The following is a 144,179-nucleotide window of genomic DNA, read 5'->3' as shown; positions in this document are numbered from 1 at the left end:
CAAGAATATTACAGGTGTCTGGCGAATTTAATCTTTTCCTGTATGGAGGCTTCGTCCAATACGACGTTATTATTTTATAGAACAGGGCTAACGTTCACCCATAGACTTTTAATTATATTTAAAATTCATGAGGCAACTTTTTCAGTTTGTATCCATGTAATTAAATTTTTTTTTGGGTGATATTAATTTTTAACCACTTCGCTTTTGATTTTTCAACGGAATTCTTAATTCTTAGAGACAAATATTCTTTATGAACATACCTGTAATGGTAATTATCTATTTATGACCAATTTTTTTAATATAATGGGAGGCAAACGGGCGGGAGGCTCACCTGATGTTAAGTGATACCGCCACCGATGAACACTCACCAGAAGTCTTGCAAGTGCATTGCCGGCCTTTCAAGAATTGGTACGCTCCTTTCTTAAAAATCCCTAAGTCGAATTGGATCAGAAATACTTCAATGGGTTTCACATAGTGGTGGTGCGCGGCAAAAACTGCCTTAGAAAACGCTCAGTTGTGGAACGACGGACGTCGAGATGATACGGATGGTATTTTGCCTTGACGCAGCTGCAGGAAGACAACTCCGCTGAACACTCTCCATGGTAAATGTAGTAGAAGATGCAGAGAGACCCCACATTGCCACATAATTAATACCTATTACATTTAATTTGCTTACAATTTGTCAATTCCCTTACAACTTCGTGTTTGTTGGTTTTATTTTTCGAGGAAGTACATTGTACACGCCTAATCCATTTACACCAAAGGAACAGCCGTCAATTCCCACATTTTCTGTCCACACTCCCGAAATATTACCCATTTTCCTGTAAAAGAATAGCTTTCAATTTCAATCTAATCCGGACGGAAATGCGAGGGCCGTATGACGTAATGCTTGGAAGTGTTCCACAATTCTTGAATTTTCCGGCGCGATGAAATTAAAGGGCCAATTTAGGAAATGCGTTCGGTTTTCAGTTTCATTTTTCGACGGTTTCTAAGTAAAGTAGGTTTTTGAGTAATAGAAATTCGTTCTTTTGTAGTCGATGTAACAGCCTGAGGGTACTTGCGTAGGTTGTGTGCAATAGTCATATTCAGTTATTTTCAGTAAAATTTAATTTGTATATAAAATATATTAAAATTGACTATTATCAAAAGTTTTTAAATAAAGTAACAGCGAAACAGTAAATATAAAGTAGCAACGATTATCCCGTACTTTATTAACAGCTAAATTGACCTTGTAACTGTTTTATTACGATTACCTTCTTATCGTAATATATATTAATAGTAATTACCTATACATTTAATGTAGTTTTAAAATTGATTTCAAGAGACACGCCAGGGCTATAATATCAATGTCAACAATCGAAATTTGAATAAAGAGCGACTTAATTTAGGAATCCAAACTAATTTGAAACGAAACAAAAGCTTTATTTTAGTTTACAGTAAGCTCACTGTTTATTTTTTTTTTAATAAAGCAGGCAATACTATAAGTATATGTATTGTGTAACGTTAGAGTAATATATGTAGACATAAACAACACAATGTCTATCCTTAAAAATTTACGCGAGGCGTATTTCTTCTTCTATAACGTAACAAAAATCATTGAAGAGAGTAAATATCTTCAGATGAGACTCCAGACGATAAAAACAAAAGTATACTATCATGTATTACATTTACAACGTGATAAATAGTCCGGATAAGACGAAATGACACCGTCGCCACTGAAATATAGTATTTTCTTCATATCTTTCCCCTCCTGATATTATTCGCCAGGTGTTTACTTAGGCCCCCTTTATTACTTCAGAGTTATATTAAGCCGGAGATACTGATAATCTTTAGCTGTTACGTGAGGCTATTTTAAGTACTGTATTAAAACAAATTGCATTCTTAGCTGAATTTAATTAAAAAACTTGTTTGATTCATATAAAAAAAAAAAATCAATGGCTACAACCTTTTTGGTCTGGGCCTCAGATTTCTGTATCTGTTTCAGGATCGTTTGTGTATTGAATAGGCAAGTAGGTGATCAGCCTTCTGTGCCTGAAACACACCGTCGACTTTTTGGGTCTAAGGCAAACCGGTTTCCTCACGATGTTTTTCTTCACCGTTCGAGCTAATGTTAAATGCGCACATAGAAAGAAAATCCATTTGGTGCACAGCCGGGGATCGAACCTACGACCTCAGGGATGAGAGTCGCACGCCACTAGGCCAACACTGCTCTGTTTGTTTCATATAATTTGTTGTAAATTAAATGTAGTAACCAAATACAATAATTTTAAGGAACTAATAACTCTAGGGTACAGTAGGTATACAGAATAGCTCCTAACCTAAAAACTGATCTCTGATTTGACATTAAAATAAGCTTTCTTCCATAGATTATTAGAATCGGGACTTTGATAGAAAGTTTGTTTCGCTGTCGCTACGTTGTCTTCAGTATCGCTTCTTTAGCGTTATAAAAGAAATTGATTCGCATTTTAATTGAACCTTAAATAAATAATTCACCAAATATATTGATATCATTTAAAACCTTTGTACCAATTCACAAAGTTCGATAGAGACGTGATTGACCTATATAACACGCTAACGGGCAATAGTCAGCAAATTCGTAACTTTTTTCCCCAGGCGAGGCCCGCTCAACAAATAAACAGGATAACATCGACAAAGTTTTTCTATCGATTTGTATTCAAATTTGTTTTTGTAATTTTGATTGAAAGGGATGTTCAAATTGCGATAGTTGGAGTTGGAGACGGACCCCAGTGATTGTATGATTGTAATGCTTATATAAAGCTCTATCATTAATATGATCATTTTTATCTAATCAGAATTAAATATTTTATACAAGCTTATTATTCAGATACTAGGGACAGGTACTTAAATCGTCAATAAGTTAAATCATATTTTTTCACTGAATTTGAATTTTATACATACCTAAGTACTGTGTATATAAAAGGACTTGTCACTCATCATGACTGAAATAAATTTTTATCAAAATGTTAAGTAGGTGACAATGTACCTACCTACGCCTACCTACGTGAATAGGCTATTTCATATTGATCAAAATATTGATATATATTTTACAATAATCTTCCAACTTACCGTAACTTTGTTTATGCTCTTACTGAGGTTTAAATTTAAATTTAGATTTAGTTATTATAATTTTTTATTTTTTGTTTGTTTATTTCTTTTGTTTTTAAATTTGTGGAAAATGTGGTTCTTTTTGAAAAAAATAAACAAGCAAGTTTAACTTTTTTCCTATAGAGCCTGCTTATGTTCTGATATAATTGTGTGACGTCATATTTTCTTGTATAATTTTATACATACACGTTGTTTTAGAACATATAAAAAAATAAATGTAAGTTATTTGATTACTGAACACTATCATTATAAATTATAATTTGCAAAGCCTCACCACAAATCAATCAATACCTATAATATATCTTTGACACGATTACAAATGTAAGTTACATTAGTGTTATTCTTAGTTTTAATTAAAGTACTTTATTAATTACTTAGGAAATTAAATGTCGTAATATTTCCTTAACCATATAAATAATATCATTTAAGAGATAAATCGTATAATTTAATATAATTTTTGATGTTTGCTTGTGTGTATATATATGTATATAACATGACACACACAGGTCCAGGTTTCGATGCCCAGCGAAATATTTCGAGTCAAAGCAATACTTTGAGTCTTAAAAAAATATCAATAAAATAAACACAAAATTGTGTCCCCAGAACCCATTTGCGGCTACTTAGAACAACAATACTGTCATAATATTGTCTTCGCTATGGTACTCTTTGTTACAAAGAAACTCCCTAATAATCCTAAAAGTTGCCTGTTTCCGGGAGCTATGCACATTACCTGTTATTGCCCCGGGCGTAACAATAAGGGATCCGGGATGTAATGAATGTCGCAGCTATGTAGTTTTATTGGGCATTTAATTAACAACTAGGAGTAATGAAACGTCTTATAGCAGTATATTAAAGGAAAGAATTCACAAATTGGTTTACTATTATGCAATTATTTGTCTACGTTAAAGCGACATAGCTATTAAATACGTATTTCTATTGTTCTGAATCTTCGACATATTGAATCAACTGCTTCTAAGACCGCCCAGTTGTCTCATTAAACTCATTCTATATATCAGTGTTATAGGAATCCATCTCTTTTTCATCCCTTAAAAATGTATGTGAATTGAATCATCTTTTAACGATAAATACCACAATAATACTCCTAAATAGATAAGATAGATGGAACGCAATCACGGCTGATTTTAAAACATGAACTACGCAATAGTCAGAAAACGCTTAAATTTAAACTTAAAGCTTAAACGCTACTCTGTACATAAAGGTATATTTAACTTAAACAATACCTTGAAAATAGTCCTAAAATATAATTTTCCATGTTCGCGTGTTGAGAAGCAACCATGCGAATAATACTTTATAGTTTATTAAAACTACATTCAATATTCGTCCTTATTCCAAAGGGAAATATACGGTATGTTTTTCCTATATTCCTTGTAACTGTATCATAAAATCGCGTGTTTTCATTGTAATGCGATTAACAAAGGCTTAATCCTTTCACAATAGGTAGATTAATCTGGCTTTTGTGTAAACAGAAACGGTATTATATCAAACGCAACGAATTTCGTTTACACCAATTATTCAATACGAGAGGTTTAGTTCGTTATACAATTTTTAAACTTAATCCGCTCCCATTTTGAATTTTACACAAAAGCAAAGTAATGGAACTTGCTGACTCTCGGTGAATGCAATGCTTGCAAATCCATAATATTTATTATGATGAGATATTTAGATCATATCATATAACAATCGTTTGTATATCAAGCATTCATTTTTGTCATGCCCCATAGTGGCCTGGAGCTATGTCTAAAACATGATAACTCTATATATTATATATTTTTATTAAAATTTGAAGTTCTAAGTTGTATTAAAACATGTTTATACTCCTCGTTGTTATGAGTGGTATAAACATGTGTAATGATTGCTCCTTACAAACATTGTGTACAACTAAAAACTTGGCGATTAAAAAGAGTGGCGGAGATGTTATTGCCAGTTCTTCTCTTCCGTTCTACGCCCTTGATTTGAGAACTGGCAGTTAATGTAAAATTAGAAGCATTTATTATGTTTTTTTTTTGACGTTTATAAGTGTACATTGTGTTACCTATATGATTAAATGATTTTGACTTTGAATCCTCAAAGCAAAAGGAATAACCTGGAGTGAAGTTAAAAGAGCTGCAAAAGTGCGATCATGCTGATGTTCTATGCTCGACGACCCCACCTGGTTGACCTTACAGTAAGTAAGCCAAATCACTCGTTGAACATTTCGACAATAAAAAAAGAATATTGAACATAATATGAGTAGACATAACATAATAGAGTTATATTAAAATCAAAAAAATCGACTAATTATACTGGAAAATCTGTAGAAAAGTACATACTAACTACTACTTACTAACTTCAAAAACCCGAAAAATCGCGTATAAGCGACGCGTAATTCTTGTCACACTGAAACCCATATTGATTATCATAACATTTCGTCCGTGCCATTAAAATAAAACACGTTTTTACGTTATAATTAACGTAATAACTTACAGTTGTCACGTATCGCTAACATGCTGCTTTAATGAAAATAAAATTAGTTTTTTCACAATAGCCTGACCACGCGACGTAATAAAAAATAATCTTTATTGTTTTGTGTAGAAATTACCATAACTCAGCCTTATTAAATTAGAAGATGATTTAATGCTGTAGTGAAGCTATTGGGAAAACGCGGGGTTTTTATAGTTGTATTTAATTAACATTGAGTATTTGTTTTATACAATAATATTGTCATAACGCATAAATATTATATATAACTCCGAATTACAAATTATTCCAAGACTTCAATGTTCATCAAAGAAAATTTCTTTAAATTCAATCAAATCGTCACTATATGATACCGACTGTATCACAAGTAATATCATAAAACATTCGAAATTCAAAAATTTTTGCGTTACCCAGGTCATTCGAAATTTAAAATTGAAAAGCATTGCCACATTTTATATGAAACAGTGTTCGTGCAAACCACGACTGGATTAAATTTTAAATGCATTTTTTGGATAAAGGGTAAATTATTTAAATTTGGAATTCGAACGAAAAATAGATTCTGAAAGTTGGTCAAAGCGGTTGTATGTGAGAGTCGAAATAATAAGTAATTAACATTCGTTTTTTGCCATAATATATAATAAAAATAGTTTTTTTTTTGTTGAAATATATATTTTACTTTATATATATATATTTTAAAAATTCACGGCATCATGTCGAAGTTGATAGGAGAACTACGATGTCATGGAACAAATTTTGGAGATACCAAGAAGTCCTGAAGGCAGAAATACCAATATACTGAAACAAGAAAGTCTTAGACACGTGTATATTGCCATGTCCTTCTTACGGTAGCCAATCATGGCTATATGATTCGAACACAAATAGAAAAATAACAACTTGTCAACGAGGAATGGAACGCAGTGTACTCAATTTAAAACTGAAGGACAAGATCAGAAGTACACAAATTAGAAACAAAACAAAGGTTTTTGATGCACTATCCCATTGCTGACCACTCAAACTCCATATTGCCTTTTGTCTGATTGTAATTTAATAATTTAATGCTAATGTGTCACGTATTGCCTTCCAAACAATGAGGGTCCACCGGAAACGCAATTAACTTTGTACAACGGAAAAAGGAAATATCAATTCGGGCTCAGAGTGGGGATTGATTACTCGGAGCCAATCTACTCAATTTGTTGCATTGGATATGTTTTGGTATAGTTAATTAAGGTTAGAGGAAGTATTTAAGGACTAGATGTCAATGAACATCCTCCAAACATATGAAAGAGTCTTAATAAATAATATCGATCATAGCTAGCTGGCTGGAAATTCATCACAAAGGATTTTTTGTGTGCAACGCCTAAAAATGGCTTAACTCGAAAATTTTGAATATGATATATTGTATGTATAACATTTTGAGATTACTTCTAAAAACAAAGACATTCATTATCGTTCCATTCCTATCCAGACATAGTTATTACTAAATATTTTCTTTGTTTGCGGTTTTTTAAGTCAATGTAAATAACATTTTAATCTTCGGTATGGTATAAAGTGATCTCAAAACAATTTTGGTATTCTTATTACGTTTATGACTTACTTTACTACAAACCGCGCCGCTTAATCTAGAGAGAACAACTAAAAACCTATAACATTTATTTCACCAAGCTTTAAATAAATAGTTCTCGAACTCAATCAAGGCAAATGCGATGGAGCGCGACGTATGGTTTGCGTTACTTGATTTTGCATCCCACTGCACTTCGCTTGCCATCTTGGGATTGGATCGATGTCTAGACTAGACAGTCAATATAGGTCTCCATCGTGCCTTAATCTTGTATGAATGCTTTCAATCCTGATGTAAATAAAGAAAACAGGGGTACACAAGGGGTTTATAGAAAGGGTACAACAATCTTTCTTTGTTATGTTATATTTCAGTTTCTATTTTAAATTTATACGTTCAGGACTAAAAGTTTATGAGGATTTTACCCAAATGGATTGATTTAAATTCCTTATTGTTAACACTTATACTTTAAATCGTTCAAAGCTTTGAAATTAATATAAAATGTTTAATTCTTGAATTAGATTCCAAATTTTAAAACACTTTTTATTCATGGTCTTCATTTATGTATGTCGTAAAAGTGTTTTATATTTTCCCATACGTATAAACCAAAATTTGTTATTTAAGTTTGATTGTATGTATTTTATTTCCATTCATCGCTCTTAAAATACTTCTAGCATGGCTTGCCTGGATGAGATCGCTTATTTTATAAGCAGGCACCAGAGACTGGCATTTGCATTTAGCATTTAAATAGAACCGTGATTTATGTTTATTTTTGTCTTGTGTAAAAAAATACGGTTTATTTTGATTAAATCAAAATAAAATACGTTTTTCTTTTGTGACATTAAAGCCGAACAAAAAAGTAAGGAAAGATCAAAGAGGTTGAGGAGACGTCTGGAATAACATTTGGAGTAATGGATTTTTGAATTTGATTACGAAACACCGCGAGACACGAGGATATTATTACTACATGCGTATTTTGCAATACATTGAAAGTTTTATACGACAGTATTTCTGTAATCACGTAGAAGAAGGGATGTATAAAAAACAAATGAAGGCTTACGTTACCGTTTTTATAGTTGTAAAAGGTTGCACTCAGAGCTTCAAGTAATGACCGTGGAGTTAAGTACGAAGACAATACAGAACTTAAACATTGTTTTGCAGAACAAAACTGCAGTCGTTTTGCATTCTTGTTAAGTTCTATTGGTTTCTTTATATCTTAATGATGCTTAATCTTCAAAAAGATTACGCAGTGTCTAGTTTTTTTAATAAGTATAACAGATACTATTTGATTAAAAAAGAAAATTCGATGCTTGTATTTGTTTTAAGATTTTATTATTCTACGAACGTACTACTTCCCAAATGTACTTAACAATAAAGCCTTATATTTCCGAATTAATAGTTAAGCAAGCCTTTTGCAAATCCGTTTATAAATATGTCGCAATTTGGCGTGCCCCAGAAAAAGTATTCAAAAAGAAGTAGGTTCACATTTTGTAAATCTAAATTTTCACCTCATAGCAATTTGTGGGTACCACGGCGCAACAGAAGCTTCTGGGTGCTATTCCCAGCCAAATAGTGCAGACCTTTATACTAATGAAGTATCAAACAGATAAAAACAGTTTATCGGTAAAATATAATATATATTTAAATTTCGGTATTTTGTCTAACAGATAAAAATATTTTTATAAATAAATGCTTACACAAAGTGAATGCAAAAAAGCTTTGATGTTGCAAGTATCCTTGTTGAGTATTATACGGTTAAATTTTAATTAAAATATACAGACTAGTGATTTCATAAGAGAACTTCATATATGATAAAAAATGAACGAATACACTCTACGATGTCATTCCTATTTTTATATTACATTCAGCCCGTTTCCCGTCGCGATTTTTAAATAAGGTGATAAGTGTAACAAGTGACAATCGTGATCTTCGTTCCACAGAGACAAATAATGAAAAAGAGGCGTTATTATTTCACTAAATGAATCGCAATAAAAATAATTATGTAATCAATATTTCACAATTTGGTCCCAAACCGATAAGTATGTCTAGTAGCGTAATTATATATGATCTAAATCTGCTGCGATTTGCGAGCCTATAAGAGTGGACTTTGTATGTCAAAGCAGAAGTGCTTCCAGGCAGATTGTATTACCAGCTATTACTACTATATATGGTGACATGTCCCTTCGGGACAACAGCGAGACCAGATCAGATCGAAGAAGATCTTATCTATTATTAAAGGAATGAACAGTATATAACTACACTAGTATTATAAAAAAAATCGATTTTCTTTTGTTTCTTGGTGATAGATAAACTCTGAAACTATCAAACAAACATATACTATATTTTAATGTTCACTTACTGTAATAAAACTTCATTATAGTGTTTTTTACACAGCTATGTAAAAAAAATGTCAAAAACTATACATGTTATACATGTTCCTTAAAAGCGTGAATTGATATCAAAAAATCAATTTTTTTATTGTTGTTGATTTTAATTTATATCTTAGGAAATGAAATAATGCTAGAATTCCACGCGCGCATAGTATAATATGCTTCCGCGGTCAGTCACTATAATTATTAAATTAATAATGTTTACCTCTGATATGTTGAATTATATGCCTATATATTTTGTTGCATAAGTGATGTGCCATCAGCCGGTTCTGTAATGTCAGTTCGATACGTAATATTTGCTTACGCAGAAGGAAATCTAATGTGCAAGCTGTTTATCTTAAATATGACGCGAGTCACTTAACTAATGGATTCGCAAGCAATAACGAACATAGTTTACTGATCATATATTCATATAAAAGATGAACACGATCGTAAGACAAGTCATTGTCAGTTCATTCAGTGATTTAAATAATCTCATCGAAGATTTTGGTCTACCTGACCGCTAAAAACAAATACTACCCGCAAATTACGTATGTCAAGTGTAAATTTAAAGTTAGTAGTTTATTCTACAATTTGACCTTGTGTACGAAAAATTGTAAGAGAGATATTGTAAGACAAAGGACGATAGCGCATTTCGTTTCCTTGTGATTGGTCAAACGGAAAGGCGGATTGTTTAACAATGCGTCGATAACACGTGATTCTCGTGACTATTTAAACGAAACGTGTTGTTTCGTATGGCGGTGTATATCCTTAATGTTACTTTTTTTGTCAAAAAGGTGTAGGCGTAATTTTAAAAGTGTAAAACAAAAAATACATATGACACATCGTACATCTTGGCCGTGTCATTGCTAAACAAGACAAGGTTAAATCATATGCGTACATTTTCCTTAATCTTGACACATGAGTCAGTTCGTGTTTTGCAATCAATGTAGCATAACATGGACTGATTATTATATACAATGAAAGCAATAATATTCATTCTGTTATTAGTGTGTTTACAATTACAAGCCAAGGACTTGATATTAGGTACTAGAATTAATAACTTGTTGATATCAACACAGAAAGTTGAGTTCAGTGGAATACCACTTATAAGACGGGATAAAGATTATGTGTATACTGATTCGAAACAGAGGATTATTAAGGTAAGCTATTTTAAGCTACTTTTTTTATTTGGCTAAGTGACGTACGACTCTCATGCCTGAGGTTGAAGAACCCCGCTGTGCTGAACACCAATGGACTTTCTGTGCGCAGTTACCACAGCGAGTGTTGAAAAACTTCGTGAATCAAACGCTACTAGACAGACTGATCAGTTTGGTCGGGCGTCAGACCCAAAAAGTCGTCGGCGTGAACAGAAAGGCTGATCAACTATTTGGCAATTAGAAAAAACAAATGATCACGAAACAGATAAAGAAATATGAAACCTAAAAGGTTGTAGGATTCTATTGAAAATAGTTTTCATTAGAATCCTACAACCCTTGAGCTGGTTAGAATTGACTAGCACGGGCTCAGTTATTTTGATAAACTCTTGCTGCCTTCGTTGCTGTAATAAACTTAAAAATCGAATGCAATAATTTATTAAGATTATGTATCCATTCCAGGGTGTGATTGCCCGCGACCTTTCTCGGACAGACGCTGAAGTGACTGTGACAGCTGGAGGTGTCGGCGAAACCCACATAACTTTACACCTGCGGAGTGCGAGGGGGGAGGGACTGAACTATCTTATACTCATTTTTAGTCAGAATAAATAAATTTCTTAGACATTGTTTTTGAATCGATCAACATTTTTATTTGCTTCCATACCTTTGATAGGAGTTGGTTGACACCTAGATTGAACACATACATACACACATAATAATATAATACATGAATCATGGATTATAATAATAACCCATTGTAACAACTATTGTACTAATAATGATGACATATTATGAAAGTGTTTTATGACATTGTTTCTAAGACAAAATATGTAATTAAACGGAAATCCTTAAAACCACAAATAATTACCAACGAGTATACATAGATCAATATCGGAATCATCAAGGTCATAGTATATATTAATAAGGAAAATCATACTAAATCTCGAAGTTCTTATTTCAAATCGAAGGAGTTATATATGTTTTGTATGCGATGAGGGCAATAATATTTGTTGTGTTATTTGTGAGTGTTTACGCACAGGATTTTACATTTGGAACCAGAATTAATAACTTCTTAATATCAGCAAAGAAAGTTGTATCTGAGGGAATACCGCTTACAAAACTGAAAAAAAGATTATTTTTATATTGATCCGAAAGATATAATTATTGAGGTAATATAAAAAGTAGATATGGACGTTTCGATAGGTTCGTTTTCGGCTTTGGTATAATTAAACCAATGATATCAAGAGAGTTTCTTTAAAAATACAATTAAGCTTTAGTGTTCATAGCGATAATACTGGAATTTAAATATGACTTTAGAAATGTATTGACATCATTCTTATACATTATTTTGGCGATTTTTTATTTAACTTTTATTACTTGTTTAAATAGACCGCAATGCAAAACATAACGTTGCTTCAATCAAAATATTCTAATAGTTCTCTATGGAAATTAGACCTTTTTCACGTAGCTATTTGAAGTATAGACCTTGTACACGGGAAGTATTTAATTATGCTACATACCTATAAATTGTATTTACAATTTACTTAACCTACAAAGTAATAACAAAAAAATATATAAATTATATAACAAAATAATATATAATAAGACATTAGACTAATAAAAAAATTTCAACCTATTCTAGTCTGTACCTTAGTTTTCTGTATCTGTTTCATGGTCATTTGTCAATTTAATAGGCAAATAAGTAATCTATCGCCTATGTATTACCCTACACGCCGTCGAGTTTTTGGATTTAAGGCAAGCCGGATTCCTCAGGATGTTTTCCTTCACCGTTCGAACGTATGTTAAATACCCACATAAAAACAAAGTCCATTGGTGCACAGCCAGGGATCGAACCTACGAACACAGAGATGAGTGTCGCACGCTGAAGCCACTAGGCCAACGGTTGTATAATGCTAAAAATCTTTCAAACGAAAAAGGGAAGATAAATCGCATTCTTGAATTATAACTTAAAAGTCACTATATTAATGTTTATGTTTCCAAATTCCTTTATCCTCGCTGATCAACTCCCCCGAAAGTGCAAACACACAAATCAATTTTAGCGAATTGTCTGTGTACACAGGGTGTTTAAACTGAGGGTGAACTAATGGAGACACACATTAAACCATGCCGCGTGCAGACAACATTGACACAGAACAGGGGGGCCTAATTAGTTTAAGCCTGTGCCCAGGGCACCCTGGAGATGTCTTTAGAGATACAAATATACTAGATACGCGCCAATCTAACCTATGGAATTGACATTGGCTCACATTTTATCACTTTATCACAGAAATTCGTTTGGAGTGTCACGCCTTTCAAAGAGCGATTTAATATATTATATAAGTAATTAAATATAAAAGTTATGTAAGAACTTATTTTTATCAGTATCTTACGATAATTATACAATAACCAACTAATGCCTTAAACATACTTCCTTTGCAATATTGATTGTCGCTCTATGTCAAATTTAAATCAAGTTTTAAAAGCTGTAAAAACATTTTTCCTCTATAAATATTGTCATACATGACAGTGTCCTAGACGCGATTGTGGTTTGAAATTCGAGTTAGAGTTGGGATTTACATTAATATTCGTTACTTGTGTTGGGTATATAGGTACATCTCTTATATTTTCTTTCCACGAAGGAAAACTATAGTCCTATTATAGGCCAGTTCTTCGCTTCCATTCTACGCCCTTGATTTGAGAACTGGCAGTATATGTTACATTAGAAGCATTTAATATATATTTATTTATGACGTTCATTAGTGTATATTGTGTTACCTAAATGAATGAATGATATTGATTGATTGTGACGAGGCAAATAAACTTTATTCTTATTAACTGTTTTAGTTTTTAATGATATTTATCCATTACTTCCTGTGCCATCTTTATACAAGAATATTTTGCGCATCCAGCACAACTATAGCGATGCAATGTCCAGTGGGGCGCCAGCAACTGCTCACATTTTATCCATGGATCAAAAAGCATGCGCTTATTACATTTTCATCGAATTACCTTAATACACTAATTCAATTCCCATTTAGAAGTCGCATACAATTACCATTTATTTATGTTAATTGATAGTTAGGCGTAATTAACAGTACTTTTGAATATTTGATATGACGATAAACTTGAATGAGTGCAGTAAAATTATACGTACCTTTTATAGAAATAACATTTTATGATGATGAAAGTTCTCAGTTACAATAGGCATTAGAGAAAAAAATGCATTGAACACACAAAATATAAATATTTCGAGGGAAAATCAAAAAGCTTAAATCTTTAAAATTTGAAAATTTAGTACCAGTGGGAGACCAGAATTTTTCGAAAACGTATAAAATATGGTCGCTGTTTAAAATGACACAAGCTACTAAATTCTCAAGTACATACTTATGTTATATGACTTTTGAAATAATGTTTTAGGTTAATAAAAATTCGATTTAAAATTTACTGAGACAAGAAAAACTTTCATAGCGTGAATTGCTATAGGGTTATCCCATATGACGTCAGATATACTGTTAATTCCCCAGTGTAAGGCGACCGTTTTCATCTTGTTGATGCGGTCGAATTGGAAGTGCCCGAGGTGGCTTTAGAGAGTACAACTCAACTGGCTCTCTCAAAAGCGTAGATAGTGTAAATAGAGAGTGTGGAGTTGTCGGGTGCTATACATAACTGCACTTTAGCACTATACCTAAATGCATTTCAGATAATAAAATCACCGAACTCCATCCCATTCAATCTCTTTTATATAATGTCGTCCATTCGCCGAATCAATTTTAAATATGGAAATGTCGAAGTAAATATTTTAAATTTAGAACTCCTTTCGAGATTCAGATTTTCAAAGTAAAAGTTAAACTCCAAATGAAGCTTCTACCCGGATAAGTAATAAGATAAAACTTAAATATACTTTTGTAGAACTTCCTCGCTCTCGACTTGCTAAATTAAAATATCTTAATGGGAATCGGATCTTACTTTCTTGCTATGATTTCGCCTGAGGAAAATTGTGTAGAATTTCTGTAAATATCTCTTTAACCTTATTTAATGACTTTGGTTAGTAATAAATATATGTACATATTAATTATATATGGGTAAATTAATTTAATTTCCACTTATTGTTTGTTATTGTTAATTTAACTTATACATTGCGTTTTTTAAGTGAAAACTTCTTTAGCATCGTTGCGATTTATAGGTCGATGAAACGAAATAGCGACAGTAAAAAGAGACAGACACATTCATAAGATTTAACGTGGGAAGGATTGTAAAACTTTAAATTATTAATTATAAAAAAATAGAATTGTATATTTTAACAAAATGAAAAATTGATATTAAACTTAAAAATTAAAATTACATTCGACTCATTATCTTGAAATCAAAGTTTTTGAAGGTCTCACTTATATCAAGTGTGAATTACACAGACAGATTATTTTCATGTACAATTCTAATGGGATATAATTGTGAAAATAAATTACGTTCCTTTCTTGAAAGACCCTTAATCAAATTTGAGTCAAAGCTCAATTAAAAGCTTTCATGTCTCCAAAAGATTCCATACGTAAACAAATCATTACATAATATATGAGGTTAGAAACATCCTCAATATATATCCTTTCACAAGTCGACTCTCGTACAAGTACCGAGTAAGTATCGAGTATTGCAAACCAGTCATAAATTCTCAAGTCTCCCAGTTTACGTACATATCGTAAAAGCATTGGTAAGCATTTAAAGTATGAAGCTATATTTCAGCAGTTAAGCTGTCCAGTGTGATGTGTGAATTCGGTACTAATGCACTTCAGACGCAGACGAATAAAATATACATAGATATAATGCATACTAAGGGTGCATTCAAGGCATTTTAAATTCTTGAGGTAGGTCTTCCAAGTGTCGCTTGTCTTATTCATAAAACTTAACTGTTGTGAGTTAGTCTATTTCTTTTTACGCTGAAAAGGGACAATAAGCAATACAGTATAAAATTTTAGTATTTTAATTAAAGGTATAAGTCTGTTTTGGAGCTTAATAGTTTTTGAAAATAGAATTTTTATACACAGAAGTATATATGAAATCGTCAGTAAAATATAACGATAAACTGCGTTAAACCATGATTATGGGTTTCATAGTTGGCTGTTAGCTATTTTAACTTAACATTCGTAATTTTAAAAAATGTGTACGTGTATTACTTTATGACCTTATTTTTCTGAAAAATTATCTGTATACGCAAATAATACAATTATTTCATTTTACCTTATTTAACTACTAAGATTTTTAAAGAATAACATTAATTGTAATATAATTATTACTATCATTGTTGCAAAAAATTATATATAACTATGGATAAAATATTTGTGCTCTGAAATTTGAAGTGTCTGATGGAGCACAATGGAGTGGGTGTTCAAGGAGCTGGGGTTTTCTCGAAGCAATCATCACGATGATTAAGAGCTTAGAAGATTCGATACTTTGTAGGCGAGAAGCGAGGGATGTTAAGGGCTATATTATGATTTTAATTAACTTTAATTAAATTCCAGTCATTTATTTTTTAACTAAGTTTTTTTTAAAATAAGTCTAAATTAAACGGTATAAAGCGATATTTTTATTCCAAAAACCTAAATGTAAAGAGAATCTGTGCTTAATGGGTTATGTATATATAATAATATGAATGATATTATACATTTATTTAGTCAAAAAATGTCCAAGATAGTAGAATAAAAAGAGCAGTTTGAGTCAATTTTTAGATAGGAAATCTGTCATAGAAACCCAGAAAGGTAGACCTGAATAAAAGCAATGGCGCTACAACATGTTTAAGTCTGGCCCTCAGATTTTTGTATCTATTTCATGGTCATTTGTTAATCTAATAGGCAAGTAGGTGATCAGCCTTCTGTGCCTGACGCACGCCGTCGACTTTTTGGGTCTAAGGCAAGCCGGTTTCCTCACGATGTTTTCCTTCACCGTTCAAGCGAATGTTAAATATGCACATAGATATAAAATCCATTGGTGAACAGGTGGATGAGAGTCACACCTGATGTTTAAAGGTAGGTATTTAACTTTTGGGAAACTTTTGATATATTACTACAAATTTCAACAAGACCGTACAGGTGGAATTTAAATACAAACACACGCACAGAAGATACATCAAATGTATAAGGACCTTTTAGAGTAAGATATGAAATAATAGTAACTATGGATTTGCTATATAAATTTGATATTCGACAATAGTTCACACAGTTGAAGTAAGTGTTAGGGGATGAAAATGAAACAAAGTCCGAACCGGAACAAATATTTATCTTACATAATGTTTACTCCTGGGATCGATCGAAAAATATCCAGCCCCAAATAACTTCTTCGCTTAACAAAATAATCAAATATGGCTACATTATAAACAATACAGCTTACCGTGCTCCGATATTAATCGATGAATAAATTTGTTCGACTTATTACATACGGTAATAGATATATTGTCTTTGGGGCTGTCGAAGTCTCGATTTTTTAAGAAATCATGTATGTTAAATATACATTATCCTTATAACGATACCGATACAGTTTAGATTAAGATTTCTTCAATTAATTTGTGATTAAACTTATGTATGCAAGTAATTAGCTATTTATAAAACTTTACATTTTTTTTCTTTTTTTTCTTCTTTGAGTTAGTATATTATTAGTGTTACTTGTTATGTTTTTTGTTAATTATTTATGCATTTGTTATTTACCCTCAGTAGGTGCTTCTTGTTATTTTTTTTTCCATACTAGGATTGCCTGAAAGAAATCGCTAGATAGCGATAAGGCCACCCGTTGCCTAATAACTTTTGTAACCTGTTTTTTTATATGTAAATTTCAGATAACGAATTGTATATAGTAAGAGATATAGTAGACAATAATAAATTTATAACAATATATTATGTTTGTAATATGAATGCGCCTTTACGACACTGTGCTTCATTTTCCTGAATTCCACATCAAGCTTCACGTCTGACAGTGAAAAATATAAACGTGAAAGCGAGATAAGTTTAGCGGAATCTTTTAGATTTCTTAACTAAATAAAGTTTCTGAGATCTCTCGTAATATATTGTTTCAGGTTCTTTTAGTGAGAATTTGTTTATTTTTATCAACACAAATGATAACTACAAGCCAAATTCAATAATATGGAATAATAGTATAAAAATAAGCACAGTTACAGTTCAGCACGGTTTATATAAGTGTTAGTATCAAAGTTTATGTAACTACTGTTGAAAAAACACAAAATACAACCTTCAAAAGTACTACGACAATAAAGTTTCATTCGTTCGTGAAAGAATCTAGGCTTACGTGTTTTTTTTTTAACAAGAACCTCATTCCATTGAAATGTTACATTATCACGAATGTCGTCGAAGGCATTTAATTAAATTCGTTTCGTTTAATTAGCCCATTAACCTCAAAAGCTTTGTTAAAACCCTTTAAGATAAGCCCTTTGTAATATTTTGTCACAATTTCCTTAATTCTCTGCTTTTATTGTGGCAGTAGTAACATTACGAATTTTACCTTCACAAACAAATTGCCAGTCGTTAGTGGATAGTCTGCAAGTTTGAATTTCGAATTTAACTTCGTAGACAAGTACCGAAAATTCATTTTTGATACGTTCCATCAAAAAGTCATTTCCTTACAAGAACTACGAAGAAAATTTTCTAATTTGATCCAATCTAAATCCAATTACATGTAACGGAGGGTTAGCCACGCGAAAAAGCTGATACGGATCTAAAATAAACTAAGTTTAGAACTAATATCCTTACTGCATATATTAAATATTTTCTAACAGCTTTATAATGAGAACTTTGATTTGTGAATATACAATTTATTTTTACTCTTCTATAATAATAACATAGAAGTAATTTTAAATGGTTATATCCTAATGTATCTGTATCTAACTGTATCCATCCGCTTTCTCACTTATTAAGATCGTCTCTACTAAAACAATTAAGCACTGGTGGCTTCAGCATGCGACTCTCATCACTGAAGTCGTAGGTTCGATCCCCGGCTGTGCACCAATGGACTTTCTTTCTATGTGCACATTTAATATTCGCTCGAAAGGTGAAACAAATCATAGTGAGGAAACCGGCTTGACTTAAACACAGAAGGCTGATCACCTATTAGAGTAACAAATATTCATGAAACAGATACAGAAATGTGAGGCGCAGACCTAAAAGGCGCCAATATTTTTTTTTATATGAAGTGATAAACATTCTGTAAAGTATTTATAGTGTTTAATAGGCGTAAATCTCTTTCCATACAAAATTTATCTTTTGTTTAAAAAAATATTCTCTTACATATACATTTAAAGTTTATCTTTGTTCTTAAATTTCATAGAAAACGTTTACTACATTCTGTTCCTATAACACCACTACATATATTCTGTTGACAGAACATGAAGTAATAAAGTTTTCTTACATTATGCAGTAGACTAACGTCTATAAATTAATGTATCAAGGGTACAATTATTTTCGAATTAATATCAAACGTATTAACAACTTTAACAAGGATCCAACCCAGGCTTCGTACTTACCTGTTGTTTCTATTTGAAATATAAAGAAATTCCATCAGAACTTATACAAATAAACTTAAGTTAAGGTAAATGTATTACACTATTTATTTCTACTATGTAAATGCAATTTTCATATATTTAATAGAAAATAGTTGAATGGTAAGAAACATTGAATATTTCGCAACGGTTTAAAGCTCTGTGAAATACCATAGATATACCATATTTATGCGAATTTGCCATCGACTGTACTGTAGTGACATAATCTGTGACGCTTGTCATGCGGTTATTCGATATATTAGTAGAGTAGTGTTCTGTGATAATTTTGATCTGTGATTTTAAATTTATTTTGCGATAGTCACACCATCATAAAATATTTGTATCTGTTTATTTATCCCTCATATAACAATTATATTATATGTATTGATACTATTCAGACATTATTTTATTCGTATCCAGTGGTTACTTGCTTATTTATATATCTTTTGTCATTTGCAAGTATAATTAGGTCTTATCTGACAGCCTACGCTGTGGCTAGGGCGCCTAGATAATAATAGCTCTGAAGTAATTTTATTATCTTGAGACTTCTATCAGTGGCCAGTATTTCTAGAATTGCACTAGCTAAAATCTTGTTTTAAATTGATTTGTTCATTTAAATAAATAAAATTATCTATCTCTTTAAATAAAAATATTCGCGAAATTGGTTCCTAAGCGCTATACTCGAAGAGGGCTAGACCAATTCGAGTATTTTATTTAAAGTTTACTTCTTGAACTCCGAGTATATTTTTTGTGTGGAGAAAAATTAGAATAAGACGAAGCATAGCAAAATGTTCCATATGTTAGTATGTAGCTACTATAAAAGGTAGACTAAGCAAAAAATAATATTAAGACGAAAGGAAGTTCGCAGGGGCAGCTAGAATGGTTATAAATATGACCATATACAATAATTAAATACTTGTTTATTTCATTTAAATAATTCAGAAATTGCAAAACTGCGCCGAGCCGGTTGACACTAATTGTCTAGCAATTCCTTATTATATTTAGTATTTGTAGCGCTGCCACAAACAGGGAATCACATGGCGTGAACTATATAAGATTGGAATGGGGTTCGGAAACACTATCGATTTAACGCCGTAAGTCTGCCTATAAATAGGCATAAAATGTTTATAGCTATTACAAAATAACGTTTCCCATATGTTAGAAATAAAACACGATTATAACAATGATTTATGAGACCTATCGGTGACCGCTGCCCCCAGTTTTTAGTTCATTTTTGATAAGTGAAATAATTTAGGAAGTACTAAATGATTTATCGTTCCTTGTTTATTCAATGAACCACGTTTATTCAATATACGCTGATAACGTCAGAGAATTCATTAAAATATCAGTAAATTTATTTTTATTGCCATAAAACGTTGCCGTTAATTAGTATGATAAATTTTTATCTGTATTTTGTAATGGTTGTTTGTAGATTATTGTTATTAATGGTTTGAGTTATTCTAAATGTAAGGAACTTAATTATTATTAAGGAAACATATGAATTACGAATATATGAAAATTATTATTGTTTTATTACTATTTATATTTTGCACATATCGTGGCGTGCTTACGGATGTAATAATTTATCCATCTAAATCTACGATATAATACGCAACTTTCTTATAGTATTTAATATACTTATAATACTATAAGAAAATAGCGTATAGAAGCCAGCAAGTTCAAGCTTACATAACTGGTGAGCAAGAGTTACACGAACCATTTGGACCCACTTTTGACATAAGGCAAAATATATTTCACATAAACATGACAAATTTACTGTATATAAGAACGTCATATGATACGTCATATATTTTCCAAAGTTTTAGAAATTGTATTTTAGGTTGTTATAAAGTATTTTATGTTATTTATAAATTTCAGAACTGATCATTGAACTTGGTATCCATTTAGATTTCACATCTTTTGTCGTTAAAGTAAACAACGTTGAATTTCATAATATATATCATAATATTGAACCAAAAACCGATCGATACAAAAGAGCCTGTAACTAAACAAATGAGTCATATATATTATGAATTCAATTTCGTTGTTATTCTACACCTAAGTATGGAGAACTCAGTAGGGGCCAAAAATAACAACGATCAGCAGTTTTTGGTAATGAATGTAAAGTACCAACGCCCTGATCTTCAGTCGCACCATAAAACTTCCTCGACACGCCTACGATGACGGGCAGACAGTTTTACGGCATTGCTGCGCTGACAGGGGACTATTTTCACACTAAACGTATTTAAAATTAAGCCAAAAAACTTTAAAAATAAAGTCAAAAGACGCGGAAGCAAATTCGTATTTTGAAACATAGGTGACATGTTTACTGTATTTTTATGAAGCTATTTTAACATATTTTTATTAGGCAGTGAGCCTATATTCTTATCTAATATTACGATTTTAATATTGGTAAAGAGTGAAGACTTCCTAAAACTAAAGTATTGAATGCCTACTACAAGTAAAGTTTGAATAATACAGTACCTAGAAATCACATAAGTTTTTGTACAAAATAAATGTTTGTAACCCTTTTAAACCACACATATGACTTAGCACTTAAAGTATAACTTAATTCAATGTCTACACATTAGCTGATAAAAAAACATGCATAGTAATACTTCCTTGTTAGATAACGAAAAAATCTGTAGCTGGAAATTTCAAACGCAACAAAAAACTATCGAATAGTTCATGAATAGACGCCCTGGTGACAAACACTGTGAGAGCGTGGCAAGAATATCAACACATGGTGTCGTTAACTTGATCTAACTCCCTTGGGTTTTGTCACATAAAAATTGTTATGGGGATGTTTTAAGCGATCACATCTTACGATGATTAATAGAATACTATTATTAGAAACTAATACAGTGCAATGTTACGAGAAGGTTTTCCGTTTCGTCGTTCCGTTCCTTTTTGCTGTCCCTATGAAATTGCTTTAAAGGGATCTTAATAATAATTTGTATGTTAGAGACAATACACTACAGTCGCAGTTGCAATCATTTATCGATCTCTAACATTGTATCTTTAATAAATTATTATGTATTATAATTGCTTATTTGTGGCGTTATCTATTATTAAAGCTAAGTTTTGTTTGATACAGACACAAAATTACAAATATGATAACACGTGTTACAAATAACACAATAACATGATAAGTAACCATAGCAACGAATAGCAATTGTATGGGAAATACAATAGAATAGAATAGAACAAACCCTTTACCAAATTAAAAATATAGGAGATTTTTTAAATCTCTATTTTCAATAGGTATTGCGCATACGAAGTGTGTGAAACCTAAAAGGAAGATAAAGCTACACTTAAGTTAAAAGCAAACGATAAACATGTACTTAGTTAAGTTATCGCCTGTGAGGATTTACGTGCGTAGCGATAACTTGATTTACAATGTCTTACTGATATTGTTTCAAACACTCCTTAACCAGTTTAAGAGAACCTTGTTTACTGCATTAGCAAGCGCAATTAAAAAAATGGCGAGAGATTGTGATAGGTTGATAGGCTTTAGATCAAACTTTTTACTTATTTTTTTTCGTTATTTCTTCTGATAACGACCATAGATGTAAAGAACCGGCAACGTAAGTTCTGGCATTTTTGGTGTCCATTCGTAGCAAAATTATTTAATACATATTAGGAAAACATCCTTTCCGTTTGACATCTGTTTAAAAAAAATAGATGAATACGTTATTGATATAGATGGCTTTAGTATCAAGTTTAAAGTTTAGAGCAGTGTTGGCCTAGTGACTGCAGCGTGCGACTCTCATCCCAGAGGTCGTAGGTTCGATCTCCGGCTGTGCACCTTTTTATGTACGCATTCAACATTCGCTCGAACGGTCAAGGAAAACATTGTGAGGAAACCGGCTTGCCTTAGACCCAAAAAGTTGATAGCTTTCGGCAATCACAGAAGGCTGATCACCTACATGCCTATTAGATTACCAAATGATCATAAAACAGATACAGAAGTCTGAGGCCCAGACCCAAAAAGATAGCGCCATTGATTTATTTTTTATCAAGTATAAAGAAATCTTTTATTATAAATAGAATCATTGTTTCAAAATCGTATTGTTAATTTTCCCACTTATAGCAGTCGTAAAACAAATGATGGTTTAAGCATTGATAAATTGAGGTATAACGCTCTTTAAACCTGAATAATGACGTGCGGGCGAATTGGAACCACAGGCATTACAAGTTTACAAAATATCCTGTATGGGTAATGTGGATTATGAAAGAAATTAAAAAGATTAAAAACTTGTTCAATAAAAATATATACATACACTGCTTTTCTATGTCATTTTGCCATCTCCATTATTGACTGAAGATAGTTTATATGATTTATTAATTATAAAAAACGTTAATATTTAAAAGTCATAATAAAATTTCAACTGCGACAAATATAATTAGTAAAATAATTGACAAAATAGATAGTTAGATTCTATTGATTTTTTATATTCTAATTAATAACCGTTTATTAATTATAAATTTATATAATAGGAGGCAAACGGGCAGGAGTCTCACCTAATATTAAGTTAAACCGCCGCCCATGGACACTCACATTGCCAGAAAGTTCGCAAGTGCGTTGCCGGCCTTTTAAAAATAGGTACGTCCTTTTAATAAATGAAAAGAACGGCATCACTTCTATGAAGCTTGTGAGGCATTAAGAACAATATCCTCAGTACTATAGTAGTACAGTAGTACTATAGATAACTACTCAGTTGCAAATTACACGAGTAGGCTGTTTATTTATCTTTTTAAATATTTATTGTTTAAGTTAGGTTAGGATTTTAAATTATACTTACTAGCAAAGAGGACTAAAATTATTTGTTTATTATATATATTATATATATTGAATATAGGGGCAAAACATTTTGTTTATTAAAGCCGGTTCGATGCCTGGGCGTAAGTTTTGTAAGATGCTGTTAATAATGAGTGATGTAACAAAATTTATATTTTACAATAGCTAATCACTTACCCTCTCTCTTTAATTCGCAGATCCTGTCTGAGGGTCGTGGTCAGGAACGAAGCATCTAGAGCGGACTATATGCTTCCATCAGTTTCTGGCCAGCGCCTCTCTTATGACAGTGTACAGTTTTGAGGACGATAAGTCTTTCACTTGATCGGTCCATCTGGTTGGTGAATGGCCACGTGATCTTTTCCCTTGTTCACTAATCACTTACTACACACGTAAATGCGTTAAGGACTTGTGTCATATCTAAATAAATATTGCAAATAATAATAACAGTTTTTTTTTTAATTTAAAGTAATTTCTAATACAATCACCTTTGCCTTACAATACCATATAAATCCCAAGTTATACAGTGGTGATCTTTTTCTAAAATAAGTCATCACGCTGTATGAAACATAAACATTCATCAAGTACGCTTTAGCCGGGACTAGGTACAGACAAAACCCATTAGTTCAGTGATAATGCAAGTTCGTGGTGCAGGTATTGTTAGTCTCCAGCGAATGAACAAAGCGATGGGGTTCTCATCTATGGACCTATTATGGTCCCATTGTTAGAGATGCAAGTAGAAAATTAAAATGCAGCATTGTTTCGACTCACGCCTCGCACGCTATATCGATGTTTTGTTTACGTTAAATCACGAATACAAGACACAAATATTTCACTTCTAAAGGTGAAATAAAAATATTATGTTTATTAACTTATCTTACGAAGGTAATTTTACATAAATTACGACTGAAATACTTACTTGTATTGCAGTAATTGCGAAGGTACAGAAATACCGAGATACAACTAATAAGACAAGACAAGACAAGACTAATAATACAGAGATACCGACTTCACGTATCTCAATTTTGTGATAAATATACGACAAAATGCACTTATTAAAAAATCCATTGCCTATAATATATACGATTTTGCTTTTTTATAAGAATAGCTGTCCGACGTTCAATAATATATATATATATATATATATCTATATTTCAAATGGTCTATAAAATGTATATTCGGTTGTAATTAAAGATTTAGGTAAGCGCCCGGACGCCAGAGCTGATCCTTTATAAGTATCGCAATAAAGTGACGAAATGATTCCAGCATTAAAGGAACACTACCGCAGGGACCAAACTTTTTAAATTTATTTTAGTTTTATATTCGCACATTTTTTATTATTATTATTACTATGAATATTACCATATTGTAAATGCTTATTATATATGTAAATAAATCAACAAGCAATAAGTAGAGACCTAAGACGTTGAATAAATGCTGTATAGTTGATATATAATAAATAAAAATAATGTTATTCAAGTTAGTTGTTCCTCGCGATTTCATAAAAAAACTTATCTTTAAAATATACATTCTATTAATTTTCTGATTGTTTCTAAGATAATTTTCACAACATTGACCTTTACACACATCGGAAGTTCTAAATACGTTAATTTTTTTCCAGTTCTTGAAACATGTTTTATTGATGCTCTGGTATTTTCGTTGTTTCGTAATGTTATACGATAAATGATCTATCAAACACAATAAAGATTTTTCATTTCGAAGAAGCAGATAGATTAGCCCATGCCTCAAAACAGTTTTAAAATATTAGTAAAGATATAATTTATTCAATAAAACAGTGACTGTATATTTATTTAAATCACAATTATTATCAAAATTAAATCGGCGTACAGTTTAATCCAATAAAACTTATTAAGTTGTTCACAATCTTAAATAAAACCGCGAAAATCGCCAAAGTTGCCATGTCATGTAATTTCCTGTTTTAACTTATAAAATGCGGTGAGGCTCTTGTAAAAGTTTAAATTGCTCGCTTCTTTTTCACTATCTCCCCACTGCACTCACTTTTTCCTATTTAAACTTTCCCGTTCCATTTACGAAGTCACTACGGAAATGTAGATATATATTTCCTATGGTTTCATGATAAAGATTCTACTATAAGTTATTAATAAAAAAAAGTATGGACAATGACGCATTGAACTCTTTACACGTAAAAATAATTTCATTCGAAATCACAAATTAAATAGTACGAAACAATGTTTTTAGCTGCCATTCATTTTCTGTATTTATATTACATAAAATTTTGGCATATGACAACTCCAAACTCTCCATCTCCTGGTATCTACCATAGACAATACATTAATTTATTTATTTTTATAGACAATACTCACAATATTACCTAAATGTTATAACTGGTTTTTTTGTAATATAACATTAAACATCAATAAAGTCTATGTAATACATATTATCGAAACTATATTTAATGTTAAACTTTCCGTTATTCCCATCGATATTCTATACAAAATATTTCCAAATCTGAGTACGCTTGCTTGGAATAATAGTGCTATTAAAGAAGACGATTAAGGAGTTTTGCAATTATAATAGTCAGTTTCTGAACGTGCAAGTAGGACTACATCGGCATTAGCATACTACCGCATTGAAAACAAAGACATCCATATAAATAGATGAAAATCGTGACTTATAGATTCTACGGCTATTAGCATTTTGTTTTAACACCAAATATCGAATGCGTTTCTTAAAGGTTTTATTTAGTAATTTAACCATTTCTAAGTGGTGGCTGGATGAATTTAGGCATTATTACAAGTATCTACTTTATACTAGTCTCAACCCTAAATTACGTAAATTAATCAATAAAGCTTTTTATAAATTTGTCGAATACTTAAATGGTCCTAATCCTTGGGATTGATTTGCTCCAGTTCAAACAATTTGTATGACTCAATACTTGCGATTAAATAGAGTTTCTTGCCAGTTCATCTTACCCGCTTTACGCCCTTGACTTGCCAATATTTACAATTAATGTAACTTCTTTTTGACGTTCATAAGTGTACTTGTTTACCTATATGAATACAGATATTTTGAGTTTGAGTTTGAGTATGTTCTAAAGCTTCAATGGAAACAAGCATAAGGGACCTTAAGGGAACGAACGATCGATGATGGACAGGTGGGGAGGTCCTATTGGGATCGATACGTAGGGAGACCGCTCACGAGATGGGCGGATGACATCATCAAAACGGCTGGATCAGTTTGCCCATGAGAGGTAGCTGGAGGTCTGAAGGAGGTTTCACCTGCGGATTATTTATAGTACAGATAAAAATAAGTGTAATTTATTTTCTTTTTAATATGATAATAGGATTAAGTTTACTTTACTTTGATTTGTCAATAAATAAAAGGCTTTTTTATTTATTATAAATAAACTAAATAAACTAATTATAATAATTTTTTTGTTTATAATAAATAAACTAAAAAATAAATCAATGGCGCTACAACCTTTTAGGTCTGGGCCCCATATTTCTGTTTCTGTTTCATGATCGTTTGTGAATTGAATAGGCAAGTAGGTGATCAGCCTTCTGTGCCTGACACACACCGTCGACTTTTTGGGTCTAAGGCAAGCCGGTTTCCTCACGATGTTTTCCTTCACCATTCGAGCTAATGTTAAATGCGCACGTAGAAAGAAAATCCATTGGTGCACAGTCGGGGATCGAACCTACGACCTCAGGGATGAGAGTCACACGCTTAAGCCACTTAGTCCAGTTGCTTCGGCTGCTCAATATTTACTATATTACTCGTTGAAAGCCCATTGTCATCCAGAACAAACTTTTGTAAAGACACTTGAATCGCGCAGTGAGTATGATCTGTCTCTTGATGAAAAGCACAAATTTTGTTTGTTATTATTTCCGCCATACGTATTAATTCAGCAATCATATAAAATGTCTACGTCAGTAAAATACGTTTTTATATATTCTATATAATGGTCATATTTTCTTGTTATTTTACGTATTTCTTCTAGAATCAACGACCTTTGCTATTTTACCAGTGAAACGTTTCCTTTAAAATCCAGTCTTCAATAGAATTAGGAATCACAATTGGATTATGCTAATGAAATGACTGGCTTTAGTGGAATCTCGCCGTTCATTGGATGGTACTCAAGCTAAACGTTCACGGATCGAACACGTTATTGCACCGACTGCATTTCAGATCCTTAATCTCTGGGTTTCTACGACTTGATATTAAGAATTTGTTTTATATTACTATCGACGTAATAAATTATTATTATTAAAGGCAAGTAGCCAATGCCTAAAAAGCCAAAATTGTTTGCTATTTACTATTTTACTTCTTGGCTTAGTGTTTACAACTGACTGAGACTGAGATAGTCGTTTTAGAAAAAGAGGTTAGTTTAACCTTGGTCTCTATTCAAACGCATAGCAACATAGCCTGAAAAACAGGATTTTTATATAAAAAGCTAAAAATGAGCGAAAGAGCACCAATTAGTGGTATAATTTCAAAATAAATTACGCTAGGGATGAAGGTTCAAAAATAAATTTGAAATTCGCTTGTATTATAACAGCCCTTGCGATGCGTGGCTTTGAACAAACTTAAACAATGGCTTGGATTTTCCCGAACTTTAACCCCGACCTGTTTTCAACGTACTTGGAATTTAATTACAGGAGTACCTAGAATTACATGACTTAATTAAAGGGATAAAATATGTGTTATACAGAGAATATCCTGGCGTTTAGATGCTATAACATATAGCATAATTATACGCAGACTTATAAATTACTGTTTGAACGACTTTACTCGGCGGCATTACAATTCACTCTTAGTAGATATAATATATTTACACATAAACATCGTTTTCCTATGTCATTTATCCTTCGGCGGTTAAAAAGAGTGGCGGAGAGTTTATTGCCAGTTCTGCTCTTCCATTTTACGGCCTGGATTTGAGAACTGGCAGTAAATGTAAAAATAAAAGCATTTACATTGTGTTACCTATATGAATAAATGATTTTTGACTTTGACTTTGATTGCTTTAAATCAAATTCGCAAAGTGGCTTCAAAACACGCAGAAATTATTGCTAATCTGGCTATGTTGGCTCACTTCTGCGCTATGGTATCCATTTATGGGGAAATAGCCTTTATGGGGGATGTCAATAAAGTTTTTATTACTCAGAAAAATGTAGCAATGGGTATTTTGACAATATCGAGTTTATTACAAATTTAAATTGCTGAAGAAACTTCATCCAACACGGCTGTAGGAGCCAGCGTGTTGCACCACGATGTACTCAAAGCATTGTTACGCCATGGCTATCAAACTATTTAATCACCTTCCCAGAAGTTATAGATCACTGCCGTGTAATGGTTTCAAGGGGAAAGTGATATTTTTTATATAACGAGGGCGAGTCGGTCCATAAGTTTGACAACAATATTATAAATAGCTTAACTTATTATTATGACATCGTGTTGTTATTATTATATGAGTTAATGAAAGTTAATATGAAATTTGCATGCGTAATTTTGTATAATTGTGTAGATTTTTAAAATTGATTGATTCAAATGAACAACTTTCTTGCAAATAAATTATTTAGTTATTTAATAGTGAAAATTGTAGAACATTCTATATATTACGTATAGCTATTTTATTTGTATTACTCTTTACAAATACCAATAATAAAACAGAACAATGTAAAACAATACCCTCTGGGCTTTAGACTCGCCATTTATAGCATATACCTATACCTAGATAAGATCCCATGGTTGTCATGGTAACACCCTTCGAAATTAACATCGAGTACTTTTTGGAAATACTCAAGTTAAATTTTACCGCTAAGCCTAATAAGACATTTTATTTTTAATCCAACAAATGAAAAAAAATGTGTATCGTTTACGTTTACAAATAAATTATAAAAGGTTATAGTATTTTGTTTTATATATTTACAACTATCGAATTAATAATAGATTATTATAATATAAATGATATGAATGCCTAATAAGGGTATGATGTGAAGATATGAAGCTGGTACTATTGTGTATTATTAATGGATATATATACAACCTTTTCTTTTTCATAAATATGGGTTTTAATAGACTAACCGCTATTCAATATAACTTTCCTAGTCGTTCACAGACTTTGGCAAACGTTTATTTCACTTGAATTAATATTGTTATTTCAGAAGATATACGGTTACCTGTAGCGACAGACAGAGGTCGGAAGCCACTGTATTTGCGCGTTAAACCACATGGACCATAGAGGTAAGTTCGGGACACATTTACCAAGGTTTATGGTCAGTTAAAATTCACTAGATCCTAGTAAAGTTTACTGTGTATTTTTCACAAGTAAAAAAATAAGTTTGTTAAGATTTTGTTTTAGTTTTTACGTCTGGGCTTCAGATTTCTGTATCTGTTTCATGATCATTTGTTAATCTAATCTAATCAGCCTTCTGTGCCTGACAGACGCCGTCGACTTTTTGGGTCTAAGGCAAGCCGGTTTCCTCACGATATTTTTCTTCACTTGTCGAGCAAATGTTAAATGCGCATATAGAAAGAAAGTCCATTGGTGCACAGCCGGGGATCGAACCTACGACCTCAGGGAAGAGATTCCCACGTTGAAGCCAAGTTATGTTAGGCCAACACTGCTCAGTTTGTTAGTTTAGACGATCTTAATCAATACAATAATTTAAAATTACTTCGATGTAATTATTATAGAACTAGCTTCGGCACACAGCTTCCTAAGCGTGGATTTCGTATTGGAAAAGATTCTTGCAGTCTTGAAAAATTATTGGTCCACCAATAATTTTAGACAATTTCACTTGTTATTACTTTATAGTGTTCATACAGACAGATGCGGCTTGGGGACTTTTTTTTTATTAAAAACTGTAACGTTAGATTAGTTGTGTTTTTTAATTTTTATTCAAGGTTCAATTTCGTTTTGTTTGTTTTATTAACTTATATATATATATATATATATATATATATATATATATATATATCCTATATATTATATATATATTAGATAGCCTCAGTCACAATTAATTATTATTGATATAAGGCAGGTTTATGAGTAATATAATTTTTATGCGTTTATTACACTTAAATATATGGTTTGTTTTGGTGATTTTTTTTATTTTACTAACCATTTTATTCCATGCCTTATATTAAATAAAGTATAATTTATAATTATCTTTTTGATGGAACAACTGTCTTAAAAAACACTAGACAGATGACAATTCGTCGGCGTATATAAAGTTCTAGTACAAAAAATCTCAATGAAGCTTCAATGCTTTTTTTTTAGTGATGTCGTTACAAAGCGATACAATTTCGCAATGGACCTTAAATTCCTAAAAAGCTTTTACAAAGGGTACTCCAATTACTGTTACAGGTAAGGGGAATCTTTTGTATAAATCGCTTTCAGCAATCCCATTAAAACAAAATAACGTCGATTACATGAAATATATTCGATATAATCCTTTGAAAATAATAAAAGTTGAAGATTAATGTAGTAGTAGGTTAGTATTTCTAATCCACAAATTAGATAAATATAAACTTATATGAAGTATAAACACTTGTCACCAACATACTTGCTTAAACTTTCGAACGGTTAAATAATTCTGCCATATATTCAAGCAAGGCGTTAGGGCATCCTCTAAAATGTATTATTCATAATTTACAATAAGTAAATTCTGTAGTCCTAATGCTTAACCTATAATCTATCAACACATTTGTGGTGTACGTTCTCTGAGTACACAGGTACGTCTAAATAAAATGTATCCATCATGTCAATAAATATAAATCACAAAGCAGACATCATAAATGCATACGGACTAGCCGATCGACATGACAGCGGGGTTGAACGCCTCGTTAAACACCGCCAATCGACGCACTAGATTGCTGTCAATGTCACTATTATACCTATTTTGAATTTTGAATGCGTACAAATTTGTTTTGTTTTTAATTTTTTACCAAATAACAAATTGAATATTTTTGTAACCCTATCGTTCCTACCAAACAAAACAATAACTGTTTATATTCGATGTCCATTAAGAATTATGGAATTATAGGCTACAAATAAACTTTAAGTAAAGAATTTAGACAAAAATCTTAAAGTTTCAACGAATAGACAAAATCCCGTAGTCGGCCGTTTTTCTCCGTAATTTTTATCGCTAGCTTTGACTTTCTATGTAGCAATAGATATTCAATTTATCTTATGAATGACTGTTATTATCAAAATGCATACGTCATCCATTCAGTTATTCGCTGAAGAATTTACAATCTCTAACTCGAACTCTCAAATGATTACTGACCTTTCAAATTTAGAATGCAAATACAAAGAACAGAATTATATAAACTTCAAACAAATACGCAATTTATTGAACACCGTTAAACACCACTCTACAACAATTTGAATGAAAAGCGTTGAGAAACTTTAGTTTGTATGAGAACCACCACAGACTAAAGAAGCAGTTACCTTACCTTAAATAGTTAATGATACACTATAGAAAAGAAAAACATGTTTGGTTATAATGTAAGAATGAACCTTTATTATGACAACTCATTATATAAGAAAATATTTATGATCCTATTGACAAGCCGTAACACGTATCCTAAAATGTTAATACTAATTCTCCGAGTTAAATATATTTGCTACTTTATATGAATAGATAACATTTATATTATTTGTATAAATAGTATAGTAGCGGGCCAGACAGATGTTCTGTACACATGTCTTAAACAAAATCTTCTTGTAAATCTCAGCCATACTTGAATCCACTCGACACACAAAAACATTCAATCAAAATCCGCCCATGAAAGACGAGTTTAATTACAAATACACGCACAGAATTTGATATAAAGATTATGTTGTCAAACAAGTAATTATTGTTAGTTTAAATCGTTAATAATAAAATAATGAGTTAGCTATTTTGCATCGCTATGACTGTGCCTCAATAATATCGTGCTCTGTAAAGAGTGTCGAGACTGAAGAGCTCTTCGCCCAACAGCTGTTTCTCAGATCCAGCTGCCTCGCGTCACAGATTTGTAAGAACACGATCATTGTGCAAACAAAGTGTCCCTGTTTAGCCGATCCGAATATTATTGTTTTCAAAACTTGTATAAATATTTCGGTTTTCGATTTGTTTATTTATCCGTTAAGGATCGTAAATGTTTTCGAAACCGCATGATGATTTGTTTTATTAGGTTTGATTTTTGTGTACAGCATTTGTTAGTATATATGAAGTTGAGATAGAGAGAGAGAGAGAGAACAAGAGAAGGGGCTTCTCTCTCTCTATTGGTAGTCGATTCCACAGTCCGCTGGTTCGCAAAAGATAGAAGTGATCACTGTTTTTTTTTCTTTTATACCATAGTATTTTAAAAAGTTACAAAATTCATATTACAAAATGCTTGATAATAATTATTGTATGTATTTATTAATTTGTATAGTCAGAGCCTGGGTAAGAATCAGACAATAGATTGGCACATTGGCAGAAGGCTCGCAAGTGCCGGCCTTTCAAGAATTGGTACGCTCTTTTCTTGACCCTAAGTAGAATTGGTCCGGAAATACTTCAGTTTAGTATATCTATTTTCCTTCTCTTCGATAAGGCCGCCCGGTACCTCCTTAATTTATGTTAACTGAAAGTACACCAAATACGTAATGCAATTAAATGTTAATTAATAAATAATACTTAAACAATCCATTCAGTTAACACACCTTTGTTTTAAATGTCAAATTTTATTAACCAACAAGAAACTCCATCGTTACTAAAACTAAAATCTAATCTAAAGCTAAGTGAGCAAACGACACGGTAATCACGTAAACGAAACGTCTAATGTGAACCATTCAACAACGAAAACAACGCCACATTAAGAATGAATAATAAATGATCGCATAGACCTTTTAATGTTGTTACTGTCCACAGAGTTACTGACAGTAACAACATCTGCAGGTTGATTGTACAGTGGATTGACTTGAATACTGTGTTTATTAGTTTTAAAAAAAATCTATGGCCTTCTTTTTAGGTCTTGGCCTCAGATTTCTGTATCTGTTTCATGATCATTTGTTAAACTAATAGGCAAGTAGGTGATCAGCCTTCTGACTTTTTGGGTCTAAGGCAAGCCGGTTTCCTCACGATGGTTCCCTTCACCATTCGAGCTAATGTTAAATGCGCACATAGAAAGAAAATCCATCCTACGACCTCAGGGATGAGAGTCGCACGCTGTAGCCACTAGGCCAACACTGCTCATGTTCATTAGTTTAGCCTAACTAATTTAAGTATAAATAATTAATTGGTATAAGTTAAAATTCTCTCATTAATACTAATTATGATTAAAATCGTAACATCGATCGGTTACTATATTATTTACTAAATTAATTAAAACTAAATCAATCGTCTCGTCTAGTTCATGTTATATTGTCACTGTGCTCCAAATTGTGTACGTTTATTGTTTCACATTCTAGATAGATCAGCATCTTAAGTTAAAACGGCGAATCAGACTGAGTATTTTTTTCATGACTATTAGATTTACATATACGCGAAAATAGCGAACCAAAGTCCCTTCCAACTGTATTTTCAATAATCCCTAATAAATCAATACAGCTGAAATCACGCAAAAAATCTTCAACATTAACGATCATCTTGAACAAGTTAATTCTCTGCAGGGTTCTATATATAGCGTTCTCTGAATGCACGCACGTAAACGCGTCAATGAATTACATGGGATTAGCTGAAAGTTATAACATAGTTCTGCGGTAGGTCGGACAAATGGAAACGTTCCGTGAACCGCTAATCCGAAACATATGCGACAAAAAACGAGGGTCAACTTCGAGAACGTTCTATAAAAAGAGAAGATCAACACGGATTGACAATGACATGAGTTTCTCTGGAGTTTATTTATGTCTACAAGCATTTCCTTTTAGTGGGGACAAAACAAGGATCTCTTAGATAAGTGTTATACGTCAGGATGAAGCAGTACATTATGGTAATAAGCTTGAAGCGGAAGATTGGACAGCTAAGACAAGACAAGCAGAATTAGAATGTCCTGTCTCATTTGCAGGAAACATTTTCATTTGTGATTTATTCGAAACTTTATAGAATAACTATATATTGTTGATAATATTTACGTGAATTGTCTTTAAATACACTTTAAACAGGAGTTTTAATAAATATTTATTTGGATATTCATTCCAGGCAATAATTTACAATTCTAATCAAAACCTGGCTGGTGGTTGGGTTGCTTTTCTCAACCAGGGCACGTGTAAAATCTATTTCTAGGTTGAAATCATGAATGTAACTCTAAATTATTTTTGAAATTGATCACATTTTGTACGAAAATATTAGATAAATTAAATTTTAATGCGTTATAGTGACGTGGTTTTGATCGACAAGAATACAAATAGAAAAAGTATCGAATGTGTAATTGAGCCATCGTGAGTCACCACTGCACATCTGCTATTGGGAGCACTGCTTGGTTGCATTGATGTAAGAAATTGGCTAGAAATATTTTTTACACTTTTTATTTAATTACTGAGATCCAATAGGATATAAATCAAAGACGACATTATGGCGTTCTACCGGTATCTGATATTAGATTGATTGTTTTGACTTAAAGCCAACCTTTTCTGACTTTAAGATATCTGTTTAAGTAAAAATACTCACAGCTAAAAACTTGTTACGATGACGCAACGGCTTGAAGAAAATAATTTCACGATTTTTTAAATTCACATCAATGTGTGTAATTGAATACAAGACGTGTAATTTTTATAAAACTTCACAACGTTGTTAAGTTTCTATCTAAGCGTTCCTAAGTAGATAGTAACATCCTGATACTGAGTACAGTACATAATACAGTACATATTTGGCTGTGTGACAGTTACTTACCACAACACGTTCACTTATTCCCTGTGGCCTATGCTTAGTTCCGGTACTCTACCATTTTGTTTAGCCCCTCGGTTACCGTGTGGTGTATTATTTAGCGAAAACTAAGGGACTCATTTAATGGACTCTAGAAAACTACAAAATGAGGGGAGAATATTAGATTTCTTATCGGAACAAAAAGGAACGCACGTTCGTAATTAGGGTACAAAGTTTTTAAAGAAACTCAATGCTAAGGGTAAATCAAGGTTGGGGGAACGTCCACGGTTAAGATTCAAATAAAAAATAATTGTATACTGAAGTACTAGTTAAAAACAGAATGAAGAAATCTATGGTAATACATAGTTTAGATGTAATAGTTTACTATTCTTATAATAATTGAATGGTGCTACAACCCTTAATAGCATATTTTTGCATAGTTTTCGTAATCGTCACTCATTACTTAGTAAAAGAAATTTTTTACACTGGTAATCGAAGATTTCGGAACAAAGATATGCCAGGCATATATATTTTCTTCTACCGATTTTCTATGGGTACTTAGAAAAAAGGCAATTTCGCCCATTCGGTATTTGGACGCACTTTATATATTTTTAATAATTAATTATTTTAATCTATATAACTATTTTACTTAATTTGTATTGCAATAATCTATAGAAGTAATAATACAAGAATTATCTAAGCGTGTTGATAACAGTTGAAAAATCTAACACAAAAACAAAAGATGTAATAAATCATATATAGATGTTTGTTATGAAAGAGCTGGAAACCCTGACACAGGTATTTTTAACTTAAAAAGGTTCCCAAATCTTACACATTGTAATGCATATGTACTTAAAATGAATTAACACATTTTTATTTTTATTTATTTATCTATAAGTTTCATCCAATATATATAGTATGAAGAGAGAAAGAATGAAGTTATTAAAAATAAAATATTTTTTTTGTTTCTATCATTTATTCTAAACGAAGGAATGTTATAATTGTGTTTATTTAATTATGTTGTCAATTTTACTAACTATGCGGGTCGTAACTATTAACATCTCGCTCATATAGAGACATAATCGCCTGCATAATATAATGGTAATTAACTAATATAGATGCACATTGCACACATCCTAATAACCATGATACTAATCATTACAACAGGAATAAAATTGAATGTCGTTAAATTAATTTATCACTAGTTCGATGACCTGATTATTCTGGAATAGGGTTTTAAATCAATAAATCTAAAATGCACTTCGAATTGACGATTCGAATGCGCATGTAAAGACTGAATTTTCAATGTCGAATATTCCATAGATAATAAATTTGGCAGGTTATACAAATAATATTTAAGTCTGTAAATTTTCTCGTATTAATGACAGTTGTTATATTAAAGAAACGTTGTTTTACTGCTACATTAGTACATAATATGATAACGTATAGTTAATACATAAAGCTAGTGACTTTATTGTAGCGTAGGTAAATACAAGTATGTGCCTAGTAATCACAGCAAAAGAACATACATGTCTGTAGTATTTTATGAATTATCTTAAGTGAGTAATAAAAAGTATATTTTATTAATATATCAATATCTTGATTATAGTTTAGCAATATATTAAAGATTCTCACAACATCCTTCTCTCATTCACTATTTTCATAGAAGTTAATGCGTCCATAATTCTCATGTTAATAAAAAACGGCCCTTCGTTGTAAATTTTATAATAAAAAATAAAATATATCAGTCGATGGAATCAAGTTACCTATTATAATCTGCAATTTATCTTCTAATAAAGGTGCAACCGTCCCTAAGGTATAAATTATACAGTGATACACATCTCAGCCCCCGGGGCCCGCAGATTAGCCCCTAGAGACAACTAAATGTGACAAAATAAATGATGGAATTTCCGAAGAATTGAATGCTAACAATAATCGCCATAACATTGGGGTAATTTAGAATGCTTCAAATTTAATAGAAATGGAACGTTTTACGATAATTCAACATGATATGAGGGCTATATTGTTGCTACATTTTGTCTAGGGTAGATAGTGTATTTTATAATAAAAAATATCGGAAATAACAACTTTCACCTGTACCAAGAATTAAATGGTCATTGTTGGTGAGTAACGGAAGCTATATAGTCGCTCTTCGTCACAACATAAACACAATTTTAGTCTTTAGGTTAGTTAAAGCTAAAAAAATTACTTTGTGAATGATATTTTACAATCTTAACAAGCCGAAATTGAATTCGCATGACTGTATATTAAAAAGAAAAGTAAAAAAATATTACGTAAATATTATATTGTTTAATATTGTTTCTCGAAGTGACTTACCTAAAACTAGGGTAGCATAGCGTATCGTTTCATATATTGTGTTTACGTAAGTTTCAGAACCGAGACTGCGCGAACTAGGGCTGCTATTAATAAAAAAATTGATACACGGAAATTATAGTTAGCGTTTAGGCGTGATTGAATCTTACTTATTAACCTCATCCACCTACAGAAGCGTAAATAACAACAACGATACATGCATTCTTTATAACTCTATATAAAATTCTCTCGCGATCATTAATGTTAAGAGTCATTGTATACGACAGGCCTATATAACGATTAATAAACCAGCGATAAACCATTTATCTGTAAGGCCCATAAACATGTGCCCAGTCTCGGTTAGGGTCCTCGGCGTTTATATATTTTGTTTAGACAATATTGTTTTTATCATAATAATAATAATAGCTTTTATTTTCAGATACTTTCACATTTAAACACGTGTCTATTACTGATTCTTTAATTTGTTCTATCAACCTTCGAAGTTGTCTTCCTCTTTTTCATTTGCAGTACCACCACCAGTTTAGCACTTTTTTGCTCCACATTTCTGTACTTCTTGACATGTGACCATTTCCACTTTAGTTTATTTATTTTTATTGAAACATTACCTTAGTTGTTTGTCTTAAAGCTGTATTCTTTATATGGTCTATTCTTTTCTTCCCTATCATCGTTCCATCGATCTTAGACACGCCTGTAGCTGTGTAAGAAAAAATATATAAAAACATACATATGTAATTGTAAACTTTACATAAATAATTTTTAGAAGAAAAATTGTTAGTTAATTAGCTTTGTCATTATATGCGGGTACATAAACAAACATATCAAGTCTTGACTAAAAATTGTAAGTAATTATCGCCTATGTATTTTATCCCGTATATAAGAAAATAATTAATAGATACACTTGTAATAGCGGAAAGCAATGATAACATAAATGTAGGTTTTATTACTTAAATCTTTGGCGCGGTATATGGTGGTAAGTTTATTAGGGTAATTGTTAAACATTTTACGTTAAAATAGCTAATAATTTTTTGGACAAAATTGACGTATGTCTGTCAAATTCCTCGTAAGGTAAATACAAAAATAATGTTCCCTTTTTAAATACTCACTCCCGAGTTAAGATGTCCTTAGTAAGTATATGGCCCATAAGACTTGCAGTAAACCGCCTACAACATCACATTCAAGTCCCGACCTCCGCTCTTTCAGCTTTATTGCAACATGAATGAACCATCCAAATACTTCCTTTGTTAACCTTAAGTATTATACTTGTTACTTGTGTTAAGTTACATGTAAATAAGTGACAACTTGTGAGAAGTGAAAGTTCTATAATAAATATACTTATTTTACTGATATTATCTTTATTACTAAAATAACAATTTTAAACAAATGTTGATAATTTTTATTAAAATAAATAATAATGAAAATAAATCAATGGCGCTACACCCTTTTTAGATCTGGGCCTCCGATTTCTATATATGTTTCACGATCATTTGTTAATCGAATAGGCAAGTTGGTGATCAGCCTTCTGTGCCTGACGCACGCCGGCGACTTTTCGGTCTAAGGCATGCTGGTTTCCTCACGATGTTTTCCTTCACCGTTCGAGCGAATGTTAAATGCGCACATAGAAAGAAAGTCCATTGGTGCACAGCCGGGGATCGAACCTACGACTTCAGGGATGGAAATGGAAAACATCGAGATAAAACTGGAATACCCATAAAGTGTGTGTCAGGGTGATCAGATATATTCCTATTAAAACACGAAACTACAGAAATCCATTTAAGGTCACTGGTTTTTTTTAATAATTTTATTTGGATTTGGCGTTGTTAATTTTTTTTTAAGTTTGTAGTAAGTTGAGAGATATTTTGAAACCCTTTAAAATATATTATATTTCGGTAATATGCCTACGTATACGGGTGTATGACATTACATACAATACACCTTAATTAGTTAAAGTAAGTTCTGACAGTGATTTTTACAGGACAAGCATTTTAATTTTTAAATCTTTTAATCCTATTTATCTTAACGTAAATTTTAATTACGATTGCACAACTCTTAAATGTTACAGCGATTATATCTGTCGAAATCCATTTACTTTCTGATTTCGTAATTACCTCAATGAAAAGCGATATTTAAGCTTATTTCCGAGATTAAAATGCTAAGTGGTAGGTAAAAGCCGTCTGCAATGCAGTTACGCCGTCCTTCTGGCTGCCCTCCAGATTCCAGATTGTATAGAAAATTATACAAGCATCCTATGAAAGTCGGAATCGAGTGGTTGCATTAAAAATACGTTACATTTGTATCCATAACGCGAAACGTCTGGACTCTTAAATCCTTTACGTTATGTAGATTTGAAGTTGGACTTTTAAATTTGGAATTTTATTTCAAGCTTTTTTCACCGAGCATCTGTATATGTCACATTGTGTATAAAACAATATCGTGTGTTTTCTGGCTTTGTACTTACTTACGTGGAAACTTTTCCATAGACAGCATTTTTTCTTGACACTAAATAAACCTCTTTCCCATTTACCGTTGGACTATTAAATACTTTTTTAATGAAATATTGTCGTGAATGAAATATAATCGTTATTGAGATAACCCATGACTGTTAGAGGTCTTGGGACAAGTACGCTTCCAGTTCAAAATCATAAATAAAAACACGACGTCAGAAGTCGCGAACCCACTTTTTTAATAATTAAAATTATCTTGCTGTAAATTATTTATTTTGTCCAACTATTTAGAATGTCAGCACGTCATACCTAATTGATAACGGAGTGGCAGCGCGCCAAATGCGAGAGACACAAAATCAATAATCCAATGATTGATGGTGCAGAATTTTAATTAAGCTCACATCACCCTGTTAGCCGACAAAATGAGCTTATAATGGCGAACATTGAATACGTTGGATGTTATCAACGTAAACGAGCCTCCACACGTCATGAATGCACTCTCTATATAATACCGTACTGCCTTATCATTAGTATAATTGAAATATGTAAAAGGTCCGCCACGTATGTTTACATTACGGAAAAACATTAAAGAAAAGCTTTATTACACATAACACAAATTGCTACAGAGACTTCTCTCTGCTAAGCTATGTTAAAAATCAGGCACACGGAAAAATGAAGGGCAGTTAGAGAAAGAATAAATGTTACCGATGCTGAACTAAAGACAATCGGTGAAGTGACAGAGCCCTACAATGGCATCCATATCCATCTGACTTGGTGCAGGTGGCCTTCGGCATATGGACCCGGCAAGCCCAAGCAAGAGAACTTTAGAAGGGGTTGGAGGAGGAATCCATGGGGTTCCATAAACTAGATTTAAGATTTTGTAACATAATTATTTAATTGTAGTAATTTCAGGAATAAAATACCGTATTATTATTAAACATGTACTGTAAAATGAGAGTGTGTAATATTCCCTGTATCGTGGGCAACTAGTCTTTTCCATTTGACATACTTATTGTATGTACTTGAAGTTAAAAATTCAACATAATTTAACTACAGTTGTATAGTTTAGTATATTCATATATTACTTTAATCTCCGTCAATACTATAAATGTTTTTTAAAAATAAAATTCATTATACATAACAGCACTTTGGTTAAGTCGATACGGTCTTACGGAATTATTAAATTTTAATACGTTCCAACAATATAAGGCTGCAAATGGCAAATATACATTTAAGGCCGAAAATTAAAACTGCAATATGACATGATGTCTGTACTCAGAATATTTTAAAAGCCCCGGCTTAAATGACTTTAACAGCATTCGCAAATTGTCAAGTGCACTTGATTGCATTTGATAAAGTGGTCACAAGTAGGTTTATTCGATTTTTAAAAATCCGGATGTGAAAAAATTACCAGATGTAAAATTCAAGTAATGTGTGAGCGATAACGCAGGGTGTGACGAATTAGCTTGGCACCCCAAGATCGACCCCTACCGAGAGAATGAATAACCATGAAATTACTCATAAAACTTACATTAGTGAGAGTTTATAAAGCTATAGTCCATGTGGTCCACTCGTAAACCCACAGTCTATAAAAAATCGGTCAAGATAGAACCGAGATAACGTGTGAAGATCCCGATAGATAGCTTTTTATTGTTATGTAAAAAACTTGGAACATAACGAATATAGGCTATTAAAATCTCAGCCTTAAGAGAGACGAGATATAGACAATATATTATTTATAAAACAGGTAGTTTTATGAGTTCACACTGTTTGCGTTTTCACAATATGTGTATCCATTATTTTTGCATTTTCGTAACCACATTCACGTGTTTGACTGATAACTTCTTTTAAATGATCAGTCCTTTCTAGTATGAAATAGCCTAAATCACTACAGTAGTATGTCAAAGGCTTGCAAGTTAAACTGGCCATTTAAGATTCAAAGGATATATCAGATTACAGTTGCGAGAATTTTACTTAATTTCGTGCGGAACCCAAAAATATCCATCTTCTCCTCGGGCAATAAACTAAAATTCTAAATTGGGATAATTAATGGGTGTATCTTTATTGTCATTAAGTTTATACAAACATCTTCACTGCACTACGACATGTCTGATTGGTGGATTCTGGGTGCTGACGCTGACACATTTGTCTTGAACTCTGTTGACCCTTGGATGCAGGCTATTTAAATCAAATAGCATCTATAGGTAGTAAGTGTGAAAAGTTTGTTTGGCACTAATATCTCCACTGATTGGAATTTGTAATTTTTTACAGAAATGGCTATCACGCCAAAAAAAATGTTAATAATTAAGAAATTAAGAAATGCTTTTAAATAAATATACAATTTATTTTGTAATGCAACAAATATTATGTTTGTTGCTTATACGTATTTTAAGTAATTCTGAAGAGTAAAAGAAAACACTTTTTTAACGGATTGAAGCTCCATATTATTATAAACTTATAATTATTTTACATAATTTTAAAATTTTCCCCGACGTTTCGCGTGCTTTACAGCGTGCGTTAAAAAAGCATTTTATTTAATAAAGCATTAAATGTGTAAAAGGTATGTTTATAAAAGACAATACTATAATTCTGAAGATACCTTCCCGTAAGTTAAGTAACATCGTTTCAGAAAATTTAAATCAATACATAACCAAAACACAGTATTTAAATTCCATACATGCCAATATAAATATCTATTAAAAACCCCGGCGAAACAGTTGTTTTTTACGCCCAGAATAAAGCAATTGAATGATTTGAAAATCAATTGTACGCAGAAATGTGCGCTCATTTAAAATTCAATAATTATTTCTTAAACGCCAAAGAAATACTTTTTAGAGACTTATGTCATCATGATGACTACCTCATATTACATAATAGGATGCCATAAACGTAATTGGACAGCCATTTTTCAAGACCTGCCTTCCTGTCATCCGTTTTCCACTCCAATGGCTTTACAAAGAGGCTGGCCACCATGACAAGATGAGGTGTCAACGTATGACAAACGATATGCCATCTCGAGCGGCAAATAAGAAATATAATTTCCTCTTAGCTTATAGACGCTGTCGGCTATTTGTTAATATCGGAAGGTAATTTTTTGTATAACGGTTGTAGATAATCAAAAAAACTTTAATTGGTTACAAATGATATGAAGAAGTCTATTAAGTATGAGGGTGTGCAATTATTTAATCAATTACCGTCTAATATTCGTAATATTAGCGCGTTTAACCAATTCAAAAGGGCATTGAAGAAACATATCAGTATGAGTCTAATAGACTCAAATTGGAATGGCTGATGGCGACGTGTATCTCGTTCGTATATACGTAAGTTTCACATGTAAATAAAATACATTTTTTGTTATGAGAAATAAAGTTCTTTGAACATTAATACGACCACCTGACATACTTAAAACTTTTTAACCTAAAAATTTAGTACTATATAATCCTAGTCAACAAAATATAATAGGTATATAAATATATTGTTCATGTATGATAATCGGTTTGAGCATTATGTTGTTCTATCGCATTAGTAGTAACTGTTAATATAGTATACCTAATGATCTGGAATAAATAAATAAACGTTTGATTCAACATGATTATTGTACAATCGTTGCTATAGATTAGTATTCATTTCTTGTTTTTAAATTTTGATGTTCCTATGTCAAGTATACAATATGAAAAGATTTTTCTTGACTTCAATGTCATGTACACCGAAAAACCAATTTTTATTACTTATCCTAATTTAATTCATAATAAAACTACTCTTCTCTCTAAGACTTAAATCATAAGCTTGTTTACAATACCACAACATTATACAGGAAATTGTTACAATGATGTATTCATAGTTTCCGTTGTCGATGAGTATAAACCATAAACTACGGCCAAAACACAACGTAGCTCAATAGACAATCAATTTAATAGAGTTATTAATAGGTGAGAAGAATAAATAAGAGATAATATAGACATGTCACGCGATAAAAAATGTGGTTATGAGTGAACGGATGTGAACAACTCGAAATAATAGTGAGGTTCCAGCTATTAACGCGGACAGACATCCTTTGATTCATTTATTTATTTTTATTTTATTTATTTATTCATTTGGGAAACAAACAGATACATCTCTAAAAGTAGAAGTCAGAAAAGAAATATAAACATAAGAATTAAAGCATTGGATATATCCACAAAAAGTTTCACTGATAAAAAAAAAGGATATAAAGCAAAACAAAACGTGACATAACAGAGAACAAAATATTTAAGTAGACAATATAAAGTTTATAGATCGGTAGAACGACAACAAAACACATACTAGTAGCCAAAATAAGAAGAAAGATACAAGGTTTACTACTCGAATAGTTGTTTTAACCTATTCTTAAATGAAGCAGTAGAGGAGTGCGAAAAAAGATCGATATTAGTAGTAGAATCAAGAGTAGAACACATCCTGTGAAGAGGCTCACGGAACCCAATGTTGGTTCTGGGAGTCGGAAGGTTAAAGGTTCTGTGCGAGCGTAGAGATCTGGCAGGAATATTGAATCTTATGAGTTCCAGAAGATTTGAACAAGTTAATTCATATACGCATATTTTTCTTATAATGACACAATCTATCAAACTACGCCTAGTACTCAAAGAAAGCAAATTATATTTTTTTAAAAGTTCGTTGTATTTAGCCCTACCACCGTTCATGCGACAATTTAAAATACGCAAAAATTTCTTTTGTACAGCCTCCAGTTGTGTGACATATATAGCGTAGTAGGGATTCCAGATTGGACTAGCGTATTCCAACTGAGACTGCACAAGCGTCTTATAGAGGTGAATATATGTGGTTCTGTCTTTGAAAGGTTTGGTGATACGCGTTATGAAACCCAACATACGGTAGGCTTTATTAATAATCAAGCCTATGTGTTTATCTAGGGATAATTTGGAGTCAAGAAGGACCCCAAGATCCCTTACAGAGCCCACACGTTCGAGGGAATGGTTTCCAAGGGTGAAGTTGGCCGTGATTGTTTTATGTATTTTCCTTGTAAACACGATATGCTGACATTTACTGTATTTTAAGAATAATTTGTTTATTTTGCAGTAGTCATCTAGCCTATCGAGATCTTCCTGAATAAGCTCCACATCAGAAAGTGCAACTACCGTTTTATATAACTTTAAGTCGTCTGCGTATAACAAGTACTTGCAGTGTAAAAAACATTTAGATATGTCGTTGATAAATAAAGAAAAGAGCAACGGCCCAAGGATTGAGCCTTGGGGGACACCGGATGTCACTACTATTTGAGAAGAAGTAAACCCATTTATTACCACTGATTGCACACGATTAGATAGATATGCCGTAAACCATCTTAAAAGATTGCCCTTAATACCATTAAAAGACAGCTTTTGTAAAAGCATCATATGGTCAACCTTATCAAAAGCCTTCTGAAAGTCCGTATAGATTGTGTCTATTTGGTGTTTATTATCTAAACCGCTAAAAATATAATTAGTAAAAACAAGGAGGTTAGAGAGAGTAGATTTACCAGCTGCGAATCCGTGCTGTTGGTCTATAATAACGTGCCTTAGGCTGGAATAAATTCGTCGGTGAACTAATCTTTCCAAGATCTTAGGGATTGCAGAAAGTATTGAAATCGGTCGGTAATTTTCGACATCACTCCTTTCACCAGTCTTAAAGATAGGCGTTATATAAGATAATTTCCAGCAATCAGGAAAAGTGCCACTGGACATACACTTATTGAATATAATCTGTAAAGGGACACACAATGAACGATGTGTATGCTTTAGAAAAACTGGTCTAATTTGATCTGGACCAGGACCTTTACTCGGATCAAGCAAATATAGTTCCTTGCTGATCTCGTCTACATCGAAATACAAGTTATGCACAAGGATCTGAGAGTCACTGGAAAGGCTCTCTTCAACTGTCACAGCGTCTCCATCCGAGTGAGTTTGAGGTTCAAATACTGACTGAAAATAATTTGAAAATAACTCAACTATTTGTTTGGGATCGTCGGATGAAATGCTGCCATACTTCATTAGTTTAGGGTAACCTAAATTACTTTGTTTTAGAGTGGACGTGTATTTCCAAAAATGTTTGATATTAGATTTAAGCGATTGTTCAATCCTTTCTATATAGCGATTATAACAAAGTTTCATAAGATTTTTAACACGTCCTCTTAATAAAGAAAACTCTTGATAGTCGAGTAAGCCTTTGTAGGTCTTCCAGCGACACCAGAGTTTCTTCTTACGATTAAGAGCTCTAATCAGCCCTCTGCTAAACCAAACTGGATACTTACGGGATTTAGGTTTAGAGAATGGCACGCAAGCAGCAATAATTGCATTTATTTTTGAGTAGAAGACGGTAACAGCATCCTCAGAATGGGACGTGGCTAGTAATGTCACCCAATCGACCTTATCGATAGCATTATTTATTAAGTCATAATCTGCATTAAAGAAATTTCTTTGATTGAAAGTAGCTGATGTCATGACAGTTAACCTATTAACAGTACTAAGAATATCTAAAGGCGGGTGATGAGGAACAGGACCAAGTAAAGGATCATCAGAGAAATCAACACGCCCGGGAAGTGTTGTTAGGACTAGGTCCAGGAGCCGCCCATTGTTGTTGTGGATAACATTATTTTGTTTTAAATTCATAAAAGACATGGTATGCAACAACAATTTCGATGACTCAGTATTTGCAGATTGTAGTAGGGTATCTGGAGAGGATGACCAGATGAGATAAGGTAAATTAAAGTCACCTGTAATTATGTAATTAGAAAATCGAGCGCTAGCGTGTATGTCATGCAGTTTTTGAAAGAATTTTAAGTATGCAGAGGTATGAGTAACGGGAGAAAAGTAACAAGCAGTCAGGAGGAGACCAGCATGAGATGGCAAGTGAATGTATATTTCCTCCAAATCCGGGGCTTCAAACTCAGTCAATCTGATAGATTTAATTCCTTTTTTCACCATAACTAAAACTCCACCGCCACCTTTTTTACGAGAGAATTGGAGGTTTCTGTCCCGTCGAAATACATCATAACCACCCGAATGCAACTCTCCATCAAACACAGAATCCACCAACCAAGTCTCAACCAGAACAATAACATCAAAGTTGCTAAGAAGAATACTATTTTTGAGTTTATCTATTTTACTCTTGATGCCTCCACAGTTTTGATAGTAAACAGATAAGGTATTTTGAGCCATTATCCATAGTCAAAAATATGAAAGATAGGAAACAAGGTGAAAATTATAGAAAAATCCAGTTTCGCACTCCACACCGCAGTTAAAGAATATTCAAAGAACAAGATTCTAACAAAAAATATAGAAAATTTGAATACAGTATAAAAAATATGTAAGCTATACAAACGGGAATATAGTCATACTAATTTGGCTAGATCATCATTGGATCGCACTTGGATGGCTTTAGCTTCATCAGTTTTTCTGACAAACATACAAAGGTTTTTTACCCATACATACTTGTACCCTTTTTCCTTAGCGAGTTGCCTGACCTTACTGAAAAGTATTTTATTTTTCAGGGTAAGGTGCTCATTGACGTAGAATCGATTATTGTTTGTAACACCAGACACTGCCGCAGATCCACCAAGCAATTGATCAACTGATAGAGTGCCACGCACACGCGCGGCCGCGATAAAATCATCACGTTTTCTGCGAGTTGTCAACTGCAGTATAATATTTTTTGGGCGACCCGCAGGTACACCAGGCGCAACGCGGTGTACAGTTTTTATGTCAGAGTCTTTTAATTCGACGTTTAAAATGTTGCTGAGTGCAAAAGAGAGCTGCATAAGGTTTTCGCCTTTACTTTCGGGCACATTTTGAATCTCAACGTTGCAATTTCTAGAGGCTTGATCGAAGTGGTCGAGCCTGTTACGCAAGGTTTCAAGCTCGTGACGTAGTGACGCATTTTCTTCTATGTAGTTGGATGGCAGGGTAGAGGAGCTCATGACAGCCGCTGATTCTACTTGAGCTACCCTTTCTTCCCATGTGCTCATGCGATTTTCTAGGGCGCTTATATCGTTCCTGAATGTTCGCGAAACCTCCAAGATAGCAGAGTTAAGATCATCACGCCACTGTTGACTTAAGTTTGCAAATTTTGAGTCCATATATTTTGTCAAAGCCTCCGTATCCACATTCAAGGGCGAACCCATGGGAAATGTTGGTGAGGTGGTCGCCGAGGGCGCAGCTTTCCTTTTAGTCTTACATGCAGAACACTTCCATTTTATTCTGTTCATAGGTAAAATTTTCTTAAAGTCTAATTCCGTCAATTCAGCACAATAGAAATGCAACCATGCTAGGCAGGAGGTACATTTGATGCCTTCCGTATCAGGTGCAATTTTTAAACACCTACGGCAATCCATTATTATGGTTTCTACTCAAATCCTAATGTAGGAATAATCAAAAGATTATGTTATAATAATTTGGTCCAAAATCCTTGTATCCAGCCAATAGTTCTACTAGGTATGGCAATAGTGCCGCTGTCAGATGTCAGTTGCCAAAAGTCAGATTTAACAATGACGTTGACTGTCGTGTTTGAATGTTTCTATTTATGTGGACAAAGGAATATGAGGGTATTTTAAAAATGATTCATAGAATGTGTCGCATAGATTTTTCTAGTTTACTCAGTAATTCGGGATGTGTCGAAAGAATCTCCAATATATGTGGTTCACAGTACCTTTATAAGGCACTAAATACACTTCCTGTTGGGTTTCACTCGGAGTTTACTGGGTAACTCAACAAAACTGCACACACAATAATACCGCTGTCACTGTTTCACACGTATATGATTTGAACACAACACGTCTTATTTGTGTAGGTTTAAATAAGATAGAATTCTTCTAGATACAGGACATATTATTAAAGCAAAGACATAGTATTGTCTTTTGTTAAAATAGCTTTAACACATTAAGAAAAACACTTTTTGAATGGATTAAAGCTATGTATATAAAAAAGAAAGTTCAAAAAGTGTTTTTCTTAAAGCAAAGTCATTTATGAAAAGTTCCATAATATTCTCACAGAAAAAACACCTTATACAAAACTTATTTAGTTCCTTTTTACGTCATATTTTTATAAATTTACATTTTACAGTAGCAATGTTTTATTAAATTCCGAGTTGATTAATTTGAAGTCCAAACACATCTACTTTATGTTGTTTCTCTATAAAACACTTAAACCAGTAGTTGTTAATATCTCTTTGTTATTTGATTAAAACGACACTTGTGACGCCTTCCACCCACAGCCATCAAACGCGAGACGAAGCCATAAAGTGTGTCAAATTAAAAACCCTTTGAACTTGCCGTCAACATATTCGTGTATGAAAATAAAAAGACTGTTTCGAATTCGAGACATGTGTCCACATGGCACTAAAGCATACCGAATGTAATGCGACGATAAAATAATTTTAATTTCACTCTTTGATTAGTATCTACAACACAAAATAAATTTATTCATTGAAAACTATGTACACCTATAAATGTTAATAAAATAAAATTTGGTCTAATTTAATATTTATTACGACTTCCCAAATCAAGGGAGTAAGCCGTAGAGCGAGCGAAAAGAACTGGCAAGAAACTCACACTCTTTTTCATCGCCAAGTTTTTTTGCTCGACTCATGCTTTACAAATGTAATATAATGAAATAACAAATACTAAGCAAAATATTAACATGCAATAAAATTATAGTTAGAACAAAACAATAAATATAACTCAGATATATTATTATACTATTAACCCTTATCGTGGCTTTTTTGAACAAAATAAAACAATATATATAGGCAGCTTCTTTGGGGTATAAAAAACATAAAAAAATAAATTAAAAAATCGTGATATGAAAATTTTGGAAAAACAAGATGCATAATAGTCTATACATTGCTACACGTACAGTGATAATCACATTTTCAGGAACGATATTATAATATACATTGTTATGTTTAGGGAGAGTTAGAATGTTCCTGGTAGTTTTTAACATATACCAAAAGATTATTGTAAATAACATGATTATAAATATTAATAACTGTATTGGTGGAAGTAAAAATGTTTGATAAAATAAATCTTTCTTGAACAACAAAATAATCTTATAATAATTCAGAGACCCTAATGGTTGCGGTGGTACTCCAAAAACAGTTTCGATTCTTCACATAACAAAGATGAACCTTACATTTTCTGCACGTCGTACTTGCCTGGCCAGCATTGCAGTACTTGCACCTCTGATATCCAGTTATTTGCGGCCAATGGTCATATTTGTCATACCGGACATCATCGCATGGTCCTTAAGATTTTTAGAGGTTTTTTTTTATTTTTACGGTCGTTTCGACCTCGTTTCAGTAGACCGCTGTAGATTTATACCTAAAGTCTTTTAGGCGATCCTGATTTCTAGTGGTCTTGGTCATTTCTTTGTCTCCGACGTAAAAGCCAAGCGTTGTTGATGCATACATCCAAAAGTTGCGAGAAAATATTCATATACCACCGATGCGATCATATTCCAGTGCGATATAATGCAATCAGCATGTCTGCCAAATCGACACCTCCCATGTGACGATTATAGTCTTTCACAATTTTAGGACATTTTCCATCAACACGAGATTTTGCTTCTTTCCTGAATCGTTTAATATTTTCGACAGGGTATGCATCATCAAAAGAACTCACCAATGTGACCTGTTTATTATCAAACCACTTGACAATACTAAGTTTATTTTTTTACAAACAAACTGACAGAAGGCACCTCTTCCTTTCTTTTTCAAAGCCTTTTCAGTTAGCAGCATCTTTGAGTCTATTTTGTCTATTGTTCCTAAACTAAATATGCCATAATTTTCCCTCAACATATGTTCCAGCTTCAAGGAAGTAAAATAATTGTCAAAATATACCACACTTGCTTTATTTTGAATAGTCTTAGATAAAGCTAAAACTATTTTACTTCCAACATCCATAGTCTCTTCCTCTTCAGTAAAGGTAATATCATCTCCCGCGTAGAGAAAGAAGTCATAAATGATGCCAGACACACCGGCCGTGACTAAGTTCTTAAAACCCCATTTACAAGGCTTAATATATAAGACAGATATGCTAAAAAAATATTGTTCCAGTGAAGTTAGCAATGTATATTATTCCACCAACAAAAGGTAAATTACTGCAACTGCGGCATTGTATAGTATTGTATATATATTATACGTTAGTAAAAAAACACGACAAAAACATACTAATTGTCATAGCGACAACAGCATATATATAAAAAAATGTAAGAACAAACATTTAGGCATGTGTATTTTATAATAAACATGCATATTTAGGGGTAAAAACATAAAAATAAAATAAAACTTACCATAAACCTGTGCGGCGCATTTTGACGGTTATTCATCACAACTGATTTAAAATTATGGCAGATAAACTACTATTTTTATTTTTGGAGTATAAACAAACTTCTAGAAATGTCATGTGTTTATTTAAACTAAAGTTGTAGGTATGGTATTCTGTACAAACTGAACATATGGGTTAATATTGAACTTGGGTGTCATTTCACATTTAAGAGGTAAAAATTACATTGTGCAACGGGCGGTCTTATCGCTAATAAGCTATAATCTACAGTTAAATCGCTTTTTGTAGTCTTATTTAAGTACGACAGTAAAAAAATAAAAGTTCTTCTGTATAATAAAGTCGGTTAAAAATAAACATATATGAATAATTTTATTCCAGAATAAAGAAGGTAAATGAATTTTTTCGTTGTTGTAAGAGGGAACACGCTCTGCTTAATATTTTCAGACCATAAAAAAAATTTAGCTCGGAAACCGAGTAGCCTCTCTTCTCCATCTAATTTCATTGCAACATTTTAGTAATAGAAAATGTTTCTATGAAAGTGATTTAATTGTTTCTAAAGGGCTCTATCCGCAAAATCCCATATTTTTGAATCTGTTATGCTGTGATCTATACTTTTTTCCAAAACTAACTAAAAGTTTTGTTAAAATGTCGAAATAGTGCTAGAACTTAATATTTAACGAGTCGTAGGATTGGTTACCGCCACCTAGAATTCCGTTGGCAGATTATTATAGCGGAATGTTTCTATAAATCTTACAAGAAAAATGGTAGCCACTAGGTGGCTCTATTCGCAACAAATTCTACAGTCATGTGTCAACAATTACCTACTAGATATCGCCTACTGGACACCGGTCGGTACTATGTATATTGTATTTCAACATATATTAAACTGATATTGTTTACAAATTAAATAAATTAACACAAGTGGCATGAAGCAGAAGCCGTGATTAGTTTGGTTGATTTAAATATCAATGCCTTCGCCATAAATGTTGTCTAAATCTAATGTCATAAAAATTATTTCTGCCAAAGATGATTTTAGAATATTTAAAAGCGACTCATATTGCTGATTGTATTGATATTTTATCCAAAGAAGACGAACTTGCTTACTACAGCATAAAAGTAGAGTAAGTTATTTTGGAGCCAGCTGCACTGAGTCGTTATTGTTTTCATAATAAAAATTTTGTCTTTATTTTTTTCAGTTTTATAAAACTCTTTGAATCCTATCCTGACGTTGGTGATAAAGTATTGTGTAGTCCAGTGGAGTCTCTTCCTTCCTGTAATAAAGATGTTATTCTAGCACAGAGTCATATCTTAGACATGCCAGAATATAAACATTTGATCAATAAGCTTGACCATTGTTGCCTAAAAAGGAATGTTCACGCAAGATTCTTTGGATTACCAGTTTGTCCAGAATTGCATAGAACAGTATTTCCTAAGAATGTTGATTTGGGATGTTTTTTGAAAGTGAATGGTAAGTAACAACAAGTGTTTGAAGCATTTGCTATGATTTCTTCTTCAGTTCACTTTTAGTTACATTTTTTATCTTTACCTTTTGCTATCTAAACATTATGAATTCAGTATTATGGCACACCAATTGTCTTTGCTCACCCATTCTCAAATTCTTTAACATTACAGAATATTTATGAACATGTGAATATTACAGTTGATTGATTGATTTCCATTCTCGCTTTTTTTCTATATTTGTTACAAGTTGTGTGGAATATTTTTTGAAAATTTCGATTTTTAAATACTAGCATAGAATGAATACTAAAGGTAGCCTTATTATTTAATGCTTGATTGTACATATTCTATGTGATAAGAATGCAAAGCATTTTGGATTGCTAGTTGCTAGCAGCATGCTCATGATTAGTAGCATTCTAGCAATAGCATTTAAGGATCTTCTTGACCTGACCTTGGAAGAACCAAAAATTTCACATTGATAATTTTACAGGAACAGTTGTAAGGGTAACTCAAGCAAAGATGTTGGAATATCAGAGAAAGTATGTTTGTGTTAAATGTAAATATGAAAATGTACTGCAGGCTGACTTTGAAAACAGATATATATTAAAAGCACCAACAAAGTGTGCAAATACAGAAACTAGGTGTAAATGTTCCACATTCACACAGGTTAATTTAGTTTCTAGGGAATATTGTAAAGATTATCAAGAAATTAAAATACAGGTAAAAAAGTTATGGTTGATCAATAAATCGTAAATCATTTGTCTCTTTCATTGCAGTGTAAACACAAGTATTAAGAAAGAGATGAAAGATGACTTCAGTTAATAGAGGGCTATGACTGATTTATGGTATTGTTGTTATGGCCTGTATGTAATTGGGAGCATTATTATTATTATAAGAGGAGTAAATTCATAGGTTTCATTTATTAAACATTTGTTGAATTAGTTAATATTTCAGTTATTTGAATTTAAAAAGTTAAAGCCCATATCAACGCACATAATTTTTGTGGATTATACCAGATTATTTATTAATATTACAGGAGCAAGTGAATAAACTAAATATTGGCACAATTCCGAGTTCCATGTGGGTGGTGCTTGAAGATGATTTAGTTGATTGTTGCAAACCTGGTGATGATGTTATTATATGGTAAGAGATAAAAAATATGCAAATACATAATTATGTATTTTATACAAACAGAGAAAAAAAATCAATCATATCCCAGGTTGGACAAAAAATATATTTTCCTTGCAATTTTCGAGTGTTATATTACCTTTACATTTATTTTCTTGATATTTCTACGCGAAATGGATTTTTTTCCAAGTGTTTCGAACTAAAACACCTAAAACACCAACAACAATTTGTTATTGTTACACAAAAGTGTTTCAAATTCGGCAAAAATTGGAACGAATACAAACCAAAGCTCAAAGTGTTACCCCCCCCCCCCCCCCAACTTACATATAAAAATATTATAGCATTACTTTTGTTATTACAGCGGTATAGTACGACGCAGGTGGCGTCCCTCGTCACAGACAAAGCGGTCTGAGGTTGAACTAGTGTTACACGCGAATTACATTGACGTCATTAACGCCCTTCGCTCGGCAGTGGTAGCATCAGCACCTGATGTTAAGGACTGCTTCGACGAGTTTTGGTCTAAATATGAGATGTGCCCGTTGAAAGGACGAGATCGGATACTTGAATCTGTTTGTCCTCAGGCAAATATTTTTATCTCCTTAATTAGCAATAAGGCATTGTTTTGTACACAAGTTTAAGTAAATAATTATTTTAAATAAATTAGTAAATTGACTTCATATGTATTAAATTGATAAAAAAATTATTAACAATAATATTAATCTCTTTTAATATTAATGAAATGATAAATTTATATTTAACTATATGCTCTTAAGTACAAATCGGTCCAGCCGTTTAGTAGGAATGTAATTACACACACTCACAGAAGATTTATATTATAAAAAAGTTTTCTCTAAAATTATCGCAATTATGACTCACTAGCGGACTGTCCCGGCTATGAATTTAATATTTTTTTAAATTTTCTAATTAAAATAAAATTTTACTAAAAGATTGCAATAGTGAAATCACTTTTCAAATCTGCACCGTAATTATTGTGATTATTCGTACATATAAACAATTTCTCTTTATAATATCAGAATAGATGAAATGCTGTATACAGATAAAACATTAATTGATGTATATCGTTTTAAAGGTCTATGGACTGCATCTGGTTAAATTGGCAGTATTGTTAACAGTGATTACTGGTTCAAACCATGCCATTGATCATGAAAAGAAAAATGTAGACGAAAATCACACAACACGCGTGAGGGGACAGTGTCATTTACTACTTGTTGGCGATCCAGGTATACGTAAAATATATATAATAATTATATAGGTATATCAAAACACGAGTCGTAATGGCTACGAATCTTCGATATTATCATAACGCGTTAAGGAGTGAATGCTAGAGAATATTTTGGATATATGTATTTAGATTATTATTTAATCTTAGGTTCGTATTTATTTAATCTGTATTTGTTACTAATATATTTTATTTTTGGCAATTCTAAAACGTCTTCTTAGTTTATACGACGTACTATATCAAATATATTTATGTTCATAATGCTTAAAATTTGAATACAATATATGAGTTTTCTATTCAATTTACGATACATGCATAAGATATGTTGTGTTTATAATAATGTTTACATATAATAATTCTAATATTCTAATTCTATTTAGGTAATGTAACTTCCATAATATAGTTACTAACGTTATTATTAGAATAAACTATTCAATATAAACCAGCGATACAAGTTTCAATTGATAGTTTATTTATTGATATTTTTGAAGTGAAACTTTATCGGTGTTGAAAAAAAATGTACCGTCACATTTTTCCATTACGCGCCATCTTTTTCTTGTCACTACCACGGTTGATTCAAGGGATTTGAAGCCATTAATAACAAAAATATATAATAACGATAACAATGATAGTAATAATTCTATTACAATTAATGAAGTTCTGTGATAATCTTAGCAGTAATAAGGTTAAATGAATTAATTGTATTATTTGTATTCATGTCTATGATAAGATAATACAAGCCTTTTGTTAAACTTTATCTAATTTAACTTTATTTAACCAATTTCTGTAAAGTTAGCATACAGTAGATCATTTTTCAAAAAATAAGGTCATAAAGAAGTTTCACTTCTTACGTGTGTACTAGTATACGTACATTTTTTTATTTATACTTCGTTGCAATAAATGCAGTACAAGTATTATAAATAAATAATAAGGAAGGCAAGATCCTAACATACCTCTCTCTCCCACTTTCATGACATTCACCATGCTCATCGTTTATGAGTAATTTTAATTTGTCTCTAGTACCTCTTGGTTTTTTTGACCTTATCTATGGTTATTTATTGTCTATACCTACAAACATAAAATATTCTTATATTTAGATCACCGTTTAATAATTCTAGGTACGGGAAAATCTCAGTTACTCCGCGCAGGCGCAGATCTAACTGCTCGTTCAGTTTTCACTTCAGGCGCTGGCAGCACTCGAGCGGGGCTCACTTGTGCTGCACTAAGGGTATATCAGATATATTTTTTTTGCACTTTTCATTTAAAAAGTATATTTAAATTAGATTTTAGATAGCGTCATAGCGCAAAATAAGTTTGAACATAACTTAAGTAACGGGCTGGAATGTAGAATCGAAAAGAGCGGAATTGTTAGTACAAAAATAGGTATGCATATATGTAATTCGTGTTGTCAGTTTGACTTGACAACTGACAGTGTGTTGAAAAACTTGACAAAACTTTACGCTATGTATGTAAAAAAGTTTCCTATTTTTAATATTGGATTGAGATTTCTTTTTTAACTATGATTTTATATTTTTATTATCTTACATTATGTTTAATATCTTTTAGACTTTATTTTATTATGTGTATTATGTTCTTACCCTGAAATACACTATTGAAGTTATTTTGGCCGTTAAGAATATATTATTCAACTTCTCGAAATTCACACTGGCGTTGTCAAGCCATTCAGTGGTTACGGATCGAGGATTCTCCTAATGCAAGGGCAGCAGCACCTTCCTTTTTCCTCATACTTGCGAGACTGGCATCTGTTCTATTTTATTTCTGTTAAATCTCCTAACGAAATTTGATGTTGATTTTTATGAAATATTCTCAGGAGGAAGGCGAATGGCAGTTAGAAGCGGGCGCGTTAGTACTGTCGGACGGTGGTGTGTGTTGTATCGACGAGATATCTCACTTACGGGACCATGACAGGACTGCTATACACGAAGCAATGGAGCAACAGACTATTTCCGTAGCAAAGGTAACTTAATATTAACATTTTCTACAAAATAAGAGGAACATAGACAATTTTAAGAAAACACTTTTTAAACGGATTGAAGCTATGTATTATTATTAAAATCTTGTAATTATAATTGCTGAATCTTCTTGTGCGGCTTGAAAATTGTATTAATAGAATCTCGTTTTAGAATCCGGCTAATCCTAACTGTAATTCCCTTTACATATGGCAGGAAGGCTGGCTGGCTGGGGAACTGTTTGTGTCTTATTTTTGTTTCTGTGATGCGCAATCGTTTTTGCAAAAACCCGTCATCTTTTAGTCAATATCAACTCCGGGGTAATAAATACAGATAAAACAACTTTCTCTGCAGCTGTGATACTTTTGATATTCAACACCTTTTGTCTTCAGTCACCGTGACCACGTACGCTGTAAAGCACGCGAAACGTCGGAAAAAAATATGTAAATTATAAGTTCTTAATAATAAAACATAGCTTCAATCCCTTTAAAAAGTGTTTTCTTAATGTGTAAAAACGATGTTAACCAAAGACAATACAACATAGACAATTTTATAAATTTTTGGTAAATCAAATGCAAATATATGCTATCTTATATACTTGGATAACTTTACAATAGGCAATAATAGAAGACAGAACTTTTTTACAAAGACACGCCCTTAACACAGTTATAATTTAATTGTAAAATTGTTTTGTAATTTATAATGTTTTAATATCGTATAAAAAAGACGGCCTAACTTTCTCTCTAAGGGAAATAGGAAACATAAAAATATAATAGTACATATGTCGAGTTTAGGATCCAATTCCGGTTTCCTAACAATGAATTACCATTCAAAGAAAACGCGGAGTTGGTATCGACTAAAAGATGACGAGTTTTTAAAGAAAAATCTACAGCTGTGATACTTTTGAAATTCAACACCTTTTGTCTTCAGTCACCGTGACCATGGACGGTGTATATTTATGTAAAATAATTATAAGTCAAATAGCTTTAATCCGGTTAAAAAATTGGTTTCTTTGAATGTTTAAAAGCTATGTTAACAGAAGACAATGATTACCTAATGGTAATCATTGTTTTCTGTTAATTCGAGCGATTGTTAATTGAATAATATAGCATATCCTTGATTCCAATACACAACGTCAGAGTTGACAGACGCACGATTCAATAGAACAGCACTACTCTTATATTGGAAAACTACAAAATATTTATTTGCTTTGACATATTATTGTCAAATTATTATAGGCAGGAATAGTGTGCAAGTTAAACACCCGTTGTGCGGTGATAGCTGCCTGCAATCCCAAAGGACATTATCAGACTGACCAGCCTCTTAGCGTCAATGTATCACTTGGGACACCCTTGTTGAGTAGGTAATATTAAAAGTCACTTTTTTTAAAATTATCATTAAATCAATGAATATTTAATAACATAAATCTTTGTAATGCAGCGCTATGTGTCAGTATTCGGAACTAAACGGGACTGTATGGAATATGCGTTGTAGGAGTCAAAGCGAGATCATATTGACGTATAGAGTTTTATGACAAACCTCATGTATTTTATACTTATTCAAATACGAATATAAACTCTTTTGCAAAAAAGTTTTTTTTTTGTCTTTATTGCCAGTGGTCAGCCGTGTATATTGTTTTAATAAATTCATAAAAAATTGCCAGAATTAACTTCATACGTAATTATCTACATACTATGTTGGAGCAGTGTTGGCCTAGTGGCTTCAGCGTGCGACTTTCACCCCTGAGGTCCTAAGTTTGATCCCCGGCTGTGCACCAATAGAGTGTCTTTCTATGTGCTCATTTAACATCAGCTCGAACGGTGAAGAAAAACATCGTGAGGAAACCGGCTTGCCTTAGACGCAAAATGTCGACGGCGTCTGTGAGCACAGAAGGATGATAACCTACTTGCCTATTCGATTAACAAATGATCATGAAACAGATACAGAAATCTGAGGCCCAGACCTAAATAGGTTGTAGCGCCATTGATTTATTTATACATACTACGTCAGGATGGTAAATTTCATTTAGTTAACTGAAATCCATCTTTGAACATAAATTTTCTTAGGTACCCCTTTATTTGGTCTTCCGTTTTTAGTTCCAAATATACAGAATACAAAAAACAATATGCTCACAATTTAATTGTGCTAATCAATTTAAAGAGGAAATCATACATTATTTTAGTTTTCTGGTACAGTATATGACTGGTCGCTTACATTACATTCATTAATGTAAAAAAAAACTTTTTAGGTTTGACTTGATATTTATTTTACTGGATTCGAAAAATAAACATTGGGACAAATTAGTATCGTCGTACATACTGTTTGGAGGCAATGCTGAGAGTAAGAAACGGTGGAGCATTGAGAAGTTGCAGGTATAAGAAATCATATTTATTCCTAAAAAAATATTTGTTTAATGTGACACTCATATTAAAATTAATTTTTCTAGATGTATATCAGTCTTATTGGACCGAGGCAAATGGAAATGACAAAAGCAGCGAATATAATAATCCAGCATTATTACATGAGTCAAAGGAAGTCGGCCTACAGGGATCCTTCCAGAACAACAGTTAGGATGCTTGATAGCCTTGTTAGGTTTGTATGTCTTTGTAGTAACACTTCCATGGTGTAGCCGTATATTTTATTAAAAGCATTTTTATATTAATAATCCAGTGGTATAGTGGTCATATCCCATATAGCATATGTGACTAGGCCTCAGATTTTGCGTCTACTTCATTGATAATTCTTCTGTACTGTGTCTGTGTGTGGCTAGCACAATGGTTGCCTTACCATACTAACAATAATGACATCACATAGAAACTGGCACGGTTTCTTGACAATGTAAATAGAAATGCCATTATTATTACCAAAAATTTAAAAAATTATAAAACAATCTTGCTAATTGTCGCGGTATAGGCAATGTTAATTATTTAGTTTATTTGGATTTATGAAAATTATGCATTTTCTGCTCATCATTTTGCATTTACCAAATGTTTATGAAATAAAAAAAACTGCACATACTGCAAAAATAACTGCAAAGATACAACAGTTATACACATTTTGTAGACTACCTGTTATTTTAAATAGTTTTAATTTTTTAGATTAGTCCTTCCATGTTATTTTAAATAAATAGTTTTTATTTTTTAGATTATCACAAGCACATTGCCGTCTCATGTACAGAACCACCATATTACCAGTTGATGCAATAGTGGCTGTTTCATTAGTAGATCTTTCAATGCAGGATTGCACACTTTCGGACACAGCTACTGCTCTCCATTCCACATTCCAAAAATATCCAGACTATGAATACTTACATATGGCCAAAAAGCTTCTTGCCCAACTAAATTTAGATGAAATCTGGAGAGAAGAACTACTTTACTATGCAAAACTATTAAGAGTAGACCATAAGACATTAGAAAATGAAATTAATAGTGAAAATTCTTCTATATTTGCTCAAGTTAATGATGTTGAAGACAGCAATATACAACTTTCAGCAACTTTAGTCACAAGTTCATACTTTAATAAGAATGAAAGGAAACTCGAGAAAGATGTCATTAATAGTAAACTAGCAGCTACTCTGGTCAAACATGCAACACTTAATAAAAAAATAAAAATACCCTCAGTTCAAAAAAGAAATAAACGAAAGAGAAAAGAAATTGTTATAGATACAAATTCTCCACTCAAAGAAACTAACATAAAAAAGAAAAAAGCTGAACTAAACTGTGATGTTGAAAGTGATGAAGATTTTGATATAAGTAAAGCATTAAATGCAGTTCCAAGTGTAAATGATGTTTTTAATGACTTGGGTATTGATTTCAATATAAATCATGATTTAGATGATGTCAAAAAAAATAAACCACATGAGTTATGTAATTCAAATCCACAGAAATTTAACAAAAAAGATCTAGGTAATGTAAAAACATCTACAAACAATGAATTTGACAGTAAGGATAATACTGTAAATAAGTTAAAGCAGTTTCAATTTAAAAGTAAAAATGATTTAAATAAGTACTATGGTGACAATGTAAAACAAGAAGATTTTACAAATACTGTCTTAGAAAAAAGTTTCAGTAATACATCTGAAGAAAAGAAAGCTGATAAAAATTCTCAAATATCAATGTTTGAAACTGACTGTGATATTGATTTGGATATTTAGGATTCTTAAAGAAAAATACATGAAACAAGTGTCCTTATAGTAATTTTTACATAAATACAATTATGTTTCAATGTTCTACAATTATTAACTGATTAAATCCTTTGTTGTTTTTATTCATCACTTTGTGTACTAGCTTTGTAAGGATCCTTTTCATAATTTTCTATGAGCAAATTTTTAAACCTTCTAACAGATACTACAATAGATTCTTCTTTTGCAGCTATATCTAAAACTTCAATTCTAGATACTATAATGTGATTAGGATTTTTAGGACTATAACCTTTGATAACATCTATTTCATAGTCAACCCTAACCTGAAATTTAAAAGATTATAAAGTATTTAGAGCAAAACATACTATAATTTTAACTTACAAGTTAAAATAAAGCCTTATTATTGTTATTATATAAAACATAGAAATTTGAGATAATAAAATTAAACAGTATAATTCTTATTCTATTTACAAAAATACACTTACCGGGTTACTCTTCTTAAGTATTTTTTTTCCATTTACTCTAATTTTACTTTCAAAGAATAGTTGTTCTATCTTACTGTAACAGAACATTTTGTTTTAAAATCATATGCACATGATTCCACAAAGTAAACACATAAATAAGAAGCAATTAACTAATGTTGTAAAAACTGTTCTACCTATAATCTACTCACTTTCTTGCAACTCCATGAGCTAGTTTAAGCACAGCATCAGTCCTTAGTGATGTTGTAGTAATTTTCATAACTTTAGAATCTTTCGATAGTGATTGATCACCCTCATCAAATTCTTCTTCATCCGAGTCATAGTCTCTTTGCTGGAAATGTGTTTATTGAGTTATAATTAAGTAACCTTAATAGTAGGACCTCGTTAGTAGGTTATCAATAAAATAATCATTTCTCTAACAGTAACATATTAAAGTATTTTCGTAAGGTATGATCTTCTAGCTGGTAAGTTACAGTTATAAAAACATTAATAATTGAGATTACCTTTTTAGATTTATGTCGTATGACGTTATAATATGCACATGGAGCCGGATAAAGGTTTTTTGGCAAAGATTGTTGAAATGAACAGAATTTAACAAAATTTACAGGTAAATTAACAACATTATTTTTGATGTAGGCCAATCGTCCACATTTTCGGACACTCTGTCTCCATAGGCAGTTCATTGTTATACTTTATACAAAGCCCTCGCTATTTTATTGAATACTACTAGATTGATTTATTTTAACGCATATTTAAATAATTAAACAAGGCTATTTAACAATTATTATAAATATTGAATAACCAAAGTCAAACTACAGACTATAATTAATCAGACGGACGGTTATTCATCTGACGTCTATGTGACACATAAAACTTGACAATGGAATGAGTTATGAGAGTCTTACTTCATACTTGTGTCTTGTACAGAATACGGTGTAACTACTAGATAATATTAATTTATTATTATCCTCCTCGCAATTCTGTCGTAAACAATAACAATAAAAATGGACATTTTAAAAGCAGAGATAGCTAGGAAAAGAAAGCTTTTGGAAGAAAAAAACATTTTAGTAAGTATTTAAACAAAATCAACGGTATTATTCTTCTTTGTATTTTATTTAACCATTTCACAGCTTAACACTTTGTTGTCCAGAATCCTTCTAAAAAGTACTTCAAGCGCAGCGAGCTATTGGCCAAAGAACAAGAAGAATATTTGAAGAAATATGGGCCACAGAAAGATATCGAAAATATCGCAAAAAGTGAAAAAGCAGATTCAGGTAAACTTACCATCCAGAGCATTGTTTGACTTAACACATGGTGGTTAAATATGAGAATTTTCAGTTTATTTGAACTTAAGCATTTTCATGTTTACTACTTGTAATAATCAATACATTGAGTATATGAAACATAACATTAAAATATTTTCCTGTATTTAATATCATTATCATTATATCATCATATTCCAGTCAAAAACCAGTATAATGAAAGTGAGCAGAATGAAAATGCTTCATTACCAAGATATGAGGTGATTAAGAGGTTACGTGAACGGGGACTTCCAATATCACTCTTTGGAGAGTCAGAACTTCAATCATTTAAAAGATTGAGAAGAATAGAGATTTTAGAACCTGAAGCAAATAAGGTATATTAAAAAAGAAATTATTTTTAATCAACCTGAAGAAGTTGATTGTGTAGTTTTTATATAAAATGTCTCTTGCCTACATATTTTTTAGTGATTATTCTTTTATTAATGAAAGCCTAAAATATTTATGACCTACCACTGAAAGAAATACTGTTTTACTTGGATTCAATCTTAATATAGTCTTATAATAATGAACTATAATCATAACAAATATTATATATATACATATAGTTTGTAGGTCCATTATTTTTTTGTAACATCTAAAACTCTTGGTAATATCTGTATTGCTGCTTCTTTCAGGGCTTCCGTAATGATTTTCAAGAAGCAATGGATGAAGTGGATCAAGCTTACTTAAATGAAATTTTAGCACTAGGAGCCCAGGTTAGTAATATGATTAAGGAACTTTAAAAAGGCTCTTAGATCAGACTCTAAATATTTCAATGAAGAGGCCCAGACACATTTCTGATAAAGGAACCTGAAGCACAATTGCCATTTTTAGTCTACAACTATCCAACCTAAGTGATATTTTATCTTATCCTCCATATAAGGCAATTATGTTGGTTTCTCACACATAGCATATTAAATTATAAATGCAATTTTTACTTGACCCACACTTGAACTAAAGGCTTTAAACTGACTTGCTACAAGTCAGTTGTCAGTCAGTCAGTCACTACAATGTCAATATTTGACATTTATCAACACTTTAAATCATTTCAGAGTGACATTGAAAAATTACAAAAAGAGGAGGCACTTGATGAGACAATTTCATATGACACTATTCAGGAAATGGCTAAAACTATGGGCCAAGGTGATAGAAGCCACGACATGAATGTTATTATGTCTTTGTTACAGGTAAGATATTCAATTTTAAATTTTTCTTATAAATAGATGTTTATGAAATTGTAGGCATACAATGTATTTTTCATTGTTCAATTGATTTAGATTGCTAGCAGATAGCCTTGATTCTGTGGAAAAATGTTTGTTTACATCTCCATTACTACATAATTGTTCTACTAGTATGCATGCAAATAAGTTTCTTCCTAAGTACCTAACTTTCTTGGTTGCAAGATGAATATGTAGCAATTTTTTGTGTTTCACTATAATCAAGACATGAGATATATCACAAACAATACAAAATATTGTTTGTATTGTTAAAAAACTAAAATTAAAAATGCTTGATATTTTGACCAACAAAAATGTATCAAAATATAATAAAGTATTTCTTATTTCAGTTTTTATTGAATCTATGGGGTCAGCAGCTAACATCTGCCACGGCTGCGGAGAAAACATCAACAAAACACAAAATGACTAGAGCAACTTACACACAGACCCAAGTATATCTTAAGCCTTTAATGAGGAAATTAAAAAAAAAGAATCTGCCGGAAGATATTTGTGACAGCTTGATGGAGATCACAAAACATTTGCTTGAGAGAAACTATATCATGGCAAGTATCTTTTATTCAACATATATGTATGTAAAATAACAAATGGAAAATGTTATGCCAATATATTTTAACAGAAGTTTTTGTTCAATGTAATAAATTCATTTAAATGAACCAAGTATCATACATTTCAAATTAGTTTTTATTTAAAAAAAAATTACAATTATAGTGATATTTTAATATTTTGCCTTGCACCACCACCTGCCCACTAAAGTATTTCCAAACTAATTCGACTTAGGGTCCTTCAAAACAATATTTGAATACACTTTATAGGTACTAATCCTATGAATGTGGCTACTTGCATAACTATTATCCCAAAGCTTAAGCAAAATATCATATTTAAACCATATTTATTATTTTATATTTGGACGATATGACATGTCCGAATTAATGGTTAACAAAATGATATTAATATTTCTTTAGATCCCTCAAATTTACTTTTATAGGAATAGTTTGATAGTAGTAAGAGCAGTGTTGGCCTAGTGGCTGGAGCGTGAGACCCTCATCCCTGAGGTCGTGAGTTCGAATCAAGGCTATGCACCAATGTGCTTTTTAGCACTTGATCTTATGTTAAAGATGAATATTGTGAGGAAACTGACATATCTCAAGACAAAAAATCAATAAATGTATCCGACACAGAAGGCTTTGTCTTGTCTATAAAATAAAAATCATTTAGGGTTGCTGTATTATTTTTATTAGTTAGGTTAGGTTAGGTCAAGTTAAAATTTAAAAATGACTTGCAACGAATAAACAACTTGTTATTGCATTTTTTTATGTTATAAAAATAAATTTTCAGGCAAGTGACGCCTACCTCCAAATGGCGATAGGCAATGCCCCATGGCCCATCGGAGTGACCATGGTGGGTATTCACGCTCGTACGGGACGTGAAAAAATCTTCTCTAAGAACGTAGCGCATGTGATGAACGACGAAACTCAAAGGAAATACATACAAGCACTCAAAAGACTGATGACCAAGTGCCAAGAATATTTCCCAACTGATCCCTCAAGATGTGTGGAATATACTAAGATTAAATGATTGTATTATTTGTCTTCGTTTTTCAAAAACTCAATTTTTTTTACTACCCTCGGAATTTTTTTTTTGTTGTCATTTTAGATACCCTCACTGCAAATTTGTTATTTAAACACGAGAAGATCAGAATTATCCTGATAAATGGGGTGTGGCTGTGCTATGGACTCGGCCAAGTGTAATAATATATGGTATGGTATAAAGAGAAGTGTTTGCCTAGGGGCTTCAGCGTGTGCCTTTTAAATTCGCTCCAACGGTGATGGAAAACATCGTGAGTACACCACCTTGCCTTAGACCCAAAATTTCGACGGCGTGTGTCAAGCACAGGAGGTCGATCACCTACTATTAGATTGATAAGTTATCATGAAACAGATACAGAAATCTGAGGCCTTAAAGGTAGCGCCACTGATTTTTTTAATATGGCATGGTATGTGTTTTTTGGTATTGAGGATAGATTCGAAACTAATGCCAAACTGTATGCCCCGAATTTTATTATTTAAAGATATTTGGGCTAATAGATATTTTGAAATCCAATATATTCGCATTTGTTTGAATTTTTTCTCCTAATTAAATTCGTCAACTAGTTTACGACGTGTTTAAGAGTTTTCATCGAAACTTCACTAAAGAGTTACAGTAGAATTTGTATATTTATAATTGTAAAAATCGCGCAATTTCTATAACGAAAAAGTGTGAGAAACTATGTGAACACCTTTTGGCATAGGAAAATACCGGCTTTACTGAAGAAAATCCATACCAAGAATAGTATGTAGTTGGTATGGCGAGATGACGGTTCTCTTAACAGTTAACACTTTGCGGAGGCTGCCTAGAACGGTTTTATTATGCTTGGAATAACTCTGGAGCAAAGAATTTAGTGGTGTCCACGTTCCTCTCGTTCAAAAACTCCCTTTCGTATGAAATAATGTCGGAAGTTTTATAACCGGTTTACATTACTCTTAGGTGCCGGTCAATCTTTCTAGTACCTGAATTAGTCATCACTGGACTGATTTAGCCGGAATTAGATCTAGAATAATACTAAATATAATAATTTCTTGCCGATCACCGAAGTAAAGCAACGTCGGGCAATGTCAGATGTTGGATGGGTACCTATAAAGAAAATTCCATATGTGTAAAGCCGGCGTTCAGGAAAGAGAAACCTACGACTTAGCCACTAATACTGATATAATCTGTTATCTCTCAATCTGATTTGTTTATGTCGGGTAGCAGTAAGAAGAAATTAATCAGGAGATATTTGTAATTATTTCAAACAAAGATCGAAAATACCGATTCGATTATCTTATCAAAAGATAGTCTCAATTATCTCAGATGTAAGAACGATTAGCAGTGAGAACAAATAAGTTTTAGTTTCATATTGTAGTGTTGAAAAATGTTTTTAATTATTATTTTGACATCGTTGTTACTTCGAGTGCAAGGTTATTTACTAAAATAATGGCAAGTTGTTACAAATTGAAGTTTCTTATGGGTATTGTGTTTTAGGAGATTCTAGATTAGTTGGTGGTAGCAAAGTCCCGCCAGGCAACGGCCTCTTTCATGCGTCCTTACAAAATGTAACTGGGCACCATGTTTGTGGTGGTGCTATTATTACCCATAAACACGCAGTTACTGCAGCGCATTGCGTTCTTGGGTAAGTTTTTATACTAGGAATAAAAAAGAAGTGTGAATTATTAAAAAATTGGTCTCAGTATTTTCTCTCAGATCTGCTAGTCCGTAATTAGAATCTTGGTAAATGAATCTAATAGAAATATTGCTTCACTCTCGAAAAATAGGCACTTGGCCATGGAATCAGACACACAACGGGAACACAAGATTTCATACAATATACTACTTCTAAAATATAATTAATGACAAACAGATAGGGCACTTATATTTCTGATATACAATGTTAGCATTTGATGAATATAGGTAAAAAATATGTAGTGTTAGCTCGTACTAACAATTCAATTTAAAGAAAAAATTCGTGATAAATTAAAAAAAAAACATTCAATCGTCGTTTTGGACGTGGTTCTCCCGTTATATTATATAATACTATAACAGCTTATAAGAAACGTATCATTTCAGTGCCGATCCGAAGAACATTAAACTAGTTGTGGGAACAACAAATCTCGATGTAGGTGGCTCAGTGAATGAAGTCAAGTCAATACACATACACCCTGACTATAACACTACCGCAAGAATTCACGATATAGCAGTTATTGAAGTAAAACAAATGCTTGATTTAAATTACGCTGACATGATACGTTTGGATAAAAAACCTCTTAGAGAAGGTGATATTGTGGTGTTAACTGGGTTTGGAGCTAAAAAAGTAAGTAATTTCTTCGTACGACTTTTGCCAATTTTTAACCTCAATTGGTACAGTCGTAATTTATATTAGCTGGCTGCATTGTAACTAGATAGAGCTATTAAAAACTACTTACATTATTTACAATATATTTTAGTTCACGATCACTAGATGACGTTAATCTAAATTTTTTAACTACTATAGTTATTATAAACGTGAGACGTAGCTTACTACGGTTACGAATGTATGAATTAACACATTCCAGAAAAATGGAGACTCCAGTCGAAAAATGTACTATTTGGAAGCGCCAGTTTTCAATCAAGACACTTGCAAATACGCCATGCGGTATTCGAAAAGGAACGTTGTAGATTCTATGTTTTGCACCTTTACCTCTATCGGTGAAGGAACATGTCATGTAAGTACTTGTTTTAATTAGGTATAACAAAAAGATTGTATCAATGACGACGCTTCGGTCATAACTTTTTTAACCGACTTAATTAGTTTTTTTGTATGTTCAACCATAGTCTACAACGTCCGTGGACTGATAGGATGATCAAGGTGCAATGATTCGGATTTGCAATAGGATTTTGCGAATATGTTATTATGCAATCAGATTTATAGTTTTCAGTTTAACTGAAAAATCTAAAACTCGCACCACACTCGTGAAGTCCTCAAAATCTAGAAGTCCCATAAAAAATGCCATAAACTTGGCCATATTGTCTTACATGTTTGCGTTTATTGATTATATATTATTAAGATAAGTTTTATTTCGCGATCTAAAACTAATCAAGAATGCAGTTAATAATTGGAAAAATGTATTACATCGCCAACCTTGTTTGGCCAATCCAATTGGCTTGTGTCGCCAATCTTGTTAAAATAATTAAACAAGAAAGACGACGCCGATATGTGTTCAATGCGCCAAATCTATCCAGAGATGGCGCGTTTTTCTAATTTTTATATAATGCTAGCTGACCCGGCAAACGTTTTGCCATGAATATTATCCAGGATTTTTTTTAGTTCAATAAAAATAAACTATCTACTATTATAAAAAAAATAGGGGTCGATCATAGAGGGGTGACAATTAAGAGAGATATGTATGTTTGTATGCTGTATGATAAAAAAATAAAAACAAAAAAAATTGTCTGTTACTCAATATGCATAAAAAATTCATAAGGCAACGAACATTGTGACACGAGAATTTTATATATATATATAGATTATGCCATAAAACAACAAATAACATTAAGGAATGGTAAAATTTATTAAACCTTAGTACTTAATTAACATGTTTCGGTTAAGGGTCAATTCAACTACAAAAACTTCAAGCGTACTAATTCCTAAAAGACTGGCAACGCAATCGCAAGCCCTCTGGTATCAAGTGTCCCTTGGCAGTGGTATCACTTAACATCAGTAGAGCCTACTGCCCGTTTGCTTGTTTTATATAAAAACGGTTGAAAAGGCTAATGCACGTTTACGTCATACGTTTTTTAAAAAGCGTATTCATATAACATCTTAATTGATAATTTCAGGGTGACTCCGGTGGACCATTAACAAGAAATAACAAATTAGTAGGGCTGGTATCATGGGGTATTCCCTGCGCGATAGGATATCCGGATGTTCATACCCGGATAGATGTTTACATTGATTGGATTAATGATGTCATTGACAAAACTATACCGAAATGTATATGTTAGCTTTAAGTATATATTTTATCATCAGGTAACAGTTGAAACTGAGAGAGATATATTTGTTTGTCTTTTCTTTCCATATTATTTATCACTTTACAAGTGAGAGTAAACAGTTATTTTCTATAAAATAGCTTTAATATGAATAAAAATACAACAAAAAAACATATTATATTTATTTACTCGCAAATGCAAATAAATATTTTTATCGACAAAATGCCTCACCTGAGTTAATGTTGTGTTAATTTTTAATATATTTACATTTATTTCTGAATTCCAAAAGTTTGCTTTCGTTTACCTGAAAAACGTAAATGGAACTACGTTAGTGAAACTCAAAAAATGCCTGCATCGCTGTAGATCGAGTCTAACTCTCTTTAGAGTCGGGTGAGCAATCAACGAGTTGGCAACAGTAAGATAATCTAAAACCATCTCGAATACCATTAATCCGGCCACGGTAAGCCCTCAAAGAGGACTTTTTACTAAAGACTAACAAGTATTTCATTAACGACTGTTCAGAGTTGGTTCAATTATTTACTTTTTCTATCTCTTAAAAAGTAAAAGAGGTGCATCGTAGAATAAAACACATTTTGGTCTATTATCTTTCATCCTTGAAACATAAATGTGTATTTAATTTTCTCAACTGACCTCGCTGAACGCAATCAAAAATTAAGTGGCGTGCATATAGTAAATAATTGAAATCAGTAAATGAACTATTCTCAAATAACTTACCATATATCGTGGTTTTTCTTCACTAACCTCCATAATAACTGCCATAACAGGCCTCCCATGGGCACATTGAAATGGAGTATTACACTCAGCCAAAGAATTAATTAAATTGACGCATTCCGATTTCGACAACTTATCTCCAAACATAATTGCATAACGACAGGCCTAGAACGTGTTAAATGCTATTAATAACAATGAGCAGTGTTGGCCTAGTGACTTCAGCGTGCGACTCTCATCCCTGAAGTCGTATGTTCGATCCCCGGCTGTGACACCAATGGCAATCTTTAAAATCAAATGTGCGCATTTAACATTCGTTCGAACGGTGAAGGAAAACATCGTGAGGAAACCGGCTTGCCTTAAACAATGTCGACTGCATGCGTCAGGCACAGAAGGCTGATCTTCTTGCCTATTAGATTAACAAATGATCATGAAACAGATACAGAAATCTGAGGCCCTGACCTAAAAAGGTCGTAGAGCCATTAATTGATTTTTTTTATTTATTAAATATAATAATATTACGTTTGGATTACTTGGTTGATATCGCTTGTTAGCGCTAAGACCGTGTAATGCGCTTTTAATTCTAAGTTTTGTATAGCGACGAAGTTTTAATGTGACAACATATTTCCACATCACCAATAATTAATATTTTGAAGAGTTTATTAACAAAATAATAAGGACTTACCTCACTAAAAACAAGATTCATAATTGATTGGGGATAAAGCGGTATATTTCCTTTAAGATTCTTTAACGCGTCAATTAGTTCTGACAACAAACATTTGGTTGCATTAAGAACTACGTCAGCCTGAAAAATTTAATTGAAATTAAATGGTATACCGAAGCTCCATTATTTACCAAATTATTCCAAAATACTTTACGGTAAACTCAAATTCAGATTTAAAATATCTTTATTCATATAGGTAAACAAGTACACTTATGAATATCAACAAAATATGTTAAATTTATTGTAAATTTACATTTAATACCAGTTCGCATGTCGAGAGCGTAGAGCTGGTGAGAAGAACTGGCAATAAACGCCTCTCTTTTTATCGCCAAGTTTTGTCATACAAATTGTTTGTAAGGGAGAATCATAAATATTGGAACTGGAGCAAATCAATCCCAAGGATTAGGATCACTTAAATATTCGTCAAATTTATAAAAAAATCTTTATTGATTCATTTACGGGTTAGAAAAACTAACTCATTGAAAATCGTGATCGTACTGAACAGCAACACAAAGAATCAGAAATATTTTCAATAGCCGAACAATCGTCAGAAATCACGCGGGGCTAATATTGGTAAATAAAATACGAAGCGATGGCAGGTTTTGTTTGATCGTGGTCTAAAAACAACAGTTGGTTGTCTATTAGACTTGGAGTAGGGTTGACCAATCACAACAACACACAACACAACTTATCTTTTGATTTACGCGTTAATTTCTTAATTTAAACTTTTACATTCAAGGCTTAACTTACTTGTCTAGGATTTTTACCAAGAATTGCCTCTGGTATAGCATTAACCGATATATTATTATCTTCGATACGCCATTGTAATCCAAAGGTACTAAGTTTATCTTTGTGATTGTGAAGAAGGGTTGAATCGTCTTTTGGTAATTTGAATGAAATTGTATCAATATCGACACATTTCCAAGCTAATCCATCAAAGTAGTCTGCAAATTGTACTGTTTCATATGTAGCTGTATATCTCATATTAAAATATACTACTGCATGCAAAATAAAACAAATGGCATTTTTTTTATATTTAATAAGAGCATAATTAGAAAATATAGTCAAATCCAGAAGGCCTATCGGTTACCATTAAATAACAATACATTTAAGCGTCATATACAAAATATTATTGATGTTAGTATGCAACTGCACTTCACTAGTTTTAGTGTATAACATAAAATAGTAGTTTTTAAATTTAAATTTATTAAGAGAATTATTTGACTGGACATTTTCGCAAAAATTTAGAACAGATACCTGACAGATTCTTCTCTAGTCTAATTCTTTCGTGCACAGCATGTTGGTCAAATAAAACCAAATAATTTAATTTGGCATTTTTGGAAATTGCTTTTCCAGGTAATATAGTAACAATGTATTTGCAGTCAACTTGAGCAAACACCTAAAAAGAAAAATAAATTAAAACATCATTGTTTATTAATAGTTCAAATTAATACATAGTTTAATAAACCTACTTTAGCATTTTTTATAGATTCAGCATCAAACATTAAGTCAGCATTCTCTTTTCTCATTTTGTTATTTTTTACACCATCGTTTGTATTTGTGTCGTTAACGTTTTGTATCGTTGGCTCAAATATTTGAGCATTTGCCATAACTTTTTCGGCAAAATTTTCATAAATAGCCTGTAAAACTGCTGATTAATATATATATATTGAAAGGTAATATTCATGAAATTATATATTGAAATTCTTACATCTTTATAATACTCGTCGTCAAAATGTCTAGTTGCGAGTGAGGGAATCAAATTACAGTTGACGAAAATCGGTGACATACCTACAAGAAGCATAGTTTGATAATTGAAATATATTAAGTTCATTCCATTAATATGTTGTCATTATTTTAATTTACCTTTAGGTACAAACGCATATCTGCTTTGTATATTAAAATCTGCTAAATTAATATGATTGCAGTTTTCAATGACTTCAGGGGGATTCCCCATTTGCTTTTCATTAGAATTAAATGTATCTAGAAAAATTTCATTAATTTCATCCGTGTGAAAATGGTGTGATATGACATTCTTACTAGCTTCTGTTTTATTGTTTTTTGAGTTATCACTTACAATAATATTCGTATTGGGTTCACCATTTTTCTCGCTAATGTTATTTTTTTCAATTGAATTTTGTTTATCATATGTTATTTGACACAATTCCATCGGATCTAGTACTTGTGAACTACTGGCATTTATTCCTATTCCTATTGCACCTATATCCTGATTTACAATCAAATCATGGAAGGTATCGATATTTTTGGTGTACGTTGGTCCAAAACCATTGTTAGCTTCTTCAGATGATTTTTTCTTATTACTTACTTCTGTATATATTGTGGATGATTTTATTGAATATGTAACACGGTACTCATTGACATTCTCCAAAAAATTGTTTGCGTTTGAATTTGACTCGTCGTTTTTGTATGTTTTCTGAACGTATACAGGGTTTAAATCGTTTTCAAACATCGAATTGAAAAGAGTGTTATATTTGTCAAACGATAAATTAATAGTCTTCGAACACACATTTCCAGTATGCATTTTATTCTTGTTGAACAAACTTAAATCATCTTGCATTGTATACATAGACTGTTCCATTCCAAATTTGATTTGGTTAATAAGGCATCGTTTGCTATATTTTTTACTCACAGTTTTCTTGACGGTTGCCTGAATATTATTATTAATGTTATGGTTTTTAGACATTGAGTTTTCTGTAGAATCTTTATTTAATAAACGTATGTTAGGTTTCAATCGTGCATGATATTCTCTTTTTTTTCGATTGATAGCATAACCGTGGCTTTCAAATGTTAACTTGTTGGAAAACATTCCTTTATTAATACCTACTAAAATATCAACCATTATTAATAAACGATAATATAGTATATTTAATAATTTATTAAAACCAGAGCTTTAAAGGACATTTATTATATATTTTATTTACCTGGATAATACCTTGTATATTCTGGAACGTGTAACCTGCTACCTTTATAATTGTTTCTATGACTTACTATTAAGTCAGCAATATTTTTAGTATTACTTACTACCGTTTTCACTAGGTCGTATGTTGTCATTACGATTTTCTTATTAGTCTTTTGGACACTTTTTCTACATATTTCGTTAAGTAAGTGTTTGGGATCAATATCACATTCTTTTGCTACATTAAGCATATCATCTTTAAGGGGATTTAGTTTAAATGATGTCTCTTCTTTTATATATTCAACTGGTTCATGTGGCTGATAAATATCCGGTGTAATATATGCATCAGATTCAACTTCACATATTCCTTTTTTTTCGGCCTGTTTTTCAAGTTGGGCATTGGATAATATTGTTGAATAAGATTTATTGATTTCTTCAGTATCTCGTATATTTTTCTTTCGAATGTTTTTTTGTTTCAGTGTTTTCAAAAAGGGAATATTATTCAATGTGATTCTTTCAGAGTTTAGTTTACAGCTATTTTGATTTAATTTGTTTGCTCTCTTTTTGTCTTTAACATCGTTTACGTTAGCGGTTTTAATTTTCCTCTTTCTTTGACAATTTAAATTTTCAAGTAGAAAAGATTGTTTGTCACAGGATATTTTACCTTTACTGCTTTGTTTAACTTTATTCGTAACAATTTTTGTTACGTTCTTGTTTGTAATATTTTGTTGACGTTTCCTTTTAATTTCTTTTCCTGAAAGATAATAATTTTAGTTAATCAACATTTTGATAACAATAAAAATACAATATTGGCACGACCTTTGATTCCATTACACATTTGTACGTTTTGCTTCTTGGAGCTTTTTGTTAGTATTTTATCGATTATATTTTTTATTTGCTCTCGTGTTTTTGATTCGTTGTTTTCTGCTTCCGGAATGTTTTTCGGTTTTGCAATTTCTTTCAAACTAATATCTCCAGTGTGACACTGTACAAGTCTTTCTAATAAATTAGTAATCTGTTTCCAGTTTTTAAATTCAACGAATGTCTTGTTTGATTCACTATTAAGCAAGTCATAGTCACTGTATGGACACGATAAGAATAAGAAATATGTAGGCAATGCTTGGGTTTCCACTTCTTCATGTTTATTCTGAAATGTTTGGTTTTACTTAATGTGATTAAACAACAATAAATATAAAGAAAACAAATTAAATAAATTACCTTTTTAAAATATTTACGTAGATAACACCTTTTCAAAAACTGCGTGTTGACTATCTTATGAACTTTTGTTTTAGAAATATATTTTCCGTTAAGAAATACCCAATGATATTTCTTTAAATCGACATCTTTTTTCTGTATAAATGCTCTGACTTTATACTGATGCTTCTCGACAGTAATTTCTTGTAATTCTTCGGGTAAAATATTAAAAATACGCGATATTGTTTGAAATATGTTTCGATTTTTTTGAATTTTGAATATAATTTCGTTTTTTCCGTCATCTCTTAGACTAATAGATACGTTCACATGCATTAGTGATAATTGTTCTAATAATGTTTTTATAGCAAACCATTCGTTACATTGTTCAAGAGCTTTCTTCTGTATTTTTAGATTACAGAGAAGCCCATAGATTTCAACCTAAAAGTATTCTCGTTTATTTTTCGAGATAACTCATAAAATTGAGGAATGTTTATGAACTAAATCTTCTGTTACATTTTATTACTATAGACAAAAGTAAGTGATGCCTATGATATCTTATCTTTTTACCCAAATTCATACAAATGGCTTTGGGTGCCATCAAAGACTTGTAAAGAAAGTATCCACAGTAATGTTACAAAGAGAAAAGATTTGTATATTTTATGTTTGTAACGAATCAATTCAAATACGATTCAAACAACTGGACTGATTTAAAAATTCTACACCGTTAAAATGCTACATTATGCTTGACTCTAGACAAATCATCTAGGCTACATTTATTTCCATAGTATTAAAATAAATCGAGCCGTACGAATGCAGGACTCACTGTATTTAGTATTTAATAACCTAAACTTAATGAAACAATTGAATCATTATGGTCATATTTAACGAAACTTAGTGGATTTGAGTTGGCCACACTACTCTCATGAACAATGGCGGATGGACAAACAGGGTATCAAGGTGAAAAGAGTCACTAGGTAAAATAAGGTTTAGGACCTCTAAGAGGTCCTTGAAAAAAAATTTAACTATATATACATACAATTTTAAGTGTATCTTGTGTAAATATGGATTAATGTTACAAGTATTAAATAAGGCGTATTAATAATAGTAATAATTCTGTGTTAACATTCAATATCAATAACAATGAATAATAAATACAACAATAAAGGTCAAACGTATATGGAAATAGTGTTACCGTAGTCCCTTTGGAAGGTCTGGTATTTATTTCAACAATATCTTTGCTTGCTCCTTTATGAAATGTTTTAGACAGCGTAGCCTTTGAGTCCAAAAATCTCGATATTATTTTTACTTTATCTGATATACCAATAATACTTGATAAAGATAATCCACGGAATCCGTACGTTTGAGGTATACTTTTCATCACAGAAATATTATCAAATTTACTAGTTGTATATCTCTGACCAAGTAAAGCGAAATCGTTTTGTTTAATCCCAACTCCGTTATCAATCACTTGTATATAATTTTCTTGTATATTTATTCTTATAGCGATGGATGTTGACGTAGCATCGAGTGAATTATACACCTAAAAAAGCATATTTTAGCCGACAGAAGGACCTTCAGTGATCGCTCTACCCACGCATAGACCATAAAATTGAAACTAATAATGTTTTAGGCTAATAATGTCCTTTCTGTCGGGTCAATCCATCAAAGGCGGAGAAAAAATTATCTAATATGCGGTCCAACCGGGAATCGAACTGTGGGTACCCTGATGATACAGATAATAAAATTAATATAAACAATTATTGTAACTGAAATAATATAACATACCAACTCTTCGACAACTCTTTTAAAACTATTAACATGATAAGATGCACTTATTAATGATTGAAGATCTTTAGGTATTTTTATCATTGTCACTTAAATATACTCTATATATTTTAATAGTAGTAGAAAAAAACCATTTAATTAATGTTTGCACTAAATATTAATATGTAAAACTTTTGCGTGAATGTATTTAAGAAAAATTAATAAAACAAAAGATAATCACATTAATGTTTTTGCTTCTATTACTACAAAGAGGTTTTATATTTAATTATTTTTTATTTCATATATTTTCAACGTTGGCGTACTCTGTGCAAAGGAAATAAACCGTAAGAAACACATTACGTATTGTTAGTCAGATGTAAGTACATTATGCAACGTATATAATATATAGCCGTATAGCACATTAATAACAATTAATGTCTAAGTATTCTATTTGGTGACAGCAAAAGTAACTTTATCTGTGCTTGAATTTCGTCCAGTATTGAATAAAATTAAAAAAATACTACATTTCATCAGTTATTGTGTGAATCCTTAAAGTTTAAATTTTAACCGAATCTTATCTACAGAATACATTGTTTACTTTTTGTAGATGTAGAAGTAGATGATAACTTACATTTAGAACCTTTCTATGTAGTGGGTACCTTACTCATCGCACAGTTATTCGTATGTTGTGACTAATTTAAAAATTGGTATCCTGGTTGTAATTAGTATCTATATTTATGCAAGCTGTTCCTTCTACGATCAAAAATTTACCAGCCTGATGTATCTGTCTAGGCAACTAGCTTAATAAGCCGTATAATTAATAGCCTAGACTTTTAACTAAACTGCGCTGTTTAACAAGCGGCCTGAAAGATATTCAGCCGTTGCATTTGTGACCACATGGATTAAACTGGCTGGCTAATGAAGGGCCATTCACATCTTATTCACATATACAGTAACCATGTGGAAGAAGTAAAAAAGATGAAACCTCTGCCATACAAAATTTCTTTATAAATTTAATTGCTTGAGTCAGTCAGAGCAAAATATACATTATTATTGTAACTACACTTTTCCATTATACTTGTTGTTTTTCATTAAAGTTTGGAAAACACCATCAAGTTGTTGTTTGCCGACGCCATGATGATAGTTTGAAGAGTTTCGTTTCAAGTTTGAATGTACAAGAAAAAAGCACTCAATTTAAATTAACTGTCAACAGGCTAGGCAAGTAATGACACGTCATCGATCCAAGTAATGTGTCTGTTTGATCAACTACTACTGTTTCAGGCCGCTAGTTAATAAGCTCAACTGTTAAGAGGCTAGGCTGTTGATTAAACAGCTAATTAAGCTAGTTGGCTGCGACATATCTACAAAACAAATATTGCCGGGAATCGTAAACCTGTATGCGCGTTAACTATTAAATAACAAAGGCGGTATCCTTGATAACACCGTACAATTACTCCGTCAATATATTTGTATGGTGTTAGTATAGCTACATATAGAATTCTAAATGAACATCGATTGATAATTTAACCCTGAGTTGTGGAAAACGATACATTTTTCAGTCGGTATCGTAATGTATATGTCGTATTTACTAAAAAAATCTTTAAAAACTATGTTATTGTGTTAATATGAAAATCAAAATTATGAACGTTAGTTTAGAGGATGAAATTCGTGTTTTTTGGGAATACATCAAACGGTAAGGATAGTTTTACAAAAACCGAAAGTATGACGCAACTATAAAACATAATTCTTTTTATCCTGATAAACCACCTTTCCGGCGGCTTTCTTTACGAGGTAGAGAAACTACGAGTAACTTCTCTTCTATATAAGTAGTGTCCTTATTAATTAAGTGTATACATTCAAATGGGTTCATGCATTTCATGTCTAAAATTAATTGATGACAATTAAAGCGGTCATAGTACATTTGATTAATAACTGATTCAAGTTTGTTTAACCAACTGTTGTTGGGTCGTGGTTACGTTTATTGCTTTGAGTTCGCCTCTGAATGATTTAATACATAATTTAAAATAAAATTTATCTAAATAATTTATAATAGTAGGTTAACTAAATTTTTATATTACACATTAGTAAAGTAAAGCTGCTGGTTTATTATTACTGGACACGAAACGATTAGGATGATTTATGCTTGTAAATAATATGCCTTCGCCTCATTCTAATTCAGTTCATCTGACTATAGAATTTTAAGCCCTTAGGTACCTATTAAAGTTAATAAGTTAATACTAAGTTTGTTGTTATGCCTTATGTTATTTCTAAATAAAATTAATGGTAATATATACTATACTAACTTTAGTAAATGATTTATAATAACGCCACATTATTGTAGCCGTTTATATGTATATTTTTCACATATGTAATATATAAAACATAAATATTTTTTATGTATGAAACTTCTTTACTTCTAGTCTATATTTTCATTGCAATGAGTCACAAACATATGAGTTATAAACATTCATCTCGCTCAAACATGTTAAGAATCCCTTTCAACTTGCAAATTCCGATGTTTTGACAAATCCGTCTACTGTACTCTATCTATTATTGGAAATTGTAAGAAAGATAACGCTAAGGGATCTATTGTTTATCTAAATAGCCCTTTAGTATAAAAACTCAAACATTCAAGTGTTCTGCACCAGTTCTTCGGGATCAGTTTAGCAGAACAGGAAAATGTAAGTACCTATTATGATTTTAATTTTGCTTTATAAGGGGGTGAGATTCCAAAACGAGACTGAGTGAATCATGTTCTTCTCTAGCGCTGTCCGGTTTCTGGATTTTACACTTATAGTTCTCAAGTAAAATATTTTATATAATAATTTATTTTTGCTGTTTATTTCATATATTGAAAACGAAGTAAAATCTTTCCATTCCATTTTTCTTTCACATCTTAACTTACATTTAAGTTATGCTTTTAGTAGTTTTTTCTCACACTAAATCGGATACGTTATGGTAAAACGCTTCCGTCTTAAAGCAATTTCAATCAACAAAGTAAATCAGAAATTTGTCTTTTTTTAGATGAACACCATTTTGTTACTATCGGTGTTAGTAGCCAGAGCGCTATCCGCTGAAATACCTCGAGAGCCTCAATATCCTCCATTAAAAGCTGAATCCCACCCTATTTTCAAAAAGCATTCTGATGAACATCACCCTGTATATCGGGATGAAAACACTGAAGTGAAAGAAAGAGAAGATGTGTTAAGAGGAATGGTGCCGATTGCGAAACATGACATGCTTGCTGATGCACCAGCTCCCATAGCCGACAGCTCTGTAAGTAACGTTTTACTTTGTAAGGAATTAATTTCCCTAACTATTTTGTCGGTAGCTAGGTAAAAACTAAATAACTTTTCGTGACTACTTCTATGGCTCCTACAACATGTGTAAATTTTAAACTTTATTGTGAGAGACCTGTGTTATATTTTACTCATATAGTGTATTTTGCATTTTGCATTCGGTCGTAAGTAGATGACTTCTGTATTTTAACTTACTTAATAGATTTCGAATTACACCAAATCAGCCATTGGCCAAAGGCGCCATTGGTAATTCTTTGACAATTACACAATACCTAGAGCCTATAATAACTGTATCAAATATTAATTAACCTACAAAAATCATTTTAATTAAAAACTTCCATTTTAAAATAAAAATGTAATGATTACAGGACAATATGCCTGCTACGGGATTCATTAATCCTGGTGAGGTGGCCTATCCTGATATACCATATGCACCGGGATACGGCTATGGAAATGCATATGCTAATGCGTATGTATCCTTTTTTTATAGAGACTATTTTCGTCTTAACTCAGTGGCTTGAATTTTGTATTTGATGTTCTTCAGTACTCAAGTATAAAGACAACTTAAACGGATTAAATTTCATACATTAATATTCTTTCAGATATGATCTCTATGGTAACAGCCTGAGTGATTATTTCATGGAACCAGACACTTCCTCTATGGGACTGTTATGGAGTCAAGTGCCTAATTCACGGGTGAGAATTTAGTTGTTTATTATTAAGGCTATCCTTTTACCACTGCCGTGAATTACTGGATTCAAATCCTCCTCTCATCCTCAAAGAATGATCAAATAAAATAAAAAGAGGCTCAGATATGAGTCTACTTCTATTGGGTAATTAAGGGATTTAAACAAAACACTTTTTCAACGGATTGAAGTTATGTATAAATTTATAATTATTTTACATTAAAAAAATCCGACGTTTCGCGTGATTTACAGCGTGTCTGAACGGTGACTGAAAACAAAAGGTGTTAAATGTCAAAAAGTATCACAGCTGTAGAGAAAGTTATATTATCTGTATTTATTTCCCCGGAGTTGATATCGACTAAAAGATGACGGGTTTTTGCAGAAATTACTCACGGTATCCTCTATTTCCGTAGCATGAGAATTGTATTAATTAAAGGATCACAAAAATAAGTCTAATAGAAAGGCATAACATTCCCCCTTTTTTATAAACGTACAATAATTATCGACTAGGTTCTATAGACTCTATTATAACACTTGGAATTTTGAAAATACGCATCTCATTCTTTTGTTTGACGACATGTAGTTCTGATTTTTGTAATCGTACATGACGATTGTGACTTATTCGGCTCCAGGTTCAATATCTTCCAAGTTTTATATATATTTGTATATGTTATATTTCAGACGCTGGTGAGCTACGTGGGTAGAACAATTCATTGGATGTTTAGCAGTATCTTCGTGATCATGCTCGGTTCCCTCCTCACAATTGGCGTTTGTAGCTACACGAATCTTTGCTCCATCACGTTCAATGGAGTTGGCCCTATACACGAAGAAATGCGATCTCTCATCACGCCAGAGAGATTGGAGAAGATAAGCACAGCAGCAGATTTTGTTAAAACTGCGATTAACAAATATCAAACTATTCAGAAGGTCGCTGATAACAGAAAACGGAGATCGTTTTAATGTTTAAAAATGTAATATAAATATTAATATGTATTTTTGATATCCTTACATTTAGTTCAAATAAATTATTCCAAACTCAAAAATTTCTTTATTCACAAAAGGATTAGTTAAATCGATGTTATTACTTACTGGAAGTAATTACTGTAATTCTATAATAGGTTAACAGTGCCGTTATTTTTATGATACACAATTAGAATATTCATTATAAAAAAAATTTAGCAGAAATCATTAGCTAATTAGGGATACCTGACTCTAACAATGAAAAATATCGGGTATTTATTGAGTGCGTTTTCACAAGTTGTCACAAATAAGAGCAAGGAGTGAACGTGTTAGTAGTGAAACTGAAAAAAGTCTCCGATTATTTTTAAGCAATAAAAAAAGTGTATTTGAAGGTAAGAAGTGTTTACGTGATTATATTACATATTATAAGGAAATTTAGTTTATACTTACAAGTTAACTTCATAGTTTATTAGTTCAAGTATATGAATGAGCTGAGATATGTATTAATTATTTTTTGGTCTTTTTATGCGCTGTTTGATTTATACAAAATATATTTCACGGATATATTCTGCGAGTTGTAGGGTTAATAAGTTTCTTGTAGTTTAATAATTGTCATTAACAAATTATTCAAGTGCCCGCTGTAATTATTAGTATTTATACAGAAAAATATGTTAGGATATCTATCTATATACTTATTATTTCAGATGCAAGCCATAGTTTTGATGAGTTTAATGAGCACGTTCGTTCAAGGACTTCGTGCTGATAATAGTAATAATGTGATGGAGTATGATGAGCCAGCTTTTCAAGTAAGTGGGAAAATTGAAATGACTAGTTATTACTAATAAATTAGTTACGGTTATGCTCAGGAAAATTACTATATGTTTGTTGCTCGTAAATAACAATATGTAAAACTGAAAATATTATAATATGAAATCGATTTTATCAACATTAACAGAATGAGACGTTTGTGAGTAGTTAAGCATTCTCGAACTATGGTCGTTCGAAGTGAGGCTATGTAAATTTTTGTATGTGCATAATAAATATTTTGCATATTCATTGCTTTTGTCGTAAATGTAACTCTTGAGTAAGAGCCCAACAACGAGAAAAGCCTTTTCTATAATAATCTTCTATAATATTAATATCTAATATTAATAATTAATATAATTCTATAATAATCCTATTATTAATCTATATTAGTTACAGCCTCTTGTTTATATTTGTTTACTTTCCTGAGAAATGGCGAGTGTATTCTGTGGTTGTTATTCTTGAGTATTGACGTTTAAAATATTTGGGTACTAAGATTATTTTTTTCTACAATTTTGTGTTACAAATGTAAGAAACAAAAATCATTTACCTTAATTGAAAGTTTATAAATGTATATGCTTCAATAATTTGTGACTATTTTCCAGGTTCTACCGGTTCCATTACCTTATAATGAGTATAAACCCACACGACGTGAAGAACACATCCAGAAAAAAGATCTCCTAGAACCAGTTGCCAACGACCTGAGTATCGTTCCTGTAATTTCTGTAAGTAATTGAAAGAATTTTTATTTAAAGTTTATGTGCGCGATTTTCTGAAAAATCAGATGCACTAATTCAAGGTTTCCGTTTCCGATCTTTTAACAGAAAATTCCTGCAACTTTTTATTACGTAATACCAGATTTTCAGAGTATTTCCGCTGTACGTTAACTTTGTTCAAGATAGAGAGATTGAACAGACTTTATAAACACCAATTCATTCAAAAATCGGTGACTATTTTTGTCATTATGTAAAGTACGGAGAATTATTACTTCATTAATTTTGTGCCCAGACATTATACCTTTAAATTAAATTATGGTTCTATATGAAACGTAGAATGTAGGGAGATTCAATTAATTACTACCACGTACACGTAAACACCGCTTATTGTAAATAAACATAATCGTTTACAACCGACTATTTACTACCGAATTACCGACTATTCAACCAGTATCATTGGATAATCAAACATTTCAATTGACATATGGCGTGTTTTAATTCGATATATATTTTTACATTACTGTCAACATAACTGCCAAAATTAACTAAGAATGTCAAAATGTGCAATTTTCAATATTAAGGTTTATTTATGCAATGTGATTATTCATTGAGGCTTTGGTAGTAAAATTTTGCGATTATGTTTGCTTTAATATAAAATACTAATTATTCATTCCATGAATTCGTTGTGAGAGTAAGGTGAATAATGATAAAAACTACTTACAGAAATAAGTAATGTAAAACGTGAACTTTGTGTTTGGTATGATGAGTAATAAAAAAATTTTGGCCGAAATCTCCAACGACCATTCGTGTGTGTCGCGATCCAGCGCAGGTAATCAGTTACTCCCAATTAGGATGTGATTCCAACTAAACCATTTAAAATAGTGATAAGTTTACTAGAATAGAACATACGCACAATGTTAATACTCGGAACAAACGCAGGCTGCAATTTCCCCTTAATAGATTATCTAAAGTTAATAATTATTTTTAGGAAAAAGAGATACTCTTCTTTAATAAAATCGCAGAGGCTCTTTTATTTCTGCTTTTTAATAATTTTAAGAAATGTATTAAAGAAAGCGATGTAAAAAGGCTTACTACAAATTTAACGATTATCTCGTTGATAAAAGGGCTTGGGACTAGTGCTAGACAGGTTACTTCTAGTTAAATTGCGATATTTGTTTGAAAATAAGGGTTGTTTGATGATTTTAAAAGAGTACCAAGAGTTTTACGCGCCGGTTTTTTGTCTTGGCCTACACCCTCTGTCGTTGCCGATGATTAGGGATGTCTACCTATTTAAATGTAATGACGTGGAATAGACACAGGTATCACTTATACCTGTGTCTTATGTTAACATATTTTTTTATAACTTCAATAGATTTGTATCGCTCGTATGCGCTATCAGCGCTATGGATATTGAGAGAACATATTCAAGTTTCATACAAAAGCGTCGGTATTGCAATTAGAAGTGACAAATTACCAGCACAGATTTCCCCTTTCAGTTTCCATCGGGGTTGTCAAAGGGATATTCTTGAGGCTGTCTCTTTTGAGAAGTAATATAAAAATGTCCATTTACCAATTGCAATAATTTGTAATATGCTGCGAATGAATCAAATTAATAATACAATAATCTAAGAGCCGGTAATCATTTGTTTGGTATAGATGTTTGTTTGTGTATATTTTATGTTAAAATCTTAGATAAACTTGGTTAATTTCATATTAAATACCTTTCGTTAGTGCAATATAATATATTATGAGAGCAAATAATCATTGTCTATAGTTTATAATTTTTCTCTAGTCTGTGGTGTTTAGACTAAAATTTTCTGTTTCCCCGCTATTTAACACTGATGATTTCTTTTTAATTACGTCAAGAGTAATTACGAATGAGTATTCAATAAGAACAAAGACAATTTATATTAATTTTCTTTGTTGAAATCTATATCAAGCTACTGGAGTTTTGGTTGTTCTCTCCGATATTTTCCAACCTATTAATGATGAACCAAGATAATAAACATTCTGCGGTAGGTTTCTATGTCTCTTGCGTGAAGTCTGTGACGTTGGCATACCCCAATTTCTTGTATGGAAGCCATTTAAAAAATTAAAAACGATCTGACATACTGTCGCATTTTTGTTTCAGAACGTTCTCCGGCTCTTTAAAGATGGCATCAATTTCTTACTGTCAAACATACCCATTGTGTTATTCGGGACAGTTGCAGCATTTGGTGCGTGTGCGCTGACTCCAACGTGCAATACGCGAATTTTGAATATGTTTCCGACGGCAGATGATCTTCAGAACATATACAGAAACCCAGAACGATTGACCAGAGCTGCTGAGTTCGTGGAAACTGCTATAAGAAGATTTCAGGCTTATAACATATAATGACCTACAGGATAATGCAGAAGATACTGACAGTGCGTAACCGCTAGTCAAGTTTTGGAAGTATATTTAAGCCTAAGTTTGTATGTAATAATTATTTGAATACTATTACTTTAATAAATAATTCAGTATAATCTTGTTATTTATTTTGAACTCATGTGAATTAACCGATAAGTAACCTTTTGTTTTTGTTTACAACAGTATTATGACTTTTATAACCTAAAACCTACCTTCAAAGAATCTGAATATTATTCTTCGCAATTAGTTGTTTTGTTAAGGAACAAAGTAATATTTAGTTTCATACATGATATCATATCGAGTTATTTTTGTTATAATGACTCAGTATCGTGGTTAGTAGAATGTGACTAATGGCATGCAATAATTTGTCTTTTGTTCATTTTAAAAGAATTATCGGTATTGTGTACTGTAAGGCTCATTTCTTAACACGTAGATAAGTTAAACGCGTAAATAATCTGCTTTTAAAAAGTGAAAGAACAAAGATTAAATAATTATAAATTCACGTCATCCGAGACATCCGCTCTGCAAGGAGCACGCTTCATTCGATTACTGAGACTTAGGTCATTGAAATAAAACGGCCAATGTGTCATTGCCTTATCTTGTAGCAAAGCTGTTTTTAGTGTATTCAGACAGATGCATTTTCGCACTCACTCGGTATCGGACGGTTATCACACGCGTCAGAATTCACCTAAGTAATTGTTATCAAGATATCAGAACAGTGTTAATTGGGTGACCCATGCGATCGGTTGCATTTTAAATATGGGAAATTCTAAGAGTAAGAAAATGAAAATATCTACCGACTCGACTGTCGAAGAATCTCACGAACGTATAAATGCTATAAAGACCGAATCTCTGGATAACGCAAACAAAAATAATGAAGTGGAAATGGCCTCAGAGCAAATTGAGGAGAAAAATAATGATAATGCAAGCAGTGCCTCGACAGTGGAAGTGTTAGACGATAAGTGATTTTATCAGCTGATTTTATACCTGTGTCATATTTGTTTTATGTGCTTTAAATTAAAAAGATTTGATTACTTTTTGTTTTAATTACCACGGTTTTGTTGTTGTCTTTATCGCGTGAGATATAAATATTTTTCTCTTGAGATGCATAAATGTAAGGGTTAAAAACACTGTTCTATAGGTATATTTATATAGGTATGTACGATAATGGACAACATTGATAGCTGAGTGACAAAGTTGAATGATAATATTGATTTTATTTACTTGTAGATGACACATTCATAGAAACGTTGTGACCATGAAGATCACGCCAAATGTCGGGACAGTTAAAGTTAAAATTTTAATGTAATTGTTACAATTAAAAACATATAATCCGGTATATATTGCAGAATTTATTCCACCGCGTTCTTGGCAAATATCAAATACTTTTTACCAGCTTCGATATTATATTAGTAAAGGCTATAGTTATATAGATCTGCGTATGAAGGCCTTTACAGAACATAAATATTTTAGTATATGTCTTACCTTATCTCTTATTAACACATAAACATTGACATGTTGTAAATAACTTTTACTTTTAAAACATTAAGATAAAGAATAATACAATAACAAAGACAAAAGAATAGGTATATAAATACTACTTAATGAGGAGCAACAAAATTCGAGTGAATTGAAAACGATAAATAATACAAAAATAACATACGATTGACGGTTAAATTAGTTAACAATATTGAAGAAATACTAGAAAACGTTAGCGTAGCTCATTTTAACGGGTAAAAACCTACAGATTTCAAATCCTTAATTTTTTGTGTTCTCTTTCGTCTGACTTTGATAATTGAGGTGTCAAGTCAGGTATTCCATTAAAAGGCAGTGAGTGTTGAGGTATCTAGGATGTTCAGAAGAAACCTGGTCTCTTGAATTTTCTTAGGTAAACCACAGCCTAGGATACGGAAACCATTATTGGGCAACGTCTATACGCCTTTATACGCTAGTAGAGTTTTCAGAAATGAGTTGAAAAATCATAAGAACGGTCTGATATTCGCATAGGATTACATACATACGCAGAAAAAATTATATCATTTACTTATGTTAAAACACCCTAGAAATCTTCTTTTCCACGCATTACACATTACACATTTTATAAATATATAAAACAATTAAACAATAGTCACAATTTTCTTAACCTACAAAGGAACTCTTAATTTTTTTTTAATTACATAGTTGTTGAGTAGATAATTGGGTTGATAGCAAATTGTTTAATTACTACCTGTGAGACATATTCATTAATCAACCTAATAAAAAAGTTTTACTATCGCATACTAAATAAAAAAAACTTTTCATAAAATAGATTTTGACTGTATTCTTATTTCAATAATTTAAACAATAAACGGTTATTGTTAGCGGTTTTGTATATTCACAGAGTACATAGCACAAACAAATTTTTAAAAATCAATAGTTTTCTGAGTCCATTATCTGCGCTTACGTCATTCCAATTTTTATACAGAACCGTAGATGTTGAAATAACAGCATATCATACTTTCTCTCTCTGACTACGATTAGCCTATCGAACTGTAAGAGAAAAATATGAAAATTTTCTAGAAGTTTTATTATAACGCTCCTTTTAATTCATGGTGGCGAAAGAACCCTAACTGTCGTTATTATCCATGACTGGCGAATATTATAATAGCGTCACCATGGTTTCCTCAACCATAACATTTTATATAAATCGTTGCCAGTCACAAATACCAGTTTACTCATCACGTATCGAGACTTTTTGAAGTAGGTTATTTCTGTGAAATTTTCAGTTTAATTTCGTAACTTTAAATATTAAATCTGGGTCAATGTATGGACAAATCTGTAGTAGAAAATATACAGTGGAAAGAGTGAGTTAAAGAATTGGAACGCATTTAAATTTTTGCTATACACTTATTATTTATTTGTTAAATAGATGTTGTTTAGTTTTTGAATTATATTTTTTTATTAATTATAATTATGTAATAGAAATACCTACTATAAAATTTGAAATTGTCATATACGATGTATACCGTATCGATTCAATTATGACAAATTTAATTTAAAATATGTGAGACCTTTACGGTATAAGTTTTAGGGTTCATTTCAATAAATAGCAACTTTCTTAAGCCTTTCTTGCTATGTTAAATTTAGACAATTTTTATAGGATTCGACGATCATTAAATTTACCCTATTTTGAACGTAAAATATCCTGATGATCCTGATGACTGTCATTGTACTGGTTATAAAATATATAACTATATAACTGGATCGGTATAGATAGATATATGGAAAATATAGCATTTTCTATTATATATTTAATTTTATGCAAATATGCATTGACAAATAAATGAATAATAAAAGTTTTCAGTTATGGTCTTTTTTCCACCGTCGGATATTCCAAACATTTCCTATTTAATAAAAATATTATCTTATCTCTCATCTAGGAAATATAAGGGCCATGAAATACCTAGCAGTTTTCACTGTTCTATATGTAGCGAGTATTGGGTAAGTTTGGTGACTCAAACAGATAAAACATGAGATTTCCTTATCTACTAATCCTTATTATCCACTAACAATTTGGGGCGTAGTATCTTGTGTGAGTAATGAGCAAGTTTACTTCTATACATGAAGCTAGCGCCGATCCAGCTTAGGCGACCCGGGCAGCTTCATAATTTATTTTCTACACAGGTCAATAAAGGTGTTTATTGGAGAGAATACACATAAAAGTAGTTTATTTATATTTTTTATCCTTAGTTGCAATTTGTGTATCTCATCTCATTGTCTGTAAAAGCCGTTGCTTGAAAGATTTTCGGTTTTTGAACTGGATCCACGCTTGGTAGCAGGCCTTTCTATTAAAAATGGGTTTGGTTTGAGTTCCTGTTTATGGTTAATTATTATTTTTTGTGGAATAATTTCCGGAAAAATAATAAATAATTCGTGGATAATTTCAAGATTGTTTTTAATAAATCTCTGTAAAAATCTGCTTATATTTAAAATGTACAAATAAAATATACATTAAATATATCGCGTGAGGAATGTTTTTCTACATACACCGTTTATTTTATTTACACGCTTATATATATGTATAACCTCTAAACTTAAATTTACTTAACTTAAACCTACTAATTTTAACGGCGTGGTGTATCCCAAAATAATAAGGAATTTTCTGTTAATATCAATAGGGAAATGGAAAATTTAATTTACTTTTTCTCCTAATGGCCTTTGAATTTGATAAATTCCTTAAATTTATTTCAATTTGTCTGAAAAGCAAATTAACATTGATACAAAAATCTCACGTTCTTCGTGTTTTTTAGTTTGTTTTGGGAAAATCACTTTATAACTAATCATTTTCGTTAACATATAACCTTCAAGTAATTATTTAATTAAAAACACACTTAGAAATTTCTAGCGTGATTGAAAATACCTAAGGTTTTCGCAGTATATCAGGCGGCATGTACATATATATTTGTCACAAACGTTAACGTTTACGTTAACTTTGTGAGACCCAAGACGTTGACATACCAAAAAATATTTGAATCAAAATTAGAGTTGTTATGCAAAAAAGCTTCGAATTTCTTCTAAAAAAATTTAATGTCTGGTCTCCATAGTAACGCTGCTGCTAGATCTAAAGGAGGCAAGATGCCAAGCCAAGCGATTAAATTGTACTACCTGCCACCATCGCCACCTTGCCGAGCCGTGATGATGACAGCGAAGGTTATCGGCTTAGAACTGGATTTGGTACTGACTAACATCATGAAAGGTGAACATTTGACACCCGAGTATCTAAAGGTAATATCATAATTTGTAAATTAGTTAATCATTTTTTTTAGTCTATGGTTTTACTATTCTGGGTTCCTACCCTCTAATCTCCTGATGTTTTTAGGGTTAAAGTTTAAGGTATACACAATAGTTACCAAAATAATTAAAATACTAAATAATATACATTGAACAAGTATATTTACAAACACATATATAGGTACAAAAGAAAATATTACAAAAAAGTAAGGAGCACAGACTAGAATAATAGAATATTTCGTCGTTCAGTAACACAAGAGAAAGGTAGTATATTGAATGGGGAATGTACTGAACTGCGTCCTTAACTGATTTCTTTTTTTAACAAATTTTATATTATCCCAGGGTTTAGTGAGTATCCTTATAATACGCCTGTTAAATATACAAAGCAAAAGTACTGTGAGAAACATTTGTGTACTACGGGTACACAGAGATCAAATGATAACATAAAGCATTCTTTCGTATTCGTTACAATAACTGAAAACCCAAGATCTAGAATTTTCTACGAGTCGTGATCCGATTTAAATAACAATAAGGAAATAAATAAATAAATAGTTTGTTTGCAAATAAATGGGTATATTTAGATCGATTAATTAGATTAGTCATATTAATTTTCATAAAATCAAATAATAAGAACATTATCATAATGTCATAATAATAATTTAAGTTAATTATTGTCAAACTTATTACTTTAGAAAGGCAATGCACACTATAAATCATATTGAATAATATATTTCCTTCCGTTGTATTTAGATGAACCCTCAACACACGATTCCAACGATTGATGACAGTGGTTTTATTCTATGGGAAAGGTATGTTATCAAAAATAATATTGACTTTATGCTTCTAAATTTAAATAACGGATATAATTAAGTTGCAATCAGCTGACCTCTAGTCTTTTTGTTAAAGAAGAATATATTGAGTATTGAAATAAATGTATTTAGAATAGCTATAATTTTAGTCGAGCAATAATGTCCTATCTGGTGAATGCATATGGCCGAGATGACACTCTCTACCCAAAGAATCCACGATTGCGAGCGATTGTAGACCAAAGACTACAGTTTGACCTTGGCACTTTGTTTTCAAGATATTCAGCTTTATACGTAAGAAATATTTTGTACATATTATATAAATATAGTTTATAAACTATGTTACGTTTTACGCGTACTAACATTTGGAAGCCTATATCGAAAGTACCTGTTTTGTTCAACTTAATCGTCCTTTTAAAATCTTGACGAGATATTTGCTAAGACTAATGCAGGTTAAATGAAATCTATCCACGAGAATATAGAACAAAAGATGGTGGCGCGATTCGTTAGTTTTTGATTGGTCAAGATCTTGTCAAATCACAGATATGCGACGGCATTGGTCGTTCATTGTTTAACAAATCACAAGCAAACAAAAACCGTTCATCATGTCGTCTATCCTAGGTTAGATGGGATACTGAATAATAGATAGCCGAAATGTATTAAGAATTATCGGGCTGAGTACTGACAATTTTTATTAATTAAAATAAATAAATGATTTATTATAAAGGCATAACAATTTCAATATAACATTGGTTTTATACAATTACAAGTGTACTCGGATGCAAATGGCATTGTATAATACTAACCACTAACTCGAATACTAAAAATAACACGATTATCACTAAAAATAAATTCTTCATATGCTTTGCCGATAACACACTTACTTTGTACATAAAATTCCTGTTTATTACTGCTTACTTTCTTGGTTTTCATATTTTTAACAGACTTCAAAAAGTTTATCAGTTTGACCAGTAATTATATTGTTGAAATTACATAATGTAAGATGATTTTAGGCTTCAAAGCGCTTATATGCTGGTACAAAAACGCGAAACTCAAAATCGAAAAGATAATCCAAAGCTTACCCTATTAAGTTCTGATTGAAGGTATATTTCAACTTCGGGAACAGTCAAGTTTCCTCCGAATCCGTTTAGCAGTTTTTAGGATACTTTAGGGGATATGTGTAATCTAGGTTTATATTTATTTCCTTTCCAGTTAACACGTTTTCACCAACTCAATTTCAGCTATATAATATTAAGGATTAAAGAGAGAGAGAGAAGTAACATTTAACTTATAAGATGAAATCCATGTACTAATATTTCAGGCACCGATGCTAATGCGTGGTGAACCATACAACGAAGATATAGCAGCAAAAGTAACGGAAGCGCTGGCTTGGCTCAACACCTTGATAGAAGGAAAAACCTTCGTGGCTGGAGATAATATGACCATTGCAGATATAAGCATAATTGTTACAATCAGTAGTTTAGACGTAAGTATTTTATAACAAGAATTGAATACAAGATGTCATGTTTAACACGGATTAAGATGGAGCTCAGTTTCATCATCGAACGTCGAGATGGAATAAGAAATTCCTCCCGTATCACCTCGACGTCCGTCGTTCCACAACTGAGCGTTATTAAAGGCCGTTTTCGCTGTCAACATCATTATATGCGGCCAGTCTGTAATAACTCTTAAAAGGCTGGTAAAGCACTCGCGAGCGCTCTTACTTTGAGAGTGTCCATGGGCGGCGGTATCACTTTACATCAGGTGAGCCTACTGCCCTGCTCCTTCTGTTCTATAAAAAAATATTATGGCTATTAAAAAGGGTGGCGAAAAGTTTTCAGATCTATACGTCCGTTCTACACATTTGATTTGAGAAGTAAATCTATAATTTATTGACGTTCATAGCCAATATACATTGTGCTACCTAAACTAATGAATTATATTTTTATTTCATTTAGTTTTTACCTTCCCCGGAGTAGGTACAAAAATCAATGTTACTATTATTTTATAGAAGATATTCCTTACTTTAAAAGGTTTGTTGTTTACTAATTCTACTAATACTACTATTATAAATAGGTTACAGTAATTAAAAAATACATTTGAATCTCATATTAAAATTAAAGAGAATTACGAACACACATTTCTATATAAGTTTCAAAGTAAAACATTTGTCATTGAAGTGAAATAACTATAAAATACCTATTGATTGTACTTTATTAGGTCATGGGTAAAATGGCAGGTGTATAATTCCCAAATAGGTATTGGCTACCATTAAATATTAATTTTTAATCGTTGGTTCATTTTCATATTGATTAAACCAATCAATGATATCAGAAGTTTACTTGTTTTATGTGTATATTTACTAGTAAAACATTTACATATAGAAAAGTCAAATGAAATATAATGTTTGAATATTCAATATATCCTTGATAAGATTTACAGATAGAAAAAACAATATATGCACATGACAGCCGAACGTTAAAATGTACTTTATATATATAATATATATCATATAACTTTTATTTATTACGGCATATAGGAATCCTAGATTGTGTATTACTCAAGTTTCACTACGTAAACAACTGGATACTAATAACTGCTAATAAGCAGGCGAATAAGCCTCCTAAAACTATCACAAATATGTCACACAGCAAAGGAGATCGTATTTATTCACTGTCAAATAAATTTCTTCTAGCATTAATTGATAATTGGATTTTCGATAAAGTGTGGTGCACCAACTAAACCGCCGTGAAAGGTTTAATTTCATATGAAATAATAATTGTTTTGGATTGAATACATATGGATGTACTAATAAAAAAACGTATGTGTACTTAACACACGTTAGAAGTTATAGTTACTCTATACAAGATAAAAATCGTTTGTAGTAAAAACGACACTAATAATAGAAAAACAATTCTCAATTTTTCACTAACGCGCCCAAAGAAGTATAATTTCAAAAACTTAAATATTGACTATAGCTAACTTCAGGGTGGCGGTTTTTTGTGACGGTGTGCGCGAGCATCGTAAGAATGTACTCTTGTCATTTTTCCGACACGCACCAAAAGAAGTATAACTTCAATAATAACATACACTGTCTTTTCTCTAGACTTAAAACAAGTTTTCTAACTAAATTGTTGTTTGTTATAGGCATTCAACTTTGACTTCAGCGCTTACGATAATGTATCCAAGTGGTACGAGCGAACTCAAAAGGCGCTTGAACCATATGGTTACGAAGAAATTAACAAGGCAGGCGCCCAACAGCTTGCATCGTTTCTGAAGAAAAATTAAAATACATTTTTCGCACTCAAATTATCTTTCACTAATAATACGTTGCACATAACTTTTGTTTATTTAATTACCGTGCATTATATTGAAAATAAGCAAGTGTCTATTTTATTTAAAATATTACTATACGATATATATATCGTAAAGTAATATTTGATATCGATGAAGGTAAAGATGTTTTTGGTAGAGACCCTAATGTCCGAATAAATAATAATACAAGACTCGAAATATTTTACTAAAAAAGTAATAATACGAATGTTTCATGAGAAGATATATTAAGGGGATATTATAGTACCTGTGGTTACGCTGCTTACTAAATCCTTTCAAAGCGTTAATAAGGTGTTAGTATAATGCCTTCCGGTCTCACGCGAACGTCCTAGTGATTCGATTGAACCATTCCTATATGCTGTATATGGCACAACAATGCGTCTACGCCCAAGTCAGGCCGCGTCGCTCCTACACCGACGCACGTTTTCAAAACAAATCAACTTTTCATTGTTCCATTTCAAAAATTTTCATTACAAAAAGATTAAACAGTACGGAATATTCACAAACATCGGATGGCCGCGACATATCATGAACGGTGATTTGTTGAAACTATAGTTTTATTACATTTCGGAATGTTTAATAGGAATATGTTTTCAGTGTTGTGTTACGTATTGTGATATTGTTACTGTGAACCAAATTATACGTTAGTATTAAACTATATGGTTAGTTTTTCTATTCTTTCTAAAAAAAAAAAATCGAGTGTTCTGTAATTACTTAAACGAGTAGGTAAAGCGATTAGCAATTCACTCTGTATTTATGTTGATTACAAACAATATTATGGTCTTAAGTGTAGTTAGCAAGCTCTGTCCTCTGCAACACGGACGGTTATTATATAATCGCTGGTTGGATTATTTAATAATCACTCTATATCCATTGTCTGTTCTATAATGTGGCTTTGTTATCTCACATAGTAATAAACATAATGTATTAAATACAGTCTTGTTTTTAGATCTAACCAGATGTAGTTTATATGTTTAATTTTATTTTAGGAAATGCAATTTCGACAAGTATCTTTTGTTTTCTTAATATCGCTGACCGCATGTTTTGCTGTACAATTTCTCACGAACCCAACGTCAGAAATGTCAACCGATGACAAAAGTATGGAGAAAAGTAATAAAACTGAGCAGTCCGACGAAAGCGGTCATGAGATAGAAATAGATGAAGAGTCGAAGGATAAAAAGTTTTTAGATTATGCAATGAAAACTGTCTTAGATCCAGACACAGTTATAATTAAGCATGACGATGTAGATACTTTTAAGGTTCAATTAGAGGAGTTGGATAAAGAAAATGCAACACTTGAAATCTTCATGGAAGAAATGGATAAGCTGAGTCTTGATGTGTGTAAAACATCTCAAGAAGCTTTGTGGGCATACGTTACAGATACAAGTAATGATGTAAAGAAAAATAAAATGGTTAGTTATTGAAGTAAAACAAATTTTATGTTCAAACAAAAAGTGCCTCTTTTAGGACTTGACATATACCTTATTTTTTTAATACATTTTTCTTTAGTGATGATTCAGTCTTCTGTACATGATTCGCGACGTCGAGGCGACGGTTTTCTTACAATGTTTCGCAATAGCGCACATACAAAGAAATTAATTAATTATTAAAAAGAATGACTCAGGGTTCAAAACCGGATGCTAAACTTCCTGCTCTAATACTGTGAGGTACCAGATAAATTTCAACTTTTTATATTATTTTTAGGTCCAAATAGCCGCCGAGGAGGATGATATCAAACGTCAATATTGGAATATAATAAAGAGAAAATACAAAAATGAAATCGATAATAATAACGATTTAAGATTGAAAAGAAAACTAAGAATAATTAAAGAGAGGGGAACCAATGTTCAAATGCCACAGAGTAAAGTACGTAAATATTTAATGTTAGAAGTAATAAGTAATTGGAGCTAGTATAATCGAATAAAAAATGATATATAGCATCATATAAATTTGATTAAGAAACATAGCTCTTAAACTTTTCTAATTCACCAAATTTTACCCGCGATAGTTTTCGAGAGCATGATGAATGGTTAAAATAAAGGATTTGTAGACACATGTATTTGCGATTTAAATTCTAATGCCTTATCGTTGTTACCAAAAAGACTGTCAGTTTTCAATAAAGAAGTTTTTTTATGTAACTTGCTTATTTATAGCAACGGGAAGAAATTGATTTGATGCAACGCATTTGGAGTCGAGTTACAGTTTGCGCGTACAAGTCCTCGTGTGACACTGAAGATTCATCTCTTACTATGAATGGTATGATTTTTCTAAGCTTTGGTCAGTTCTCTCTATTGTTAAAACATATTGTACGATATTACAAATAGACATACCTCAAACACACCTTTTAGCTTGTTTCCCTGATTATTGACTGTTGTGAGTATTCGATCAGTCATCGGTGCACTATCTGTTATGTGACTTGTAAGTCCATGAACAAACAGATACCTACACATCTTTCCCTTGCTCTATTGGTAGGTTATAGGTAACTAGGATTTCCGAGTAAAACGTAGCGGAAATACCTAAAATGTCGATTACATTTACAGACATCATAACTTTGTTTAAAACGAGCAACAATTCAGAAGAACTAAAGTACTACTGGAAAGCATACAGGGATGCAACGGGAAAGAAAGTTCGACCGATATTTAAAGATTATCTCTTACGAATGAATACGGCAGCTCAGGAAGAAGGTTTCAAAGATGCGGGTGATATGTGGCGATATAACTATGAAGATGATGATTTTCTTAATACAGTTGATAGATTATGGACTGAAGTTAAGCCACTGTATACCTTGTTACACCGTTATGTACGGGCTAAGTTGGAACATTTGTACAAACGTGATCTTCAGAAGAACGATGGTTTAATACCAGGACATATTTTAGGTAAGTAAATTAAAACCTTCGATGCCTTGCCTTACCGGAACAAATGATAATCAAACTCATCATATGTTTTACCATGTACGATATTATGTTTATATATTATGATCTTTTTTTACAATTACGAACGACTTTTTGAAGATGTGTATTACAGATGTAGAATAGTAAACTTAAAACAAAGATAATGTATACTCTCTTTTTCTTATTTATTCAGTTTGTATATTTTGTTTGACTACAATAACGCCAGATTTAAAAGCGCCTGATGTGAATTGTGAACATATACATTTTTCAGGAAATCTATGGGCCCAAGAATGGCAGGCAATATACCCCTTAGTGGTTCCATACCCTGATGTCAAACGGGATAATTTCACCAAGTTCACAGCTATGAGTTTATTTGACTCGGTAGATGAATTTTACATATCGCTGGGCTTTGAAAGCGCTAAAGAGTCCTACGAAAATATCAACGAAGCACCGACCACGGCTAATTGTCTACCTTCTAGCCATGACATGTGCGACGGTGTTAATTACAGGTACATTTTTGTGATATATATTACTAGTATTTTCAAGCAGTGCCTTGCTATGCATACCGAGAACAGTTTTATCAAGTAAAAATCTGCAATGGTAACACTTTTGCACGTTAAAAAGTACTAGGTGCAGATAGATTTGGTTTCGCATAGAATTATTATGTGTCATAAAAAGTCCTATGTAATTTCCGAATATCGTTTTGATTCATTAAATGTTATAAATATAATAAAATAAATAATGTAAGTTCCAAAATAATATTAAGCTTAGACAACTTAGCCATGAGACGGCACTAAGTATAAGTTATTAAATGTACTCTGTACAAATAATTTAAGTTTGAATTAAATAACTAATCTAGTTCTTTTAATCTTATGCAATATATTCAGGATTAAATGGTGTGGTGAAAAGTTGACCGACCCAGTAGCCGGACTCTCACGCGCAGCACGATTGTTGGGGCATGTCCAGTATTTCCGGCATTATAGTAACTTACCGCCATTATTTAGAGATGGTCCGAACCCTGGTAAGTACAGTTTTGAAACAAATGTTTGTATAATTTAATTTACAAAATCAAAAAGTCTTGCGAATTATAAAAGTCACTCAATAAACAAAATAGTATAAAGCAATATATAGTTAATAGTCTTAAGGCATGAACAGTAAAGGAAGGCTATATAATATTACAGACGCACTTAAGATGAACTGATGCTTTGTTGGTTAATATATAGCGCTCACAATTTAGATGACCGCTTATGGCGTGTTCTATTACCAGTGAAACAATAAATCCCTTAGGATAGACACAAAAGGCTAATCACCATTGAAAAAAATATTATTGGTAAAACATACAGTAGCTTACACTGTAGCTCGTTCTTATGTAATGTGTGGGTACATATTGCGCGCACAAAGACACGATTTTGCGACCTAAACATCTTATCAGTTTTATACTTCACCTCCAACTTTTTTGTGTGGTCTGTTAATGTTACGTGTTAAGGTATTGCGACCCATGGACGCCTTCAACACCAGGAGGTTTGCAAGTGCGTTACCAGCTTTTAAGGTAGTTAGTATGCTCTTCTCTTGAAATCCCCTAAGTCATAACTGTTCGGAAATATCTGGAATGGCAGCTTATACCACAAAGTAGTGGTGCGCGGCAAAAAGTACCTTAAAAAGCGCTCTGTCGTGAAACGCCAAACACCAAGATGTAACGATATTTAAAAAGTTAACGCAAATATTTTTCAATTTGAATATAGAAAATAGTTGTGGAACATCTGATGGACACACTCAAGAATGTCGTTACGGTCAGCAGATATTTTTAGAACAGAAGCCGACTTAAATAAATGAATTAACTGTACATCTCCCTGGATTTCTAAGAAACAAGTTTTAGAAACTTATTGCCATTCTAAACAACGTAATGTATAGCTTGTGGTATCCAGTATATTTTAACGAGTTGAATGCGCTATCAAAAGGCTAATTTTAAAATCAATATTTTTTTATCAGTTCTATATAACTGAATAAAAATGTAACGTCATTGACATTTACGGACACTTTACGATACCTTCGAACAGTTCATGTTGTGGCCTTAATATTTTAATAAGAACTGTATAATTCGCCGCAATACAAAAGAAAATATTTTTGACTAAATCTTTGGAATTGGATGTACCTACTAGCATACTCTTTATAATTTCTTACATCAATTACCAGATTTAGTATTGACGCCAACTAATACTAAACCTGGTAATTAATCTAAGTTTATTTCCCCATCGACAGCGCATTTTGAAACTTTAATGCTGTTTAGTTATAAACTTAGTTAACAGGATGGACAGCCACAATATGTTTCTGATACTTTCAGAGTTAATAATTTTATGTTTATTCTGGAGAACTTGGTTCATAACTGGCAATAACGGATTCTCCTTTATTTATCAATATTCTGAGATTGAATAAAAAATTACTGATGAACGTCTTGTGGAAAGGAAAGGCAAGTCTGACCGGCACAAAGTCTCCATTGTCCATTTTATACTTTTTGTATAAATTTTAAATGCAATTTTTAGAAGGAATTTGCGTTGTATAACGTTCGTGCTATACCTACATACGTTCAAAGGCCAAAACTATACGTATTAACTTTACATCCTTTAAAATATTTGTTACCAAGGTTACCATCACAACCTACTCAATATTAACCTAAATAAACGATTTGTAATAAGGACGACTGTGTTTAGTAAAATAAATAAGTTACATCAAGACTATTGAGCACAATAACCTTTCGAAGTTAGCAAAAAGCTGTACTCAAAATGAGATATACAAAAAAATTACATACAAACGTACGGATTATGTTACATCTAATAATTGTATGTTTACAGGATTAATTATTTTGTTTGCTTTTATTCATTTATTTTCAACCAAAAGAGTTTACCAATATTTAATCTTTGACTCTATTTGGTTTGACTCCACTATTATTATTTCATTATTTTTTTTATAATCAACTTCCTATACCGTAATGATAAGCTTTTTATGTTTCTTAAATATAGCCAGTCATTTAATGTAAAATGTAAACATTCATTTGAAACCAAGAGCAAAAAATTGTGAACATAATATGCACTGCAGAAGGCCGTAATAGAATGTCTTTAAATTAACTTCTGCTCGAATCAATAACAAAATTTATTTGGCACTCTCCGCCACCATATTTGAGGTTTTGAATAAATGTGTTACTAATTTATTTTTTACTAAATGGGCTAAGATCCAGTTAACGTATGGTCGATCCTAATCTTTATATATTTTTAACATTTTAATGTATATTATAATATTTTTGACTATACTAAGCAATACTAAGCCAAACCTAAGGCAAAATAGCTTCAAAATTATATATAAAGTTTATTATGTAAATATTGATTTGAATGCAAGGACATATTTGTAACTCGAAAATATTATCCTAATTTGATTACCGCTTTTTTGATCTCAGATTCTATCCAAACGGAAAATTATATAGTATTGACATCATATACACAACTAGATACCTAGTAACATTCTTTGACATATTTTGTTTCTTTCAAGGTACTATAATAATTGTTCCCATTGTCTTAGGAATAAAATTACACAATAATTTATTCATAACTAAGAGTTAAGTGTTAAGCTTGTGGTTTTTTACAGCATTTCACGACGCCATAAGCGACATTGTTGCAGTGCAGCTGGCGTCACCATGGATATTAAACCCTCTAGGAAACTGTGAAGAATTAATGATTAACCATCTTCTATGGCTGGCGTTGGAGAAGATTCCGTTGATGGGCTACGCTTATGCCCTTGATAAATGGAGATGGGACGTTTTTGCTAATAGTACTGAGAACTTGAATGAACATTGGTGGAACATCAGGTATGTAGTTTTAATAAACTTCTCTTTGTAGCTCCACTTATGGTCTCTTCGCCTGGGCCTCAGATGTCTGTATCTGTTCCATGATCATTTGTATATCGAATAGGCAAGTAGGTGATTAGCCTTCTGTGCCTGACACACGTCGTCGACGTTTTTGGGTCTAAGGCAAGCCGGTTTCTTCACGATTTTTTGCTTCACCGTTCGAGCTAATGTTAAATGCGCACAGAGAAAGAAAATCCATTGGTGCACAGCCGGGGATCGAACCTACGACCTCAGAGATGAGAGTCGTACGCTGAAGCCGTTAGGCCAACACTGCTCCGTTTTTACCGTTTTAGTTTTTATTAGATGAGAATGTAATGTAATCAACGAATAAACTAGAATAAAAATTCATAGCAGGAGTATTGTTTAGTATAATAAAAAAGGTTTATTTGAAATATTATAACTTTTTAATGTTACGAGTATAGGTATTTTGTGCTTTTGACTTAAACCCCTTTATAAAAATAAAAGTTAGGGTCGACCATAAGGAGTTAGCTGTATCTAAATCCATTTAGTTAAAAAATAAATTAGCATTACATCAATTCAGAAACTCAAATATGGTGTATGAATTATTACATAATCTAATTGGTCGCACTAGTTTAAACGACTTCAGAAACCCGAAATCTAATAAAAAATATGGATTAGACTGTTGTTCATTTGGGAACAGATTACAGTTGTAATTTGCATTAGCCTTACTTAACGTAAAGGCAAGTATAACGGAATATAATAGTGTATCAACTATTATTATCACAGTTATCTGAGCAATTTTTTTGCATTGTGGCAATTGATAGACTAATTGCCGCTTGTCTTAAATTGTAAGGGTTTTCCAGTGCATTATAATTATATCAAGCATTCTTTGAAGAATTATTTGTTACGTTCAGCCGTGAGAATGTCTTCATATGAAAACCCTTAGGTATTTTTACAAGTTAAATTATTTGAATAAAGGTAGTTTTCTGCATCAACATTCACTTGCATGCAACTTAAGACCTAAAATTTCTTATTTTTGCTTTCAAGATTTCTCTGGAGATCTCTGGTTAAAAAGTTACACTATATTAGTTTCATAATATTTAAGAATTTATTTCTGTTTACTTGATTTTTAAAGTCAAAAAATAATTAACCTGCAATGTTCGTCTAGACTTTAACGCCTGAGGGCATGTGTTCGATTTCCGACTGAGCATTAACACGTACGTTAACGGTAACATTGTATCAATAAATCTACATGTGACAGAAGGCTGATCATCTACTTGTCAGTGTCACTGTTAAAACGTGACCATATTTGTTGATATAATGAATTGTCGGAATCTTAGATATACATTCAAAAACAGTTATTTTAAATACGAGTAATGTGGTACTGTCGTTAAAAAAACCTTCTATGTTTTATTAATCAAACCCTACATATTAATTATACGTGAGTCTACAATATGTGTAACCTATCATTGCGTCCACCAGAAGTCATTGACCTGTGTGTATACAAAATTTTCCACTAGGCGTCTCAAATCAACCAGAAGAAACCATACCTTTTACAGACAGCTTTCATTTAACAGATAAGGTTTTGCACTCAATGGCACAATTTCTAGTTTACTTCATATGGGGTAATTTTATATAATTTTAGGATACGAGAGACAATGATTTCGCCACCGAGTCCCCGCAATGAAAGCGATTTAGATCCGGCTTCGAAGTATCATGTGGTTTCACACGTGCAATACATAACGTAAGTTTTTTTAATTTATCAAAAGTTACTTCAGCTCCTAATAGACGTATTTATTAGCGGGAACCTGTTCAAGCGACAAATTAAGAAATAATATCAATGACGCAAACCGAATGCATCTCGTCCATCCTGTATTTCTGGGTGTTATATAAGAAAAAATGTGTAGGCTTTGCGCAAAAATTTAATATCTTATTATATTCCTTGGAAAAAAGCGTACTAATGAACTCGGCAACGCACTTGCGAGCCTCCTGGCAATGTGTTCAAGGGCGGTTTGTCTACTATAACTTAAAAAAAAACCTATCAAAATCCAACATGTTTAAAACATACGGGAGTCAACGCGATGTTCCGCCCTACTATGTAAGGGCTTTCTACTTATAGTAGGACTATTTAATTTCACCATGCCCTCTGATAGAGGATAAATCTTTGTTTTTAATTTATTTTATTATATACTTAACGATTAAAAAGAGTGGCGAAGAGTTTATTGCCAGTTCATCTCTTCCGTTCTACGGATTTAAGAACTGGCAGTAAATTTAAAATAATAAGCATTTTATATACATTTCTGATTTTGACGTTCATTGTGTACATTGTGTTACCTTTATGAATAAATGATGTTGAATTTTGAATTAATGCATTTGCATATTTGCCCGAGTAGCGGTTTTATGTTTCATCTAAATTGAGTGTTTATAAATATTCATATCGCGATCAATTTATAGTAATTTGCACAATTAATTAAAAGTTAATTAAAAGCAATTTAATACTCGTGATTTTTTGTAATAGATGAATGTCCATTTTACCCAAGATGCGCATGCAATTTATTAATAATTTGTTCTATTATCATAATTACTCAAGCATAATTTTTGTACCCTGAGATATTTAATAAATTAATATATTTTTGAATTAATTAATGACTACTTAATATAACTATAATTAATTAACTTAGAACACTAAATCTGTGTATGTATTTAATTAGGAATTCTATATGTATCAGGCAATTGCCTATTTTAATAATATAATATAATTATATTATTAAAATTTACTCATGTATAAATGTACACTTATGAACGGCGGAATTATGCTTCTAAATTTTAATTGCCAGTTCTTAAATCGATGTCGTAGAACGGATGAGAAGAACTGCCAGTAAACTCTTCGTTTAGCCATTTTTATTACTTTATTTACTTTGTAAATTTTGGCTAATTATTGTTTCATTTTCACTGTGTTTTAATTTTAGGTACCTAATTTCACACATACTGGAATTTCAAATACTACGATCTTTATGTAAAGCAGTGAACCATACAGGACCACTTCACGAATGCTCCATATACAGAAATAAGGAAGCGGGAAAACTTCTAAGGTAAATCATTGTTATTTTGGTGGCGTCCGATTTTATTGCTACCTCCGGTTTTTGAAGGTGAATTATATCATTTATCAAAGAATTAACCATATATTTAATAGATGTGTATACAATATATTTAATAGAATTAACAGATTCAATGAATAAAAAATAAACAATTTCAGGTTATGTGTCGTCTAATTGTACACTGTTCTCTTGTATATGTACCTACTAGTTTCTTGAAGAAATATTATACATATTGGCAATAAAATACGATTTACATGTTTTAGTATAAGTTTTTTATTCACGAAATCTATTGAGATTTTATGTCGCATTTACTACAGGTTTACATGCATATTTTTTGTATGAAACAGATAAGGGAAAAGCCATGGAATACAGGAACGTTATCTTTGATTGATAGTTGAAATTAGACACGGTGTCCTGGATACATTTTGATGTTTTCTATTACCATTCCAACTATAAAAATGTTAGTTCGACGGAAAACGTATTAACTAATAAAAATTAAATGACATTTCTAAACAATATTTGCCTTGCGTAGGCTATGATTATAGTTTTAGGCAAGGAAAGGTCATATTACAACCTTAAGTTTGGTAAAAAGCCGTGACTTTTTAAGAGGTCATAATTATTGAAAGTAACTAATAACTATTATATCTTGAGAGATTCTCCCCATTGAATGGGAATGAAGTTGTCCAGGTCCAGGGGATTTAAGGAGGTACCTTTGTGTAAGGGGATACTTCAAGATGGTTCACTGTTCCAATGGTTTGCCTTAGAGTATAACACACTATGGACCCGTTTGTCTTGGTGTCGACTCTCAGCATAAATAAGAGTTTCAGATTGATCCCATTATAAAAAAAATGTGTTTGATTATACGCTATAATATTAACCCAATTCTGATAGCAACCATGGTATATTTTTATTTCAGTATTCAGAGTTTTTGTGTATAATAAGTACCAAAGAAACATGTAATTTGTTAATAATTCAAAAAATAAAGCAAATTTAAACAAAACAAAATGAAAGTTATGAAACTATAGCCTAGACTCTACTAATACTGATTTTTTGAATATACATAGTACAAATGAAATCTTTTATTGTCACAGTATAAAAGCATATGTATGTGCTTGATTATTTTTTTTAAATTGTGTTGTACCTATGCCTGTATGCCTGTATACCTACCTAAATTGGCAGTGTGTTTATCTTCAAACTAAGAATTACAATCAAACAATAGTATTCTCAAGACAACAATGATTTTTTTTTTAATTTTGGGAAACATAATTTTGTTGGTTCTATTAATAAACTTTGCAGTACCTGGAAAATCGACGCAATAATATAAATGCAAAACATTTCCTGCGCAGCCATGCATATGCCAATAATTATTTAATTTTAAAATAGGCATCCCGGACCGAGTTATTTTACCTGCCAAGCACTTTTTTGTAAGCCACGCACAAAACTATTTGAATTGAACACTTTATTGTTTCAGTAAGGGAATGTCGCTTGGCGCAAGCGAAGACTGGAGGAGCGTTCTGGAAGCAATGACCGGTGAAACTGAACTGTCAACTGAAGGGATCTTGGAATATTTCGCTCCCTTACAATCATTCTTGACAAATGAAACTTTAAAATTCGAAAGGGCTAACGAAGATTTAGACAAAAGTGCACCTATTATAGTCGGTATCATTGTTATTGTCTTAACGGGTTTAATGTTGTTATTGTACTGTATAAAAAAGCGTGATAAATTAAGAAAATTATTATCCATATGCGGTCTTAGTAAAAATGGCTCTTTAGATATTGTAACTAATGAATTATCCAATAATAAATCAAATGAAGTCCACGGTATCAGTGAAGACAAAGTGTGAAAATATTGTATGGGCGATTCTATTTTCTTATGAAAGCGATTTTTTTTTTGTATTTTTAAAATTAACTCCTATTACACTATTTCAACTATAGCAATGAATGCTGGTGGATAAGACAAATAAAAATAATAAGTTTATTAACAAAGATATTAAGAACATGTAAATATATATAAAAAAAACCTCTATTGGGCCATTGTGTGTGCATCTAAAATGTTAAAAAATTTAGCGTCCATATGATGAGTTATGAGTGTATATTTCAGACTTCAAATTGTAATCTTTGGGTCCTTTGAAATCGGTTAAAAGGCGTTAAATATGTAGTTTTTATACAGGTTAAATTTTATTTTAACACACTTAAAACTTTTTAGTAGTTAGTGACTTTTAAATAAATATACTATTAAATATGATTTGTTTTATTAAAAAATTTAAACTACCATAGAAGATTATAACATTGAACTTGAAATAATAAACTACTTGTTTAGACAATTGAATGGTACGATAGTTATGTATGTAATTGGCAACGATTCCAATATTTACGTAATTACCTAAAATAGGTAAGATTATCTCAATCTGATAAAGTTTATCAAAAGCATTCACACAATGTTTTTAAACTTTCTTTCTTTTGAGCAAAGACAACTTTCAAAACCCAACTACGGAATGGCGGCCGCCGATACTCTGTGGACATCAGAATGGACATCCGCTCAGTACACAAACTACCTAGTGAACTGTGGTTGCTCAGAACTTGTAAATTAAGAATACATAGTAGTCAGTACAAACTGCAACCGCGAAGTTTTTAGTTGCCGTTTGTCAAACGCACGCGGAACATCGCTCGCGGGGAGATTCAGCGCGCGCGATCTGGCAAAATTACAATTAGATTTTTTAATTTCGCACCCTTCATTTAAATAACATGGAATTTTAATGTAAGACTGATTTTGTGATACTTGGTTGTGAAAGAAATAATAATTTGGTAAGGATTTTAATTGTTTCTTATAAATATGTAATTATATTTAAAATTAATTTAAATGTAAATAAATAATGGTGTAAAATACTATTTCTAATTATTACATTTTTGAGGTAACCCAAGTAATCCTTGACCTCTGGAGATCTATTGCATTGATGTTATTTTACCATCATTTTTTGCACGCTCACTTCATGGCCTTGTATTCAGATTTCGCTACACTGTACTGTATAATCTATTATTTATTAATTGTGAAATTTTGACATGTTATTTATTAGTTTCTAAGTAACGGAATTTGTACTGTGCTGTAGTCCTTCCCGCACCATGGTTAAACTGTTTTTGTACTTTTAGTATATTTTTAAAGTTCAAGCAATATATGCTCCAAAGCACATAATTAATATAGTTAGTTTCTCGTCCATAAAAAATACACACAAATGTTTAAAGTGCTTTTAATATAGGTAATGTTATTTTCCAGTGTCCTTTATATTTGAATTAAAATTGAAAACAATGTTGAATTCGGTTGTTTAAACTCAGTTCTAAGAATTAAAATATACATTCAAGTACCAAGGACTTTTAAAACCGTTCCAATTACTGTTAAGTTCACTTTAGTTTAACGACATTTCTGTTTAAAATAAATTATATGTCAAACAAGTTTAACAAAAGTTATTTTTATACAACGAGGAAAATTTTCAAAAACTGCGTATATATATATTTAAACTGTACCTTTCGAAGGAACAAAATATAGGTTGGTAATAAACAGAAATTAAATAAAAATATTAATATTAAATTATACTTCAGATAAACGGTGTACTAAAATGCCATTGACAAAAAAATTTATATTTTAGATATTTTGGCAGACTCTAGAGAGAGCCTTCTGGCTTCAGCGTGCGACTCTCGCCCCTGAGGTCGTGGTGTACCAATAGATTTTCTTTCTATGTGCGCATTTAACATTCGCACGAACGATGAAGGAAAACATTGTCAGGAAACCGGATTGCCTTAGACCCAAAAAGTCGACGGCGTGCGTCAGGCACAGAAGGCTGATCGCCTACTTGCCTATTAGTTTAACAAATGATCATAAAACAGATACAGAAATTTGAGGCCCAGACAGAAAAAGGTTGTAGGGCTATTGATTTTTATTTATTAGATATCTATCCTTACTTTCGACTGTTGCGCGATTTTCATTCTAGCATGCAAACGAACAAACTCTTCCAGTTTGATATTTTAAGTATCACCAGTAACACCAGTCCTGCGCCTATAATATTTTTTTTTTCATGTTAAACGTCGAAATATTATTCTGACTGCATATTTGTAATTTTTCAATAACCTTTAACAACCCATGAATTTTTGTTCTCATAACAACGTTATTTAAAATAATCTTCCAGCACCTTATTCATTGGTTAAACCCATTGTATTTGCGACTAGTTCTTGACCTAGTCTAGTGTTCATACACAAATATTAATAAAAAAAAATTGGGAAAATTAAACCGACTTCATATATCAACATTAATTACCTTCAGAAATACGCGATATCTTTTTACCGATTTTAAGGAAACTTGTACTTAGAATCCTAAATTGGCATATACATGATTGGAATCATTAATTTTAAAATAGCCTTAATTCGTATCTTAAGCAATAGAGACTGAGTACGTTTCAACCTCGGCTGTGAACCAATGATATTTTCTGCGTACGAAGTTAATACTTGAAAATGAAGAAAGTAGCGCGTCTTAACTAATTGCATATCAACGGAGTTTATAAAAGAAGTATTTCTATATATTATTCATGGGTATTCATGCCTACATAAGTACGTTTATTTTTACATCAAAACCCTGATAAAAACAGAAAATAACGTTTAGCCTCAGATTTCTGGTTTATTCATCTCATTTTCTTTTTGTAGTCAAGTTATCAAGCTTCTGTGCCTATATCACAGATTTTCCTGGACATCACGTTCCTTCAATAAGAAAGTGGAAACAAGGATAAAAAATCCTATAAAGGACGCGTAACGCGTCTTGACGGGCTGCGTATAACCTGATAATAATAGCTCTTTGAAAACAATTATGATTACATAACTAAATATAGTTTATTAATTCGATCACACAATTAGCCATTTATAAGTATGAACAAGATAAAACAATAACCGTTTCTTCTTTGTTTACATAATATACAGAGGATGTGACATAATTATCTGGAAATATATAAACGATAATCAGATCAGCCTTTTAATTTTAGTTTAATCTTACGTCTTAAAGAAATAAGATATATGGGATTTTGTGTGCTTTAACGTGACGATTTTGTTTTATTATTATTGTCTTACATTTTCCAATGATGTTATTTCAGTGCACATTATCACATCTTACCTAGTAAATATTTTTCTTGTCAAATTTTCAATACATGTGAGTCACGGTAAACATCAGCTTATTTGAAAATGTCCATTTGGAACAATTTTTTAGCACCGAATTGGAATTCAATATTAATCATAGTTTTAGATGTTATTTCTAAATTCAAAATATCAGTAAGAAATAAAATGTTTAGTCATATCAACTAATTTTTTTATGCAATGATGTTTTTGAACGTTCGTATTTTTTATTGACCATTGAACTCCCAAATTACTTTTTGATTGTTTGATAATCAAGTGACATTGTCGGCTCTGCAAAAAATATTCTCTAGCTAAGTACACGAAATAACGGATGAGAACAATTTTAAAAACTTTGTACTTGGTGATGACAAACATCTATTATGAACACAATGTGAACTGCAATTAAGTTAAGTTAGTATACAATACACAAGGACAGTTTAAACCTTATATTAAATTCATCGCATTATTAAATAGAGACAAATTAACTAGAGTACAAATCCACTATATCAACAAAGCGGTTTAACCATGGTGTCTGGAGGACTATATCACAGTACAAATTCCTTTAGAAACTAAAAAAATTACGAAAAACGAAACGAAAACATTAAACAGAAAGGAAATACGTATAAACAAGAGCATTTGATCAAAATTTATACTACCAGTGAAATAAACAACTCCCGGACAAATTTTTAAATCACTGTAAAAAATTTTCGTCTTCTTACATATTGTAACAATATATTCATATACTATTTTCAAAGCATAAAATAGTATAAAAGTACGTAGTAGTTCAAGCTATTAACGCTTTTTGGCTTTATTAAAATAACTTATATACTAGTTGATATGTACGATCAAAACATATGTTGTTTGTTAACATTATTAGTATTTAAATTAAGCACGTGATTCGCAACTGTGGCATTCCAAGAATTGGTTCTTGAAATGTAGTGTGTAGTCAGTTTCGGCCCTTAGTTCTTTGTGCGTTAAGTCCTGGCTAATTTAACCAGCCTAGCTCTTTCCAGAAGCTCGAACGTTTCCTGGGCACTTCGCAGGCTTCACGGAGTGACTGCTCCAAGGTTTTCCTGCCGTTAGGAAGCCACAGCCATGCATTTTAAGACTATATGGGTGACAGATTCCTCTGCACACACATTTTTTTTTCAATCTAGTCGTGTGACTTTCTCGTACAATTAAGGCATTGTGAGAAAACCTTCTTAAGGTATGATAGAGCTAGGAATCGAAGACCTGTATCAGGCGTGGAACTGATGACCCATACTAATGTAGTTTTACCGATGTGTGTCAATGCCATATGGGGTTAACTTCGACTAGCTTAAAGATATCGATTATCCTATGTGATTTTTTAGAGTACATTTCCTCTTATTCTTTGTCTTAATAAATAAAATCAACAAACTCGAGAGTTACCTAATTTTCGCAGTTTTTGTACGATTTTATGCTACATGATCACGATTGGGGATTCCCTTGGTATTTTACGTACGTTACATTAATGATTATTTTGTAGACATGAAAAAATTGTTTGGTCACGATTGTTGTGTGTAAATAATAATTTATAAAAACAGACTCTGAAGGAATGATTTCCTATGAGGATTTTGTGTACAAACAAAAAGATACACATAAATAAACAATCGAGTACTTAAGAGGAATAAACCTCCAAATTATTGGGAAAGAATCGAACGCTCGTTATATTATTTTAATTATTTATTCAATAGTTATTCTTGACCAAAAGAATTGTCATTTTACTTAAGACAGGTTTTTCAACCATAGAATTTAGGTCATCTTGGATATTATTGAAATCGGTACTTTTTTTTAATTTTGTAAGTAGTTCATACACGGCCATTGACTCATCGGCCATTTTCATAATTGCAAACCAAGGACATATCGAGGTATGTACTAAGGGCTCAATAGTTGGTATTGTAAAAACCCTGTATCAATGGTCAATAAACCGTTCTTTATAGTACAACCAATAATAAAGTTTACCATGCCAGCTGACCGTTAGTTCAGTTCTACCTTTTTTTAGAACAGGGCCAAACGCGATCACCTAATGTTCCACCTAAATACCACCGCCCATGGACACTCTCAATTCCATAGGGCACGCGTTTGCATTGCCGGTCTTTTAATTCTTAGTTTTCACTTGCTTATTGTTAATTTTTTCAACTCGATTCAGTTGTTCATCATTCAAATTTAATTTTGTATCAAAATCGAGCGGTTATTATTTTGTGTAGTTTATACATAGTAAAAACTTGTTATATATATTTCTGTTTTGTATATTTATATAATCTGTTTAAATATATAAGTACTAGCCAAGCCCCGCGGTTTCACTCTCGTGGCAGTGGAAAATGTACTATATATAGATATATTTTCGTTATCATAAAAGTTTTACTTTACTTAGTTCTTCACAGTCAGTCACAGTTCTTCTTCTCAGTTTTTAATTACTTCCTTTTACACACTTACATTCATAATCTAATCAATATACAGATTTTATTTAAAGCGAATATATATCTTATTTATTTTTTAAATTCGTAGCATGTAGGTAGAATGTCCCACATTCGTGAATTTAAAAATACTCAAAATACTTAAAAAAATGTTTTTAAGTAGGTAATGAAATAATTTTAATAATCAGTACAAGAAATTTTAGCTTGACTATTATAAATTGATAAAAACAAAAATTCTAAATGCAAAACTTTCTTCTATAATATTAGACAAGAGATTTAAAAGATTACAGACATGTTTCCTCTTTATAATATTAGTACAGATATATATTTTTGTATTGTTATGATTACTAACAAACATTGATATAGTAAACGAATAGGGCGATCTCGAATTACACTATTCGAATTAGGAGCACAGATTAATTAGGCCCTAAATCAATAGATTGAGTTTAAGAACTTGAAAAGATAAAAATTTATTCTTGTGTTGTTTCATACGTGCCTGATCAATATCTAACTATGTATTATACCGATTACATTTGAAGTAATTCAAAACGTGAGTATTGCATTGCAAAGAAGATTTAATAATTGAGATTACCACGTATTCTACTGTCATTGTTCAGTTGGTCATTAAAATATTAAAATAGAAGGCTGTGTCATCTTTAAAATCTTAGGTATGTGAAGTTATCAGTTTGTTTTATATACTATTAAACACTAACTTAGAAAATAGCTAAAGCGGTCTGCCTAGTGGCTAGGTGGGGGGAAGGGGGGTGAGTCTAAATACCTGACGTATGGTGCACGAATGCCAAACCAAGTATTAGAAGTAGTGAAAGTATTCTATGTAAGAAAACAAATTGTTTTCTTTCAATGTGTAAAAGCTATGTTAACCAAAGACAATAGTATGCAATTAAGATTTTCTCATATGATGAATACATGGTGAGGAGACTAGCAAGTCTGAGAACAAATCCCGTGTGCATACGGCACAGATCACCTAACTGCCTATAGCTATTATCTAAGAAAGCAGGTATAGAAATGTGATGCCCAGACCAGGGGTTGTGTAGTGTTACTTATTCAATTGGTAAAACCATCAACTCTTACGTGTGAAAAATCTCATATGTACATGAAATTTCGCATTCGCATCGCAAAAAAGTAGCATTGCTACTTAAAAAGAACTGCTATTCTAATTCTAAAACCGTAAAGATTGCAAATATGTTTACGAATGTTATGACTTTCTATTTAAACCACAAAGGATGAAGTAGAAAGTGCTATATTGGTGAATTAGTTATGCGCGATATTTTGTGTTATGAATTTTCACTCGCAAATTTTAGGAGTAGGATTGTTCTTAGACTATTGGTTTTATACGTAAAGTTCATAAACTAAATATTAAGTAATTTACATTATTCCGATAACTTCTGTGACAAGATTAGGAAAGTTGACATATTGTAGAAAAAATTACTGCACATAGCGATTAACTATTGTAGTTAGTTAGTTACTAATGCATTGTTATGCCATTTCCTTTACACTGATGTGCAAAATCATCACATTACTTCCGTGTGAACCTTGATTAGGAATACGGAACGATTGACAAGGCCAATACGATGACAACGCTTAGCGGTTTTTGTTAGCTATTGTGGAGATTACAAGGTCTATAATTGTTGATGGATCTGAATCTCGTGAACCTAGAACTTATCAAAATCATAATTGAATGAACCCTTTTTAATTACTTTTCTGGCATACGAACATCTTCTTTTAAAATTCTTTGTATTTTACCCGTACTATTAGCCGATAAAGAGCCCTTTTTTAAATTGTTAATTTTACAAATGATACATCTGAATCTCGTAAACCTAGAACTTAAAAACGTCGTAATTGGACGTACCCTTATTACTTACTTTTCTGGCATACGAACAGCTTTGATAAGTTTTTTTCAAATGTCTTTTCACTCTATCCTACTACCTACCTATTGAGCCAAAAAACCTCTTTAGAAAATACAACTATAGAAATTACGCAACCGCTTTAAATCAATGGCCACCGCAGACTAAGTCCAACTTCCACATTTTAAGATGCTTATGCTTAGTACGAGCAATGTTGGCCTAGTGGCTTCAGCATGCGACTCTCATCCCTGAGGTCGTAAGTTCAATCCCCAGCTGTGCACCAATGGCTTTTCTTTCTATATGCTCATTCAACATTAGCTCGAACGGTGAAGGAAAACATCGTGAGGAAACCGGCTTGTCTTATACCCAAAAAGTCGACGGCGTGCGTCAGGCACAGGAGGCTGATCACCTACTTGCCTATTAGATTAACAAATGACCATGAAACAGATACAGAATCTGAGGCCCAGACCTCAAAGAGGTTGTAGCGTCATTGTTTTTTTTATATGCTTAGTACAACATTTATATTTTTTGTAAGAAATGTTTTTATATCAATATTTCTTATTGATGTAATTCAATGCATAATCAATGAATTTGAACATTTTTGACATTTCAAGTAAGCAGCGAAATTCGAAACCAATTCAAGTATAAAGCGTTTGTTGTTAAACATTGTCAATATCCGTGACGGAGTTATACTAAGTAGTTGTAAACATTGCAGTTGGCAACCATAGTTTTGAAAGAGCATTTGCGGTTTCTCAGTTTAGAAGTTATTCCGTTGCCTAGGTGAAGTTAATTTCGTCCACTAGACAACGATTACAATACGAATAAATGATGAAATGATTACCTCGTCCGGTGTAATCTACATTAGCGCATCTACTTATCAAACAAGCAGTCCCTAAGTATATACCGACAATCTTACGATGCCTTTTATTTTCCAGGTACATGACAAATAACATGGCTTACGACAATACAAAAAGGGGGAAAGAAGAAAAACTCGCGGAGCAAACACTTAAAGACACTGACTTAATCGCCACAAGCGAAATGCAAAATAATTTTATAAAAAACAAAATGGAAAAGGTACAAGAGAAGACCGATGATTGGATGGACTTAAGCTTCTTCCAGAAAGCCAAACGTTTGATATCTCTAATAACAGTTGAACCGATACTTGCTGGTTACGTCATGCCTTCAGTACTTTCAGCTCTCGCTACGCAAAATTTGTATTTGGAGAAAGCATGCAGAGTAAATTTAGCCTTCGATCACCACATCTGTGATGCGTTAACTAAAAGAGATACCGCAAATTACACCTTTGAAGAAGAAGCAGTGCAGACACTCGTAGCATCTGTAGCTGGATGGAAAACAGTATTGCAATCGTTTCTTCCATGTGGAATTTTAATATTCTTAGGCGCGTATAGTGACAGAGTTGGTCAGAGAAAGTTTTGCATGCTATTACCAATAATAGGCGAATTCCTGACAAGTATTGGGCTTATAGTGAATACGTACTTTTTCTACGAATTGCCGGTAGAAGTTGCAGCAGTGACCGAAGCAATATTCCCTGCATTGACTGGGGGCTGGTTTACCATGTTTATGGGAGTGTTTAGTTTTATAGCTGACGTGACGACCGAGGAACAAAGAACGTTACGAATCGGAATCGTGAATTTGTTTTATTCTTTAGGAGTCCCCGTTGGAGCGGCTTTGAGTGGAATTTTAGTGAGAAAAATCGGGCTATATGGAGTGTTTTCTTTAAGTGCTTCGTTATATGTTTTGAGTTTTCTATATGCTTTCTACAGGATAAAGGAAGTCAAACGAATTGATACAAGTGTGGTGAGTATTATCATTGTTATCTGTACGTGTGAATGTTTCTTTGAAATGAATTAAAAACGTCTTCACGGTTCATTCTTGCGGTAATTGTAGTTAAACATTTTTTATTGTGAGAAGCTGTACGTAGAAAATGGTGTGCGATTCACGTATTTGAAACAATGTATATAATTTGTATTGATACATCCTTGATCCTCATCAGATATCTTGGGTAGGTAAAGTTCTGTAGTGCGTATGATTGAATGATTAGGTATACTGGCTTCAGTCAGATTCATTTGCACTGTCATGTGATCAGCCAAATGTGATTTATTGTAGTACATTTCCAGGTTTTCACTTTGTAAGAGAGAAACGAGAGAAACATTATATATATATGTATAGATATATATATATATATATATACTTATATCAAAAAGATAACAACAAGATTCGAGAATCGTTTAAATTAAGTTAGATAAATTTTGCATTCACTTTCAAATAAATGCCATCGCGCAATGACCATGAATAAAGTTTGTCAATAACCGTGTCGTCTTATTATATAACAGGTTACAAGTTCAATGCCTAATAAAATTAATTTGAGCGTGTCAATAGAAAAAGTCCGTCAACTTGACCTAGATTTGTTCTCTCGATCGATAAGATAGCTAAGAAATTAATTAACATAAAACTAAATAAAATTGAACAATACTAAGGTTTTTAAAGAGAAATCTTGAATTGATATTAATAATATCTATGCGTTCTAATAATTATATTATATATACCAATTTAATTCTTGTATACTCTGCGTGAGTCTTTGTAATGAATAAATATTTTTATAAATCTATAAGATAATTTTCAGCGTTTTCGTATTTTTTATTTATGGTATGAATTCTACAATTTTGGTTGTAGTTTGTTTAAGGTTGTTTAAACTTTGTTGTTTATTATATTTAAAGAATCATTCCAAGTATTTAATAAATAGACATTAAGAAGGCATTGATCAACCTTCTTTATCAATATTAATCTTAATCGATAATAATTCAACGTTATCAATTTTTAATAATTAATTTAACCTTTAACGCACTGATCATTCTCAAGAATAATTGACATTTGAGTGCACTCGATCATAAAGTTAGATAATTATACGAGATATCCTGAAAACCATTGACAATTGTCTTTACGTTAATTGTTTATTTAGTTTTTGATTAAAAAATTTTCTTGTTATATTACCTTTATAAACATAATATGTATATTATTAAGTTTTTAGTATTTGTGAGGCAAGTTCAACAGCAGCAGCCTTTAAAATACCTCTTGGTAAACCTTTATTAAAAAACATCGCATTCAGTATCTGTTTTTCAAATTGTATCTGTTTTTCAAACAATTCAATTCCCTTTAATTATAATAATATTTTCAGAAGCCAACTAATAACTGCTGCGAGTGGCTACGAGATTTCTTTGATACACGCTATGTTAAGGACACTATGATGGTGGCATTCAAGAATGGACCGAATAAGAGACGGTTAAGGGTTATTATGCTAGTAATCGTACTTTGCGTAGTTATTGGACCAATTTACGGTAAGAAACGAAAATAATATGTCACTCTTATAGTGTAATTTTTCAACTATTAATTTGATATAAATGAAACATTGAATGAAGATATTATAACTTGCATAACGTAATAGTTATATGATACGCGAACTTCGAACTTATCAAAATTATAAAATAAATTAACTAACAAGTGGGTAAGTGGTGCTGCGTGTAACGCGTTTAAGTAGTACGCCATCTCTATGGCGCGCCCGCTGTACTCTGTAGTGCATGGGCTGTCGCGTCTCGGATTTTGGCGCGAACCAAGCGTTTTGTAAAAGTTTTTTTTATCATAGAATTGAAAATGTTAATATAAAGATGACTCTACTCGACTGAATGTTTTCCTTTATTGTACTCAATATTCATTTCGGTTATAGGAACAGTACCTATTAAGTATTTTATGGTTATATAGCAGTTGTAGGAATCTGTTCATTTTTAAATCAACAATATTGATAGCGTATGCAGAATATATAAAACAACTGTATAAAATAAAGATGAATGTAAAATAAATTTCATATTGTAGACCACGAAGTTCTAATAGATAATTTAGTACTGAGAGGAAAGAATATATTTTCGGACATTTCATTTTGACAATGACAGTAAGTAGTATGATTCGTAAAAAAATACAGCAATATATTTATATATATGTAAACAAAACCCTTCTGCCAATGCCAAATTTATAGATATTATTAACAGTAACAGCCGATGGAAACATTGCCATTTAATTTTTAGTGATTCTTCCAAACCCGGACCCGGGGAGTGTGTGGGAGTTGGAGTTTGGCATTGTACAGAAAATAAAATTGCCATAGACTTCAGTATTTACTGGAGAATGTTTTGGTCTGCTGAAGTCTCTGGAGTATATTTTAATCATGAAGTTAAAAAACTCATTAATTTTAACTGACGCTAAAAGTGCCCTCCAAGCCTTGGAAAGATTTCCTTTTAGCAGTAACCGAAATAATCATCCAGTCATTATTGCATGTCGTGATTTATTGTATCGATGTTGCATCAAGAATTGCACAGTTTCTTTTGCTTGGATTCCGGGGCACTCAGGTATTTTTGGCAATACCAAGGCCGATAGCCTTGCCAAGGCTGCGGTCAATGACGGAGATCTGGTTCCGTACAAAAACTTTTCTTGTGATTTGGCTCTCCTAACTAAATCTCAGTTACTGAATTCTTGGACAAACGTTTGGCGTTCTTCAAGTCAGGCTAAAGGTCGATATTACAGTACGATTCAGGTCGATATACCTCCTAAACCGTGGTTTTTAACTCTGACTCTTGGTAAAGCTATCACGTCGACCCTTATTCGTATGAGGCTGGGCCATGCATGCATTCCCTTGCATTTGGCTAGGCTTAACCTTTTACCTAACGATATATGTCACTGTGGCAATGACGTTAGGGATTTTAATCATATATTCTTTGCCTGACCTCAACATGACCGTTCCGCTTTTATCTCCTCGCTTTTGTCCATTAAAATTTCCTACTTCAATCTCTATCCTTCTATCTAATATAAATATTGATGTATATATAATTTTAGCCAGTTTCATTTTTCATAACAATATAAAATTATAATCATTTATGTACTTATTATATACGTAATTTATCGGATCCTTTTCAAAATTCCGATCCAATTTCCAAACCAATAAAATAAATCTTCCCACACACTTCCTAACTTTTTTGCATGGCTGACGCACAAACCGTGCAGGTAGGGAATGCAATCCCGACTCGAGATCGTGAATTCGAGATCCCGCGGGATTAGAAATATCAATCCGGCGGGATCCCGAAATTGTCGGGATCTGGTATAGTTTAAAAAAACAATTCACGTAACTGAATACGATGAAAACTGCATGTTTGTGATAGTGAGGTTACTTAAAATAAAATATTATTTGAAAGAAAACAAAAGCCTTTATCCTTTAATATTACGAACTAAACAACTAACAATTTTAATTACATGAACATAATCAAAACAAAAGTAGGTATAGCTCAAGGAGATTAAAATTGGTGATTTTGAAAGTAACTTCTAAAAAAAGAGTATCTGCTAACCGGCATATAATGTCCATTGCAATGTACCCTATGTAATGTGCAATGTCGCGTGAAGCGTCCCGAGCGGATGTGTGTAGAATCGCTGACCATTGCAGGCCAATCCCGTCAATCTCGAACGGGATCTCGTCATATTATGCTTCGGGATTGATCCCGAAAAACTACACGGGATCTCGCGAGATCGAGATCCCGCGAGATCGGGATTGCATTCCCTACGTGCAGGCCAAGAAAGGGAAAAAATATATATATTTATAATCTAGATTTTAGACAATTTCTAAGAAAATAAGTGCATACATAACATAACATACATAACATTTAACTATGTTTAATATTAAGAATATATTATGATTCGAATTTCTATTTATTTAAGATTCTCAATTCGCAAGGGAATATTTTTTGTTTAAAGTGATTGATTCACGTAGTTGAAGTAGGACTGGATTGGACTTCATTACAAAACTTCACTAACGCCCAGGCTGAATATTGAAAAAAAAAGCCGTTATTACTTATTGAATTGATATGAGCTATCAATATAGCTTTCTAAAGCAAATTCAACTCGTAACAATTAGATCGCTTTGTATGGCTTTAAACTACGAAAACTATCGTATTTTATTACATTCAACTCGCTGTATTCACAAAGTTAATGAAATAATAGATTGATGTCTAGTCCATTGAACTAGTCCCGCTGAAATACTAAATATGTGTCATTCATTTGATATGAATGGCCAATCGGATGTGTCGTTGAATGTTAGCAGTGTGACGTCAGACCCAGCAGAGCATCGCTTCCGGCGATTCATGGGCCCGCGCTTTTATTCGGAAAGATATTTGCCTAACGCATTTTCGATTGATCAATTTTAAAGCTTATTTTGAACTAATTATGCAGCTTGGGCAGAGGGAACGGGGGTGGCCGTTATGGAAATTTATATTAAGAGAGATTATATAGTGTATAGATACAAGATTAATGTCAAACTATAATGATAGTGTTGCCAACGTAAAAATTGGGATTTAAGTCACTTCAATTCTCTCTCCACACAAACTTTCTACATCCCGATATACATATATTAATTATTTAACATAGTAGATCTAATAATGCGCATGTATGAACGAAATATTGCGTTTAATTTGTATCTGCTATGTCAGTCAAAGAGGTTAAATTTAAATTATTAGTAATGTTTCATAGTCATATATACATAGCGGGTTTACCGAAAAAATATAATTCTGTATAGTCTGTAATCGTATTTTGTTTTGACAGTACCAGACACAGCAATCAATAATTCCTACTAACGAACTCTTATGAAGTGTTACTTCTAGACGCATTCTTGGGTGACTGTTTATTCATAACTTTAAAGTATTATCAACAATAAAGACGACTCTATTATTAAATAGCTAAAAATGATTATACAAAATTTGTCTACAAGATTCTTTAAAATAGTATCGATTTTATCTTATTTCGCCAAAGAATTACGCCTCACCATTTAAGGCGTAATGATTAGGCCGTCAAAAACCGTCTAATTATTTCGCATTTTGAGGTCGAAAGTCATGATTTAACCTTGCTATAAATATACCATATTGTCTCATAAGCAAAGTATATAATCACCTACGTCACTACGTCATTACTGATGTCATATATTTCATGGATTCATTGTTCAACATCCTCACATTATTTGTGGTATGTGTAAGTGCCGATTGTCTTGTATCAAATTGTCATTTGATTAGAATAATTTATGACATGACTTCGAAAGTATCAAAACTTTCCTAAATTAATTATCTGTTTTTTAATAAGCCTAAGCAACAAATTAGTCTATTATTGTTGACCATAAAAATGGTTTACCATTTTTTATTTATTAATGCTATACATATCTAAGGACTGTTGCTATGTTTCTATTACCAATGTATCAGTGTGTCGAACGTTGGCACGCTTTCATAAATAAATAAATGAATATATAGTATACAACCTCTGATTCATAGTTACAAGGAATTATTGTATATTTATACCGTATTAACACATTTATATAAAACTTCGTTGTCAGTTAAAAAATATAACATTAGATAACTCGACGTTTGCAGTGCTACTCAGCAGTTGTCGTTGAGAAACTTCTTAAATAATTTAGTGTCTTATGATTTGGTTTCAGGTGAAATGTCAGTCATGTATCTGTTCACAAGATATCGTTTTAATTGGAACGAAGTGGATTTCAGCATGTTCTCGACTTACGCTATGTGTACTTCATTAGTAGGTAAGTAAACATACAATGTAGGTAAGTGGTTATTGGTCTAGCTCGTTCAACTACAGATCAAATTCAATATGAAGCGAAAATTGCAAATCAAATCAAAATATATTTATTCATATTCGTATAATTACACATACGAACACAAAAGAAGATGTTAGGTACATATATTTACCAGGTCCCAAATCAAGACTTAGAGTGGGCGAGAAGAACTGCCAAGAACCTCTTTGTCACTCTTTTTAATCGCCATGTGTTTGGGTTAAAAGTAAAGAACTGCTACCATGCTTCCAAGTCCATTACAATTTATTTAGGATAAAAATAGATGCTAATTATCCTTGTAATTTTCAAACACATTTCTTTAATATATTATAAGAATAGCGACAAAATTTAAGCATCTAAAAATCTAACACCCTTACTAAAAATTGACGGTATTTCCCAAGTACTATGTAAAACCTTGTTAAGGATACAAAGCCTCCTAAATACCTTCATTTAAATTACACATATACTTAAAAATAATGACGTAACGTTTCTCCACTTTCAGGCACTTTGTTTTCTGTGGGCGTATTCAGCCATGTTCTAAAATTTGATGACGCAATTATTGGTGTCATATCATGTACGAGTAAAATTCTCTCTGGCTTCATGTACGCGTTCGCTACAAAAACCTGGCATATGTACATAGGTAAGTAAATAAAAATAGCCTTTTTTCGAATACTACTCTAGGTCCATGTCATTATGTTTTACTAGTACTGGACCTCCGAAGGAGAGAAGGCCTCCTCCAAATTCTTCCAGCTCGCCTCTATTCCTCGCAAAAAAATTCCAATTTTGCTCGCTATCCCTATTATTCCATTTTCCCAAGTTTCATCTATTTAGACCACTAAAACCTCTCAGATATTCGCCTAATAAGAACGTTCATTGTACTAAGTATCTAATGCCTCTTATTTCAATTTTTTTACAATGTGCAAAAAAATAAAACAAAATTCAGTAAATTTATTTTATTTTCAGCACCACTTGTCGAGATTTTCAACGGAACTTCGTTTATAGCAATGCGGTCTATGGTGTCAAAGTTAGTGGACAAAGATGAACTAGGCAAGTATTTTATTTCAGCGTCATATATTGGCTCTCGGCTCTCGCCAATTTCTGCATGATCTGTATGGTCAAACTCTGTATGGTCTCTCAATAATACCCTGTTTTAATAAATATTACAAGCTTAAATTTGAGTGTAATGAATAACTTGATGAAATAGATCTAGAAAAGTTTCTCACTATTATTTATATGTGAACAGACAATGTTTGTTATTTATAACACATAAAGTGGTAGTGACTCATCCCTTATGACAGAGAAGCTAACTATGTAGTAGATAAATAATGTCATTGCATATAAATAAACAAAGGTATACTCTGTTTTAGGTAAAGTGAACTCGTTCTTTGGAGTAGCGGAAGCCATGATGCCTTTAGTATACGCACCAATGTATACAACGGTATACACAGCAACCCTTAAGACATTCCCTGGTGCCTTCTTCCTATTGGGCGGAGGACTCACAATACCCGCTGTACTTATATTTTTGTAAGTAGTTAAATATTTTTCGTGGGACAGGAGGTCACTTCCGGAAAGGTTCAGAAGCAAGACTTAGGGCGTACGTCAAAAATGTATTGGATTTACATACGGCAGTGTTCTGAATCTCACCCTTAGAGTTGAGTACTTAGTACATAGAATCCGAGGCTATCTGCAAAACAAGGAGCCTTGCAAGTGTGTATCCTTCCTTTAGTCGTAGCGGTTTGGAAACACATGGACTGATATTTTATTATGGAATGTAATAATAATATAGATAAGAAAAGTACTTTACACGTTACGGTGGCAGGCATAAAGTATGCGATAAATATATCATCATACTTCAAAGCGGCAACGGACAACGGCAACCAAAAATACGCCCAGACTCGGTTCTGGGCGAAGGTTTTATAAATATCTCTATATATATATAAAACTTTCGTGTCACAATGTTCGTTCCCATACTCCTCTGAAACGGCTTAACCGATTCTTATGATTTTTTTATGCAATTTCAGCAAGTCTGAGAATCGCCTACTATTTATATTTTAAACCCCTAAGTGATAAGGGGTGTGTCCACCCCAAAACATTGTTTATAATATTTTTTTGTTTTTATTTTTTTATAATATAGCATACAAAAATACATACAACCCTTAATTGTCACCCCTCTATGTTCAACCCCCATTTTTTATTATAGTATATAGGTTATTTTTATTAAACTAAAAAGTTTCCTAAATCAATAGATTCAGTCTTTGTAGATTGTGTTGAAGCCAGACGTATTAATATGGTACTGATTCTTTATGCTATAAAAGTATGACAGTTTACTATCGCTATAATAGGTATGGTAGGCGATGGTGGAACTTTGGCGGTACACAGTACTGCTAGGTGCCCATCAAAAAGATTACAATAAAAAGTGCGTAAATTATATTTGCATTGTAAATTATACCTTAATAACATTAATTAGTTCACGACAATTTGAAATAAATAAAAGAAAGTGCTCTTTCGCCCCACTAGGATTCCAGTTATCGCGAGAAGCTAGTCCCCGTATAGTAGGTTTAACCTATAAGGGATAAGTATGTAGGTCTGCGTTGAGTGTGATGTGGCGTAGCCGTTGTTAGTTTCACAAAATAGTCGTGTATAATGTTTATGCTTTTTCTAAGATTGAGTGTTATATAATACTTTTCGTTTTAAGTGGACTATCAAATTTAGAATACCGGCGTTTGCTTAAAATAAATTATAATTATAAAATAAATAAATAAATTCATGAACGTGACGACGATATTTGTAAATATTGTTTCACTTGATTACAGATGGTTGTATTTGGCAAACAAGAAGTTTCTGGCAATTGAAAGCCCTAACAAAGAAAAACAAGTAAATGAAGAAAATCGTGAAAAAGGACGAGAAAACAAAGCATTCGAGAATGATGATCAAAAACATAAAATCGAAGCTACCCCAGAAAATCCGGATAGTGTTGCCGCACAGATAGAAATAGGTTTCACACAAAGTATGGTTTGCACAAGTAAGCTATAAATGCATTAAATGCATTATATTATTGAATTTCTGTGATATATATTTATAAGACATATATAATGTTCCTTTCGTTCACATTGAGCTTTTTCAAACAAACGCAAATATTTACGTAATAAGTAAGCTAAAGCACCAACATTGACAAATAAAACGCAATTTGTCAGGAATAGACGAAACAGTAATTTAGTACAGAGTGCAACAAGACGGGCTAAGTTTTACTTTGTCATTCGTTTTATGAATATAGATTTTCTTAAATCGATGTACGAAAAAGTAATGATATTTCAATTATTATTATTCCAACTGAAAGACTTGTGTCTATGGCTATGTAATAAATTAATTAAAAAACTGCGATCTTGTTACAACATAAAATGGTCCTTCCGTTATCTGTATCTAAATATTTCGCTTCGCTTTCGGTCGCTTTTCGGACGAAAAAACAATACTACGGTAATAATTTCATTATACTATATTCTGTTCTCAAGCGCAAAACATTCTAAGAATTTGTTATTGAAGATTTTATGGGCCGTAAGCGTATTTTGTACAAATAAAACAACGAGCATATAGAACTCGCGTAATCCCGCGCTTATAAGACTGTGTCTTAACAAACTCAAAGCATTACTGCTAAGAATGTATTTTCTATCACTTATATCAACGCTTATATAAATTCAATAATGCGTAGGTCAGAAAGAGCTCAAATCAAAAACAACTGACATTATTATATAGAACAATCAAGTGATAATTAGTATACTTACTAGTACTTAAGAATAATTATTAAGACAAATTATTCAGTATTTATATGAGATTTTGGTATTGTTAATAAAAATCTGTAAATTCATAATTGTATCAATATTAAAATTCAATTTTAATAAAGTTGCACAAGAAATTTACCTCCTTAAAGTCGTTATATTTTCTTTATTTATGTCAATTATAACGAGGTTAAAATAGGTTGTTTTAATTTAATTTTTGCTAATACTAAGTCTCAATTAAAATTATGAAGTGTCCTGACTTGAAAAAGTTCTTTATTTTAATACCTAATCGGAAAAATAATAATAAAACTACTGTTATTGTACCCTCTTATATAGTACCCTAACAATATCGAACCTAATTCATACAACAAAGTAGCATTATTTTATCACTCTCAGAATTTTTGTTATGTCGTATGCTTCTATATTTATAAAAATAATTAAAAATATGTATACATGTAATGAAAGTCGAAAAATGAATGAATTAGGTAAGAATCGTAAACTAGCATCAAAAATATTTTTGTTAGAAATCTACTTTTAAAACTTGTATAGTTATTGTTATTGATGTACTTACTAATAAAAATGCATGATTCTGTATTTAATTTTATTTATTTATTTAAACTTCGTTACACTATAAATAAAAACAAGTAACATAATTTATTAGGGATGCAAGGGGCGGCCTCATCGCTATCGCTATATATCGCTAACAATCGATCCTAGTATGGATAATAACTAAAATAAAGAAATATTAAAGGTCAAGTGCAAGAACTGCATGACTAAATCAACGAAAATAAGACGATGTACTATTAACATTGAAAAATTAAACAATTACCAAACTTAATCTAAAACAAAAATATTTTTTTTAACTATAATAAAATTAAAAAATAGACTAAAAACTAAAAGTTAATCTTACGGTTTATGAATGACACAATAATAAGAAAATACATGAATAACAAAAATCACGATTGAGCAGGATATGATATTATGGTTAAGAAGTGTTTATATACAAGACTTAAAGAGCTTAGAGAGTAAGCCAATCGTATGGAATCGAGAAGCGTATTCCATATCTTTATGGCAGAGATTCTAAACGATTTTGAATGACGAGAATTTGAATTAATTTTAAGGTAAGTTTTGTGATTGAAAAATGTTATTATGCAAATGCAAGGTCTTTAATTAAGCAGCCGAAGACTTCATAATAGTCGTCATATAGCCGAAGATATTTTTTTCATAGTCAGTTAATAAGAAAGAATATGAACTAATTTTTATTTATTTACACTTCGTTACCATAATATACAAAATCATGCATATAAAAAACAAAAAATCAGGTTACATAATTTATTAAGGAACGGGCGGCCTTATCGCTATCAAACGATTTCTTCCAGACATCGGAAACTTTAAACACCTACAGAGGGTAAAGTGCAAGAAGTGCATAATTAGATAACGAATAAAAAACTCAAAATAACATGCAAGTTATTTTTAAGGAATCCGTGAGTTTTGTTAACCGAAAGAAATATAGTGAGAAAAATAATGTAGTACCATGACCAAATAAAAACAAGATAATTTTATAAATCCAAAAATCTCGTATCCTTCTTACTTGTGCACGATGAATTACCTTCAACGCCATCTATGTTTTACACAAGAACGATTGGGTAAAAGTGACTATTGGAACGAAAAGTATTACTACTTTAAGAAATAGGCAGACAAACTATTTTAAACGAGCTAATTTATATTGGCTATATGGTGTATTCTTGCCATCAATATCGTTGAGAGCTTTGTATATCAGATCCCACATCTCTAACAACGGCAGCAGTGTCCCCGAGATGAAAAGGCTGGCTAAAGATACCATAACACATTAAAGCAATATCTGGAAGAAAAGTGGTATCAAAACCTAAATCAGACCGATACGGGCTCCAGTATGGAGTACAAACGTATGTACTTCATGTTTATGACATTGACCCGAATAAGGCAAAGGTTTGCCTCTGAGATGTAGTACTGGACGCGAATGCTAACAATACCGTGGACTGCAAAGGGCACCGATACATAGAGCGTGATCCAACTTCGTATACGGACTGTTTACCATATGCCAACAACAAATTATATCACATTTCGGCTATAAAATGGGTAAAGGCGATGAGAACTTGGAGAAACTAATTGTAGCTGGTAATACAGAAGGCAAAAGATCACGTGGCCATTCACCAACCAGGTGGAGTGATCAAGTGAGACTCGTCCTTAATACTATGTACTGTTATAAGAGAGGCGGAGGACAGAATCCTGTGGAAACAGATTGTCCGCTCCAGATATTTACTTGTTGACAACACTCAAACATGAGAGATATCGTATAAATAAAAAACAAAATATTATTAAAATTTAATTCATAGTTCCCAAAATATAAAACTAATACTTATTAAACAGTCTCTGCAACATTCTTCAGGCATTCTTAAAATTATCCTTATATTATTCGAGATAACATATTGAATATAAACGCTTTTAGCGAGAACGAAACTACTTCTAGGGCTGAAATCTAATTAGAAAAAACAATGTCTATGAAAACCGTCTATGCGAAACATTCAACAAAAAAATATGCTATTGGCGTTCTCGAGCAGGCTTTAAAACATTATAAACAAAAACCCTGTAAGGTAAATAAGAAAAAATATATATTAATACAATTTGGCAACACTTAAGTCTACGTCTATCTACGGTACAAAAAAAATTGTTATATTATTTATAATTAATTAAGTTTTTCATATGTAAATTTTGCTTATCACCGGAATTGTTATTGAATGAAAATTTGAAAATCTTTAGGAAATGTAATAACATTTTAGAGAAATAATCATCTTTAACCAGCATTTTTCAATTTCACTAAAACATTTTCTTACTTGATGGGACAATATGAGAATTTTTTTTGCATGTGAATAATTTAAGGGAAAGAATTTCTTCGAACCTCAGGGTTTTTGTTACATTTAAAGTGAATATAAATCTTCACACTGTACAAAGTATTTCATAAACTTTGTGACCAATTTCTTTGCCGCCAAAGGATATGTACAGCACCTTGTGGCTCGGGTGGACCTGAAATTTTTTAATTATCATAAGTATAATGGATTATTAAAATTACAACAAAACAGTCACTACTTTACATAAGAATACTTGATGAGTGAACAAAACTAAACTCATGAGACTGATATTTATTATAGAGATTATAGAGATTTGAGATCGCTAGATGGCGCTTTTTCATGTTATTCCCTACTTCCATTCCAGCCGTGAAGAAAGTATTGGTACCAGTAATTAGGATGTAAGATATGTTACAAAAATTTAGAATAAGAACTGCAATTCAAGTAGATTCACATATAATTAATAATATTGTGCTGATATATTCCGGTTCTTTGATAATTTTGTTAAGTAGGTTAGGTTTCTTTTCTATGCTTTACTCCCCATTTAGGGTGCTTATTTCTTTAATGACAGTAAAAGGTAAAGCACTAAGACCATGAAAAAATCATACAAAACAAACAATGTCTTTATGCATAAATTTATAATATTAAGTAGACATTTCACCATAAAAATGTTTTAATCAAAACAAAAAATTATAGCAAATCAATGACTAACTGACATGTCTGAGTAAGCTTTAAACTTTAATGCACATAACTTTTGGTACTTTTGGAAACACACAGTTAAAACAACAATTCTTCCACACCTACTGACGTAACATGTAAAATTATGTAAAAATATGAATCATACCTTTCCAGGAGTAAGTGAGCCTTGCTCCCTAGCCCTGCCGACATACAGCGGCTCTCCTGCAGCTGTATTACCAGAAGCAATAGCGTTAGGTGGCACTATACCATCTCGACATTCAATCCAACGAACCTTGTCTGCCGGAGCACAGCATACCTGAAAATGTTTACATCTAAATTGCATTTCAAATATACCAATTGGCCATTTCATAATCATTTTATTATAAATAATATTAAAAATTGGAAATTACTATTGAATGCAAAATGTTTTAATTAATTGATAACAACTAAATCAGATACCAAAACAGATTAAAAAGAAATTAAGCACCACAGTAATTTAAACTAGCTTAGGCCAATTACAGAGTCATCAATAAATTTCATTACTACTTAAATTTCCTAGAGTTAGTCATTAATAGCTTTACCAGTAACAATCATAATATATTTCTATACAATTTAATTTTACAGCACCACACAATTTGTGTTATCTATATATATATAGATACACACTTCTCTTAGTCAACTTAGAGCAGTTTTATCAACAACAGATTGGAAAATATTAATTAATATTAAATGAATATCATCTGAAAATTTATCACATGTCCAACTAAGGATTTAGTTAAGCTATAGCTAGAAACAGCCTTGGTAGTGCTGTTGTTGGTTCAATGTGAGGAAAAATAAGTCTCCGTACCTCAAAGTTCTGCACAGGATTTTCTTGTCCGTTCCAAGGTACATATGCAGCACCATGCTTAATAGCAAGCTTTCCAGGTACAAGATCTCCCTGAATTCTTGCCCGAATAACCCAAAGAGGACTGTGGTCATGCCCTTCATAGCCAGCAACCACTACTTTGTTGCTTAGAGAATGGGCGGTCTGTGGTGTCGCAGGTATCCATTCAACAACAGCTGAAAGCAGCATTTTATCATAATTAACTAGATCTAGACTAGATCTTGAAATAATAATAATGTGTACAGTTTTATATTGTTATTGGTTTTTTACTCACTTAAACAAAGGGAGCATGTTGGTGTAGAAAAAAACTTATATATATATATATATATTTTATACCTTTGTTTATTCTTTGAAAAGTATACTTACACCATGGTTGTTGTGGCGTAACATTTGGAAAGCCCGGGTAGCCAAAAGCTGGTGCAGTTGGAGCAACATTTGGATATGACATAGCTGATGGAGGCAGTCCTTGCTGTCCAACTCCTTGACCTGGATAAACTGCAAATCCTGGCTGGTATGGGTAGCCTGGCATCATGGGTTGTCCTTGAGGACCAGGGGGTGGAGCAGATGAAGGATTATATATTTGAGGATATATTGCATTTGGTTGCTGAGGAAATTGTGGGTTTCCATAAGGATCTGGAAATCGGAATCATATAATTGATTTAGTAACATTCAACATTTCCCATACCCGTAAGAGTAAATGTTTATAGTTTTAAGCAAGCTTATAATTTACAATAATACTACATAATATAATAAATATACATATACTCTGACTAATTGTAGAAAACACAAAAATTACTTACATCCAGACATGATGTTTTGTTATACGTTTTCTGTTCCGCTCTTGAAAGTTAAACCTTTTTATGTTCTCGCTGCCAGGAATTAACTAAATGTTAATGTTATCTATTACAATTTAGAGCGGCTATATTGTTAACTGACGTGGCCGTTACCTATGACTCACTGTTTATTATTTCATAAATATGACTTCACATTTGCAATGTGTAATATAATTATTTTATGTAGAAATATATTACTTGAAGGCTGATGAAATACAAAAATTAATCGCAAAACAGAAACAATAATCGTCACAATTACGTTAAACAAAGGTATTCTGTTGTCTGTGAAATCGAATAATCCATAGAGTATATTATTCATAGGTTCATAATATTATAGTCTTTGGTATGCTACTCTACTAGTACAACAGATGAAATATTACTAGAAAGGCCTGGCTTTTAATGCTATACATGACAATTTTAATGGCTTTCAGATAAAGTATTAGATGCTACTTTGTACTTGTTTTGTGCCAACAATAAAAATACCACTTTCATATCAAAATTTAATGTAACCGTTTGAACTGTGTATTAGCAAAAAATATTATTGCTAATTCTACTATTAGTGATATAAGTTTTATAAAAGATCACGATAATGCCACATTGCGCCTTAACCACCACTATTTTTAAAAGCTAGTTAGTTTAGTTATGAGTTATTAACAATTTAAAGCCCTTTAAGAAAATAAACCTAATTAAGACAAATTAATTTCAATGGCTTAACTTCTCCTGAAATTATGTTAATGTGTAAGTCATTAATACAGTTTGAGTTCATTTTATTGATATATTCTCTTTAAGCAAGTGGGAGATAAACGTTCTAACACAGAAAGATTTTTGAGGAAAACAGATGGGTTTTAAAGTTTTATCTAATTAAAATATAGATTTTTAAGATCCATATTCTAATTAGTATCTCAAATGACAATATCGTCTTGAGCGGTGTCAAATATGTACATATGTAGTAGGTACTTCATACAGAAAAGGGATTTAGCAAATTCTGAAACTAGATTTAAGTGTTATTGATGTTTTAGAATACTAGCCTAAGGGTAAAATTCAAAGTCGAGACGTAGCGCTCAGTATGACTTCAATATATCAAAAATTAATGAAATTAGCTAGAGATTAGACCTTGGATCTTATCTTAGGCTCACAATGTTTTTTTTTACCTCACACATGACCTGTTAATTGCTTTATTATTAAAAATTTGCCGTTAAAATGGAACGTGGACCTAAATATGCTGAATAAAGTTTAACTTGTTTTATTTATATATAATTTATAAATATCATCGGTTATGACGTGCACGAGCTTTTAATTAACGCAGATGTAACCCTATGGTACCGTTAGTTATTAATGTAAAAATATTGTATTACTAAAACACTATAGGATATAACTTTGCCAGCAAACGCAATCATGATTGGCATATCGACCGCTGTCACCACAGCCGATAATTCTATTTTTCTGCTTTGCACTAGATTGACCATAGTTTGTACTTGGCTTTGATATATATAATCTGCAAATATATAAGGTCATTCAATCAACCGCGAATATAATGTTATGGTTGATCATGTTGCTCAATGCATCAATCATGCTGTGGTGTGGTGGAGGCTTAAAGAGGCTTTACAAACTTATATATCTTAAGAAATTAGAAATTTTAAAAATGTAAAATGATGAACAAATGATAGTTTGCCAGAAAACTGATTATTACTGTTAAGGTAACTTACCATTCACGTCAGTATGAATTAATACTCGTATGATTAAAGAAAGTGTTTCTCTTCTATCTTGTATAAAGAAATCACTCATTTTAGTAAGAAAAAATGGACGTATATTTAGAAATGTGTAATAGAACGCATCACTCCACATCACTTCAGAATACTGTAAATGAGAAAATGGCCAAGCAAACATGACAATTTATTTTTTAAATACTCTAATAGGTCTAGGCTATAAAATATATAAATATACTCGCATTGTCTAAATTATAAGTAGAATATACTACTAGACGCCTTTCGTTAGTTTTAATACGTTGAACAGTATCACTACATGCGCTGTGTGTGCTAGACATTCCGCGCGCGATCCTAAGTATTTCAAATGATGATGGTTTATATGATATAGGTGGTGGCTGGTGGGTCTTACTGTTATTTTATACATACAATTATTTCGACCTTGCTCGGTTGAAAGCCGTTACCGTAGAATTCGTTAAAACCAAGTACACAGTTGGGACATGTGTAACAAATAGATAGCAAAAAATTAAAGTTGCGTAACTAAAGTCACATGGTCGCGTATTACAAAAACTCAATTGAGCAGCATGTCTATTAAAAGTTATAGAGTTAAGGCTCTGAAACCGTCATACTGTGAAAGTCAGGATTGTGGAAAATACTGCATAGGGGTTTAAAAAGCTGTAGAGCTGTGTGATATTGACGTTTGTTTCAGAATTTTTAACATATCGTATCACGGGTATGCTAGTATAAATATAATCCAAACGTAATAACTGAACTGAGTAATAAGATTGATACGGTTTCACGTTAAACATCTCCTGGGAATGTCGTCTGATTTTAATTTTGATACTACGAAATCGAAGTTGCTTTGAAAGTAGGTTTTCACGGTAAAGGGCATATAAATTTATCCTTACATAAAATATGTGGATAAGTTCGTATTCGTTATCATGAAGAACACATATCCATCCACTAATTAAAGGTGCTTTCAAAGCGACTCAATATTATGTTAATATTCTAAAAAAGCATCCACAAAGGTTACTTATATAAATATATAAATAAATACCTTCATAGATGGCGACAGTGATCTGCATATAACAAGAACAGTAGTTAGCAGCCAGGCTTCAAACATAATCAATATCTAGAAGAAATCATTCCTTACAAAGTTCATAGCTACTTTTTAAAAAAGTTTAGGTTTTATTAATTATTTGACTTTTGTTAATACTGGATAACAATAAGACACATGAAAATGTTGTTAATGCTGAATTTAGGCAAATTAACATATAAATTAAATTTACAAAATATAAATATAAGAAATTATTTTACTTTTATAAATTCATGAAAAATTATGATTCTAATAAAGTTTTGTGGAATTCATATAAAATAAAAGTTTTTTTACCTGCCCTGCATATATTTTATTGAAGATATAAACGCAATCAGCGATCTTATCATAAATTTGCATAAGTTCAAACCAGCAATAATGACGCTTCAAGTTTTCCGAGCCAAGAAGTCTTTTCTGAAATGGACAAGATTGATATAATGTTGTTTTAGCATGCTGTTTGTAGCAATTATTGCTTTGTCGGGAATTGACTCTACACAGGTTTGTCCTTCGGCGTATGTACACTAAACCACGGAGATATATCAAGGCGTAAATTGATTTATAGGAATTGCCATAAACAATTCCAATTTAAGAAGTAAAAAGAACTAAGCTATACTCACTATCAAGAGATTCGTAATAAAACTCTTTTTGTTAATTTCTGTAGGAACGAAGTCTTCAACTTTTTTAAACAATACAGCCTTAAAGATTAAAACCTCTACAAAAATATTGACGATGAAATATACAAAGTTCACTCCCTGGAGCATAACAATAAAGAAAGTTATCTGTGCAACAACATTATGTATGGTAAACTTTCGTAAATAAAAAGTAAATGAGCTTAACAGTAGCGGAGTAAACATTAGAAAAATAGCAAAATATCGTCGTTTACGAAACATTTTCAACCTCTTCTCGTAATGGTTATCCAAACTGTTTAAAGTTTTATATAAGTTCCAGTAATAACTCGCGTTGCCAAAGGAGACTATAAAAACGTAATAAAATATCTCGAAAGTTTGTAAAACTCCGAATAATCTCGTTAGTATATTTAAAGGTAGATCTGATTTAGTTTCTTTCCAGCTAAGAGGCGGAATATAGACAATGACAATAATTAACAAACTTAATATCAAAACACAGTAGAATTTATTGAAGATTGAAACTCGTTTTATGTCCATTTTATTGAAACGGACGTTTTGCATTCCAAATATAGTTGATAAATTTATGAGTGGTTTTGATGCATGTGCAATGGAGAATGTAGGAAAACTATTCGAGGTATAAAACCCGTTTAATATAACAGTGAAAATGTTTCCTTTAACATTTTGGTTCCCGTATGAGTTATAATCACTTGTGTAAAACATATCGAACACTTCATTGCTGAACGCAGGTAATCAAACGAGTGCGTGAGCTGATTCGTTTTTAAGTACCATTCGTATACTAGTTTAATTATCATTGTATTTGATAACAATTTCAGTTCACTTTATATGAATTTATATTACCTACTAGATGCGGTATTACTCGCATTGAAATTCAATTGAGTTCTATTAAGTATTCTTGATTATTTATAAAAATACGTGCTATTTTGCGTAAAGATGTTTACCACTCCAGAAGAGCCATAAAGAAAAAAATACAATAGTTTTTTTTTATAATATATTGTAATTTTTAAAGAATAGAACATAAATATATATTATTCACAGTTTATAAGTTAAGAATTATTCTTACAGATCATAAAACTAAAAAAAATTGCTAGAATAAACGTATTTCATGCATACATTTCCTAACAATAGAAGAAAGAAGAAAGTCATATCTTGCGAATGTCTCTTTATCAAATTAAATGATCGATTGGAAATGAAAAGATAATAAAAAAATATCACTGCTGCTTTAATAAACGTAATTCTATTTTTAACCTACTTCAAAAAAGAGGTGTACAATTTGACGCGTCTGTTTACTTTTTATTTAATACTTTCGTCATTGTTACGCAGTCTTATTAATAAAGGCACAGTTATAGAAACGTTAACCAAAATACTATTTAATAGAAAGGAAGTAAAGGAGGTTTAAAAATCGATAAAAAGTTGGGACATTTTAGATGGACCTTTAATAAATATAAAGTTAAGAATAAACAGTCAAAAGTCTAATAAAATCTTTGGCTTTTACATTTTAAACTTCGCTGTTATTTTAAAATTCATTAATAACATAAATTGATTCACAGTCACAGAATGTAAAAAACTTCTTCTACGTCATCATTTTCTTGAAGGTTCTGAAATCAGAGAAATAGACAAATAAGTGTCTGTCACGTGAGCAGTGTCAACTTCGATGTTTGAATTTTAATCCTATCATAGTGGGTTCGATCCTACACTCCAATGGGTGATCCCTCTATATGCGTTTCAATCTTTGCTCGTATGGTGAAGTTGGAGCCGGATTAAGGCAGCGCGGGGCCTCTAAATTCTATCAGAGGCCCTTGGTTTGCTTAAGGTTCTCAAGTTTATATAATAAATTCTGTCTTTTGTTAACATAGCTTTTCACTTTAAGAAAACACTTTTTAAACGGATTGAAGCAATGTATTCTTATTAAAAACTTATAATTATTTACATAATTTCAGTGCTTTTCAGCGTGCGTGTCACCGTGACCACGTTTAAAAAGTGTTTTCTTTATAAATTCTGGATTTAATATCGGAAAAGTTTTGCACCTGACACACGCCGTCAACTTTTTGGGTCTAAGGCAAGCCAGTTTTCTCCCGATGTTTTCCTTTACTGTTCGAGCGAATGTTAAATGCGCACTTAGAAAGAAAGTGCACAGCCGGAGATCAAACCTACGATCTCAGGGATGAGAGTCGCACGCTGAATTCACTAGTATGTATATGTATATATGGCAATTCAATTTTTAAAACGATAAGTAGGCACAGGTGTCTAAGATAATAAAACTTGTCTGAATTTGGAGCCAATTTTTGTTTAGGAAATTAAATGTACTATATAAAAGAGAGTTTTATTGAGACGATAAGAATGATAAGTGAACGTGCGATTATTAATATATGAAAACTATATGTCAAAGTAATTATATACGGCAGTGTTTTAAGGTTATGTTATATTTTTATTTATTTATACTTTATTGCCATGATATACATAATTATACAAACAATAAGTAAGTAGGTTACTAAAGTTATTAGGCAACAGGCGACCTCATCGCTAACAAGCGATTTCTTCCAGGCAACCCTAATATGGGAGACTAAAAAAAAAGAAACACCTACAGAGGATAAAGTACAAGAAGTGCATAATTAAATAACAAAAAAAAACTCAAAATAACACGCAACTATATTAATAATTTTGATTAAAAAATTCTAATGAATAAAAAAAGTCGTTCTTCATAACTTACTTTATGAGTGCTACTGAAATATTACTCCTACTCCCCATAATATGAGTAATATAACAGCAACTAAGAATAATAAAGAGAAGATTGCACTGAGGATTTTGCATAGAAGATTACAGACGCAGCAACTGAAACAACGAACAATATATTTATTGGTTAGAGTTAATAACGTAACTAAAATGCAGGCTGTTAAAGCGGTTAAACTTGTATGGACTCGCGTATGTGAATGTCAACCACAATCTAACGAATCATTCGACAAAACGAATCGTTTCACATTCCGACCTCCCGGATGGTAACAATAACATGTTGAATATATCTATAAATAATTATTATATATAGCTACTCATTATTCGACGTTTTTTTAGTTATTCGATCGGTACAAGGCATATCACAATAGCGGAAACAGGTGTGGCATTTTATCTTTTTTTATCTTTCTCTACAAATTATATTTTAGGTATATGTTATTTGTTTGTGTTCTTAGTATTGATAATGTAACTAGAAAAAATAGACAATAATTCGTCGTAAATATTAGTCATTTGTGGACTGTCGATATACAAATACAATTTTCTTATATTACTTTGACAGTAGGAGAATATGTTATTTTTATCCTAAACAGTTCAAACTGACTTGTCAAGGCAAGGCTAAACAACCGAAAATGCTAATATAGGTAAATGAAAATTCTCCCATTTTGTAGAGGACTTTTCGTTCGAGTCATAACTGCAATGTATAATATATGATATACTTTGTAAGCCACGTTAAAACGAGATCTATGAGACTAGACTAAGCGCATAGTGCCAAGCTCTAACCGCGCTTGTCGACCTATGCAACTGTTTCACGCTTGTTTATGACGCGCTCCCGACAGGTTTCGCACTGATATGATAATCGGGGTTGCCAGTAGTGTTACCTATTTAAAATATAAAATTACAACATCAAATCATCAAACATACTACAGATAAAAATAAATGTTGAATTGACAATCTCAATCAAAATCTCAATTATAAAACTCTAAAATAATTTTCGATACTCAAATAACATGCCATTTTTGGGTAACGAAAAAATCGCTACCTAGAGATTATAGAAATCCTCGGTCAGCCCAGCTATAAGATTTGTGAATGAAGATTTGGATAAGGCAGAATACAGACTACAGAATAAGACTAGATTATAAAGTTGGCGACTTTGTATAACTACTTCAGCAAATTAAATGTCATTAATATATTATAGATGTTCAGTTTTGTCTATTATTTTGGGTTTATTATTTATTAATATACTTTTAGTCACCTTTGTGAAAAATCTGGATGTTTTAGATATTATATGTGTTGTGTAATATGTTTAAATAGATAAAAAGCTATAAAATGACAGCTTGATAAAAAAATTAAATCTCAATTTTGACAAAAAACATTATAAATCAGACTTCATCAAAATCGTCCTAGCTATCTAAGAGGAGTCTATTTACAAACATAGACACAGAAGATTTATTAATATAACATTACTTTGTTTTTGCATTAGTTGAGTGCAACTGTATTACGAGTTTCACCTTCATTACAAGGTGGCAAGGTTATTTATATGTGGAAATTTACCTTAAGGTACCAGTTAAAACAAAAGCCATTTGATAAAAAATGAGTCTAGTTCTTGAATAAAAATAGTAAAATACATACCACATTTTGCTGTTTTATAAACTATTAACACAGAAAAGGTATTAACAACTCAACGTCGAAACTCGTTGTGTTACAATCGTTCAATAATCTTATCTTATTCACTATCAGTATACTGTAAAAATCAATGCACGGAAAAGATACTTTGGGTTTTTTATTTATTTTGCATTTATATCGCTTTGTCTAATCAACAAGTAGTATCCGTGATAGAACTTATGCACAGACTGTTACCGTTACAATGCCACGCGGCCGAGGTTCAGTAATTTTACTATACTCTGTGGGTACTTTTGTTATTCATATATCATTGACCCGAAAAAGTGCCGGAATAAAAACGTTATACGATTATAATCTTTAGCCTTTTTGATTACTTTAATAACTGGGTTAAAGGATAAAGTTACTTAGTTAAATAAATCAAATCTGGTCGCCACTTAATTAAAACTATTTCAAAAATATCGAATTCCATCTTAAAAAATAATTTGTCGTTTTGTAGTATTCACAATAAAATTTTATCTTGTAATAAAGTTTATCGAAAATAACAAATTACAGATTCTCAGTATCTTGAAAAATTCCAATTTAAAAAGATAAAAAGCCTTAAATTTTTATAACGTTCTGAAAAAGCAATTGCATTTTTAGATCACTAACAAAAATATTTGTAGAACTCGAATCTACCCCTGCCTGATAGTTAAAACTCGCAGGTGAAATTTAAATTGAAAGTTTCCTCGTCCGCGGATAGCTGAGCTATTCTCGATGATTTCAGCGAGGGCAACGTTATAAAAAGAAGTTTTGTATATTTTTTTAACTTTTTCCATTAGAGTGTGCCCGGAGTAAGGCGGTCGCGTGAGAATGAGCAATTTCCGCAACAGCGCCGCGATTTCGATCTGACTTCCTGTCTACGATTTTAAAATTTATAGAAACTTTTTGAAATTGAAAATGGAACAAACATGGCAGCATGACATGGTTTACGTTGGAGAGAAAGTAATGACTCCTCCCGCCTACAACACTTTTATTTACTCACGACTGGCGCCGGCTCCTATACGACTTCATATAAAAATAAATAATCATAATACTATTCGTTTATAAGGTAGCATTATATACATAAGTATAAGGTAGTTTCAATTTAATATTTTGTCTAGATATACAAAAATTGCTGCAGTGTTGCTAGTTGCAATATGAAATAATCAACCCGATAATGATTAGATTACTATGATGCTAGATAAATTTAATTCATTAATATTCAAAAAAAAATCTTATTTTTAATAGATCTAAGTTCTTATCAAACAAAGTTGTCAATAAATTTGAAAAATTTTACTGAACTAGGAAAGTAATTTCTTTTACATTGTAAACATTTTACATATTTAATTTTTTTAGGTAGGATAGGAATAAAAAATATTTTTTTTATTTGTACAATTAAACAGCATGCCCATGCAGCATAGCACATATCTTGCATCAGGCGCAATTTTTTAAAATTTTACCATACATAATATTTTTATTAGTAACTATGGAACCTATACTAATATATAAGACTAATCACCTACTTACCTATTGAAAAAGAACACGGAACATATTCAGAAATCTGAAGCCCAGAACTTAGTGGTTGTAGCGCTATGGGCGTATTTGAATAACCCGTTAAAACGCTTTCTATACAAGATGGCGTCGTACCACTCCCCGTGACATATGCTTCTAAATAGATAAACAAACGTCAAGTTAATCATTATGCGATTTCTGTTACATTTTAACAGTGACTTCTTTGTAAAATGTGTTACAAATGGTTTGTTGATTTTCAACTACAAGATAAAAACCCCTGAAAAAACTATTGATAAGTACTAGGTATTTCAATCAATGTCAAAATACTTCGAAAGAACAAGTAACTTTTTGGTCAGAACAAATGTTTTATTATATATATATATAACCACAAGACGGGATCCCCTTGTGTAGGGACTAGCGTTAGATCAATTTTGTGACAGTAATATTTCTGTTAGGTATAAGTTTCATGAGGCAGCGGCGCGAATTCAAAGATATCGTATTATAGGATTTTCTTGCTGGCTTACATAAGAAAGCGAATAATAGTAAGTAGTAGTAGTGGTAGTACATTTGCTCCAAACTAACCTTTAACATGATAAGCTATGGTGATAATAATCATTATTTGATAATCCCATAATAAATTTAAGTTAAGCAAAGCTCTATCGTACTTAATTAGTGTTCACATTTTTTAGATTAAGAGCACTAAAATCAGTATTTTTTAAATAATATTATTGATCGATTTTTAGGCAAAATACAATACTAATTTGGACACATCGAGTGATTAAACCGAAATTTTAGTTTCCTATGTCTCTTTGTTCCTATATTAAATGCTGTATTTTGCGGTCCATTTATTCTGATTTAAAAGGTAAACAAAGATAGCGGTCTTTTAAACCAGAGACAAGGTAAAGATATGCAAGCGATGTGCAACCATAAATCTAAGAATAATGAAGGTCTTGTGAAATTGCAAGATACATCATTTAAGCTTATGATTAAGTGTTAGAGATGTTTAAATAGATAATAACCTTACCTAAGATTTCCAAATTAAATTGTATTAAAGAACTGAATGCAATAAACTCTAATATGTTATTTAGACAGAAAAGATCAAAGACTAAACAATCACTTAAGAAATTGGTAAACATATTCTTATGCGCTTTTATACATTACAAATCGGTTTCCACTGTATTGCTCTTTAATTACATCCAATGTTTCAACGGTAATAGAAAAGTGAAATGTGTGACGATTTTTTAGTATTTTATTATATTATCCTTTCAAATTTATTGTATTTTTTTTAAAAAACTATTAGATTGATATAATATCCAAGATCCTAAATCATACTACGTATAGAAAAGTATGTGGTTAGTGATAAAACGTGATTATTCATTTCGCGATCTCGCGAATCTGATAATGCAAAAAAGTATTATATCGTTTATTTTCCTTTAAGAGTAGTGATATTGAGATTCGTTTATTACTTACACGATTGCTTATAAAAATACTTTGTATTTATTGTTTATATTACCAGAAATGCATTATTTTAAATATGTTTGTTTAAAATCTAGTAATATTTTTGGTGATTTTATACAATTAATACTATCTTAAGTTAAAGGAGATTTTGTGTTACCGTGGCAGTTGCATAAACAGCAATAGTGCCACCTACACTAAAGCCATATTAACTTAATTGAATTATTTTCAATAATAAATCTTTAATATTGTTCATTGTAGATTATCCTGTATGTAGAAGGAAGGTTAACACAATTACTTATCAAAAGGTCATCCGCGAAAGGTCAAATTACTAATTTAAAAATTATTTAGGTCATGATAATTAAATAATATCGAGTTTTCAGAATTTAATTAATTAATTTAAGGGTTTATAAGGTTTTATGATTTGAAAAGTGAAATCAAAGTATTAAGTCCTGAAAGCAAGTTTCAAGTGAAATTGATGGGCGTGAAAATATTTAACAGTATAGTATTGTTACGAGCTAGGGGATCGGATAGATAATGTTGTAGATCTCTTTATGGGTTTATTTCTTGATAAATAAATGAGGAATTTATAAGCACAAATTATTCTTAGAAATGCACTAATTACACACAAATGTTAGTTCTTGTATGTTGCGTGACGGTTTATATAATAATAATTATAGTAAGACCTAGCACACAATACTTAACAGCTGACTGAAAACAAAGGAGGTGGATGTCCAAAAAAGTTACATTTGATATCCGATGAATCTCAAACTCTACAAACATTTGTTTTAAATGCCTTGACGTATGGTAATTGTGCTAGTTACTTAAGTACATGGTGATAATGACAGTTAAAGCATCATCTTGCTGATGATTTATTAATATAAAAGAATGAACGAGAATGTCCATATCAGGGACAGAGCGCTGTCTTCTATGTATGTATTGTCTTAAACATTAAGTAACTCCCATCTCATAACTCCTCCTTTCTTTGTGAATCCATTAAGGTCTCTGCAAGGCTATGTAAAGCTCCTTCTCGATCTTCCTTTAAATTTCTTCTGTACAACATTACCTGTCCACACGCATCTGTACTTTCTTACTAAATACTAACTGACGTGAGACTGATCTTAAATTATCGTGATTCATGTGCACTTTTTACTTTTTAATTTCATGTTTAATTAAAAAAAATTAGTTTAAGTTTGTGTATTTGTTTTTATATTATGTGCAACGAAGTGTTAATAAATAACTTAAATGTGGCTACACGTTGAATTTGATAGCGCAGTTTATTGTCTGTAAAGAGATGGCCTAATTTCCAAGTAAATCCAAGTAGTATTTTCTGCGCTGACCCTCGAACAAGTTAGGTACAAATTGAAAGTCTTTAGAGCAATTTTAAAGGACCAACGGGTGCATCGGTCGTGTTCTCAGCTCTATAAATCAGGTGTGATTGTAGATCGGCGCCGTAAGTCTCCATTCTCTGGGCAATATTGTGTAGAACAAGAGCTTTTGAGGGCAACTGACATTGTTTTTGAAGCAAAACGTATACGGCATTAAAATTTTGATAATTTCGATGGACGTTTGTTATGTTCATAGTCCCTTTCACTGTCTGCATATGTTTATTCATGTTATAATTGCTTTGTTTGGGTAGTAGTTATTTTATACAGTTTGGAACCTCGCGTTTTTTCTAAATTTTATTTTCTCACAGTGGTGGCCTCAAAAAGATTGCTCGAAAATAATAAGGCCCCTAGATGCCCCCCTTTTTAACTACATATTTTGATTGTATTGTGTGATGTGTATTATTGCAACGAAGTGTAAATAAATAAATATTTAATCTACTAGGTATTGTTAGTGTCTTTATACTTGATATGACGTCGTAATACTTGACTACACATGCTTAACTATT

General features: G+C 31.8%; 15 protein-coding genes and 1 long non-coding RNA gene across 25 annotated transcripts; 8 read left to right on the top strand and 8 right to left on the bottom strand.

The window, feature by feature from the left end:
• Positions 1-10,180: 10,180 nt before the first annotated feature.
• LOC123714304 lies at positions 10,181-11,307 on the top strand. Its single transcript, XM_045668525.1, has 2 exons — positions 10,181-10,691; positions 11,148-11,307. Exons 1-2 carry the CDS (start codon positions 10,509-10,511, stop codon positions 11,295-11,297), a joined length of 333 nt encoding a protein of 110 aa, XP_045524481.1. The 5' UTR covers positions 10,181-10,508; the 3' UTR covers positions 11,298-11,307.
• A 34,974-nt stretch (positions 11,308-46,281) lies between these two features.
• On the bottom strand, positions 46,282-47,791 carry LOC123714671. The gene is made up of 2 exons (XM_045669036.1): positions 46,408-47,791; positions 46,282-46,336 (listed from the first exon to the last, which is right to left on the bottom strand). The coding sequence occupies exons 1-2, from the start codon at positions 47,789-47,791 to the stop codon at positions 46,323-46,325; spliced, it is 1,398 nt and encodes a 465-aa protein (XP_045524992.1). The 3' UTR covers positions 46,282-46,322.
• Positions 47,792-47,937: 146 nt separating this feature from the next.
• Positions 47,938-48,926, bottom strand: LOC123714672. Its single transcript, XM_045669037.1, has one exon. The coding sequence runs from the start codon at positions 48,835-48,837 to the stop codon at positions 47,965-47,967; it is 873 nt and encodes a 290-aa protein (XP_045524993.1). The 5' UTR covers positions 48,838-48,926; the 3' UTR covers positions 47,938-47,964.
• Positions 48,927-51,075: 2,149 nt separating this feature from the next.
• Positions 51,076-51,952, bottom strand: LOC123714433 (piggyBac transposable element-derived protein 3-like). Its single transcript, XM_045668674.1, has 3 exons — positions 51,917-51,952; positions 51,465-51,617; positions 51,076-51,255 (listed from the first exon to the last, which is right to left on the bottom strand). Exons 1-3 carry the CDS (start codon positions 51,950-51,952, stop codon positions 51,076-51,078), a joined length of 369 nt encoding a protein of 122 aa, XP_045524630.1.
• Positions 51,953-52,748: 796 nt separating this feature from the next.
• LOC123714274 (DNA helicase MCM9-like) lies at positions 52,749-61,858 on the top strand. Its single transcript, XM_045668482.1, has 12 exons — positions 52,749-53,030; positions 53,106-53,377; positions 53,858-54,087; positions 54,404-54,510; positions 54,857-55,076; positions 55,586-55,736; positions 56,854-56,963; positions 57,567-57,713; positions 58,944-59,068; positions 59,954-60,077; positions 60,152-60,297; positions 60,850-61,858. The coding sequence occupies exons 1-12, from the start codon at positions 52,936-52,938 to the stop codon at positions 61,856-61,858; spliced, it is 2,736 nt and encodes a 911-aa protein (XP_045524438.1). The 5' UTR covers positions 52,749-52,935.
• A 24-nt stretch (positions 61,859-61,882) lies between these two features.
• LOC123714275 (mitochondrial transcription rescue factor 1) lies at positions 61,883-63,139 on the bottom strand. The gene is made up of 4 exons (XM_045668483.1): positions 62,832-63,139; positions 62,520-62,659; positions 62,332-62,404; positions 61,883-62,169 (listed from the first exon to the last, which is right to left on the bottom strand). Exons 1-4 carry the CDS (start codon positions 63,009-63,011, stop codon positions 61,969-61,971), a joined length of 594 nt encoding a protein of 197 aa, XP_045524439.1. The 5' UTR covers positions 63,012-63,139; the 3' UTR covers positions 61,883-61,968.
• A 109-nt stretch (positions 63,140-63,248) lies between these two features.
• LOC123714170 (pre-mRNA-splicing factor 18) lies at positions 63,249-66,463 on the top strand. Its single transcript, XM_045668343.1, has 7 exons — positions 63,249-63,395; positions 63,479-63,602; positions 63,792-63,964; positions 64,265-64,345; positions 64,682-64,816; positions 65,197-65,409; positions 66,203-66,463. The coding sequence occupies exons 1-7, from the start codon at positions 63,333-63,335 to the stop codon at positions 66,440-66,442; spliced, it is 1,029 nt and encodes a 342-aa protein (XP_045524299.1). The 5' UTR covers positions 63,249-63,332; the 3' UTR covers positions 66,443-66,463.
• A 1,315-nt stretch (positions 66,464-67,778) lies between these two features.
• Positions 67,779-70,548, top strand: LOC123714323 (chymotrypsin-2-like). Its single transcript, XM_045668541.1, has 5 exons — positions 67,779-67,863; positions 67,928-68,075; positions 68,510-68,753; positions 68,995-69,144; positions 70,259-70,548. The coding sequence occupies exons 1-5, from the start codon at positions 67,818-67,820 to the stop codon at positions 70,421-70,423; spliced, it is 753 nt and encodes a 250-aa protein (XP_045524497.1). The 5' UTR covers positions 67,779-67,817; the 3' UTR covers positions 70,424-70,548.
• An 84-nt stretch (positions 70,549-70,632) lies between these two features.
• Positions 70,633-73,911, bottom strand: LOC123713942 (DNA mismatch repair protein MLH3-like). The gene is made up of 8 exons (XM_045667843.1): positions 73,728-73,911; positions 73,573-73,652; positions 73,334-73,501; positions 73,119-73,260; positions 72,612-72,805; positions 71,823-71,942; positions 71,144-71,305; positions 70,633-70,712 (listed from the first exon to the last, which is right to left on the bottom strand). The coding sequence occupies exons 1-8, from the start codon at positions 73,816-73,818 to the stop codon at positions 70,656-70,658; spliced, it is 1,014 nt and encodes a 337-aa protein (XP_045523799.1). The 5' UTR covers positions 73,819-73,911; the 3' UTR covers positions 70,633-70,655.
• LOC123713943 (glutathione S-transferase 1-like) lies at positions 70,813-95,541 on the top strand. Of its 5 annotated transcripts, none has more exons than XM_045667845.1 (7): positions 89,298-89,329; positions 90,010-90,070; positions 91,174-91,354; positions 92,111-92,169; positions 92,319-92,460; positions 93,488-93,652; positions 95,314-95,541. In XM_045667845.1, the coding sequence occupies exons 2-7, from the start codon at positions 90,024-90,026 to the stop codon at positions 95,452-95,454; spliced, it is 735 nt and encodes a 244-aa protein (XP_045523801.1). In that variant the 5' UTR covers positions 89,298-89,329; positions 90,010-90,023; the 3' UTR covers positions 95,455-95,541. The 5 variants fall into 5 exon arrangements, with proteins under 5 accessions (XP_045523803.1, XP_045523801.1, XP_045523800.1 ...); XM_045667844.1 differs by having other exon boundaries at positions 89,311-89,433; XM_045667847.1 differs by lacking the exons at positions 89,298-89,329; positions 90,010-90,070 and adding an exon at positions 70,813-70,868.
• Positions 80,176-82,681, top strand: LOC123714432. Its single transcript, XM_045668673.1, has 5 exons — positions 80,176-80,417; positions 80,761-81,012; positions 81,404-81,504; positions 81,638-81,731; positions 82,403-82,681. The coding sequence occupies exons 2-5, from the start codon at positions 80,761-80,763 to the stop codon at positions 82,679-82,681; spliced, it is 726 nt and encodes a 241-aa protein (XP_045524629.1). The 5' UTR covers positions 80,176-80,417.
• A 363-nt stretch (positions 95,542-95,904) lies between the features above and the next one.
• Positions 95,905-107,580, top strand: LOC123713941 (angiotensin-converting enzyme-like). Of its 3 annotated transcripts, none has more exons than XM_045667842.1 (11): positions 95,905-96,034; positions 96,489-96,911; positions 97,204-97,365; positions 97,653-97,755; positions 98,040-98,375; positions 98,662-98,899; positions 99,278-99,411; positions 102,027-102,246; positions 103,892-103,990; positions 105,216-105,338; positions 106,816-107,580. In XM_045667842.1, exons 2-11 carry the CDS (start codon positions 96,492-96,494, stop codon positions 107,186-107,188), a joined length of 2,208 nt encoding a protein of 735 aa, XP_045523798.1. In that variant the 5' UTR covers positions 95,905-96,034; positions 96,489-96,491; the 3' UTR covers positions 107,189-107,580. The 3 variants fall into 3 exon arrangements, with proteins under 3 accessions (XP_045523798.1, XP_045523797.1, XP_045523796.1); XM_045667841.1 differs by having other exon boundaries at positions 95,987-96,142; XM_045667840.1 differs by having other exon boundaries at positions 95,987-96,161.
• A 299-nt stretch (positions 107,581-107,879) lies between these two features.
• Positions 107,880-126,728, top strand: LOC123714546 (solute carrier family 46 member 3-like). 3 transcript variants are annotated; one of them, XM_045668834.1, is made up of 8 exons: positions 107,880-108,149; positions 115,731-116,613; positions 117,992-118,151; positions 122,327-122,428; positions 122,961-123,098; positions 123,422-123,505; positions 123,826-123,982; positions 125,272-126,728. In XM_045668834.1, the coding sequence occupies exons 2-8, from the start codon at positions 115,735-115,737 to the stop codon at positions 125,489-125,491; spliced, it is 1,740 nt and encodes a 579-aa protein (XP_045524790.1). In that variant the 5' UTR covers positions 107,880-108,149; positions 115,731-115,734; the 3' UTR covers positions 125,492-126,728. The 3 variants fall into 3 exon arrangements, with proteins under 3 accessions (XP_045524790.1, XP_045524789.1, XP_045524791.1); XM_045668833.1 differs by having other exon boundaries at positions 108,095-108,102; XM_045668835.1 differs by lacking the exon at positions 107,880-108,149 and adding an exon at positions 113,579-113,598.
• A 1,855-nt stretch (positions 126,729-128,583) lies between these two features.
• On the bottom strand, positions 128,584-131,733 carry LOC123714219. The gene is made up of 5 exons (XM_045668412.1): positions 131,478-131,733; positions 131,044-131,310; positions 130,642-130,853; positions 129,961-130,110; positions 128,584-129,294 (listed from the first exon to the last, which is right to left on the bottom strand). Exons 1-5 carry the CDS (start codon positions 131,485-131,487, stop codon positions 129,208-129,210), a joined length of 726 nt encoding a protein of 241 aa, XP_045524368.1. The 5' UTR covers positions 131,488-131,733; the 3' UTR covers positions 128,584-129,207.
• Positions 131,734-131,882: 149 nt separating this feature from the next.
• LOC123714218 lies at positions 131,883-135,943 on the bottom strand. Of its 2 annotated transcripts, XM_045668410.1 has the most exons (5): positions 134,924-135,943; positions 134,604-134,720; positions 134,271-134,345; positions 133,217-133,367; positions 131,883-133,005 (listed from the first exon to the last, which is right to left on the bottom strand). In XM_045668410.1, exons 1-5 carry the CDS (start codon positions 135,650-135,652, stop codon positions 132,836-132,838), a joined length of 1,242 nt encoding a protein of 413 aa, XP_045524366.1. In that variant the 5' UTR covers positions 135,653-135,943; the 3' UTR covers positions 131,883-132,835. The 2 variants fall into 2 exon arrangements, with proteins under 2 accessions (XP_045524366.1, XP_045524367.1); XM_045668411.1 differs by having other exon boundaries at positions 132,896-133,367.
• A 212-nt stretch (positions 135,944-136,155) lies between these two features.
• On the bottom strand, positions 136,156-139,502 carry LOC123714241. The gene is made up of 3 exons (XR_006754287.1): positions 139,310-139,502; positions 137,661-137,782; positions 136,156-136,548 (listed from the first exon to the last, which is right to left on the bottom strand). It is a non-coding gene; the product is annotated as an uncharacterized LOC123714241 (long non-coding RNA).
• Between the last annotated feature and the right edge of the window lie 4,677 nt (positions 139,503-144,179).

This window comes from Pieris brassicae, chromosome 9, assembly GCF_905147105.1.
Source record: "Pieris brassicae chromosome 9, ilPieBrab1.1, whole genome shotgun sequence".
Classification (NCBI taxonomy): Eukaryota; Metazoa; Arthropoda; class Insecta; order Lepidoptera; family Pieridae; genus Pieris; species Pieris brassicae.
Note: the sequence above shows the minus strand (reverse complement) of the source record. Positions and strands in the feature narration are given on the sequence as shown.

Bases quoted from the DNA above. Each gene is read 5' to 3' on its own strand.
- LOC123714274 (XM_045668482.1), top strand. From the start codon at position 52,936: ATGATTTTAGAATATTTAAAAGCGACTCATATTGCTGATTGTATTGAT. The intron at 54,511-54,856 runs GTAAGAGATAAA...TTGTTATTACAG, and splicing joins GGTGATGATGTTATTATATG to CGGTATAGTACGACGCAGGT. The intron at 59,069-59,953 runs GTAATATTAAAA...AAAACTTTTTAG, and splicing joins GGGACACCCTTGTTGAGTAG to GTTTGACTTGATATTTATTT.
- LOC123714275 (XM_045668483.1), bottom strand. From the start codon at position 63,011: ATGAACTGCCTATGGAGACAGAGTGTCCGAAAATGTGGACGATTGGCC. The intron at 62,660-62,831 runs GTAATCTCAATT...ACACATTTCCAG, and splicing joins TACGACATAAATCTAAAAAG to CAAAGAGACTATGACTCGGA. The intron at 62,405-62,519 runs GTGAGTAGATTA...GTTCTGTTACAG, and splicing joins GCTCATGGAGTTGCAAGAAA to TAAGATAGAACAACTATTCT.
- LOC123714432 (XM_045668673.1), top strand. From the start codon at position 80,761: ATGAACACCATTTTGTTACTATCGGTGTTAGTAGCCAGAGCGCTATCC. The intron at 81,013-81,403 runs GTAAGTAACGTT...TAATGATTACAG, and splicing joins CTCCCATAGCCGACAGCTCT to GACAATATGCCTGCTACGGG. The intron at 81,505-81,637 runs GTATGTATCCTT...ATATTCTTTCAG, and splicing joins GGAAATGCATATGCTAATGC to ATATGATCTCTATGGTAACA.
- LOC123714546 (XM_045668833.1), top strand. The intron at 118,152-122,326 runs GTAAGAAACGAA...ATTTGGTTTCAG, and splicing joins AGTTATTGGACCAATTTACG to GTGAAATGTCAGTCATGTAT. The intron at 123,983-125,271 runs GTAAGTAGTTAA...ACTTGATTACAG, and splicing joins CCCGCTGTACTTATATTTTT to ATGGTTGTATTTGGCAAACA.
- LOC123714304 (XM_045668525.1), top strand. From the start codon at position 10,509: ATGAAAGCAATAATATTCATTCTGTTATTAGTGTGTTTACAATTACAA. The intron at 10,692-11,147 runs GTAAGCTATTTT...TATCCATTCCAG, and splicing joins CGAAACAGAGGATTATTAAG to GGTGTGATTGCCCGCGACCT.
- LOC123713942 (XM_045667843.1), bottom strand. From the start codon at position 73,818: ATGGGGAATCCCCCTGAAGTCATTGAAAACTGCAATCATATTAATTTA. The intron at 73,261-73,333 runs GTAGGTTTATTA...TTTTCTTTTTAG, and splicing joins AATCTATAAAAAATGCTAAA to GTGTTTGCTCAAGTTGACTG. The intron at 72,806-73,118 runs GTATCTGTTCTA...TACAATTTGCAG, and splicing joins ACTAGAGAAGAATCTGTCAG to ACTACTTTGATGGATTAGCT.
- LOC123714433 (XM_045668674.1), bottom strand. From the start codon at position 51,952: ATGAATAACCGTCAAAATGCGCCGCACAGGTTTATG. The intron at 51,618-51,916 runs GTAAGTTTTATT...TGGGGTTTTAAG, and splicing joins ATGCGCCGCACAGGTTTATG to AACTTAGTCACGGCCGGTGT. The intron at 51,256-51,464 runs GTATATTTTGAC...GATAATAAACAG, and splicing joins TTCAAAATAAAGCAAGTGTG to GTCACATTGGTGAGTTCTTT.
- LOC123713941 (XM_045667840.1), top strand. The intron at 96,912-97,203 runs GTTAGTTATTGA...TATTATTTTTAG, and splicing joins ATGTAAAGAAAAATAAAATG to GTCCAAATAGCCGCCGAGGA. The intron at 97,366-97,652 runs GTACGTAAATAT...GCTTATTTATAG, and splicing joins TTCAAATGCCACAGAGTAAA to CAACGGGAAGAAATTGATTT.
- LOC123714170 (XM_045668343.1), top strand. From the start codon at position 63,333: ATGGACATTTTAAAAGCAGAGATAGCTAGGAAAAGAAAGCTTTTGGAA. The intron at 63,965-64,264 runs GTATATTAAAAA...TGCTTCTTTCAG, and splicing joins TAGAACCTGAAGCAAATAAG to GGCTTCCGTAATGATTTTCA. The intron at 64,817-65,196 runs GTAAGATATTCA...TTCTTATTTCAG, and splicing joins TTATTATGTCTTTGTTACAG to TTTTTATTGAATCTATGGGG.
- LOC123714219 (XM_045668412.1), bottom strand. The intron at 130,854-131,043 runs GTAAGTATACTT...TGCTGCTTTCAG, and splicing joins TACGCCACAACAACCATGGT to CTGTTGTTGAATGGATACCT. The intron at 130,111-130,641 runs GTACGGAGACTT...AAACATTTTCAG, and splicing joins ATCCTGTGCAGAACTTTGAG to GTATGCTGTGCTCCGGCAGA.
- LOC123714323 (XM_045668541.1), top strand. From the start codon at position 67,818: ATGTTTTTAATTATTATTTTGACATCGTTGTTACTTCGAGTGCAAG. The intron at 67,864-67,927 runs GTTATTTACTAA...ATTGTGTTTTAG, and splicing joins GTTGTTACTTCGAGTGCAAG to GAGATTCTAGATTAGTTGGT. The intron at 68,076-68,509 runs GTAAGTTTTTAT...GTATCATTTCAG, and splicing joins GCAGCGCATTGCGTTCTTGG to TGCCGATCCGAAGAACATTA.
- LOC123713943 (XM_045667845.1), top strand. From the start codon at position 90,024: ATGAAATACCTAGCAGTTTTCACTGTTCTATATGTAGCGAGTATTGG. The intron at 92,461-93,487 runs GTAAGAAATATT...CTAATATTTCAG, and splicing joins CAAGATATTCAGCTTTATAC to GCACCGATGCTAATGCGTGG. The intron at 93,653-95,313 runs GTAAGTATTTTA...TGTTTGTTATAG, and splicing joins TTACAATCAGTAGTTTAGAC to GCATTCAACTTTGACTTCAG.
- LOC123714218 (XM_045668410.1), bottom strand. From the start codon at position 135,652: ATGTTTTACACAAGTGATTATAACTCATACGGGAACCAAAATGTTAAA. The intron at 134,721-134,923 runs GTGAGTATAGCT...TGTCCATTTCAG, and splicing joins TTATTACGAATCTCTTGATA to AAAAGACTTCTTGGCTCGGA. The intron at 133,368-134,270 runs GTATTTATTTAT...TCTCATTTACAG, and splicing joins CACTGTCGCCATCTATGAAG to TATTCTGAAGTGATGTGGAG.
- LOC123714671 (XM_045669036.1), bottom strand. From the start codon at position 47,791: ATGGCTCAAAATACCTTATCTGTTTACTATCAAAACTGTGGAGGCATC.
- LOC123714672 (XM_045669037.1), bottom strand. From the start codon at position 48,837: ATGAACAGAATAAAATGGAAGTGTTCTGCATGTAAGACTAAAAGGAAA.